We start from the raw sequence: 118,757 nt of genomic DNA on the forward strand, positions 1-118,757 counted from the left end.
GTAAGAAATGAACAGCATCAGCAGTAACATATTCCCTTTGACTGCCAAGAGAAGTTTTTAAAAATTCAATCACCTTGAGAATAAGCCAGAAAACCAGAAACAGAAGCTGCAAACAAACTCTTTTGCAGACACTGTACAGGAGATTTTAATTCATTTATGGACAACAGTTTTCTACCTGTGACAGGGGAACTTTCTTCCATCGGCCACCAGGGTGATATCGCAGAGCTGTTGATTCTGGTACAACTCCTTGATTCCTACAGGGGTAGAAGACAGGATGCAACTGACTGGGAGGGATCGAGGAAGGAAAATGTGAGATTGTACTTCCACACATCACAAGACAATGGAGCCAGTTTCATCCAGATATTAATGCGCTAGTGTAGAAACTGGGAGACTGGGTGTGCTAGTCCTGCCTTAGGGATGGAAAGCAAGCTGGGTGACTTTGGGCCAGTCACTCCTCTCAACCCAACTCACTTCACAAAGTTGCTGTTCCGGGGGAAATGGGAGGAGGGAGGAGTATTAGATGTGTTTACCACTTTGAGTTATTTATAAAAAAATAATGAAGGTAGAATATAGATAAATAAGTATATAAGAATATATTCCTGTTGGGAGGGGCCAAGCACTCATGCCATATTCCAGCAAGATTATATTCTGTTCTGAAGAAATACTACCAGTTTGCCAAAAGCCTTAATTTGAAGGAAGACACATCCGGGTTAAGCTTCTGAACTCTATTTTATCTTAGAATAAATGAAGCAATTAAAAAACAAACAAAATCTCAGTATGAGTCTGAAAGATTTCTCTCTCTAAGCTCTGGATTTATGAGAACTTTGGAATATCTAGGACTGGAAGGAACAGCTTTCTAGCAAATATCAAGGTCTTGCTAACCAGTAATTACCAGTAATTATAGTTACTGATAGTAAAATAGTTCAGTACCGGAGTCCTATAAACAGCTTGGATTCTTCAGTTTGGTTGCTAAGCAAACAGACTGAATATCCAAGAGATACAAATGTGCGTGTAGAATCACATTTTATACATTGACCAGTAAGGAAGCTCATCACTTTTGCCAACACTTGAAAATATTTTACCCTGAGGGATGCAATGGAAGCAGTCAGAAATGATCCAACCTTACCCTGCCCAATGGAGTGCCTCAGGAAGGAGTCCTGACTTGAAGTCTCATCTAACAGCATCTCTTTATCCATCAGAAGGTCTGTAGCATTAGTCATTGTCCATCTAAAGATATAGCATATTAGGTGCTGCTACTGAGTTTAACAAAGCAGGAGGGGAGATGGTTGGGAAGGGAAAATAATGCTATCATTTTAATATGTTCACACAGAGATCCTTTACATCACCTCTAAAAAAGGTGACCTTTTAAAAGTGAAGATATATAAAGCCAGGTACCATCTGCTGCTTTCTGGAAAGGATTCTCTAAATATTCTAACAGTGGTGTGCTTTGCAAAGATGTAACAAGAGCCCTGCATGTGACAGCACGTGTTGGTATGAACGTAAGAGGTCCTGGAGCCAGAAAATGAGTGCTGGGAACTGTAGGCTGTCCATCTTATTCTAGATGGCCTGCAAAATGGGCAACTTGAGGGTCTTGGACATCATGTAGCCAATTATTTTCTTTTATATAGTCACCCATATTCCCTCCCTGAGGAGAACCAAGGCGCAAATAAAAAAAAATCAATTTACTGTGATAATGTGATTGAAGCCTCACCCCCTTTTATGTGCATCACATATTTGATGCATGCAAAAAAAAGGGTGGGGCTCAGTTATAGGGTCATGGCAGCTTTTCTAACCCATTTCCCTCACCTACAACTGTTAAAAATCAGTGACATGTTTTCTTCCTTTGTAACATGGGAAACTCAACCCCAGAAGAGTCCAATCTTAAACAGGCTTACACTAATTTATAAAACAAGACACCCAATCCTCCAATTCCTGAATTCATTCCCCATTCATGTATGACAAAATTCCTTCCAGCTTCCATCAACTAGGCCCTTGCTTTCCTTTAAATGTTAAACTTCTTCATCTTTTGTTAAGATAGGGCAATATTGGTTCAGGACATTTGGTCTAAATAGCTTTGCACCCAGGTTAATGCTCTGTGCACAACCAAGTGCCTAAAGTGATATCTCATTTTGTTGATGGTTGTAGAGACTTTCTTAAGCTGACTGCAATGCTAAGTATTTGTTTCTAGCAACTGAGCTGCCATTTTGCCTCTGCGGCCTCCCCAAACCACCCTTTTGTTTCTGGGGGCAATGTTGGAATTTGAAGTTCTTTCAAAACCAGAATTATGCCCACCTGCTATATAGGATGAGAAGAGCATGACCTGGGCCAGGGACAGGAGCTATGAAACTATCCAGGTGAGGAATAAACAGGTGGGTGGACAAACAGCAGGTAGGTTGCTAAGGTAATGCATCATCCAGTGGGGTGGGATATATTAGCTTGGTTGCCCAGGTGACCAGGGCACCCTTCCATTCCACCAGGCCTAGTTCAGGCAAGATGTGGAGTGAGAAAAGTGAGTGTCTTCTCGGGTGCCATAGCAACAGGAGGTGCACTAGAAAACTCAAGATGTGTGGGAGCATCATAGGAAGAACTGAAATGGTGGAAGACAAACACAAATATGTTTGGGATACATATTAAGTAGGGTGATGTGTAAAAAAAATGTAATGGAAGGAAGAACTGGGACTTTCCAGGAAGTAGGTGAATTACATTTCTCCACCAGCAGTGATATTTAGCTGAGCTTGTTGTAAAAGAGGGAAAAATAAATCTGGGATTAATGGGAAAGGTTCCTATAATTGTTGACTTTCTATGGCAATTCTGTAAGTTCTGAGACCAAGGTTTAGCCAAATTCCATGAACGGTGAGTCTCTCCTTGCTGTTCCTCAGCAGTGGTTATCTCTCAACCAGTTTGCTTGAGGGAAGACTGAGGTAATTGACTGAATTATTTCTCAGCATCCTGGTCACTACGTTTGTTCCTTGGGCACTTAGCAACTGCTACCTTTCCCTTGAACGTCTCCTAGCAACTCAGCACCTGATGTGGTACACATGCAAATAAACCTGATAAAAGTATAGAGGAGGAAAGAAGTTTACACAGAGACTGGGCAGGTAGATCAGACTAGTCTAAGTTAAAATGGGGGGGGGGTAGCTAGGTTGTGCCAGCTATTGTCTTGAGTATGTTGTGTGAGGTAAGGCACCATATTGAGAGGCATCACTGGAGGTTTTTAAGAAGAGATTGGACAGCCATACAATAGCAGGGGTAGGCAACCTCGGCTCTTTTATGACTCATGGACTTCAACTCCCAGAATTCCTGAGTCAGCATAGCTGACTCAGGAATTCTGGGAGTTGAAGTCCATGAGTCATAAAAGAGCCAAGGTTGCCTACCCCTGGTATAGGGTATCCTGCTTGAGCAAGGTATTGGACTATAAAATTTCCAAGATCCCTTCCAACTCTATTATTCTGTATAATGGCTTATTTTGCAAATATCAATTGTGTTTTATTGATCCAAGATTAGCTGCTTTTGATTTGTTATGCAAATCTAGTGAAAAGTGGGTGGGTGGATAAAACCCCAACTAAATATGGTTACATTTAAATAAAGTTAAGTGAATCAATTGAGGAATTATGATACTTCCTTCTGATTTAATCATCCCCGCCTCCATCGTATGAAAAAGCTGAATTTGATTACTTTTGGGAAGGGCTCTGGAAGGCACAGCCAAGGGTCATTTGCCCACCCTGAGTTATCCATCTGAGAGGCATCCTGTGCATGTGACGTCTGGCAACCTCATCCATGTTGGTGGCATACTACAAGCTGGGGACATATGCTGGCTAATGCATTTCTAATTTTCAGCTAATTCTGAAGAAGCACTCAAACACCAAGTAGAAACATAAATACAGCTGTCTAACCCTGTTGGCCTCAGCTTTGACTATGCATATCTTTGGACTGCTATCAACGCACAAAAAATAGGGAGGACAGAATATAATTAAGCAATCAGCCACTTACTGAGGTGGATCCAGCAGGAGATAAGAATGATTGTTCTAGAATTACAAGAGAACTCGTAGAGTGCTGTGTGTGTGAAAACAGAAAATTTTCTTCCCTGCAAGTCTGCAAATCTTTGGGAAATAGATGCCCTCCTACAAGCATTCAAATGAGTTATTCCCCAAAATTATCTATTTTAAATGTTGAATATTCATTAGATCCCTGAAGGTTTCAACGCGGGCAGGGTATCTGCTGAGAAGCAGAGAGCAGCTATATATTTCAGGGTTGTGGAATAATTTTTAAAAATATTTTGAAGCAAGCCATGATAATAAAAGCAATTTTCTTAGAATGTATCTTTGAAAAGCACTGGGCATTCTTGAATACCTTGCATATAACTGCATTTGCACTTAATAAAGAAAATATAGTTGTAGTCAGCCAAAAAAGCTAATACAATCTTGGGTTGTATAAACAGAGGCATAGAATCAAGATCACGCGAAATATTAGTACCACTTTATAAAACCCTAGTGAGGCCACACCTGGAATACTGCAACCAATTTTGGTCACCATACTACAAAAAAATGTTGAGACCTTGGGAAAAGTTCAGAGAAGAGCAACTAAGATGATCAAAGGCCTGGAGACCAAAAAGGAACGAAGATCGGCTGTAGGACTTGGGTTTGGCTAGTCTAAAGAAAAGAAGAAATAGGGGGTGACATGATTGCATTTGAGGGGTATTTGAGGGGCTGTCACAAAGAAGAGGGGGTCAAACTATTTTCCAAAGCACCAGAGGGTAGGACAAGAAACAATGGTTGGAAATTGATCAAAGAGAGAAGCAACCTGGAATTAAGGAGAAACTTCCTAAGACTGAGGACAATTAACCAGTGGAGCAGCTTGCCTTCAGAAATTGTGGGCGCTCCATCACTGGAGGTATTTAAGATGAGACTAGACAGTCACTTGTCTGAGATGGTAGACGTTTTCCTGCTTGAGCAGGGGGCTGAACTAGAAGACCTTCAAGGTCCCTTCCATCTCTATTCTATTCTGTTCTGTTCTGTTATTTATTTATTTAATTGATTTATACACCTGCGAGTAGGTAATTTGCTGACATGCAAAGGTGATCTCTAGTTGACATTTTACAAATGGCAGCACTTTAGGGATTTCATAACTGATATGACAAAAAAAGCACATAACCAACAGAAGTTGAACTTTAAGAATCCTCCTAGCAATTCTTCTTGCAATTCTTCTTCAACTAAAATATGGGTGAAAAAGTTTAAATGTTTAACGGTGTGATGGTTTAGTTTGTAATATTTACATTATTTTTGATATCTAAATAAGGTGCTATTATTTCTGGTAATCTTTAATAGCTTTTAATTTTTTTTATTTTGCAATGGTTAATGATTAAGAGAGAGAAGAGGGGCATTTAAGTTAAATGGAAAGAAGGATTGTACGCTTGTTTTGTTAGGTATTGTTATTTTTACTGGATCTTTGCTGATTAAGGAGAACTGAAGATTTATAATAAATGAAGTCAGGTATGGAATGAAGATGTATTTTCAGAGACAGGGATAATATTGAATATGTTTGCTGAGGATGAAGAAGGAAGTTTCTTTTTCTTACCATCTTTTTGGGGAAAGGATTATTGCCGCCCCACCTGCTCTCTCTCCCTCTCTCTCTCTGTGTGTATGTGTGTGTGTGTTTCTGTGTCTGTGCATGCATGTGTATGTATAGGTAAAGGTAAAGGTTCCCCTGCACATGCGTGCTAGTCGTTTCCGACTCTAGGGGCTGGTGCTCATCTCTGTTTCAAAGCCGAAGAGCCAGCGCTTGTCCGAGGACGTCTCCGTGGTCTTGTGGCCGGCATGACTAAACGCCAAAGGTGCACGGAGCACTGTTACCTTCCCACCAGAGTGGTCCCTATTTTTCTACTTGCATTTTTTATGTGCTTTCGAACTGCTAGGTTGGCAGGAGCTGGGACGAGTAACAGGCGCTCACTCTGCTACACGGCACTCGGGATTCGACCCGCCAAACTGCCAACCTTCTGATCGACAAGCTCAGCCTCCTAACTCACTGAGCCACCGCGTCCCTTTTTGTGTATGTATATGTATGTGTATTTATGTGTGTATGTAGATGTATACGTAGATGTATATATACACACACACACACACACACACATACATGGTTTTGCATTATTTCATCTGTTTTATGTAATTCTTAATAAAATTATGGAAGAAAAAGAACACACAGTAAACCTGATTTAACTAGGCTGCACAACCCAGTTGTGTGTGCCTTTGATTTATTTAAAAGTCCTCTTATGTTCGGTGGAGACTGTTCCATAAGAAGTAAATTTAAGATTGCTACTTGAAGATGTGACTATACACAGTGCACAATCTACCATTAAAAACCATGCTAGGGTTCTCTCTCCCTCCATTAGTTATTGACATAACAGATGGCAACAATTTTCATTTGGAGAAAGGAGAAGGTAAGCCTTTCCATTTCTGCCACATTCCTAATAAAGTTCCCTCTTTTCAAACAATCAATCAGAATAGAGCTGGAAGGGACCTTGGAGGTCTTCTAGTCCAACCCCCTGCTCAAGCAGGAGACCTTATACTGTTTCAGACAAGTGGCTCTCCAGTCTCTTCTTAAAAACCTCCAGTGATGATGCACCCACAGCTTCTGAAGGCAGGTTGTTCCACTGCTTAATTGTTATCACTGTTAGGAAATTTCTCCTTAGTTCTAGGTTGCTTCTCTCCTTGATTAGTTTTCTTCCATTCTTTCTTGTCTTGCCTTCTGGTGCTTTGGAAAATAAGTTGACTCCCTCTTCTTTGTGGCAGCTCCTCAAATACTGGAATACTGCTAACACGTCCCCCCTAGTCCTTCTTTTCTCTAAACTGGCCATACCCAATTCCTGCAACTGTTCTTCATATGTTTTAGTCTCCAGGTTCTTAATAATCTTAGTTGCTCTTCCAAAGTCTCAACATCTTTTTTGTAATATGGTGGTCAGTACTAGATGCAGTATTCCAGGTGTGGTCTAACTAAGGTTTTACAAAGCAGTACTAATACTTCATGTGATTTTGATTCTATGCCTCTGTTTATGCAACCAAGGATTGTATTAGCTTTTTTGGTTGCTTCCACACACTGCTGGCTCATATTTAAGTGATCATCCATTTTTATTGCCTTCAATTTTGCTGGGGGAGAGGGATTCTTCCTAAACCCTTTAGCAGGATGTAAAACAGGGGTGTCAAACTCGCAATGTCAAGTGACGTGTCGCGACATATCGCGACTTTTTTTCCATTGCCGGCAATGGGGTGGGCGTGGTTTCGCCATGACACATCTGGCCCATGGGCTGGCAGTTTGACACCCTTGATGTAAAAGAACAATTTCACAAGAATCATACCTAGGAGAGAAGAGTTAAATTGCCCCTCCCTGCATGTTGTGATTAGTTTATGTCCAGGATATGAGGGATCTGTAGATATTTTCTCAGCCCTCTTTCTGGCTTGTGCAGCATATAGGTCCTCAATGGAAGGCAGGCTGGTTGCAATTGTTTTTTTCTGGAGTCCTAACGGTCCATTGAAATCTGTACCTGTCCTGTTTAGTTGCTGTACCAAACCAGTTATAGAAGTATAGATGACAGACTCAATAATTCCTCTGTAGAACTGTATCAGCAGCTCCTTGAGGAATCTGAGCTTTCTGGGTTGACTCAGGAAGAACATTCTTTGTTATGCCTTTTTAATGATAGTTCTAATGTTAGGTGGCCATTTCAAGCCCTGAGAGACTGTGGTTGATGTTTGTTATTTGCTTAAGGCCTCTGTTTTGTTTTGCTGATTTTATTGCTCCTTTCAGTCAGAGGTGTCTGTTTGATTTAACATTTTTAGTTAGTTTTATGTTTTTTCTAGTTTTGTATGACACCAGAGTCCATTGGAGATGGGAGGCTAATACACTGAATGAATGAATGAATGAATGAATGAATGAATGAATGAATGAATGAATGAATGAATGAATAATATGCCTGCTTTCTGGGGCCAAGAGGGATTGGTCTAAGGCAGGGGTGTCAAAATGCCAGCCCATGGGCCGGATGCGTCATGCAGAAGCCATGCCCACCCCATTGCTGGCAAAGGCAAAATCATCCCGATACATTGCGCGACATCACATGACGTCGCGAGTTTGACATGTCTGGTCTAAGGTCATCTAGCTGGTTTTGTACCTTAATTAGAACCAAAACTCATGACCTTCTGGTTTCTAGCATGGTGCTTTAACTGCTATTGCAAACTGGGAAGAGTTAATTACAGGATGAAGCCAACCATAAAAAGCAATACATTAGACTCCCAACTCTAGAATCTGGAGATTTGTCCAGAGCTTCAGATGTCACTGACTGAGCTCTTTTCTTCTTGACTGAAATTAGAGAACACTACATACTGTATGCCATTATACAATCTGCCTCTGTACATCCAACTCCCTGGGATTATTTGTCAGGTCCTGGATTCTCATTACTTCTCCAGCTGAGTTATGTCTGCCGCCTTCCTGGGGGACAGGAGAAGAATTGTGCACGACAGCAAATGCAAAAGGGAAGAAAAATCTGGAAGACAAGGATAGCAGAAGGTGAACAGAGATAATTGGCCCTTTGCTATCATTTAACAATGTGTGCCAATTTTGTCTACCCCAATTTTGCTACAGGTCAAATGTTTAAGTTTGTCTAAAGATACTGTAGTGTTATTTTTATGAATTTAGAGTATTTTTAAGTATGAATATTTGAGGGGGGAAGGGGAGGCCCACAGGAAAGTCAATAATGTCAGGGTGGCAGTCACAACCACACATCAATGCCCCTACCTTCTTTACATGTGTTGATGCAAAATAGTGGTTACAACTACACAGTCAAAGCTCTGGCCTTCTTTTTATGGTGCAGTTGTAGTCTCCATCTTGACTTTTTTGACTTCATCCTGTTGGACACACCTGCAAAAGTGGAAGGTTTTTTATTGCTTTCCTTAGTGCCATTACTTTGGTCAGTTATATAAAGCTATGGGAACCTGATTTCACAAGTGCTCCAGGTTGTAGTCATTGTCATGAATATTGTTGTAATCATAGGCATTTGGGGTTTGAGAGTTAATGTAAAGATTCATATTTTAATTCCCTGCTCTGGACTTTAACATTAGAACCCAAAGTAAGAGGGGTGCAAAATAAAGCATCAAGTTCTTCTCTACTTGTCTTACGAGAGCTTCTACCATTTCCTCAGCCTATAAATATGTCCACCAAGCCCGTTACGTATCTCTCTCAACCAAGATTTCTCCTTAATTCATCAGGTGTCAGCTTCTGCAGGTAGTCCTCAACTTATGACCACTATTGTGCCCAAAATTTATGTGGCTAAGTGAGAAATTTATTAAATGAGTTTTGCCCCCTTTATGACTTTCCTTGCCACATTTGTCAAGTGAATCAGTTGACCTTGCTTGTCAGAAGGTCGCAAAAGTCACCTGACCCCAGGACACTGGAACATCATAAATGTGAATCAGTTGTCAATCATCCAAATGTAAATCACATGATCTTGGGGATGCTGCAATGGTCGTAAGTGTGAAAAAAGGTCATGTCACTTTTTTCAGTGCCATTGTAACTTTGACCGGTTACTAAGCGAACTGTTGTAAGTCAATGACTACCTGTATATATAGGTCAGTGTTTCTCAACCTTGGCAACAGACTTCAACTCCCAGAATTCTCTAGGTAGCATTCTGGGAGTTGAAGCCCACACATCTAAAAGTTGCCAGGGTTGAGAATCACTGATCTAGGACTACTAGGTTTACTCTTTTCTGGCACCATACTAGATCCACGAAGAACCATTCTTTAATTTTCTATCTCTCCTCTCCCCCCATGTGTCTGAATGGTCAGATGGGTACCATTTTCCTCTTCTTTCAGGTTAAATATTGTGACACAATGAAGTGCAACAGTGAAATAATCTGCAGATTAAACAAAAGTTACTCTTAGTTAATTCATCAGTGGGTATGATTTTGTTGGGCCAAGGCTTAAGAGCATGCTTGTTTGTCCCTGGAAGCTATTTTAATATTAGTGTATTTCTGAAACAGTGAGTAAGGTATATACAGTATTTTTAAGGATGACCTTGTTATATGCATGTTTCCCTTCTTAAACTGAAAGTCATTTCATAGTCCCTTTGAAATCAGTAAAAGGCAGCTCCAGTGAAGCTTTAATAATGGACATGTTGATTTAAATTTACTTAATTAATCAACCTGAAGACAAGTGATCAATCAACTAAAAAGATCTTTAATGAGCAGACAGCTCCAACTTCAAAACAATAGAATGATGTTGATTTAATTTTCTTCCCAAACCTTTTCCTTCATTACGCAAAACCACTTATCAGAAAGTCCTCTGTAAGTAAAATAGTCAAATCAATTTAAATGCCCCTGTTGTGACTGAGTAGTGGGTTTGTATATCGTTACCCAATTTTGGGTAATTTACTCAGATTTGGGAAATACTGTTTTTAAAAATAAATGCTCTAACAAAATATAAAGTGGGGCAGAGGTGGGAGAGGGATTGGCAAGGAAAAGAAATCTGCATATATCAGCCCTTCCCAACCTGGTGTCTTCCAGATGTGGTAGGGCTGGATCTCCAAACGTTTTAACCACTATTCCCTCAGAAATTTGGAAGCTGCAGTCTCTATACATCGGGAAGCATTTGGTTAGGAAAAGCTTCCCCAAGATCTCTGTGGGGATGAGCAAAACATGTATTTATTTCCAATATTTGTAAATCAATTGAGACTCTGAATGCTATAACCAAATGCTATAACAGAGCAGAGTAAAAGGTCTAAACAGATCTAAATAAGATAGTATTGCACGGTATCATTCAAAGTATATCTAAATGGGACACTTTCAACAGTCTTACAAAATTCCAGGAATAATGGGCTCAGATGTACTTCCGTGGGAAACTATTGGAGTCCTTACACTTAGACTTGAAAGCAATTGCATTCTGGCCCACACTCCATTTGCCTCTTGAGGAGTTATGACCCAGGGGCCCTCCCTCTATACTAGGACCAAACAAGCAAAGGCATTTCTGACAACCTAACCCTATCCCAGTTTTACCCTTCTAGGGCTTTATATTCTGTATAGGTAATAACCAAAACTTTGATTTAGGCCTGAGAGTAATGACTTCCATATTGGTGTTACACTAAATGCTGCAATAATGTGTTTGTTCCACCAGTAGACTAGCTGTTACATTTTGTACCAGATTCAGCTTCTAAGAAACTGACAAAGTTGTTACAGTAGTCTAGCAAAGTGATAATTAAGATGCTGAAGTCATGATATATTATATTCAGGGCATCCTGGTTTAGGTAGGCTTATAAGTGGTGCACCAGCTGGCCAAGGTTCCTGGCCATGACTTTCATCTGATGAGTTTAAAAACATCACCACCATCTAAAGATATTAGGTTATAGACAGAATGCTTGAAAGGTAAGGCATGAGTAGATTTTTTGTGGGAAAGAGTTCTGAACTGGTATTTTGTACCTATTTGTGGTTGGTAGTTCTTAGGATTTGGTTAAAAATAAACAAAACAGTCCATCAAATCTGAAGTGTGCTTACCATCTGCCTACAGAAACATCTAATCCAGCTTTCTCAATCCAGTGCCTTCCAGAAGTGTTGGAATATGTATCCCATCACTGTGATGATCTGGCATGGAGCTATAATTGAACATTTCTGCAGGGTTCCTGCTGAAGGAAGGCTGATTTAGTGTTTTGGGGAACAAGGTGCATTTCCATACAGCAATACTGAGAAAATGGTTCTGATGTCTTTTGTTTGAAGTTAGATTCACCAAGTCTCTGCAACACAGCAATGCCCCCTGGAGTTATTAGCTCATTAGCAGAATAGCTGTCCCTGGCTCATGGTGAGGTTGCAGAGGAGGCTAGATCTCACATTTCAGAAGGCTCTTCTCATCTCCAATTAATCTTCCTTGCTACAGAAACACCTAATTTTTAGAAAGGCTTCTTTATTCCTCTGCCAGAATTCAGAATCCAGCAAGGAAGCAGGTAAATGCTCCCTTGTAAAAGGGGGCAATGACTAGATTCTGGTTTTCCTTGTGTCAAATTAGTTGGAGCTCTATTTTCACAATTCCTAGGTATGATCATCCCAGGGAATGGGGACAGGGGCTGCAAAGTGAGTAGGGCCACAACACACTGATGGCCCTGATTAGGGTCTACAACAGCTCACCATGGCCAACTTGCCACAGCCATCTGGCTGTGGCCAAATCATCATGGCCAACTCACCACAGAACAATTTGCACAGCCAACTCACCATGGGACAACTCGCTGTGGGATAAGAGTTACACTAATATCGAAGAAATGGTGGAATAGAATCATTAAAGAAAGGATGCCAAAGGAGGGACAAAATGAAGAGTGAATGACAAAAAATAAAATATTTTTTAATTATTTCAAATAATTGCATTGAATTGTTGAATTGTCCCACAGCAAGTTGTCCTGTGGTGAGTTGCCCATGGTGAGTTGTCCTGCAGCAAGTTGGCTGTGGTGAGTTAGAATATCTAGTTTCACATGCTGTGCACAGTCCGTTTATGATTTTACATGGTTGCCCAATCAGACAAAGTGCTCATACAGTAGCTAAATTTCCCTAGAAACTACCTGAACCTAATCTACTATGTTATGAGAATGCAACTACCCTGTCTCCCTGATCATTGCTGATTCCAGATCCCTTTCTGTTCTTCATAATTCCTTATTATTATAAACAGCCCAGAGTCACTTAGGTGAGATAAGTGGTGTAGAAATATGACTGGTAAATAAAAAATAAATAAAAATAAATGATGAGATTGGTGTCACACCATGCCTCTAATTATAGCCTATGAATTGGAAAGCTCCCTGAGTGAATTTCAATCAAAACTCATAAAAAGCAGCATTAAGGAAGCCATGGCAGATTCAAGGGCAATGATTTATTTATTTATTTATTTGCAGGGTTCTTGTCTCTGCATGGCTTATATCAGGGGTCTTCAGACTTGGCCCTTTAATGACTTGTGGACTTCAACTCCCAGAATTCCTCAGCCAGGCACGCTGGCTGAGGAATTCTGGGAGTTGAAGTCCACAAGTCATAAAAGGGCCAAGTTTGAAGAGCCCTGGCTTATAGAGACAAAAAGATGAGTTGTTACATCTGGATTTCTGGGAACCTTCTTTATGGAGCTAATGGTAGGGGCAGCTTGGGAGAAATTGCTGCTTTTTGTAAAGACTAGCCACTATTTTTGACTGGCTGCCTATCCTTTTCTTGGCTAACTCATATACTTAGCTCATATATTCAAGAAATAACCAAAAGTTACAAATCAAGTCTCTGGTAGAGATTAAGATTTCTGCACATGAATGTGACTTGATAAAACAATATTGCAGACTTAAAAAAGACTCCTAGCTTAATATTTTCACTTTCTGATGAATCACTCCTTCACTGCATTGTGATGATACTTTTTTGAGGCTCTCATTTCTCAACTTATTCTCTAAAGAACTTAAGGGCAGGTCAAGAACGGATGGAAGATTATCAAAGAGAGATCCAACCTAGAATTAAGGAGAAATTTCCTGTCAGTGAAAACAATTAATCAGTGAAAAGGCTTGCCTCCAGAAGTTGTGGATGCTCTAGAGCAGACATGTCAAACACAAGGCCCGGGGGCCGGATCTGGCCCATGAAGTGGTTTCATGTGGCCCGCAAAGCCATCCTGGAAACAGTGAGGGAACGGCCCCCACTGCCTTGGCCCTGGCCCAGAGACCCTCCTTCTGCCAGAGACCCTCAGATCTGTCCCACTCCTGCCCAGGCCCCCATAGGCACCCTTGATGCGAATGATGTAGAGCTGGCCACACCCACCCAGTAGGCCATACACACTCTAGCCACGCCCACCCAGTAGGCCACGCCCACCCTGGCCATACCCACCCGGCCCCCTGAGGGCAACCGCAATGCTGATGTGGCCCTCAATGAAATTGAGTTTGACACCCCTGCTCTAGAGGTTTACAGGAAGAGATTGTGCAGCCATTTATATATAGGGTCTCCTGCTTGATCAGGGGCTTCAACTAGAAGACCTCCAAGGTCCCTTCCAACTTTGTCATTCTAAGTTCTCCCTAACTGTACTATATCTTCTGGTGCAGAGTGTCATTCATTATTTTATTCGTTCATTCATTTTTATTCCAATATCCTTTCTTTATCTTACACTCTTCTCTTCCTGAGTATTTGCTGAATATTTGCAATGCTGTGCATTGCAAGGTGAATGACTGAGCTGGCAGATTAGCATCTTTTGTTCTGTGGAGGCAAGGAAAAGGAAGCATCTCGCCTTCCACACAGTCAAAAGCAAAGAGTAGGAACGGGGGAGCATCATGTACGCAGGCAATCCAAGCCATTACAACTCTCATAATAAAAAGCTCATAAAACATCAAAGCAAAATTCCCAGAAGGATCTCAACCGCCCGTGCTTCCAAACCGGAAACCCAGTCATAGTTTCTGACTGCTGAGAAGAATGTTGATAAAGCTCAGAGACAAGAGGCAGCCTTTCCAGTTTAATTTCTTTCTGTTTGGCTTTTGTTTTCCTTGCTTGGGTTCTTTAATTGACATAGCCTGCACTAGCCCTTGGCCTGAAGCAGATTAGAGTACATTTGTGCATGGCTCTACTCTGTACAGAACAGTCTGAATCTTGTCACAGCTGCTACAGACGCAAAACAACCGCTAGCCGTGTACCACGGCTCCAGGACTACTGAATGAGAAAATCCTTCCTTTGTATCTCAGCTTTTGAAATCTTCCCACCTTCATTCTTTTGCTAAAATAAAAAGCAAGTTAACTGCAAATATGTGATAACATAGAACACATGATCTCAGTATGGCTTCCCTGGGTTTACTTTAAGCAGCCTGATATTTGTGTGATATTAGAAACTGTACAGTGATGAGCCCATAATGGAAAAGGTCCCATTCCTCTTTTGTTCCCATTGAATATCAGCCAGCAGGAAAGTTCTGATGTCTAATGCAGGGGTCCCCAACCTTGGCAACTTTAAGACCTGTGGACTTCAACTCCCAAAATTCCCCAGCCAGTCCCACACCAAGTGCATTAGGCAAGCACTTCGTAGCATCAGCGTAGCTCAGCTCTGTGCAACAAAGGGATTGCAGACAAAGATCTGAAGTGGTGAATTGCAATAAGCTAAAAAAAAAAAGCTTGGACTCCAATCTCACAATTTCTGCTCTATTGAGAGAAGATACCAAGACAACCTATCTTGCAGAAGCCTGTTAGATTAGAAATTAATAGAAATTAAATGAATGAAGATAATACTAAACTATTCGTGGTTATGCTCACTTTGCTTCTTCAGATGAGGGAAGAAATTCCAGGGTCATGTAACTTGTCCAGCTTTCATGCTCTTTTCAAAGAGGGTCACTGAAGGCTTGTTGGGATTTTGGCTGGTTTGGGTTTATTTGCAATTACACAAGTTAAACGTTTGTGGAAGCAGAGAGTAAAAATTTTAGCACATACAGGTAGTCCTTGACTTACGACCACAGTTGGGACCAGAATTTCCATTGCTAAGCAAGGTGCTTGTTAAGTGAATCACCCTTGATTTTACAATCTTTTTCCCCACAGTTAAGTAAATTATTGTAGTTGTTAAATGAATCCAGCTTCCCCCATTGACTTTGATTGCTGGAAGCCAGCTAATGAGGTTGCACATGGCAATCACATAACCCTGGGATGCTACAACCATCATAAATGCATGCCTGTTGCCAAGTCCCCAAATTCTGATCACATGACTGGTGATGCTGTGATGGTCATAAGTGTGAGGACCAGTTGTAAGTCACTGTTTCCAGTGCCATTGTCACTTTGAATGGTCTTTAAATAAATGGCTGTAAGTCAAGGACTAATTGTATTGGTAGCCAGTACCTACCAAAATAATAGTAACTTTGAAAAAGCAAAATAGCACACTGTATAAATATTCCTCACCCCACACACCCCAAATTTGCTTGAACTTGCAGATTCTCTTATCTTCCTTTTCCTCAGACATATAACTCTAGCATGGGTTGAGAAGACCTGGCAACTTTCTGATAGACCTCTGATTCTCAGCATGGTCCTTTGTTAAAAGCAATTGGCTAAGACTGCAGTTTCTGATACAACATATCACCAAAGTATTGTTTGGTGATCCAATCCCCTACAAAAATACAACTCTACAAAGCCACCACCACCCCTCTCCCTTATAGCCATGGGGTGAGTGTCATTATATTGAGCTCTGTCTTCACACATTGCTGGTTAATGCTTCTGACAGCATAAAGATCTGTGAGAATGTTCTTAAGAAGAGATAAAGAGGAGCAGATTAAGCAATGAACACATAAGAGACAGCTGAGCATACAGAAAAAATGGGGGCACGGCAAAGTCTCAAAAGGGACCCTCCCTAGCTTCTTGGACTATAAGATTGTTGTGTGTGTGTGTGTGTGTGTGTGTGTACTTTTAGGCTTGCAAGTTTCTGTTACCTTACTTGGGGCCCCATGGTGGCTCAGTGGTTAAGACACTAGGCTTGTCAGCTGGAAAGCCAGCAGCCCAGGTTCAAGATCTGAGTGCCATGTGATGGTGTGAGCTCACATCCTCCCACAGCTCCCACTAACCTAGCAGTTCAAAAGTATACAAATGCAAATAGATAAATAGGTACCACTTGGTGGGAAGGTAACAGCGCTCGATGATGTCATGCTGGCCACATGACTGCAGAAATGTGTTTGGATGGCGCTGGCTCAATGGCCTTGAAATGTAGCTGAGCACCACCCCCTAGAGTTGGCAACATCTAGTGAAGTAAAATCCACAGGGACTCCTTTACTTCCTTTTACCTTACAAAAAGGTAACGTTATTCCTTATGGTTGGTGCTTCTTGTCTAGACTACCTCTAAGGGCTGATGGTCAGTAGGGAGGAGCAAAACAAGGCAGCTTTACCCTAGCTTTCATTCTTAGTTCATTCTAGCTCATTTTCATGATAAGGATTAACATAGAAACAACCAGCCACAATGTGAAGAGTGGTGAATTGTACCTTCATACAAATTTGAAGGACTGGAGGATAACATGATAACAAGCACAAACAATAGAACACAGTCAAACTAGTGATTTGGACTTTAAAAGAGCTAATTTCAATAAACATAGAGAGAGCTTGGGAAAGATTCCATGGATGAGAATCCTCAAGGGGAAAACAACTCAAGAAGCTTGGGAAATTTTGAAAAGTGAGATTATAAAAGCCCAGTCTAGCCCAATACCAATGAAGAAGAAAAATAACGGTTCTCAAAAGAAACCAGCATGGCTGCATAAAGAGCTCTCTGATAAATTGAAAGATTAAAAGGACAAGTATAAAAAGTGGAAAGAGGGCCACATAACTAAGGCAGAATATCAGCAGATAGCCTAAGCCTGCAAAGATGAAGTCAGGAAAGCTAAGACTCACAATGAACTAATGAACTTGTGACAAAAGTAAAAAATAAAAAAAACTTCTTTCAACATGTAAAAAACAAGAAAAAAGTTAAGGAAAAGATTGGTCCATTAGTGGGAGAAAGTGGCAAGAAGGTGACAAGCAACAAGGAGAAAGCAGAACTACTTAACTCGTTTTTTGCGTCTGTCTTTACACAAAGGGAAAAAACAGTTCAACCCATCAAAAATAGTACCGTAAAAAACAGAATAGAAACACAAATTAAGATAGTCAAGAAAATGGTAAGTGAGCACCTGTCCACCCTAGGTGAGTTCAGATCACCAGAACCAAATGGATTGCACCCCAAGGTTCTCAAGGAACTGGCAGATGTGATCTCAGAACCACTGAACTATATTTTTCAAAGATCCTGGAGCACTGGGGAACTACCAGAGGACTGGAAAAGAGCTGATGTAGTTCCCACCTTCAAAAAAGGGAAAAAATGGATCCAGGAAACTACAGACGTATCAGCCTGACCTCAATACCTGGGAAGATTCTGGAAAAGATAATCAAGCAACGAATCAGTGAACACCTAGAGGCAAACAAAGTCGTTACTAAAAGCCAACATGGGTTTGTCAAAAACAGATCATGCCAGACAAATCTTATTGCATTCTTTGACCAAGTGACAAAATTAGTGGATCAGAGGAATGCTATGGATATAATTTACTTGGACTTCAGTAAGGCATTTGATAAAGTAGACCACAACCTACTACTTGATAAGATAGAAAAATGTGGGTTAGACAGCATCACCACCAGATGGACTTGTAGCTGGCTGACCAGCTGTACTCAGCATGTAGTCCTCAATGGAACTGTATCTACATGGAGGGAAGTGTGTAGTGTGGTGTCCCAGGGCTCTGTTTTGGGCCCAGTGCTCTTCAACTTCTTCATCAACGATTTGGATGAGGGGGATAGATGGGGAACTCATCAAATTTGCAGACAACACCAAGCTGGCAGGAATAGCCAACACTCCAGAAGATAGGCTTAAGATACAGGAGGATCTTGACAGACTTGAACATTGGGCACTATCTAACAAAATGAAATTCAATGGTGAAAAAAGTAAGGTTCTACATTTAGGCAAGAAAAGCTAAATGCACAGGTATAGTGTAGGTGGTACCTTGCTCAATAGTAGTAACTGTGAGAGGGATCTCGGAGTCCTAGTGGACAATCACTTAAATATGAGCCAGCAGTGTGCTACAGCTGCCAAAAAGCCAACACAGTGCTAGGTTGCATTAACAGAGGGATAGAATCAAGATCATGTGAAGTGTTAATACCACTTTACAATGCCTTCATAAGGCCACACTTGGAATACTGCATCCAGGTTTGCCACCATGATGTAAAAAAAATGTTGAGACTCTAGAAGGAGTACAGAGAAGAGCAACAAAGATGATTGGGGGACTGGAAGCTAAAACATATAAGGAACGATTGCTAGACTTGGGTATGTCTAGTTTAATGAAAAGAAAGACAAGGGGGGACATGATAGCAGTGTTCCAATATCTCAGGGGTTGCCACAAAGAAGAGGGAGTCAAGCTATTCTCCAAAACACCTGAAGGCAAGACAAGAAGCAACGGATGGAAACTAACCAAAGAGAGAAGCAACCTAGAACTAAGGAGAAATTTTCTGACAGTTAGAACAATCAGTGGAACAACCTGCCTCCAGAAGTGGTGAAGGCTCCAACACTGGAAGTTTTTAAGAAGAGATTGGACAGCCATTTGTCTGAAATGGTATAGGGCTTCCTGCCTGAGCAAGGGGTTGGACTAGATGACCTCCAAGGTCCCTTCCAACATTATTATTATTAGTGATCATCGCCTGGATTTGGCATTTTTGTCTACCTATCGAGTCCTTACCAAAGACCTGGGATAGGCAGATGTGGATGTTTGATGGTATTACAGATATCGTCGCCGGATGGAAGTAGTTCCTAGTAATGCTGCCTTTTGCAATTGACTAATGGCAAATTTGTCAATGCCAATGGTGTTCAAGTGGTGCTCCAGTTGTTTTGGGATTGCACCCAAGGCGCCTATTACTATTGGTACTACCCTTGCTTGCCTTTGCCACAGTCTTTCTATTTCTATTTGTAGGTCTTTGTATTTTGTTATCTTCTCCAGTTCTTTCTCGTCTATTCTTCTGTCTCCAGGCACTGCCATGTCCACTATCCAGAATTATTATTATTATTATTGTTGTTGTTGTAGTCATCATCATCATCATCATCATCATCATCATCATCATCATCATTATAGATTTTTGCCACCTGAAATGTGGGGAGGAGTTCCTTGAAAGGTAGTTGAATTTTCTTCAGAGCAGCAACCTCAGAATCCCCACAGCGTCATGGGGAAATGGGGTTGGGCACATTACTGGGGAACCATAGGCCTGCCAACCTTTACACTGTGCAATACACGTAACTCACATTAGAAAGGGGCATGGCTTTGCTTGCCTGGTCATACCCACCAGTGAAGCTGGTAATTGTTGCTGTGGGTATCCTGGGAACCTACTCCCCTGCAAGGAGCATCATCTTTCCCAATCTGGCATCTCGGTTGGGTTAGAGATCCAGGTTTTGGATCCTTCACTGACCTTCAGCTGGCTTAGAAATGGTGAGAATCGCAGTTCATCAGTCTCTCTTGAGGTCATCAATGCATGGTTTAAACCTGTTTAAAACAATGTTGTATAAATTAGTTCGCCGCACTGTATGCATCATGATATCGCATATACTTTCTCAGTGGTTCTTGGGTGCCATCCTCCTCCTTTCCTCAGCTGTAAGGCTGATTTTTATTAAGCTGGAAATAAACTTCTTGACTGGATAAGATAAGAGAAGGTAGGAGCTGGAATAAATTAATTTTAAAAAGTAGATGTCTGTTTTTATCAGTCTTCTTTGTCATGCAAAGCTTTTGCAACTGTTCAAATTGACAATAGCTGAATTCTGGCAATCGGATTTTGACAAAATGGGATATATAGTAATCAACATTGCCTTGTTTGGGTTACTGATATGTAGCAGGTTTGAAGATGTGAGTTTCTGTTTGATGACTTGCAATAACACTGAGTAATTCTAATCAGTAAAATCTCACTCTGCTCGCTTTCCTCCATTCAGTATTATTCTCCACAATGAAATCAAATTCTGATTCTGAAATTCAAACACTCTGATTTATCTCATGCAATTTATGCCAGTTTCTTTTGTTGGCTATGTTTCTCAGTGTCAGTTTCAGGATTAAAGCGCTATGCTATAACTTTAAAGTGACTAACGCAGCCTTCCTTAAACTGGTGACTTTAATATGTTAGATTTGAGATTCCATCATCTCCTAGCCAGCACAGAGATTAAAGGGTAACACACTGGAGGGTATTAGACTGAGAAAAGCAGTCTTAATGGCTTGAGAGTAAAATAATACACAAATCATTCGGATATCAAGCTTTCCCAGAGTTGAATGTGGCATTGGGAGCCCTTTTTTGAATCTTCATAGTGGTAAATATATGAGATTCCATGGGCCATTTCGATGGTGGCTCTCAAAATATGGGATATATTCCCTAAGCAGATCTTTTGTTTAAGTAGATGCTCGAGGATCACTTAATGTTTCAATAACAACTGATTCTCAGATGTCATTTTTTAGCATCTACTAGCATGTACATTTGAAAGCGTTTTAATGAATTGATTGCAATGCCCATTTCTTAGCTCTCTAATTTCACGTGTCTCTGATTTTCTTTTCTTCTACATGAAGCATACTAAGTGTGTACATGTAGTCCTTGACGTACAACCATAATTGAGCCCAAAATTTCTGTTGCCAAGTGAGACAGCTGCTGAGTTTTGCCTCATTTTATAACCTTTCTTGCCACAGTTGCTAAATGAATCGCTGCAGTTGTTAAGTTAGTAATACGGTTGTTAAGTGAAACTGGCTTCCCCCTTGACTTTGCTTGTCAGAAGATTGCAAAAGGTAATCACATGACCCTGGGACACTGCAACTGTCATAAATATGAACTATGGGATGTTGCAACCATCATAAAAAAGGGTCATGTCACTTTTTTCAGTGCCACTGTAAGTTTGAAGGCTCACTAAATGAACTGTTGTAACTCAAGGACTACCTGTATATGCCTGTTCCTGGGAGCAAGAATTTTATCTGAATAATTATTAGTGAAGCATATTTTATCCCTATAACAGGTAGGATATTTATTCATAGAAAATATATCATTGGGCAGTATTTCCCAACCTTGGTAGCTTAAAGATACATGGACTTCAACTCATCATAATTATTGCCTTAAGAGCATTTTGGCTGTGTGAATTCAATATAACCAGCTTAATTAAAAGTTGTTGTTGAATCTACTGTACAGTGCATACTATGTTTGAGTTATTTGTGGCTTAGCATGTAGTATAAAACTAACTTGTTCACGATTCAATGTATTTTTGATATTCTGAAATTAAGTCAGTCATCAATAATTCATCAATGAAGCATGTTGAGTGAACACAATCAGAGTGTGATCCCAGTGAAATTATCTGCCGATGTTAATTTTAATTGTAAATTGTTCAGAGGATTCTTTTTCCCTCTTCCAGAATGAAAAAAAAATAAACATGTGCTTTTCTTCTCTTCCTAGTTTTCAGCCTGTACCACCAAAGACCACCCAGCTTTCATGTCTGTCTATAACAACGGCACCAAGATGCCTTCACCCCAGGAGGCATCCAATGGCTTCCCCCAGCCCAGTGCCTCAGGCACTTGGCACAAACCAGAAGAGGAAGTGCGACTGGTAGAATCTGGCTTGGTGAAGAAGGCACACCGAGAGATCCTAGACCATGAGAGGAAACGGCGGGTGGAGCTGAAGTGCATGGAGCTGCAGGAGATGATGGAAGAACAAGGGTAAGTGAGGGTTGAGTGAGTGAGGGGTCCTTGGTGCTCCTTGAGCTTGGTTGTTTTCTTGCAGATGTTTCATTACCCAAACTGGATAACATCATCAGTGCTATTGGTTGAGTGAGTGCTTGTTTGACCTAGGATCCAGGTTCGTACAATAGCTATCCCAATGTTTCTGAAAGACCTACCCTGTCAGGCTTCTCATGACAAACTGGAAGCAGATAAACAGATTCAAGAACTTTTGATAAGTAGATTTATTGCTGAAAAAGTAAAGAAGTTATTGTGAAAGTATTCCAATGATTGCTGTGTATTAAATGGAAGCCCTAGTTATACTGAAATTAAGGATCAAATTCCTGTGCCTTCTTCTGTTCAGTGATGTAATGGTCTCCATCTGCCTCTTATTCTGAGAATACTCTGGCCTTGTTTCTGGTTGTTTGCTGTGGCCTTTCAAGAACTGGTATCATACACCCATATCGTTTACACTGGAAAAAAAGCATCATGGTCAACACCACCACTCTTCCATGCTGGGGAACTGTCTCTAGGAGAGTTTGACCAATTGAATTCCTTTTGGATGTTCTGCCTTTTTTCCCCTCTCAAATTCTGTCCCTTTTTGCTTCTGCACCTGTCATACATACAAACTAAGTTTATACACCACATCAAAGCATAATGTAATAATAACAATTCAATAGCAGAGTGGTCACACAGCAAGATAGGCAACAAACAAATTTAATAGATACATAAAATAAAAAACTCCCTTTCTACAATCATGTAATCCCTTTATTTGGGGTAGAGTTGGGATAACTGGACAGAGCTGAGCATTTACTGACCGGATGCTTTTCAGGATGACACCTGGAGTTCACAGCAGAGGTTTTTTTTCTTTGCGTTTTAGGTAAGAAACATCTGCCGCTACCTAGGATTGAATTCTCAACCTTCCAAGTGGAAGGCGAGCATCTTCACCATTAGGCTACTGAACCGCTCTAATAAATACATAAATAAATAAAAATTGTGCATTGAATAGGCCACATTTGGCACCTTCAATAATTATAGGTCATAAGCCATAAAGGCCAAGCCAAAAATGTCATTGTTTATTTTAGCAGGTTACCTGAAACCAGCCACAGGTTTTGCAGAGAATATTTCAATAAACAATAAAGATTGTCATATGAAAACCCTAAAGTTCAAAGAACTGTAAAATGAAGATGTATGCCCAGATATACAGCTGTTGTAACAGTTAATAGAAAGTGAGAGATTGCTTTTAAAAAACAATGTTTTCATCTATGGCAGACATGTCAAACACAAGGCCCGGGGGCCAGATCCGGCCCGCAAAGTGGTTTCATGCGGCCCACGAAGCCATCCTAGAAACAGTGAGGGAACGGCCCCCACTGCCTTGGCCCTGGCCCAGAGACCCTCCTCCTGCCAGAGACCCTCAGATCTGTCCCACTCCTGCCCAGGCCCCCATAGGCACCCTTGATGCGAACGATGTAGAGCTGGCCACGCCCACCCAGTAGGCCATACACACTCTAGCCACGCCCACCCAGTAGGCCACACCCACCCAGCCCCCTGAGGGCAACCGCAATGCTGATGCGGCCCTCAATGAAATTGAGTTTGACACCCCTGATCTAAGGTAACTGTATTGCAAGTGCAAACATGAACATCTAATCCATCTGTGTAAAAAACCAGTATGTGAAGGGGAAGCATCTTTGCTTAGGTGTTGGTTTTCTGCACACTGAGACCTCACCTTTTTTTCCCTGCAGGAGAGTAGTAAAAAATGCAGTTCTTCCCATCACATGGAATCTCAAATATTATGATTTACCCACCAGTCTATCACAGACTTGCATAATCCCCAAAATTGTAGGGAAAAGGTGTGCTCTGATTACTGGCTAAACCACTATTCAGATTAAATCAACCTGAACATGAATCTGTATAGTTCAGACTTGCTGCAGGGCATCATCCACTTGAGTGATGGGTTTCCTGCATCTTTGAGAAGAAAAACCAGTTAGGGGAAGAGATGGGTTTTGTTCTTAATGTTGGAAAGACAGATCCTCAGGCAGTGCTGTCTTCCATTCCAATTGTGTTTTAAGCTTTTCTGTTTTTTACTACTGGTGCACCAAGGGATTGATGTGTCACAGGGGACCAGAAGGCCACTGGGAGGGTATGACTTGAAATTTCTGAGATTTAACTAGCAGCAGCAACAACTGTCTTAAGAGCTCAAGTCTATCAGATTCACTTCCTGGGCAGAAGCCCAGAAGAAGGCCTGTCTTCTCTTGCTCTCAGCAAAAAGATAACATTATAAGAAAAAAGAAAATGTATACCCAAAAAGGACACATATTTGATTAGAGGCTCCTAACTAATCAACTAATTGATCAGGATTTTTAAAAGATTAGTGATATATTCGAAAAGTCAGTCTAGCGGAACTTTTATATCTAGATATGGCATTATCACTGCCCATATCTGTCCAGGATTCTCCCGTTTAAGTTAATTGCTTGATGAACAATGCAAAATGCAAATTTCATTGTGGTCCAACTGGCAATAATGTGCATATCTGCCAGCATCCTTTATTCTTCATTCCCCAAGTTTGTATGAAACAATATATTAAACCTTGGGGGGAAAAATCAGAATATATTACCGAAAACTAAAAACTTACTGATGGTAACTGAAGTAAAAGCTTGGATAAGCTATGTGCAAGATTGTGCTTCTTAGGCAAAGTGATGCATAAAAACACATAGATTTTCTCCAAATACAATTTGCAAAAGAATTGGAATAAAATAATGTTAATATATGTGATGCTTAAATGTTTCCTCCATGTTTTCAAGACTCCAAGAAGCCTATATCTAGAACAGAGGTCTTCAAACTTGGCCCTTTTATGACTTGTGGACTTCAACTCCAAGAATTCCTCAGCCAGCATGCCTGGCTGAGGAATTCTGGGAGTTGAAGTCCACAAGTCATAAAAGGGCCAAGTTTGAAGACCCCTGATCTAGAACGTTGATTTGCAGAACCTCCACTTTTCAGTGCATCCTACGTCAATTTTTTTTTCCTAATGCTATTTTATTCACCAATATAATTGGGCAGTAAATAGTTGAATGGGGAAAATCCAAAATACGGGTAGTCGTTGACCGTTCAAAGCTACAGCTGCACTGAAAAAAGTCACTTATGACCATTTTTCACACTTATGACCATTGTAGCATCCCCATGGTCACACGATCAATATTCAGATGCTTGGCAACTGACTCATATTTATGACAGCGGCAGTGTCCCAGAGTCATGGGATTCCATTTTGTGACCTTCTGACAAGCATAGTTAATGGGGAAGCAGATTCACTTAACAACCATGTTATTAACAACTGTAGCGATTCATTTAATAGCTGTGGCAAGAAAGGTCATAAAATGGGGCAAACCTCACTTTGCAATTGTCTTGCTTAGCAACAGAAATTTTGGGCTAAATTGTGATCATAAGTTGAGGACTACTTGTAGAGAAATAACTGGAAATGCTTTGAATGAAAGCACCGTACCTTGTTAGACTTTTGAAAAGCTTAAAAAAATTCCTCCAGATGTCGAACCAGAATAAGAGATGAACCTATCCTCTAGGAAACTGAATGCTTGTTGTTTTTATTGCAGCAACATGTAGTGTGATTTGTTGGTTATGTTTTTGTTCTTGATTAGTTTATTACCTATAATTCTTCGGTTTATATAATTACGTGAGTTTGGACACGATTATGCGAGTTGAGCACCCATAAGCACCTTATGAATGAACCAAAAAATGAATAAAGGGAAGGCAAAGAGAACGAAGGAACACAGGGTAGAAGGTTATAGGTTATGATTTCCAAACACCATGTAAGATTATTGCTTATGGGGGCTTTCTTCCTTTTTTATTTCCCATCAACTCTTCTAGTTTCTTTTGAGAAAACATAAAAGGAATCTGACATTTTGTGTTAACTGCTTTCTATTCATCCCAATTCTGTACATGGCTGTCTGCAAGGGGACGAGAAAAGTGTACATGACAGCCATAGCTATGATTTCAAAGCCCCATGATTTTATGGCCATCATGGCATGCCCCTCCTCTCGCCTGGCTGTGCCCAACAACTTTCTCTTTTTTTGTAATATATTTTATTGATTTTTTCAAAACATAAATCACAATAATTGGTGAACGGTGTGTTGTCTGGATTACATTTGTAAAACAATCACTAACAATTGATTTCTATAAACCATAATCCACATAATGATTTTAGTTGATTTCCTCTTTTCCCAAAAATATCCTCTTTTGCAAACATTGAGTTAATACAATCTTATTGTTTCGATAGATAACAATTAAATATATAATTTCCCCAATATTCCTAAAAATAATAGTCACATTAATATAATATTTCTTTTCTATCCAATCATTCTGGTTGCCTTATTATAGATCCTGTTACAGTCCTTATTTTAATTTGTTTCTCCCACCAAATTCTAGGTCTTCTTACTGGTTAAGATTTTCTCAAAAAATAATTAACATTTAAAAATTTAACTCTAGTTTTCCATATGAACCATCACACACTTTTACATTTCTTAAGGAATAGATAGAACAATGAAAAAAGGAGAGCAAGAGTAAAGAAACATAAAAAATAACATGCTACTTAAAATATATATATCCCTCCTAAGCTAATATATATTTATTTCCTAAATTTCTTATTCTTTTTAACCATAATTAAAAATGTGTTTAATCTTTAAGCATTCCATTTAATACATCTAGTCCTTTAACTCTTATTCAACACATTTTTATCCCTTATAATTTTCTTAAATTCAATCTTATTTAAGTATCTAAAACATTTCCTTTATCTAAGTCATTTCAACTTTTTTATATTACTCATATTAAGAAAGAGAATAAAAAAGGCAAAAGAACATACTATATTATTTAGGGAATTCATCCCTCTTATATATTCCAAAATGTTTCTATTTCTTTAACCATATTCAAACAAATGTTTCTTTTTTAAGTATTCTCTCTGGTAAGTCCCATCATCTATTTTCTTGGTTTCCACTTTAGTCTTTTTCTATCTGTCTTAATCAATGTATTTTGCTGAATCAAAACGTTTTTCCGTATGTTCGTAAATGTTGCTGTAGATATAAAAAGTAAATCAGGTGAAGTGTCTTTGTACAGGGCTTCTGCCTTTCCATGTTGGTTGAAAATCTTTTTCATTTCCTTTCTCTCCGATGTTCCTGACATCTCTACAGTCCATTTTATCCAATCTGTTTTCTTGTCCTCAGATTTATTTTGTAGCCTTAAGGGATAAGTTATTTTTTCCAATTCTTGTGTTTCCTTGTTTTGTTAAGTTCCATCTTTAAGTCTCTGTTCTCAATTCTATATCCATTTATCTGTTTTATCTGCTCCTTCTCTGCTGTTGTTTCCTGGGAACTTTTTTTGTTGTAGAGTTAACTTAGAAATAGATTGATTTATATTTTCAAAGTTATTTTGGATTTCTTTGTGGTTTAAAGTCATTGTTGTTTGAATTAGTTGCAGTATACTATATATCTCCTCCTGTGAAATATTTATGTTTTCTTGATATGTTCTTTCTACATGTCTCTGATCCATGATGGCCAAGAATTTGAATTTTTCTCTCCCTTTCTTTTCTCTGCAAATAGCTTTAAGAGTCCCAATTAAATAGATATTTGTAATCCAAATAGTTCAAAAAGGATTTTTTTCTGAAATTTATATTTCTCTGTCCACAGCCCAGTTTGCTGTCTTTTTTTTTTGTCACAGCTGTCTTTGTTGTTAAAATTTTGAAGGTCACAGGTTTTGCCAAGTCTTATATTAAAGTCATAGCTGTCATAGTCTTCATCCACCACTAGGTGTCAGCAACTATTTGTTTTTCAATTTCATATATTTTGATCCTCCATAAAAAGATTGATTCACCGCTTCTGTTGGTATAGGGGTGGGGCGGAAATCCCCCTCCTTTCCTTTCGGAGGTATTTTGCTTTTTGGGGATCTTTTCCAGGAAATTAAATGTAAAAGAGAAAAGAGAAGATTGAATTCCTCATCCAGTTTCAAGCACGCTGTTCACATTTGTGCTGCTTAGTGCTTTTGGACTTCAGTTGCTAGTAGCTTGGGCTTGTCGATGCAATATGGCCAATCTCTCTCCTGTTGGGTTAGAAGGCTTTTCCCAAGTTGAATGGAACAGCCGCTGCCGTTCCAGAATCTCTGGAGCACCCTTCTTTCTTTGTCGCATCTCCAGGGCGACTTAGACCCATTTAGGGTCTCCAGGCAGGGCGAAATTAGGTGCAGAGGTGCGGAGAATCCGCAAGCCCACAACCGGTCATTACTGTGCAAAACCGGAAGTCTTCCCAACAATTTTCTTTTACACCCCCTGGAACACCTCTGATTCCATAATTCCTTCTTCCCAATGCTCTGTAGGAAATTCTATGCGTTATTAATTTAGTGGCATCCCTACAGTGTTCCCCAGATAGAAATAGTGATGCAAATACTCTCTTAACAAAAGTGAAGGATACTCCTTGCATCTGTTTGCCTGAAATACTGCAGGGATTTTGCCTGGATATATCCCTACAGTGTATGTCATTGTCCTACCCATCTCTCACAAATAGTTGGAATGCGGGAAAATCTTTCCTTCTGTATACTTTTGCAAAAAAAAGCCTACCTCTGTATGGCTGTTTGGCATACCATTACGCTATTGATCAAAAGGCAGTCCTTGATTTATGACCTTAAATGAACTCACAACTATGGTTGTAAATCATGACAGTCATTACGCTAGTCATAATATGACCATGCCCAATTTTATAATCTTTTTTTGCAGCAGTTGTTAAGCAAACACCATGGTCGTTAAATGAATGCTGTAGTATTGGGCCAACCCATAGCTCACTATGGGGTATTTTTTTGCTGGTTTTCAGCTAAATGTTGTAAATTGCAGCCATGTGAAAACAAAAATTGCTGCTTTTCAGCAAAAATGTAAATTGCAAGACACTGTGAACAGCCACAAATGCTTGCTGAACACCCAGAATACAACCATGTGACTGCAAGGTGTGGCTGACCATCAGAACTTCAAATCATGTTGTAAGTAGCTTTATTTGGATCCATTGTAACTTCAAATGGTCTATAAACAACCCATTTTAAGTCGATGACTACCTGAAATTGTGTCAGAAATGTAAAGTTACAATTGTTTATATATCTCCTATAAACTCATCTTGAATTTACTGGGAAAAAATGGCCTATTTTCAACAGGACATATTGCAAGTCATGATCAGAGCAATTCAGAATTAATCAGATGACATCCCAAAGCACTAAAGAAGGAACTCTGGAGGACTTCCCTGATGAATATGCTTGCATCCAAGAATTAGGCATAGTTTGTTTAATTGGTAATGCTCTGTGTCTCCTTCCTACTGAGAGTCACAGATTCTCTTCCTTGTTTATAATTCAAAGCTGTCCTTTCCAGATTTTTTCCCCCTGATCCATCTGCAAATAAATAAACAAAATATAAAGGGACAAATAAGAAGAGTGGCCATCTGTTGCCTCCCATATGCCACAATCTTTTGACATCCTGTCACCAAGTACATTGTTGGTATGAATAATGTGCAATGGCAAATATTTACCTCGGTCAGCTGGATCTTTCACTATCCAGTGGGTAACTCTTGGTAATTTTTAATCTCTCAGGCTTGACTCTATATAGAACTCCATCTGAGGCTGGATTAGTCACTGTGTTTACTAAGACAATCTACCAGTGCAGGTTTGGGGCTGATTGCAATGGGGAAGATAGCTGAGCTCCATCTAAGGCTGGGTTAATCACAATAGCACAGTCTATTAGATTGGCTATAGATTTCAGACTGACGAGAGTTTTCTTTGCCTAAAAGAAAGCCTCTTTTGCTTTCTCCCCCCCCCGCCCCCAGATCCTATTGCTAAAAGTCAAGGAAGGGAGCTTTAATGAGGGATGGTAGAGTTGGTATCTTTGTTAAATGGACTCTTAGTAATTTGAATGGAAAAAATAACCCTCTGATCATTGAAATCAGTTATTTATTTATTTGCTTATTTATTTAGAAAATGTACATTGCTGCCTACTCGCACATGGTGACTGAAGACACGGATATAAAATACCATATAAAAAGAAAAATAACAAGAAAAAAATAAAATAATAACCCCCCAACCCTTCTACACACCAGCGACAACACACATTCAAACTAGCCATTTAGTGGGCTCCATCCCATTCTGGGTTCCCCAGGTCTGCTGACAGAACCAGGTCTTCAGGGCCTTCCGAAAGAGTGTCAGAGTAGGGGGCAGTCTAATCTCTGGGGGAATGATGTTCCAGAGGGAGGGAGCCACCACAGAGAAGGCCCTTCTTCTGAGTCCCACCAGATGGAATCTCTTTAGGGGATGGGACTCACAGCATTCCTTGCCTCCCCGCTCTAGTGGGTTGGGTAGATGGGACTGACAAGAGCCAGTTCCTCAGAAAACCTGGTCCCAAACCATGAAGCGCTTTAAAGGTGACAACCAGCACCTTGAATTGCACCCGGAAGCAAATGGGCAACCAATGCAGCTCCCGCAAGAGTGGTGACTCATGTGCACACCGTGGTCTGCACAAAAACATGCGGGCTGCTGCATGATTTATTTCAGTGATCAGTTGGATTCCCCCCCCCCACTGGAATTATTAGCAGATCTGAATATTAACTTTAAAATTTAACTTTACAAAGTGGTGCCTGGATCCTTTTTTCTCCTTCCCAACCGAATATTTCTCTTTATCCTTTCATGTTTTGGGTTTCAAATGATGAAATATAGACAGGAATTGTTTAGCCCCTGTCCATCTTTGATTGTAAAGAAGTCATTCTGAGAGCCTTTTGGAGTGAAAAGTGTGATTAAAATCATACATTCAATCAATGTAAACTTTTCTGCCAGATTCTCTGGAGAACAGAGTACCAAGCTCTCCTAAATAGTAGCAAAACTCTCCTCGGTTGATTTGAGGCTGGTATCAGCAGGGGAAAGGTAATGGATTGGATTCTATTCAGGAAGAGGCACATCACACAAGAAAGTAGATATCAGAGCTGGCACCACTGTAGCCAATCGTTGTTTGTGTCAGATGGTTGTGGTTTCCCACAAAAAGGAGAAATTTTAGTAGATCACTCATGAGAACTGCCACATCTTTTTGAGACCTCATGAGAGGCACACCACAATTTCACATAAGGTATCACAAAGCGTCAGCGTTTTACGCCAAAACTCAACTCAAACTATTATTTTTTTATTATATTTGTACAGCTGCCCATCTCACAAAGTGACTCTGAGCTCTGTGCATAATAAAGCAAAAGACATTTTAAATTAAAAAAGAAGATAACTTGGGCAGTTTTGAGGAGGACATGGGATGGTGACCAGGATTGAAAACATTGCTGATCTCAACAGCAAATAACAATGGTGAGGGAGGAATCTTACTCAGTTCAGAATCAGCTCTTTAGTTCCTGAAGAAAAAAAGTTAATTGTTTTCTGGCTAACCTCTCCTGCCACTTAGTGTTGGCACATTGGCATCACTCTGTTTGATTTTGCTTCTTGACAATGGGGATTTTGTCCCCATACTCAGTACTGTTTATATTATAACCTTCACAGGCAAAGGTATAAGATTGTTGCCATAGTTATGGCATTCTTCAAGGAAACAGACTTGGCATTTTGCCTAGCAACAGCAGAGATGGAAATTGTCCTTCTCTGGTGGACACGATAATGGCAGTTTTGCCCACTTCCACTGTCTTTGCACACCGTGTATTTTAATATTTGTAATATTTATTTTTTTAATTGTAAGCAACCCAAAGTCATTTTTCAGAGTGAAATGGGTACTATATAAATTATGTAAATAAATAAATCCTATGCCAACAAAAGAATGTTAGAGAGGAAATTTCGCCTTCTACAAGGGGTAAGTCCATGAGGGAATGAAGTTGGGGTTGCTACCAGATCATTTGAAAAGCAGCTGCAGTCATACAGAAGGGTTTCCCCCCACTTCCCACAAAAGTCTTTCCCACAGAAAGAGTGCAAAAAGCAACAAATATGATTAGGGGGATGGAGGCTAAAACATATGAAGAACGGTTGCAGGACTAGGGGTGACATGATAGCAATCTTCCAAAATTTGAGAGGCTATCACAAAGAAGGGGAGCGGGGAGCCTATTTTCCAAAGCATCAGAAGGCAAGACAAGAAGCAATAGATGGAAACTAATCAAGGAGAGAAGCAACCTAGAACTAAGGAGAAATTTCCTAATGATAAGAACAATGAACCAGTGGAATGGCTTGCCTTCAGAAGTTGTGGGTGCCCCACCACTGGAGGCTTTTAAGAAGAGAGTGGACAACCATTTGTCTGAAATGGTATAGGGCAGGGGTGTGGAACCTTGGCTCTTTTATGACTTGTGGACTTCAACTCTGAGAATTCCTGAGCCATCCATGCTGTCTCAGGAATTCTGGGAGCTGAAGTCCACAAATCATAAAAGAGCCAAGGTTCCACACCCCTGGTATAGGGTCTCCTGCACGAGCAGGGGGTTGGACTAGAAGATCTCCAAGTTCCCTTCCAACTCTGTTACACTATGTTCATGTAAAACTGTGCATCAAAGGCTGTATTCCATCTGCTAGTGTGAGTTGAGCTACACTCTGGTGTACTCAAGGACATGCCAATGTCCAGAGGCAGCCTCAGCCCAATCCTTTGAACTTACCAAAGCAAATACTAAGACTGATTGAGAAAAGAGGTGTGTATAACAGAAAAAGTAAATGCAAATGGCCTACAGATGGGAAAGCAGAGGTGACTCTGCAGGTTAGTAACTATTACACACAAGTAAGGGGACATTCTTTCACAAGTTATAGTGAGCAGCATAAAGGTAGTCCTTTAATTACAACCATAATGGAGCCTGCACATCATGGTTGTAACTCATGATGGTCATGAAGCAGGTTGGTCATATAGTACTGTGATCCGCAAAGCCCCATCCCCTACTTACAAGTTTCACAATACCTGGCAAATGAAAAATGTGAATGCAGGTCAGTCCCACTAGGTAAGCCAGATCAAGAAATCATCTCCATATGAAAGTTAAAATTACTTTTATTGGATTATAACAGCAGAATCTTGCAAATTAGTTTATGCTGTATTTCCTCTCTCTCCTTATACTCCAGTGAATTAAAGAAATGTCTGCCTTAGCCAGCTTCTGAATGTTAGCTTCTTGATCTGGACTTTAAAAATGTTTCAGGCCCTTTTGCCCAGATAACAAAACCTGCATAACTCCATCAAGGTTGTCTTCCTCACTTCTTACACCAAAGTTACACTTCCCACATCAACTTTCAAAGAAGGCTACTTTGGAACATTCTCACCTGTTATGAAGCTTAGGAATTCGTAGGATGGATATCTTGGTTCATAGCTGCTTTCTTTCTCCTCCTCCCCCCCCCCCCCCGCCTTTGAGGTGCTGAATTTTAATGTATATTTCAAAGGCAATGATTTAACGAGCCAGTTATTTCTTGCTTTTTTTCTCTCTCCTGCTTGCCTCACCAGTTCCCTTTCATCTGACAATTCTTTTGTAATATCTCAAAACCAAGGGACCGTTTTTCATGTTGTGGGTATCTTCCCAGTGAGCTACTTCAGAGAGCTAGCATGGTCACAGTGGGAATAGATAGGGTAACCATGGGGAAGGAAGACCTATGGAAGGCAGAGCTGCTATTTATTCTAATTCATGTGCTGTGAATAATGGATCTTTTTCTCTCCCATTAAAACCATCCTGAAAGAAATAAGTCAAGAAAACTTGATTCATCAAGGTTGCACCTCTCAAGCAATGATTCTTAAGTTTAACCTCTCTGTTCAGAGGTAGAGTACCACTGCACTAGGGGCTGGAGGCAGGCAACAGGAGAAAGCTATTCCCTTTGGAACTTAAGCAATAAATGTTTTATGATGATATAGTTGCTACATTGCTAGGTGCTCTTAACCTGTTGTCAAGCCCATGCAGCTGGGGTGAGATCTTTACTATAAGAGGCAAATCAGTGTTCTTCAGCCTTGGCAAAATTAAGATGTGGGGACTTTGTTCTGTACCAGCCTGCTACCGGCCCTGCAGAAAAGGCAGGGACAACCCCTTTACAAACGGCAAGAGGCTGGAATTACGCCTGCCAAATTTATTCACATAAAACAGAGCAAGACAAGACACCAACCATAAAACACAAGCTAAGAAGCAGGAACAATCCAAGCGGTTGCCTTCAGCAAACCAGCCCTCCCACACATTCCCCTTAAATACAGTTCAGGGCGTGGCCTCTCTGTGCCTCCTTCCGAGGAGCCCCATTGCCTTCCTCTGTTTACTCCTGACTGACTGCCTCCTGCGTCGGGCGTCCTTGAACAGGGCCAGCTGTGGGTCATCTTCATCCACGCTGTCAGGCTCACACAGCTGGGTCTTCATCATGACCAGATGAGAGGGGCCTTGCTGGGGGCTCTCATCAAGCTGTCCAATCCCCTCAGCAAGCTCTTCAACACCCCCCTCCTCCTCCTCTGAGTCGTCGGACCCAACTGCTGAACCCACAGGCTGACCCTGAATTACAACAGACTTCAACTCCAGAATTCCTCAGCCAGCTTGCTGCCTGGAGAATTATAGATGATGACCACACATTGTAAAATTCGCAAGGTTGAAAAACACTGAGATAAATAGAGACTCTTAGATATAGTAAAAAGAATTTCTCACCCTCATTAATGAGTTCAAAAAGTGTGGAGGAGATAGAGAATGGCCTTGAAGGACAGGAAGAAAAAGCCAATATCAAGTCAACAATCAGATAAGAGAGTCTTGAGCCAAGAAAATAACTCAAGAAAATATCTCAGATAAGCCCCTCCTTAATTCATATGAAGATAAAAGAAGGGGAACCCATTCAGATTTGCCAGACTGTGTTACTCGAATATGTGTGTTTGCCTTCAAGTCAGTAATGACTCCTGGTGACTTCTTGAAGAAGACTCTAAAGTTTTCTAGGCAATGTTTTTCATAGGTTGTTTTGCTTTTATAGTTAGCATAGAATTGGTCCTGATACTGGTTTCTTCATGTCTGCCTTGTAGGGCTGACAATAAGGAAAAGTCTGAAGGGTTCTTGGTTCTCTCTGAGCTTGGTTGTTTTCTTGCAGACATTTAGTTATCCGAACTAGGTAACAACATTAGTGCAGGAAGTGTCTCTTGGAAGAGTCTTCTTCCCAGGTTTCTGGTCACTTGAGCTAAGTTGCCATTTAATCAACAACAACAACAACTTTGCCAACTATAGAAGAATGGACTTTAAAAGTTTCCAACTTGGTGGAAATGGCAAAGATCTCAGCGTATTTGAAAGACCAATCGCAACAGAGATACATTGTGGAGTGGAGAAGATGGATTGATTATATCCAGAATAAATATGGGACTAAAAAGTTTCATTTAGCATTTGAATAACTAGCGGATATATATGATGTATAACTAGCTTGTGGTTATTTTACTAAGAGTTAAAGTGCGATAGAATTTAATATTTTATTGTTGTTTGCATATTTTAGATTACCGTATGTTTGTTTGTATTTTTATACCCTGTATTTTGCTCTGGGAAGTCGGGGAGGGGGGAGGGGAGGGGAGGTTTGGGGGGGGTTGGGGAGAGGGGAGGGGGGAGGGGGAGGGTTTGTATTTAAAAATGTATTGTAAAACTTTTCAATAAAACAACAACAACAACAACAACAATGTTAAAACCTGACACCCATTTATAAGATCATCTGCTAACTGATAGTTCTCTTTCTTGATTGTGTTATATCTGTGTTCTCTTCCATTCTTTGTCTAACCTTCCCACTCTCTCTTATGCCAGGTGGCATCTTGCTGGCTGCTCTCTAAAGAATTAGGGTAACCTTGATTTGTCTGTCAAGAAAATTTGTACAGTTTTGTTCACTACACCAACTAATCAGAACCTTCTGTAAGGAGGCCATTTCGATTTCTTTCTGGGAAGAAAGCAAGAGACAATTAGCTTGAAGCTCAGTTCACAGGCTTCCCTTTAGAACAGTGGTTTTTCAAACCTGACAACTTCCCCAGGCAGAATTCTCTGAGGTGAAGTCCACACATCTTAAATTAGCCGAGGTTAAAAAAAAACACTGCTCTATAATAAACAAGATACAGCCCAAATGAGTACAGCTGTTCAATGAATGATTCTCCACAGACTGAATTCCAGTTCCCATCAGGTTTTGCTACCTGGGCAGTAGTGAAGAAAGCTGGAATCCAATGACATTGGAAAGGCTGCCTAAAGCACATTGCTTCCCCTGCCCTAAAGTGATAAACTGAAAAACCATACCAGAGTAACTAAAACTAGCTACCTCAACGGGAAAGTATGAAAAACAGAAAACTATAAGCCTTTATGCAGATAAAAATACGAACTATATATATCCAGTATTGTCGTCCTCGTCGTCCTCATCATCTGCACTACAATGATCCCTTATCTGGTTTGGCATAGGTGTCTCACCTGCATGTGATGAGTAAGAACTGAAAGACCATAGCAGAGAAACTAAAACTATCACTCCCAGCAGAAAAATATCAAGATACATAAAAATATGATAAACATAGAACTATATAGTTTTATAGAGGGACGCGGTGGCTCAGTGGGTTAGGACGCTGAGCTTGTCGATCAGAAGGTCGGCAGTTTGGCAGGTCGAATCCCGAGTGCCGCGTAGCAGAGTGAGCGCCTGTTACTCGTCCCAGCTTCTGCCCACCTAGCAGTTCGAAAGCACGTAAAAATGCAAGTAGAAAAATAGGGACCACTACGGTGGGAAGGTAACAGCGTTCCATGCGCCTTTGGCATCTAGTCATGCCGGCCACATGACCACGGAGATGTCCTCGGACAAGCGCTGGCTCTTTGGCTTTGACACGGAGATGAGCACCGGCCCCTAGAGTCAGAAACGACTAGCACGCATGTGCGGGGGAACCTTTACCTTTACCTTTTATATAGTTTTATATAGATAAAAATATGCATTACAATACATCCAGTATCACCATCATCATCTCCACTGCAATGATCTCTTACATCTAGTTTGGCATATGTGTCTCACCTGCGTGTAGAGAGTGAGAACTATGTGGAAAAAGGGGGACTGTTTTGCACCCGGCTACACCCTGTTTCATGAAGAGAGGAAAAGGGCAACTGCAATAAAGAATATACAAGGCAGAGAGAAGGCTGCTGACAGAGATGGGGAAGAGCTGAAAGTCCCTTCTGTGTATTTGAACACCAACCCAAAGTCAACTGTTCTATTATTGAAAAACTAAGCAAGGAAGCCATGAAATATTCATCAGGGCTTTGATGGCAGCTGCGCCATCTATAAGAGCCCACACAAGCTTTTTCTTTCCATCTTAACAGCAGAAACAAGCTGCCTGCTTTGGTTTGATTTCCCCATTTCCCAATTGGTAGGATATCTGAAGCATCATTTTCTATCTTATTTGCTTAAATGTATTTTTATTTACCTGACTGAATTTATAATTCAATTCAATCAAATAATTTTTGGGGGATAGGTCTATTTCTTCTTGTAGAAGATAGAAGACGAAGCAAATAAATCTGTGAGTGCCGTTGAATATATATATATATATACAAATGGAAGGAGCACCCATGGGATCACCCCTTTCACCTGTCATCGCAAACCTCTACATGGAACACTTTGAAACCCTCGCTCTAGAAAAATCCAACCACAAACCCAAACTCTGGCTCAGATACGTAGATGACACCTTCGTAATCTGGCCACACGACAAAGAAAAACTGGATGACTTCCTTTACACACCTCAATAGCCTACACCCCAAAATACAATTCACCATGGAAACAGAAGCTAACAATCAACTTCCCTTCCTTGATGTCTTAGTCTACAAGAAATCCAACGGCTCCCTAGGACACACTATCTACCATAAAAAAAAACACACACACAAACCGCTATCTGAACGCACTCTCACACCACCACCCAGCACAGATCAACTCCGTAGCCAAGACACTCATCTCCAGAACAAAACACCTAGCTGACGAACAACACCTAAAAACCGAACTACACACTCTCACTAATGTACTAACAGCCAATGGATTCCAAAGAAACACGATTACCAACTTAATCCGAAGAGAGACACCCACAAAAACCCAAGACAGAGAACAAGAAAATGGCAAAGCCCTCCTCCCATACTTAAAAGGGACCACAGACAGAATCAGCAAGGTCCTCCAAAAACACAACATCAAAACAGCATTCTACACAGACAGAAAAATATCCACCATCCTAAGAAACCCCAAGGACATAATTGGGTTAGAAAACCAAGGAGTATACGAAATCCCATGCACCACCTGCCCCACCACATACATCGGACAGACCAACAGAAGAATAAGTGCACGCATTGAAGAGCACAAAAACTCACTCAGAAAGGGAGAACAAACTTCATCCCTGGTCCAACACTTTGAAGCCACGGGACATGAAATTGATTTTAAAAAAACCAAAACTATCGCCAAAATTGAACATTTTAACAACAGAATAATCAGAGAAGCCATTGAGATAGAAAAACGCCCCCACAGCATGAACAAACGAGATGATACCTCTCGCCTACCAGCCATTTGGAAACCCGCCTTGATTGACAGATGAGGCCCAAACACCAAGAATGATACCAGACCCAAACTCATGATAACATCACATGACATCACCACCACACAACCATTCAAAAAGCAAATCCGAACCCACAATGATAACGAGGCACAACCACAAAACAGAAACCTAACTACAGCTGCAACATCAGCCACTTTAAACCCCTCCAAACCACACAATAAGCAAACTGACACCCACTATAAAAACATGGCACCACCACAAACACGAAGCCGAACAAAAGCAGCTCAACTCACCAGCTCAGGTCTAAGGCTGGCAGCTGAGACCAGCCCATCCACTCAAAACACACCCCCACCCAATCAGAACACCCCCACCATTCAAAACACACTCCCACCCAATCAGAACACACTTAATCCCCCACCCAATCAGAGCACACCTCCACCCACAGAACAAACCCCCTCTGGCAGTTTAAAAAAGAGGAACAAACAGCCACATGCTTCTCCCAGAAGAAGGAAGCTGAAGCCACCAGCCTGCTGATGACGGATGGGATTCCGTCGAAATGTTGCGCCTACACCTTTAGTTCTACGCGGGAAAAACCCCGAATGACCAAAGATCCATATATATATATGAAAGGTTGCCTTCATACTTGCCATGGCGTGAGCGAGTTAGTGATGACTTACAAAGCCCTTTATGGCATGGGTCCGGATTACCTACGGCAACACCTGCGGCCGGCGTCAACTTCCCTCCGTCCAGTGCGCTCCCACAGAGAGGGCCTCCTCAGGGTGCCGCCGATCAAAGAATGCCAATTGGTGACCCCCAGGGGGAGAGCGTTCTCTGTGGGCACGCCAGACCTCTGGAACCGCTTACCGGTTGAGCTCCGGATGGCCCCCGACCTTCGCTCCTTCCGGCGCAATCTCAAAACTTTCTTTTTCGAACAAGCTGGCCTGGTCTGACGGGATGGGGTTGGGTTTTTATAAATGGTTTTTATAAATAATTTTAATTTTAATATGTATTAATTTTATGGGCATAGTGTTTAATGGCTTTTTAATTTTTGTATTCTATTTTTATTGTGTATTGCCCTGTTCACCGCCCTGAGTCCTTCGGGAGAAGGGAGGTATACAAATTAAATTATTAAATTAAAATTATTATTAAATTAAATACTTCATTGCCAGTCAAAAGGATGTGCCACACATTTGCATGTACATGTGGTACAAATATAAACAAACATGCCTGATAAATTTTATTTATTTCTATACTGTCCATCACACTTGAGTGCTTCTAGGTGTCTAGGAGTAAAAGAGGCCACCTATGTTAAAATTGAACAGCCCTCTCTTAACAGAGGGGGAGGGATATGATACCACCTATCTCCTGTCTACAAAGCAGTCCTTTCAGCAATTCCAAGAAGGCTCCACACCTATTTGCACTCTGTGTTGTGACTCAGGGCCAGCCTGTGGGTCCGGCAGCCGGCTCAGATGTCTCGGATGACTCAGATGAGGGGGAGGAGGAGAATGTGGAAGACGAACTGGTTGATGATGGCTTGGAGGCTTCGCAGAGCCCCCAGCCGGGGCCCTCTTCTCAGCTGCGTGAGCCCGATAGTGCGGAGGATGATGACCCACAGCTGGCCCTGTTCAAGGACGCCCGACGCAGGAGGCAGTCGAGCAGGAACAAACAGAGAAAGGCTGTGGGACTCCTCGGGAGGAGGCACAGGGAGGCCACGCCCTGAACTCTAAATAAAAGGAGTGTTTGGGGAAGGGCTGGTTGCTGAAAGCAACCCTTCCGTTTGAGGATTCAAGTTCCAGTGTTTTTGTTTCTTGTTTGTGTAATAAATCTTGGCAGACGCTTTGCAGCCTCAGATGCTCTCCAGTCTCTACTGTTTGAACAGGGGTTTGCCTTATTGCAAGGCCGGTAGCAGGCTGGTTCAGAACAGTTTGCTTTCAGCCTCCCACCCCTTACTACTACGATGGAGCAGCTACGTGCCGAGAATGCTCAGCTCACCCAGCAACTCACTTTGCTGGCAGCTCAGGTGGCTCAACTGCAAGCTCAGGTACATGCTGCACCCCCACCCAGGAGGAAATGTCAGATAGCAATGCCAGATAAATTTGCTGGCAATCCAGAACTGTTTCCTGCCTTCCTGGGACAATGCCAGCTTTTTATCAGCGTGAGAGCAGCTGATTTCCCCACTGACCGGGATAAGGTGGGATTCGTGTTAAGCCTTCTGTCGGGGGATGCAGCTCGTTGGGGCACGCCTCTGCTGGCACAACCTAGCCCTTTGTTGGATAACTTTGGGGGGGTTTGTGACCATATGCGCCTAATGTACGAGGACCCAATTAAGGCGCAGACTGCCACCCGACGCCTGAAAGCTCTGAGGCAGGGTCAGCGCCCCCTACAGGCCTATATCAGCGATTTCCGGCTGCTTAGCCAGGATTCCGCCTGGAATGAAGCTGCGCTCGTGGATGCCGTCCAGGATGGATTGTCGGAGGAGATGTTGGATGAGCTGGCCCGTGTGGACATTCCCTCAGACCTGAATGGGCTGATCCATCTTTGTCTGCGGATCGATGCCCGGCTGCAGCAGCGAAAGAGTCGCCGTGCCACCCCACAGACCCCTGCCGCCCCTGTTGTGCGTGAGCCCCCAGTCCAGAGGGAAGAGCCAATGGAGCTGGGTGCCGCCAGGTCCCGTCTATCGGTGACGGAAATGGACAGACGACGATCGGGGGGGTTGTGTTTTTACTGTGGGGACCCTGGACATTTGGCTGCTTCTTGCCCAAAGAAGCGTCAGCGGGCATCAGTGACCAAGCCTGCCCCGAGAAAGTCCCCTACTTTGCTGTCGGGAAACGGCCCGAGCCCGATCTAGACGGTGTGATAGATCGGGCGACCCACAACGACCACGCCGAGCGACGCCGTTCCGATGGTGCCTGTGAACCTCCACGGCATTTGATTTTGGAGGCACGTCTGATCCTTCCTGGCAAGCCAGAGGGGATTCCGGTCCATGCCTTAATTGACTCTGGGGCTACCACAAACTTTATGGACTCGGCCTTTGTGGCCAAATGGGCTGTTCCCCAGTGTCCGGTGGATCCGCCCATGCTAGTGGAGACTATCGATGGTCGAGTGCTCCTGTCCGGGCCTATTACGGCCGCCACGCAACCAGTGTGTATGGCCATCAGTTCCCATGTGGAGGCCATCCAGTTCTACATCACTTCGGATCTGCACTTCCCCGTGGTCTTGGGACTGGCGTGGCTCCGGGCGCATGATCCACAGATCTATTGGTCTCAGAACTTGGTCACCTTCCCAAGTTTGCAGTGCGTGGACCACACCCGCCATATCTGTGCCGGCCAGGTGGAGGGTTCCTCAGGGGTTTCCTTGCCTCCCGAACTGTCCGACTTTGCTGATGTGTTCAGCGAGTCAGAGGCGGACCAATTACCCCCGCACAGGCCCTACGACTGCTCCATTGATCTAGTCCCTGATGCGCCTCTCCCAGTGGGGCGTTTGTACTCCATGTCGGAGCCCGAGTTGGCTGCATTGCGGGACTTCCTGACAAAGAATTTGGCTCGCGGTTTCATCCGGCCCTCGTCCTCGCCAGTGTCTGCGCCCGTGCTCTTCGTCAAAAAGAAGTCGGGCGAGTTACGGCTTTGCTGTGACTACCGGAAACTCAACGCCATCACGGTGCGCAACCGTTACCCGCTGCCCCTCATCCCCGAGCTCTTGGACCGACTCTGGGAGGCTAAGATCTTCACGAAACTGGACCTGCGTGGAGCTTACAACCTCGTCAGGGTTCGGCCGGGTGATGAGTGGAAGACGGCGTTTGGTACTCGCTATGGACATTTCGAGTACACGGTGATGCCGTTTGGCCTGACCAACGCCCCCGCTGTGTTTCAGCATTTTATGAACGACATCTTTCGGGATCTGTTGGACCAGTTTGTCGTAATCTACCTGGACGACATCCTGATTTACTCCCCGTCGCGTGAAGTGCATCATCAGCATCTCCGTCAGGTCCTGCAGCGCCTCCGGGAACATCGGCTGTTTGCCAAGTTGGAGAAGTGCCAGTTCTACCAGGTGACCATCGATTTCCTGGGTCACCGCATTTCTCCTGAGGGCATCGCCATGGAGCCGAGTAAAGTTGAGTCGTTGCAGAGTTGGCAACCCCCGCGTCGCGTGAAGGATGTTCAGCGACTCCTTGGATTTGCCAACTACTATCGAACATTCATCCCTGGCTTTGCTGCCTTGACAGCCCCCCTCACCCGGCTCCTGCAGAAGAAGACTCGGTTCCAGTGGAACGCCCCCGAACAACAGGCGTTCCAGGCTTTGAAGGACGCCTTCATGAAGGAGCCCATCTTGAAGCATCCTGACCCGCAACGGCCGTTTGTCGTGGAGGCGGACGCCTCCGACATTGCCATTGGGGCCGTGTTACTCCAGGCAACGACGCCCAGCGGTACCCTTTTCCCTTGCGCGTACCACTCTCGGAAATTGAACCCCTCGGAGCGCAACTATACCATCTGGGAGAAGGAGCTGCTGGCCATCAAGGCGGCGTTCGAGGCTTGGAGGTATCATCTGGAGGGGGCGCGGCATCAAATCGAGGTCCGGACGGACCACAAGAATCTGGAAAGCCTGCAGACCGCTCGGAATTTGAACCAACGCCAGATCCGGTGGTCCCTTTTCTTTGCGAGGTTTGACTTCCGGGTGCGGTACATACCAAGCGGGCACAATCAGAGAGCGGATGCTCTGTCCAGGAAGCCCGAATACACCCGAGTGGAAGACAAGCTTCTGCCCAGGACAGTGATCCCCGTCGAGTCTTTTGCTGCGGTGCGGGAGCCGGTTGATTTACGGGCTCGGATCCGGGAGGCGCAGCAGCAGGAGGCGTGGGTGGCTCAGCGGAAGGAAGAGGTGGGGCCAGATTCGCCTTGGTCGGTCACGGATGGACTTTTGTATTATCGTGACCGGCTCTATGTTCCGGGAGGGCCACTCAGGGGACTCGTCCTCAGCCAGTGTCATGATAACCCGGCTGCGGGGCATTTTGGCCTGTTCAAGACTCTGAATCTGGTCTCCCGTACCTTCTGGTGGCCCCGAGTCCGACACGACGTCCAGTCTTATGTCACCTCCTGCATCCCATGCAGGCAGGCCAAGTCAGCGACAGGGGCCCCGCCTGGTTTACTGCAGCCTTTGCCAACACCCAAGAGACCCTGGGGGGCTGTGTCCATGGACTTTCTGACGGATCTACCCCCATCCTCCGGCTTCACGACAGTGTTTGTGGTGGTGGACATGCTGACCAAGATGGCGCACTTCATCCCCTGTCGTGGCTTACCGTCAGCTCGCGCCACTAGTCGCATGTTCATCCAACAGGTGTTTCGGCTGCACGGCCTTCCCGATAGAGTCGTCTCCGATAGGGGGGCCCAGTTTACAGCCCGCTTCTGGCAGGAGTTGATGCTTGCGTTGGACATTAAGGTTTGCCTCTCGTCCGCGCATCATCCTCAAACTGACGGGGGTACCGAGAAGGTCATCGGTATCCTAGAGCAGTATCTGCGCTGCTACGTCAACCTGCAGCAGGACAATTGGGTGGACTATTTGGCCATAGCCGAGTTTGCCTTTAACAACTCGCAGCACACCTCCACGCAGATGACACCGTTCTTGGCCAATGTGGGTTATCACCCCCGGTTTTTCCCCCTTTCTCCCGTGGACTCACCGGAGCCGGCAGCGAACGACTTCATGGCGGAGTTACAGGCGATCCATCGGTTGGTGCGACGGCAGCTGGAGAAGTCCAAGGCCGACTACAAGAGGTTCGCCGATCGGTCGAGACGGGATACGCCTCCACTATCGGTGGGGGATCGGGTCTGGCTGTCCACCAGGAACCTACCATCCACACGGCCGGCGAGGAAGCTGGACCACCGTTACCTTGGACCGTTCCCAGTCGAGGCTGTCATCAATCCGGTCGCCTATCGTTTAACTCTGCCACGTTCCCTGCGCGTGCATCCCGTCTTCCATCGGTCCTTGTTGGTCCCCGAACAACCGGCTTGTCCACTTCGCCAAGCGGAACCTCCCCCATCAGGACCTCGTGATGGAGGCAGCACCCCCGAGTACGAGGTCGCCAGCATCAGGGATTCCCGTTGGTTGAAAGGTCGCTTCCAGTACCTGATCGAGTGGAAAGGGTACGGGCCGGAGGACTTCACATGGGAAGACGCGACCGCCGTTCATGCCCCTGCGTTGGTGACTGCTTTTCACGAACAATTCCCATCCCGACCGCATCCGGATCGGCAGCCCCGGGGAAAGGGCCCTGCGGTGCGGGATAGTGTTGTGACTCAGGGCCAGCCTGTGGGTCCGGCAGCCGGCTCAGATGTCTCGGATGACTCAGATGAGGGGGAGGAGGAGAATGTGGAAGACGAACTGGTTGATGATGGCTTGGAGGCTTCGCAGAGCCCCCAGCCGGGGCCCTCTTCTCAGCTGCGTGAGCCCGATAGTGCGGAGGATGATGACCCACAGCTGGCCCTGTTCAAGGACGCCCGACGCAGGAGGCAGTCGAGCAGGAACAAACAGAGAAAGGCTGTGGGACTCCTCGGGAGGAGGCACAGGGAGGCCACGCCCTGAACTCTAAATAAAAGGAGTGTTTGGGGAAGGGCTGGTTGCTGAAAGCAACCCTTCCGTTTGAGGATTCAAGTTCCAGTGTTTTTGTTTCTTGTTTGTGTAATAAATCTTGGCAGACGCTTTGCAGCCTCAGACGCTCTCCAGTCTCTACTGTTTGAACAGGGGTTTGCCTTATTGCAAGGCCGGTAGCAGGCTGGTTCAGAACACTCTGATTCAGGTGACCCTAAAAGTACAGATAAACCCCCAGGTGACCTCAACACTCTCGGAATGCTAATCACCGACCTTCAGAGTGCTAACAACCAGATGACCGCAAAGAATATAAATCCCTCCACTCCCCACCATTCAGTCAGAACTGAAGAAGCTTCTTGGATGAGAAGTGAAACATCTTCAAAGAAAATACAAAGAAAGTCCAGCTGCCTTTTGAAATGCACCTTTGGGTGCTTCTAGCTGGTTTACAAATAAAATTACGGTTAGGCCATGTGGCTAGTCTCTGATAAGAAGCACAAGGAGAGCCAGGAAATTACTATAATTCAAAAAGTATACAAAGTGCCATAGGCAGGAATTTCAAACTATCAAAATATGTCCAGAGATAAACCATGGCTCACATTTGCTTCATCTGCTATGGTCTTCACATGCACTCACCCCTACCTGCACACAACAAATATTAAGTGCTCTATTTAGCAATGAAAAGTTTGCCCACATGTATTCTATTTCAGGAGCAGACAGACTCTAAAGTTTCATTGAATTATAAACTGGATTAACATAACATGGCATGTCACATAACAGAAACAATGGATAGAACCTAATCAAGGAGAGAAGCAACCTGGAATTAAGAATAAACCTCCTAACAGTGAGAACAATTAACCAGTGGAACAGCTTGCCTTTAGAAGGTGTGGGTGCTTCATCACTGGAGGTTTTTAAGAGACTGGACCTGTCTGAAATGGTGTAGGGCCGGGGTGTCAAACTGCCGGCCCAAGGGCCAGATGCATCATACCGAAACTTTGCCCACCCTATTGCCAGCAATGCAAAAAGAGTTGTGATATGTCGCAACATGTCATGTGATGTGGCGAGTTTGACACCCATGGTATAGGGCAGAGGTAGGCAACCTTGGCTCTTTTATGACTCATGGACTTCAACTCCCAGAATTCCTGAGCTGGCATGGCTCATCTTGGAAACCTCTCCCTTTCCCCTCAGCATGGCTGGCTCAGGAATTCTGGGAGTTGAAGTCCTTGAGTCATAAAAGAGCCAAGGTTGCCTACCCCTGGTATAGGGTCTCCTGCTTGAGCAGGAGGGTGAACTAAAAAACCTCCATGGCCCCTTCCAGCTTTATTCTGATTGATTGATTGATTGATTGATTGATTGATTACATAATTAACCTGATTTCTGAATCTATTTTCTGGGTTCACACACTACGCTATACAATTAAATAATTGTAACTTCACAATTATTAATGAGTTAACTTCACAGAATACATTAAGTGACAACAAACAGAATTAAGGATTACACTATCCAAAGTCAACAGGGGAGTGTACAAAAAACAGCTACTACATCACTGTTTCTCAACTTTGGCAATGTTACCTTGTGTGGACCCCAGAATCCCCTAGCCAGCCTAAAGTTGTCAGGTTCGAGAAACACTTTGCCAGATCTTCATCAGACTTGGTTAAATGTGATATAGGAATATTACTTTCCATCTGCTTTCATTTTCATTTCTCCCATCTTTGCTAAAGAGAGAGTTGTCTTTTTATCCTGATACAATAGCAGAGCAAAACAGCAGAATACAATAGCAGAGTAACAGCATCATACATTACAGTTAATTATTTACAAATCCAAATAATTTGGCAATCATTCTTATTTTCCCCTTTTATATGGCTTTCATCTTGTCCTCAACCCATGAGTGAGATAAATGGTTATAAGCTGTGATGATATCTGTTGTGTAGTGAGTTCTTTGCTGGCAATAAGCAAGACCAGAGGTTGCAAACAGGAACATTGCTTTATTGAGGCAAACTGGAACAGAACTGAAACAGAGGCTTCTGCGCGGCTACTCATACGGTTGCCACTAGGCAGTGGCCAATAGGTTTAAAGGAACTCATTCCCACCCCAAATCATCCAATGATCTTCTTGGAGACAGCAAGTCTGGCTAGTCAGTGACCGTTACACAGACACACCAATTGAGCAACCTTAAGCAGCATTCAAACAGACACCTGAAACAGTTCAAATAAAATCCCAATACATTGCAATATGAAAGTAGCATTTTCCCACTTATTTGAGCAATTGCCTAACAACAGCCTTGCGGTGTACAATATAAAATCTCTTAAACGCTGTTAGCCTATACTTTGGAGAGAAGAACCCTTTTCAACTTAAAACAGATGAATGCTTCAGAGAAGTAGATAAAGACATCCTTGTCCCTGAATACAGGGATTCAATTCCTAACTATTAATTGAAGAGCCTGCAGGGTCAAGATTTGCTCTGACTGGGGAGAGGAACCATAGAAGCAAGATACGGACTGTGAGGGGAATAACAAATTTAATCTGGGATTGCCTTCTGCCCGTTCAAGAGTAAAAAGCTTTTTAATTCAGTCATGGGGAAAGACTCTTTGACCTGCATAGAATTTAGAGCTAATGTCATACTTTAACTATTCATGCAATTGTTTTTAATATTTATTCAGTGTTTATGGCTGCCCACTTGCTAAATAACTCTGGGTGGCTAGCTACATGGAAAACATCCCCCCAATACATAAATAATAAATAATTCAACAAAGCAGTGGAAACATGGACAACACCTCTGCTATAGAGATGGAGAAGTAAAACCACTCCATATTTGGGTATTTAACTTCAAGGGGAGTGGTTCTTACACTGTTTGTCCCAATTACCCTTTTTCCAGTCTCAAATAATGTCATTAACCTCACAAAAAAATGCAGAATCTGTTATTTTACGGTTATCTTAACAGTGGCAGTCCCAAATTCAACCCTCAGTTCACAAGCAAGCAATTACAAATTGTGCTATTTGTACAATTAGGATATGCCCAAATTACCACCTTGGGAGCAATTACCCCCCAGTTTAGGAACCACTGACTTTCTGAAGCATAGATGCACACAGATATTAGGACAGTGGCTGGTCACATACATTGCTTTGAATCCTGGTTTAATTTAAATGGGATTTGTTAAATAAGGCATGGTGACTGGCTTCACACATCACACTAAGTAAAAACTAAACAAAGCACATTAAGGCTAAGAGTAAAGTGTGAAGACAGTCCGTGATTTGCCAGATAGATACTGGCATCAGAATATAGGGGAAAGTAGATGAAATTTTAAAGAGGGAAATTTCTGATTCATGTCTGATTCCATTCACTGGAATATAGTTTAGAGGCATTACGGAGTTTGGTCTGTTAGTTACATCTCCTCTTTTGCCATTCTGTGCTGAATTGAATAAAGCATTCAATTTGTTTTATAATTGCTGAAAAACATATCATTGAAGTTGGAGGGCAGTAGGAAGGTTGGGAGGTGAACAGAGGACAGGCTGGTAGGAAGTTGCTGGGAAGATAAAAGGGGTGGCCACTGAGTAAAGTGTATTGGGTGGTTACAGTCAATGCTAAGAAGATTGGGGGTGCACTATTTACAAATTGGCTGTTGTGAATATAGGTGCCGTTCCTGCCACAATGACAAATTATTTGATCTGAGCTGTTTATGTAACGCAACAAGTACCATTCCAAAGGCAAAGCTGCAGTTTGAAATAAGGACTATTTTCCAATTTGTGTGAAAGCACACATCAATTATTTCAGTATCTATCCCTTCCTAATTTCCTCCTTGTATGTCTGTGAGGTCTGTTCCTTGTTGTTGAGTCACTACGGAACTCCCAAATGTGTTGCTTTATATTCTTTGAAGTTAGATGAACAAGAATTATTGATATCCTAATTCCTGGACTCTCTGTGCGCAACTGAGGCTCTGCTGTGGAGACCAATGGCACATGGTGTGCCCAGCACTTTATAGCATCAAGGACAAGATACTGCAGTAGACCAAGGAGAATGAGGCCATTAGTGCAGTTTCCTTTTGGTGTGTGGCTTCTGCAAGCCAAACATAGAAAAGTCTTCTGTTATTCAATTAATATGGGGAAATGGAAAAAGATGTCCACTATCCCAGATGCTAATTATCCTTAGCAGGGATGTCCTTGGGGGAAGGGAGGTGTCAAAAAAGTCAAGATGGTTGACTTGTGATTTGGAGGGGGTTCCTTTAGTAAAGGAAATATGGATATCTGTAGGAGGGTAAACTCTGAACACTGCTGATATGCTTCCCACCTTCCCTCCTTCCTTCCTTCCTTCCTTCCTTCCTTCCTTCCTTCCTTCCTTCCTTCCTTCCTTCCTTCCTTCCTTCCTTCCTTCCTTCCTTCCTACAGGTATTCTGAAGAGGATATCCGGCAGAAGGTTGGCACCTTTCGGCAAATGCTGATGGAAAAAGAGGGTGTTCTCACTCGTGAAGATCAACACGGACGGCATATGTGAGTATGGAGAGATTGCTATCAATCACATCAACTTGGCTTCTCTTTCCCCCAGCTCCGTGGAGCAGATTCAAAAGAGTCTAATTGCCCCCAAATCGTTGCATGTAGAATCTTAGTATACCAGTAAGAAGGATGAACTGGACTTTCTATCCAGTATTCTTTTTTTCCAGCCACTGTGCAGGCGGGGGGGGGGGGAACTCTCTGCTGAAGAAAACAGCAAATCCCATGGCAGACAGTTAAAATTTCATCACTTACTGTTGCTCTGTTACAACTAATACAAGCCTTCACATGAAGGGTTCTGGTGCTCACAAGTAGCCTGTACATCATTTTACCCAGTTTATTTAAGATATAACCGCCACCAAAGCCATAAAAATAGCAGGACCAGTGTGCCTCAAATGTCAGATAATTAGAGTGCTGCTGATTATTCTCAATTACTATCCAATATGGCCATTGAAAAGGAACCATATTGCAAAATACTGGACTAAAAATATTTAAATTTTTGTCCATGAAACCACAATGCAGGAAGAGGAAGATGGTTGTAACAACCTCTCCTGTCTCTATATACTTATTAGGAAACATGGTTTTCTCTCCCCCCCTCCCCCAATGTAGCCCCTTTGATGGTTCTGTCCAGTTCAGATGGGGGTCTCCACAATAATCTCAGAAGTGCATCTTAAAGGGGGAAATCATAGACAACCATTTCCCTTTTTCTAAGGAATTTTGTCCTTAGCTGGTTCAATCACCATAGAAAGTAACAGTTTCTCAGTATAGTACAACTATTGCACAGGTTTATTGAATCACAGCTTGATTATAGTTGTCCCTTTAGTACATTCCTCATTTCCAGCACAACTAATTGTTGTTGTTGTTGTTAGTTGCAAAGTCGTGTCCAACCCATTACGACCCCATGGACAACGTTCCTCCAGGCCTTCCTGTCCTCTACCATCTTCTGGAGTCCATTTAAGCTCACACCTACTGCTTCAGTGACTCCATCCAGCCACCTCATTCTCTGTCGTCCCCTTCTTCTCTTGCCCTCAATCTTTCCCAGCATTAGGCTCTTCTCCAGTCAGTCCTTCCTTCTCATTAGGTGGCCAGAGTATTTGAGTTTCAACTTCAGGATCTGGCCTTCTAAAGAGCAGTCAGGGTTGATCTCCTCTAGGCCTGTCCAGTTTGAATGCCTTGCAGTCCAAGGGACTCGCAGGAGTCTTCTCCAGCACCATAGTTCAAAGGCCTCAATTCTTTGGCGCTCAGCCTTTATTATGGTCCATCTTTTACAGCCATACATTGCAACTGGGAAAACCATGGCCTTGACTATATGCACTTTTGTTGGCAGGGTGATGTCTCTGCTTTTAGTATACATTCCTCATTTCCAGCACAACTAATTAGAGGCATCTATTGCTGATGAACATGATTTTCCTAACTAATATTATCAGGAGAATTATCTAAATTAGTCATCAGAGAGTTGGAAAAAGTTATCTTGTAACTCTCGAAAGATTGCTGTGTTGAGAAGATAGCAGAAAAATAACGCAAAAAACAGCAAATACAATTGTAAAGTATGGATCAGAGTAGCTTTTATACTTCTCACACAAGCACGCCCCAAAATAGGCAAGCACAGTTCCTTTTTGTCTCCTGTTTTATAATCTAAAAGTGTTGATTCTGATCAGCTGGTTTTTATCATGAAATATTGTTCCATTGACTAATGGAGAAGACTATTAGAAAGGGATTTGGCTGTTCTTAGCCAGCTCTTCATCATGGAAATTTATGTCCTGGCCAACTCTTTTATCCAGCAGTTGTACTTTAATCTTCCCCTGGTCTTTGGTACATCATTGTTTTATTTTGTCCCAATATTTGTAATTTCATGAACCTATGAAATGAGCATTGACTGAGCATTCAACAGATAACTCATTAAGTTCAATATTCATCTTGATCACTAGAAAAGGTTAATTGGCTGGGCAAGCCTGCAAAGAGATTGCTCTCTGTTAAGCTAACCCTTGGTTTCTGAATTACTCTTCCTATACCATGGATAGATTATGTCAAAGCTAATTCATTTCAGGCTAAATTCATCATCCCAACTAAAGAAGTCTTTTTCTATCAAATGACCAATCACCCCTGCTGTCATTGGCTAGTTAACCAGTGTATTTGCTGCTTGTCATTAAAAAGTCATCAATTTATGAAAAGGAGGATACAACATGCTGTGAACCACACTGTAATCTTCTTTTCTGCATCTCTGGAGTTATTTCCTAATGGATGACAAAGATGGTGGTCAGTCCCCTGCACAAGCCTTTTAATTGTTAAGGGGGTTGCTTCTCCTGAACTGGAGGCTTCTCCTAAACTAAAGGTCTGGAGACTAAAACATATGAAGAAAGGTTGCAGGATTTGAGTTTGGCTAGTCTGGAAAAGAGAAGGACTAGGGGTGACATGACAGTGGTGTTTCAGTATTTGAGGGGGTTACCTTATTTTCCAAAGCATCAGAAGGCAAGATAAGAAACAATGGAAGAGAAGGAGAGAAGCAACCTGCAATTAAGGAGAAACTTCCCAACAGTGAGGGCAATTAACCAGTGGAACATCTTGCCTTCAGAAGTTGTGGGTGCTTCATCACTGGAGGTTTTAAGAAGAGACTGGATAGTCACTTGTCTGAAATGGTATAGGGCCGTGATGGCGAATCTATGGCACGCGTGCCACAGGTGGCACGCAGAGCCCTCTCTGTGGGCACGCATGCCATTGCCCCAGTCCTAGGCCTTCAGCTGGGTTTTATAAAACCTTTTCCGTTTAGGCCTCTGCCGCCATGTATCCCCCCAAAAAGGTTCAATTAATCAACTTCTCGTGGAGAAAAAAAAGTTCTCGCAAAGTTGGAATTGATTGATTGAACTTTTTAGTCCCACCCAGTCTGCAGCTACCACTGTAGCCATGCTCACCCAATTGGCCACGCCCACCCAATTGGCCACACCCACCCAAAGGGCCATGCCCGCCTGGCACTCGATGATACATAAGTGGGTTTGGGGTTGCAGTTTGGGCACTCGGTCTCTAAAAGGTTCGCCATCACTGGTATAGGGTGTCTGCTTGGGGACTGGACTGGAAGACCTCCAAGGTCCCTTTCAGCTCTATTCTGATCGATTGATTGAACTACTGTACTACACATTGCCCAGCATTGAATTGCACATTAATGTACAGCCATCAGCCAGGACAGCCATCAGGGAAGCCAAGAGAGAAATCAGAAAGATTTTCAGGCCAGGAATAAGGTTAATTTATTAATATGAAGACTTTGTTAGGGCTGGCCGTTTGGGGCAACAGAGATAAATAAGCCATGGTCCTGAGGAAGGGAAGGAGAAAAACAGGTATAATGCTCAGAATGGAGTCAAAAGATGCCAAAGGAGTCCTAAGCCTTAGCTTTCAAGGTTTAAATCAGATTCTTTTTTTAGCAGCCTCCATCTGCTTTGCTTGTAATCATGATCTTGCTGCAGATATAATTCCTTTTTTCAAGCAAGGACTACCTAGCTGTGCTTATGTAATAAGATAAACTAGGTTAGCTAAGGTTCTGCTGGCAGCATTTGCATAACACATTTCATTTGTACCACAAAAGTTGGTTGCTGCTGGCCTTGGTTAGGTTTGGTAGGTTAATGTGATATTTAGTTAGTTTATGGGTCAAAAGATAAGAAAGTTATGTAAACCCAAATGATGCTTATTACATGTAACATAAACTATAGATTAGCAAGGGCAGGCTGCATTTGCATCTCAAGTTCCCTTGAGACCCCCAAAAGTGTCATTGCGACCACAATCTAAAAGGTTCTTCTACCAGATGAAAAGCAGCTAGAATAGAATAGAATAGAATAGAATAGAATAGAATAGAATAGAATAGAATAGAATAGAATAGAATAGAATAGAATAGAATAGAATAGAATAGAATAGAATAGAATAGAATAGAATAGAATAGAATAGAATAGAATAGAATAGAATAGGAGTTGGAAGGGACCTTGGAGGTCTTCTAGTCCAACCCCCTGCTCAGGCAGGAAACCCCATGCCATTTCAGAAAAATGGTTGGCCAATCTTTTCTTAAAAACTTCCAGTGTTGGAACTTTCACAACTTCTGGAGGCAGGTTGTTCCACTGATTAATCGTTCTAACTGTCAGGAAATTTCTCCTTACTTCCATGTTGCTTCTCTCTTTGGTTAGTTTCCATCCATTGCTTCTTGTCCTGCCTTCAGGTGCTTTGGAGAATAGCTTGACTCCTTCTTCTTTGTGGCAACCCATGAGATATTGGAACACTGCTTTCATGTCATCCCTAGTCCTTCTTTTCAATCCAATTCCAGCAACTGTTCTTTATGTGTTTCAGCCTCCAGTCCCTTGATCATTTTTTTTATTGAAAAGTTTTATAAAAGTTACAATATTATCCCATCCCCAACCCAACCCTAACCCCCCTCCCCCTCCCCCACTTCCCAAAGCTGATTACAGGGTTACAAATATATAATAATCATAATCTAACTAACATTAACCAACTATATGAATAACCAAATACATAATGCACTTTAACCCGCCTATAACATAATTACAAACAATCTAATAGTATCCAAATTATACTAATACAATAATAATACCGTATAATTAAAAAAGAAAATTTTCCATTATAATAAATTATAACAATCTAAAATTTACTCATAAGCTAAATGGAACTTTTTAGTCCCATACTTTTTCTGAATAGAATCTATCCATCTTCTCCAAACCGAAATGTATTTTTCTTGTGAATGATCCTTCAAATAAGCAGAAATCTTAGCCATTGATCATTTTTGTTGCTCTTCTCTGTACTCTTTCTAGAGTCTCAGTATCTTGTTTACATCATGGTGGCAAACCTGGATGCAGTATTCCAAGTGTGGCCTTATGAAGGCATTGTAAAGTGGTATTAACACTTCACATGATCTTGATTCTATCCCTGTTAATGCAGCCTAGTACTGTGTTGGCTTTTTTGGCAGCTGAAGCACACTACTGGCTCATATTTAAGTGATTGTCCACTAGGACTCTGAGATCCCTCTCACAGTTACTACTACTGAGCCAGGTACCACCATACTGTACCTGCACATTTGGTTTTTCTTGCCTAAATGTAGAACCTTACTTTTTTCACCATTGAATTTCATTTTCTTAGATAATGCCCAATGTTCAACTCTGTCAAGATCCTTCTGTATCTTAAGCCTATCTTCTGGAATGTTGGCTATTCCTGCCAGCTTGGTGTCACCTGAAAATTTGATGAGTTCCCCATCTATCCCCTCATCCAAACCATTGATGAAGATATTGAAGAGCACTGGACCCAAAACAAAGCCCTGGAGCACCCCACTGCACACTTCCCTCCATGTAGATGCAGTTCCATTGAGGACTACACATTGAGTGTGGTTGGTCAACCAGTTATAAATCCATCTGGTGGTGATGCTGTCTAACCCACATTTTTCTGTCTTATCAAGTAGTAGGTTGTGGTCTACTTTATCAAATGCCTTACTGAAGTCCGAGTAAATGATATCCACAGCATTCCTCTGATCCACTAATTTTGTCACCTTGTCAAAGAATGCAATAAGACTTGTCTGGCATGATCTGTTCTTGACAAACCCATGTTGACTTTTGGTTATAACTTTGTTTGCCTCTAGGTGTTCATTGATGTGTTGCTTGATTAACATTTCCAGAATCTTCCCAGGTATTGAGGTCAGGCTTTCTCCCTTTTGCCTGTCACCTTAATGCCACTTTCTCCCACTAATGGACCAATCAATTCCTTGACTTTTTTCTTGTTTTTTACATGTTGAAAGAAGCTTTTTTTGTTATTTTTTTACTTTTGTCGCAAGATAAAGGAGATCATTTGGAGACTGAACTGAAGTGCTTGAAAACTCCCTCTTCTTGCCTATCCCACTTCTTCTGATTTATACATATACAATAACATCATGTATTTTAGGGTAAATCTTGTCACCTATGTTCTACATGACTACATTGTATCCTCCAAAATTTTAGAAGTGAAAATTAAGGATATGCCTGTTCTCACACCAAGGGGAGTACAGGACTGAAATGGCATTGATCATGCTTGTAGGTGACCTCTGGCAGAAGTGGGATGGGCATGGTCATTTCTTGTTTTGATCTTTTAGTAGCTTACAGCACCATTGATCACAGTATTCTTCTGAATTGGATTGGGGAGTGAGTAGCATTCTGTTATGCTGGTTCTCTTCCTTCTCCAGAGCCAGTTCCAGTCAGTATTAATGAGGGGAGGGATTTAATCTGTGGCCTATGATTTACAGGATCCCAAAGGCCTCAGCGTTCTCTCTACCCATTTAACATCTATATGACATCTCTAGGTAAGGTCATCTGGCAACAAGGAGTGAGTTGTCATCTGTATGATATAGTAACTTTATATAGTAACTTTATGAAGTAATTTTATATCTCCACCCTGCCTACTGAAATGATGCAGCTGAGGTTCTGTCTTTGTGCCTGGAAGCTGAAAGGGTTTGGATGAGAAAAATCAGATTTCCACTCAACTAAATGGCTCTGGGTTTTAGGGCTCCCTGATTCTGAAGAGTTTCCATCTCTTGATCTAGGTCAGTGGTGTTAAACTCATAATGTCATGTGACATGTCACAATGTATCATGACTTTTTTACCATTGCTGGCAATGGGGTGGGCATGGTTTCACTATGATGCATCTGGCACGTGGGCTAGCAGTTCGACACCCCTGGTCTAGATTCTTTGGCTTCCCTGGGCTGGATTAGTTAGGCTTTTGGCCTGATCCAACATAATCTTCTTTTGGTTGATCTTGTGATAGAACTAGTGAAAGATGTACAGCCTGCTTTATGATACTGTTCTGTAGCTTGTAATCTATCAGCTATGCATACGTGACAGTATCACAAAGCCAATTTAATTGAGAGCAATGAGATTCAGCTTTTCTCTCAATGGAAGAACATTTGTATTGTGTTTCACCATTCTACTGCCCACAAATTATTGCCAAAAAACACACACACCTGGATACACAGAGATACAACCCCCACCTCAGTCCTCTGTCATGAGACAATCATGAACTGAAGCTCATGAGTACTGTTTTTTAGAGTTTTTGCTCTCCAATAACTATAGATAAAGAAGTTTGTGCTGTTAACCAGAAGAATGTCCATGAACTTACCAAAGGACAAACTTTGACTCAAAGGATACTTTACCTTTTATCCATGAAGAAAACTATGAGTAATCTTTTTACTCATCGAAAAGCTATGTTCCTTTTTTTATTTCTCCAGCCCACTAATATCTCTCCCCCAAACATCCTGGGGTCCATTTCCTTTACAACAGCCAATTATTCACGTGGCTTATAATCAGGTTAAGCTTCTTCAACAGCAGAGATTAATATCTCCCAGCCAGTATCTGTTGAGCTATACTACTCTTGCTGCAGTTTCCCCCTCCTGACTCCTTTCCAAAGAAGGCTGGAGAGTCCCACCTCCAAAAACCATTATTTAGCCATAATATTGTAATTATATGCTGTTTCTGAAAAAGCAGAGACAAAGGCTGTGTGTGTGTGTGTGTGTGTGTGTGTGTGTGTGTGTGTGTGTGACATTTCCAAATGTTATTACAGTGATTTTCTCTATTTTGTCCATGATGGATTTTTTTTATTGGTGAGGAGGCATTGCTTGCATGCTGATTCAATACTTTTTGAATTGTCAGATAGCTCTCAGTAAACAATTTACTCTTATTGACAACACATGGGTTAATTTTTTAATAAATAAATACAATTAAAGGGATTCCCATTGTGCCTAATCCAAGAAATTATTTTGGAAACTAAAGCCAAATTCCCTGATTTAAAACATCATCTGGATTATTTTATTTTTTATTTATTTTAATTCCATTTATATCCCGCCTTTCTCCGAAGACTCAGGGCGGCTTACAAGCTTAGCAGTAGCCTTCATTCTATGTATATGCCTGCTTATTAGGGCTTTCACACACACCCCAAGCGGCATTATTACAAAGTTAGTTTAATTGCCCCCAACAATCTGGGTCCTCATTTTACCTACCTCGGAAGGATGGAAGGCTGAGTCAACCTTGAGCCTGGTGGGATGCGAACCTGCACTAATTGCAGGCAGCTGGTGTTATTTAAGGAGGCATTAGCCCACTGCTCCACCAAGGCTCTTTAAAGAAAATTATAAATTGTATTTACAGAGAAGTTATGAGGGCTTTGGCAGTTGTGGATGTGATCCAAGATTGTGCAGCCAAGTCACTTTTGTGATTTTTCTCTTACTAACATAGCAAAACAAGATAAGGTTCATTTTAAACAGCTTTGCAACTTAGCTAAGCAACCAAACAAAGTTTTCAATCTTAGAATTTTCTTCACTGAATAAGAACTCTTCTACTTTTACATTCCTTTCCCTCTCCATATTTAGAGATAAGTAGGATAGTATCACTTATAAAGCCTTAGTAAGACCACACTTTGAATATTGCATCCAGTTTTGGTCACCATATGTTGAAACTCTAGAAAGAGTGTAGAGAAGAACGGAGAAATTTCCTGACAGTGAGAACAATTAACCAATGGAATGGCTTGCCTTCAGAAATTATTGGTGCTCCATCACTGGAGACTTTTAAGAAGAGACTGGACAGCCACTTGTCTGGAATGGTAGAGGTCCCTTCCAACTCTGTTATTCTCTTATAGTTTTTCATAGATCTTCCTGGAAAAAGTCTATGTGGTAAAAAAAAAAGACTTGATGGCATATAATTAATCAACCATTTAGAGATAAGCAAGGAGATTAACTATTATGGTTGATATTATTTTTCTGAGAGGGCAGGATATAGTCTCTCTCCTGGCTTCCCACAAGTTAGCTGCCTTGGGTAGGCTTGTCCTATAACAATGCTTTCTTTCCTTCAGCGCATCTTGAGATTTCTCCTCACTTCTGATCACATCAAAAGTTTTGCCCTGGGCTGTCTTGAAAAGTCTGTCCTAGAATTCAAATTGGTCTGCTAACCATTAGATTTTATTTCTCCTTCTCATAAGAGTTCTCCTTAAAATCCCAACCTTCTCATCTTGTCCTTACCAGCTCAGTAGCTCTCCCTGTTTTCTATACTGCCTGTACTGTCAGGGTCAGCTAGAAAGAACAATATGTCAGGCTGGGTGTAAATGTGACATAATAGCAGAGAGCTCCAAGCAACTGCATGCTGACACAGGAGGCCTTTGGATAATGCTGCTCTTTGTACTGTATAAGATTGGCGAATGCTAATTTATACTAAGATGCTAATTTATATGTGCAAGTTTGGAATGAATTATAGTAACTTAAAAATAATAATTTAATATATAATAATAATAATATAAAGTTGGAAGGGACCTTGGAGGTCATCTAGTCCAACCCCCTGCTGACACAGGAGGCCTTTGGATAATGCTGCTCTTTGTACTGTATAAGATTGGCGAATGCTAATTTATACTAAGATGCTAATTTATATGTGCAAGTTTGGAATGAATTATAGTAACTTAAAAATAATAATTTAATATATAATAATAATAATAATATAAAGTTGGAAGGGACCTTGGAGGTCATCTAGTCCAACCCCCTGCTCAGGCAGGAAACCCTATACCATTTCAGGCAAATGGCTGTCCAGTCTCTTCTTAAAAACCTCCAGTGTTGGAGCATTCACCACCTCTGGAGGCAGGTTGTTCCACTGGTTAATATTTCACTTAGGAAGAAATATAAGACCAGATGAACTGTCTGCCTCTTTCTCAGTCTTTCTCCAGACAATAAAAACTGATGGGGAATTTTTAGTCTCCCTGACCATGGTCTTTAGTGGAGTTCTTTTCCTCAATTTAAAATTATTACTGCACTGTTTATAAATGTGCAGAAATGGCATTTGCCAAATACAACAAATATTACATTCATTAAGGCAAACTTCAATTGGGACAGAAAAAGAGATCATTCAAGCTGATTGTTCCAAAGTGGCATCCCCATGGTCACATGATCAAAATTCAGGCACTTGGCAACTGACTCATGTTAATGACAGTTGCAGTGTCCTGGGGTCATGTGATCACTTTTTGTTCATTTCTCACAAGCAAAATCAATAAGGGAGCCAAGTTCATTTAATAACCATGTTACTAACTGAACGTCTGCAGTGATTCACATAACAACTGTGACAAGAAAGGTCATAAAATGGGGCAAAATTCACCTAACAAGTGCCTCATTTAGCAATAGAAATTTTGGTCTCAATTGTGGTTTTAAGTCAAGGATTACCTGTATGTGTGGAATTAATCTGAACTAGGAGTCTATTAACCCTGCAAACCTGCTGAAGATTGAAATTTTTTGCTCAGTCACTTCATCCATACACACACACACACACACACACACACACACACACACACGGACAAAAAATTACAGAAAAGAAGTTTTAATGTGATTGTGGCATATAGAAATAATATTAGTTTTGTCAATTGTTTTACAATGTGCAGTCAAACACACAAAGAATCCTGGTGCAAACATGAATGAAATCATATTCAGAATGGGGCTTTTCCAATAATACTAGATATATTGGTAAGCTCTGAATGACTGTTTCTCTTTTTTCTTGGACAGAGTGATAGAAAATCATCATATGGTAGACGGAGAGGAATATGCCATACAATATGCAGAGTATGAAGAAGGTTGCCCACTGCAGTGTGACTGTGCAACTGACTGTTACCAATATGACAGCAGTCACCAGGAATACAGGTGAGTGTCATGGATATCAGCTGTGGCTCCAAGGGAAACTCTATCTTGAGTTAGGTACACTGATTTTCTAGCAAGATTTTAGTATTCTATGAAGTTTAAACAGAGCCCTTTTAGTACATGAAGCTTAATTCTACAAATAAGAGCTTTACTGTTGGTTCATTTCAAATGGCAACTATAGATTTTCATCTGCCAAATAATAACACCCAAATAGATAAAAAAGAACATTTCCTATGTCATGAACAAATGATTACTTAGATGTTAAAATGAGCAAGCCAAGGAAATAGATTGAGCAGCTGGGCCAATTTTCTAATGCCTAGGACAGGGGTAGGCAACCTCGGCTCTTTCATGACTCATGGACTTCAACTCCCAGAATTCCTGAGTAAGCTGACTCAGGAATTCTGGGAGTTGAAGTCCAAGAGTCATAAAAGAGCCGAGGTTGCCTACCCCTGGCCTAGGAAGAGAAGCTTTTCAGTGAAATTTTGAAATAAAATACTAACTTCCTGACAAATGCAGAAAATCTTATTATGGCAAATACAGATTCTTCTACTTTTCTTAGGATAAGCCCACACATCCACCAATGACTTCACAATTCTAGCTAAGATAAAAGCTTAGATTTTATCTTAGCTATAGCTGCCACAATAGATGTCCCATGTGTCAAGATAAAACCCTCTAAATTCTCAAATATTTTACCCTTTTTGTCTGGATTGTCCATTCCTGCTCAGAATACCCAGATGTGCATCTCTCTGGTAGGATACCACTATTTATTTTAAACTGTGGGAAGAAAATCTTTCTCCCTGGCCAAAACAAATAATGTTTTTTAGTTCTGTGTCAAAGTTTCCAGACTCAGTGGAATGGGCTGATTAACTCCCCAAAGGCCACATTAATTTACATACTGTGCAGGTGGCTCCACACTATAAGAATAATCTGATTATACAACATTGAACATAAATGAACTAAACAAGCTGGGTTTGCAAAACATGCTAAGACCAAAAAAAATGAATGAAGATTCATGTAAATATGGCTGCTAGATTTTTAACCAGGTGAGCTCCACATGTTGTACGCAGCTAAAGGGGATAATATTTATATATCTCTGCTATGCTTTAGAAGCAGGCTTCCAATGCCAAAGAACTTGAATGGGTAATAAATTGAACAAATGTAGCCAAAATATAACTTCAAGCCACTGTCTCATTGATATCTACTTTCTATACTGATTATTATTTAAGAGTTCTTTTCGTTATTGCAGACTGATGAATTTAAGAAAATTTATTAGGGATGTCTGCAGGGTGTGGTGAAAAAAGCCAAGATTATGGTTCTGTCATCTGTCTCTCTATCTGTCTATCATCGTATATCTATCTATTTGCATCACACCACTGTGGTCACCACAGTTTTTGACCAAACCTACAGAAGCGTCTGGAATTTCCTCAACACTACATCTGATTTTTCTTTTCTTTTTCTTTTTTTTCTTTTCCTCTTCTCTCCTCCCAACATCAACCCTTTTCCTTCCTTGGTCTTTTCCCTTCTCCTTTTCTAGTTTTTAAAAAAGAATTGTGTTGTGTAGTGAGTTCGTTGCGCAGGAATGAAGACAAGGCGAGTGAGTTCAGCAATGGTCATGTTTATTTGATTGCAGGATCTGAACTGAGAACTGAGCTGCAGCCTGCAGCAATTTATAGCCTGGCCCCTAGGTTTAAAGCAACCCATTGCCGCCTAGAGGCAGCCAATAGCAGCACCGGAGACGGGGTGTCTGAGTTGCTGGGAGCCTTAGCTAGCTCCAGCTTACCACTTGGTGTTACACTTAAGCCCAATACATAACAAATTGCTTACACCATCAATTGGCTACTTTTTGCTCCCAAACATTCCATAGCAAATTACAAGAGAAAATAGTTTAACTTTCCAGTACATGAGATGGCCCCAGCCTCACCTTTGCTATTGAGTCTTCAGGCTGGATGATTAAATAATCCCAAGGATGCTGCAGTGATTAGTTAGTAATTGGCAGGGGTTAAAACATATGATCTTTGAAGGCCATTCCAATTCAAACTATGCTAAAATGAACATTTTGTGATTCAGGATATTATGGCAACTCAGTCATGACTGTAGAATGTTGCATAAAACAGGCCATTGCATAAAGCTATACAATGGGATTTTGAATAATATTATGCTGTGAATATTGTACTTGTGTTTTGTTCCCCTTTACCCTTTAGGACTTACTGCAAAGTGCTGTGTGAATCCAATATATAATTCTAGGATTCTGCGTTCAGCAATTTTAAGGACCAATAATTTTACACGGCAGTTAATTCTGCATGGAAAAGGCCCTGACAATTCTGAGGCTTACAGCTTTCCATTTAATTCATGTCATTTTCTGAGTTATGCCTCATGATGATATGAAGAAATAAGCACTTCAGGCATACAAGACCCTTTTTGTGAAATAAATAAATTTATCATACCTGTACTCCCTGTAAAGGGACCCATTTTTATTTATTAAGTGCTGTAGATACCTTGATACTACTATTCGTGGCTTAGTTTCACTGCTCTTTTAATTTGCTTTTAATCTTACCTTCATTTTCCATTTCTCTACTTTATGGCTTTAATTTCTATCTGTGTCACCCAGAGAGAATACTATAAAAATGCTGTTGTCAGTCACCCATAGATACACAAACACTCCCACATTTGCACGCACACACACACACACACACACACACACACAAAAGTGTACACGCATCTCCTCTGACTGGAAATAATAGTGGCAAAGATAGCAATAGCATTTAAACTTATATATTGTCCCTTAGTGCTTTACAGCACTCTCTGAATGGTTTACAGCAGACATGTCAAATTGCTGCCCCACGGGCCGGATGTGTCACGCCGAAATCGCGCCCACGCCATTGCTGGCAATGGGGAAAAATTCGCGATACATCGCGAGTTTGACATGTCAGCATATTGCCCCCAACAATCTGGGTCCTCATTTATTGACCTCAGAAGGATGGAAGACTGAGTCAATCTTGAGCCAGTCAGGAGCGAACTCCTGCCTATGGGCAGAGTTAGCTTGCAATACTGTATTCTAACTATGTAGTCCTCACGTTATAGCCATCACTGAGCCCTGGAATTATAGTTGTAGTGTGGGGAAAGGGATCACATAAGGTGATAGATTTGCAAATGAAAATAAAACCAATAAGCGTGTCAAGAAATAAATTGGTGGTTGTACAGATGAGTATTTAGTCATGAGTGGAACCACTTACTATAAACTGTAAAGTGGTGCAGTTCAGATTCAGACATATCTTCTCTTCTGCTGTGAAAAATTGTTAAAAGAAATGACTGAGTGTCTTCTATTTACTTCTTCCTTAGGCTGAAGAGACAATCTAGTAGCTCCACCTCTCCACCACCAAAAAAGAAAAAGAAAAAAAAATCAGGTCACCGACGAAACCGGTAAGTCTCTCCAATGGAACTGATGTTTGGAAGTATATAACTTGAATCAAGGGCTATCTAATCCAGCTACTTCATTTATGCATTTATGCAGAAAATTCTGTGTGTGATTCCTGACATTTCTAGTTACGTCTACACTTAGGGCTTCCAGATCTAGGCTGAAATCATCAGAATGACCCTTAGATGGCAGGAAAGAGAGTTTTCTGTGTCTTTGTGTTACCATCTATTACTTGTTTGCATTTCTGCACCAAAAATAATCTTATACTGCTGTCAAGTAGAATAGAATAGAATAGAATAGAATAGAATAGAATAGAATAGAATAGAATAGAATAGAATAGAATAGAATAGAATAGAATAGAATAGAATAGAATAGAATAGAATAGAATAGAATAGAATAGAATAGAATAGAGCTGTAAGGGACCTTGGAGGTCTTCTAGTCCAGCCGCCTGTTCAAGCAGGAGAACCTATACCATTTCAGACAAGTGACTGTCTACTCTAGTTTATTCTTAAAAACCTCCAGTGATGGAACGCCCATGATTTCTGAAGGCAAGCTGTTCCACTGGTTAATTGTCTTCACTGTTAGGAAGTTTCTCCTTAATTCCAGGTTGCTTCTCTCTTTGGTCAGTTTCCAACCATTGTTTCTTGTCCTGCCCTCTGGTGCTTTGGAGAATAGTTTGATGGCCTCTTCTTTGTGGCAGCCCCTCAAATACTGGAATACTGCTATCACATCATCCCTGTTTCTCCTTTTCTTTAGACTAGCCAAACCCAAGTCCTGCAGCCATTCTTCATATGTTTTAGTCTTCAGGCCTTTGATCATTTTAGTTGCTCTTCTCTGAACTTTTTCCAAAGTCTCAACATCTTTTTGTAATATGGTGACCAAAATTGGTTGCAGTATTCCAGGTGTGGTCTTACTATGGTTTTATAAAGCGGTACTAATACTTTGCCTGATCTTGATTCTATGCCTCTGTTTATACAACCCAGGATTGTATTAAGTAAAATAGACTACAGTCTAGATCAGTGGTTCTCAAACTTCTCTTCACCACAGACCCCTTTAAATACCTTTTGTGATCATAGACCATGGCCATGGATCCCCAAGACATAACTCAAGATTTAAATCATAACATTTCTTCAAGCCTTCCCTGACCCCTGTGACATTGTGGCCCCCCAGGGGTCCACAGACCACAGGTTGAGAACCACTGGGCTAGATGAATCAATGATTTGATAGCCTTTTCTGACCTGATACTCTCCAGATGCAATGGGCTACAACTTCCCAGTGATCTAGACAGTAGGGAAGTCATAATTGCAAAGGTTAAAGCATTTTGAGAGCATGGCTTAGGGAAGTTAGGGAGGGTTTAGAGTCTGAATCTGGCAAAAAGACTCACTACTTAGCTAGAAATGTTGGCTGATTCATTATTTTATCTATTGTCAACCTTCCCAAGTAAACGAGACAGGAAACATGACCAGATGAGCTAATTCTACTTTATTATAAAGCTATATTAACAAAAACTTGCATGCCTGAAAGTACAAATCTCCTGCCATCTCTTTTACAGCCTGAAAAGTTAGGAAGAATCCCTTCTGAGCCTCTTTCTCCACCTTCATAAGACCTTCATAATAATAAATTTGTAAGGGACCTTGGAGGTCATCTAGTCCAACCCCCTGTTCAGGCAGGAAACCCTATACCATTTCAGACAAATGGCTGGCCAGTCTCTTCTTAAAAACTTCCAGTGTTGGAGCATTCACAGCTTCAGGAGGCAGGTTGTTTCCAGTGATTAGTTGTTCTAACTGTCAGGAGGTTTCTCCTTAGTTCTAGGTTGCTTCTCTCCTTGACTAGTTTCCATCCATTGCTTCTTGTCCTGCTTTCAGGTGCTTTGGAGAATAGCTTGGCTCCCTCTTCTTTGTGGCAGCCCCTGAGATATTGGAACACTGCTATCATGTCACCCCTCATCCTTCTCTTCATTAAACTAGACATTCCCAATTCCAGCAGCCATTCCTTGTAATGTTTTAGCTTCCAGACCTCTAATCATCTTTCTTGCTCTTCTCTGTACTCTTTCCAGAGCCTCAACATCTTTTTTACATTGTGGTGACCAAAACTGAATGCAGTATTCCAAGTGTGGCCTTACCAAGGCATTGTAAAGTGGTATTAATACTTCACATGATCTTGATTCTATCCCTCTGTTAATGCAGCCTAGCACTGTATTGGCTTTTTTGGCAGCTGCAGCACACTGCTGGCTCATATTGAAGTGATTGTCCACTAGGAGTCCGAGATCCCTCTCACAGTTACAGTCATTTTGTAGCTTCGGGCTCTGTCCTCTTACCTGACCATTCCTTAAATAGCATCTCTTCAGATCCTTCTGACATCACAAGATCCTGTCAGGCAAAGAATGTCAGCTGACAAGGACTGAAAGGCAAACCTTTTCTGCAATGGCCCATGCTCTGTAGAACAGCTTCCCTTTGGAGATTAGGATGGCCCCAATTCTGTTAGGCTTCTGTAAAGCACTAAAAACCTGGCTATGCTGGTGAGCCTGGGGCATTACATGTGCCAAGGGCCATGTCTCCAGGGTATATTGTTAACAGGCCAGATGCCTTGCTTTTGTGTGTACTTCAGATTAGACTTTTTAAGGTTCTTACTGTTTTAATGCTTTGTTTTGAATTAGAAACTGTATTAAAACTGATAGGAATCCCCACCCCACCCCGACTATGCCAAATAAAGTGTTTTCAATTAAAAAGATATATTCTGGAGTAGAAAGACCACCACGTGGCTGAAGGTTGTGAGGGACTTGGAAAAGTTTTCTTGTAGGCCCCCTGAAAGGGTACTTGGTTTCTCTCTCCCTGCCTGAGCTGTCCATCCTCAACCATCTTTTGTGGCTATACAGAACCAAAGAGAAGCAATTACCTGAGGTATAAATGCTAGGGGACAACAGGAATGAGCTGTCTAGATGATGTTTATCTTCCCAGGCTGTTCTGCCTATTGAGAACACAGCCTTTATCTCCTAAACTTGCTTGCTGCCCTCAGCTTTAGGCAAAAATGCTACTCAGTTGTCAGAACCTTGAGTTTGTGCCTGATAAACAGGGTATAAATCTAAATTTCATCTTATACAAATTCATTAGGGCTCATTTATCAATGAAATGGCCTTCAGCAAATGGAATGGGGGTGGGTGACACCATCTCAACCTTGCTTCAGAGAGCAAATCCTCTTGCATCAGTAGCACCTGACAATGGTTAGACCTCTGTGAAGATGCTGCCAAAGGATTACCTGGCCTTGTTGCCTTGTGTGGGAGAGAGAGCTGGACTTTAGGGACCTCCCTGTACAATTGGGCATGATGTTCTTTGCACTAGACATGATTCACATCCATTAAAGAAGGAAGGTATGGCAACAGGAGCAGTTGTGCATGAAGACTAAGAGATTACCTACAGAACCAGAGAGCCTATCATCTTTGTTTGCAAAATGTTTCCATCCTTAATCCAGCTGTTTACTTCCAGATGTGTTGGGATTGCTAGTTGAGAATTCCAGGAGTGGCAGTTCCAAAACCTCAAGGGAGGTGGGCAGATGCAGGAAGGCTGCAGTGAAGCATCTCACTCCATTAGATCATGATACAAACATGTGGGGACATAATGAATAGAATAGAATAGAATAGAATAGAATAGAATAGAATAGAATAGAATAGAATAGAATAGAATAGAATAGAATAGAATAGAATAGAATAGGAGTTGGAAGGGACCTTGGAGGTCATCTAGTCCAACCCCCTGCTCAGGCAGGAAACCCAATGCCATTTCAGACAAATGGTTGGCCAATCTTTTCTTAAAAACTTCCAGTGTTGGAACATTCACAATTCCTGGAGGCAGGTTGTTCCACTGATTAATTGTTCTAACTGTCGGGAAGTTTCTCCTTAGTTCTAGGTTGCTTCTCTCTTCGGTTAGCTTCCATCCATTGCTTCTTGTCCTGCCTTCAGTTATTTTGCAGAATAGGTTGACCTCTCTTATTTGTGGCAGCCCCTCAAATATCGGAACAGTACTATCATGTCACCACATTTCATTTTTTCATTTTTTTCTCAGTTTTGCTAACCATCAGGAAGAATTTCCCCAATTCTTGGACATTTTTAGGCAGCAATGGGGCTGTCCCTGATCTTTAGGATGCAATTAAGGTTGAGATCCCCTACATTAGAATGAAATGGATCAAAATGAGATGCTGAAGATATCACAACCACAACTGACATCTCCAATTTCTCCCACCTAATGTGCAGACCAGCCTGTTCCTCTGTCACAGATCTTTTTTTCCATATGAATGTCTGTCCAGCTCTGTCAGTAATAGCTCCAGGCTGAAAGTGAACTCCAGCTGGCTGTGAGAGGCAAAGTAGACCAAGGAACAGAAGCACCAGTGTCCTTTCCTTCCTCCCATCAGCCTTCCAGGTTCTCTGCTTAAGTGTGCTCTTCTCTTTGGAGAACGACTGTTTTGAGGGACAAGGTTTTTTAGACCGAGTGAGAAGCACTTAAAAGGAGGAGCTATGGGGGTGATTAAACTGTCTGGCTGTATCTGCTGCTCACTCTGCTTCTTCTATGGGTCTTGCTTGTTTGGTGTCTGCCAAGCCAATTAGATCTGTCTAACCATTTTGGTAAGCCCAGTAAATAATCACTTGACAAAAACAAAATGTCTGCCCTGCAGGTGGACTGAGATATTTGATAGGGATTGGCAGCGCCTTCCGGAGCAACACTGGGAGCATTTGCCTCAAGCAGATATCGCAGGGGAGAGAATGTCAAAAAAAAAAGTTGATGGATTTGATTACACAGTTGCAACCATCATCCTGACTTTTTGCCCTTAGTCCTGCTGACCTCAATCCTCACAGGGAAGCTGTGTCCAGAAATACGGTGTTTCAGAATTTGAAACGATTGAATCGATGGACACTTTTCATTCTGTGCAGGAAAGCTAGAATGTAATACCACGAGTTAGTGGGGTTTCTATACACATTCCATTACATTCGGTTGCTGGCTTCAAAGGACAAAAACAATGGAGGAAAAATATATATTGACCCAGCATGAAGTGAGGAAAAAGTGGAGAAATGGAAGGAGGGGGGGGCAGGACAGCAGATTTCAATTAAAATCCCCCCCCTTCAGGTCTCTCCGGGGAATGTTAAAAAGACATGGATCATTTATAGCAGTGATGTGTGCCATTTTTTTCCCCTCCCACATTTGAACAACTATTTTAACTATTTCAACAGCTTAATCATCTGGTCAAATGCAGATTAAGGCAATTTTCAGGAAGATTTGCAAAATGTAATTCCCATAGGTTCCTAAATTCTTAGGCATTTTAATGCCCCTTTTAAGCACTTATAACACTTGCTGTATGATGTTCCTTCAAACTATAACCTCCTAATGAATGATCTGATAAATGCTCACTCCTAGTGCTAACCACACAAAAGCAATATTAAGTGCATCCAGAAATAACTGTTGTTTAAAAAGAAACTACCTTGAACCATGGGCAAGGAAAGAAATTATAGTGGCAGCTAACTGATATTCAACTGGATGAAATATAGATCTGACCTGAGGAATTAGAGGAAGACTAAGCATCGTGTTTCCCTTACGTTTTGGCAGGGTAGCTTCCCTCTTGTTATATCTCCCTTCCAGCATTAGATGGCACTAAGCCTTCCATTAGTGACCAGTTCTGAGCAATGGCCAACACATGCAGATAAAGTGACAGGGAAATATCAAATTTAGAAAGAATTTCATTCTGGTGGAAGGACTTTGTTCCCATAGTGTAGCCCTATCTTCCTCTTGTTCCTATTTAGCAGATACACATTTATTTATTTTCTTGAATCAATTTATAAGCTGCCTCAATTGCCGAGACAGCTCTAGATAACATACAAATACATGAATACAGGTACCGGTAGTCCTTACAAGCATTTGTTTAATGACTGATTGAATGGCACTGGAAAAAGTTATGACTGGTCTCTGCACTAATGGCCATAACAACATCCTCACAGTCACATTATCCAAATTTAGGCATTTGGCATTTGGCATGTATTTACAGTGCTTGCAGTATCCTGGGTCATGTAATCAACATTTGCAACCTTCCCAGATGGCTTTTGACAAGCAAAATCAATGGGGAAGATGAATTTACTTAATAACCATGTGTTTCACTTAACAACTGCAGTGATTTACTTAACAACTGTGGCAAAAAGGTTGTACAATCAGGCACAACTCACTTAACCACCTTGCTAGCAATACTGTAGAAATTCTGGTCCCAATTGTGGTCGAGAATATCAGATCTGACATTCTCATTCCTAGTGTGGTGGGCTTATGAGGTGGTCTTTAGTTAATAGTTAGGATTCCTTGAGCTTCTTGGAGAAACGTGTAGGATATTAAATAATTAAGTAACTAAAGTCTTTTAGGTTAGCTATGTTTATACGTTGCACTTTCCCATGGATAACTGAAAGCCATGATTTTAATCCAATTTCCTGCATTTGCACAACATGCTGTATCGAAAATTGAATAATTGGTTGGGTTCATACAAATATTAGACTAAAATATGATTGGCTATTTTGCATGTCAATGTTTCATGCTTTGTCAATGAGCAATGCTGCAAAATCCTTATGTATCTCTGAAGATCTCTTTCAAACAGGATCCACAGCTTCTGAAGCCTATTTTTTTCACCTCAATGTGAAGTAATAACTTCTTCAGGAAATCTGAGATTTTGTTTTTTAGATCAGGGGTCCCCAACCTGTGGGCTACAGTCCACTACTGGGCCATGGCCTATTTGCAACCAAGCTGTGTGAGTGGTGGGCCAGCATGTGCATGTGTGCAGCCTGACTCACATGAGCAGCGGAGGTTGGTGCATGCACCTGCCCCTTGCACAAAAACACACACCCCTCCCCCCGCGCCAGGCTGCCAACCAGGAAAGTTGGGGAATGCTGCTTTAGATACTCATGGGTTTATTCAGAGCTCATGCAGAATGACAGAACTTGCAGAAAGTTTGTAAACAGAACCTGTGGGGATGGTGAGAGAAAGAGAAATTCCTTTCTTATGATAAAACCAATAGTAGAAGCTGGCCCTTTTCCCAAATTCTCTTTATGAAGAGATTTTCCTTAATGTCTGCTTTGTCTGTTTCTGTTTTGCAACCTCAGCAAAAAAAGGAAACCTGGATCAGAGCGTAGGTGAGTCTCAGGTTTTTTTTGGGGGGAGGGCAACAGAATTGATGTCATGCTTTTTTCCCCAGCAATCTGAATCCTGGACATGAAAATCCTGTCCAAAATTCATTGCTCCTGGCTCTTTCAGAGGTTTTAAAACTTAACTGAGAAATCTTTTATCGATTAATCTGGCCCTTTGGTTTAAATTGATATCCTATAATTTGTAACCTTTAATTTTCTTGTCCCTGTGGAAAACATACCTACATATGACTATACACTCGCTCTCAACTTTTGTGAAGCCATTTATTTATCTTTTGCAAAAAGCAGAAGACTTTCAGAGGAAAGTGCAAATCCTATTCCTCTTAAATGGGGAAATCATTTCCTAGAAGTGCATGGCCTATGAGATGGTTACAAAAGAGTTCTTGTATGTTATTTTCCCTTACAGATTAGGTATCCAGCTGGAACTAGGACTGGAGTCTTAGTCTAAATAAACATTCTCCCACCTACCTTTTTCCCCCTCCCCGAAATACTTTGAATGGTGGAATTTTCCAATTGCTAATGGAAGTTGTGAAAGCATTAAGTATCCAGAGATGATATCTAGCCAACAGTACAGATATATTCAAAATTACATGCTTACAGTAGTGGCGGTATCCTAAAATTCTGGAAGGAAATTTTAATAGTCATACCAGAGAGATGGGAATAGATTTAACAGATCTGGATTGCACAATTTCAGATGACCACTAGGTGACAGCAAGGAGTTACGGTTGTATTTCTTTGCTAGCCTACATGAGGCTACCCTGAGTCATGTGATACCTTCAGCTTTAGAAAATGCTCTTTAACAGGCTCTGCAGCCTCCCAAAACCATTTGAGAGCACACCCTATTCCCACATGATTTCTGGAGGGTCTGAAGGCCATACAAAAATATGGCCATTTTGTGTGATTTCCAGAGGGCCCATAGGCCATGCAAGAGCACACACCATTCTCCCGAAGTCTCCACAGTCTCTGGAAAAGTACACAAGAACAGTGTGTTTTTGAGAATAGTTGTTGGGTATGGATGAACACTCACGTGTCTCTCAAAATGTCATGGCATGTCACCTTTGACACACATAGGTTCGCCATCAGTGACCTAACGGTTGTCCAGGGCCATGGTGGCATGTGTGTGTCTAAAAAAAAGCAAGATGGCAGAAGGTGCATGGCAATGCAAGGCCTGTCTATTTTGCATGTACATCTGCATGTACAAAAAGAGGTAGGGCTTACATTGTGACACTCTGCCATCTTGCTTTTTCGATAACCTACCAACCCAGACTCCACTGATGCAGAATTTTGTAGCTCAGATCAGATATCCATAGCTGGGATTTATTAAGAAACCCCCTTGCATGGGATCATATAGGTGTACATCTATGGGGTTCTGTTTTTGTGCATATTCATGTGTGTATGATCATTCATGTACTCCAACCTGGTGCCCTTCTTGCTGCCTTGGAACTGAAACTCCCATGATGACTGGGCATTCTGGCAGGTATAATACCAAAATATATTCTTAAAAGAGAGGAAGTACTTTATAGAACATGCTTCTTATTCGTTGTACTCAGAACCAGCCTGGCAGGGGATTTCTGGGAAATGAAGTCCACAGATCTTAAAGTTGAGAAATCCTGCTCAGAAGTAACAAAAATAATAATCCAATACTGATGCAATGAATGCAACACATACATGAGACACAGACTGAAAAAGAGAGTGGGTCTTTCCCTGCATTTTCTCATTTTCCAAAACTCCAGCTTTTCCACCCACTCAGGATATTGGGGTTACATAAGACTTAAATCAGCCCCTGCCTGCGTTTCTTCCTTCCTACCTTTTACTAACTTCTGATACATGTTATTACTTACAGTGGGGGTAGTTCTTCCCCAGTTCGGAAGGAGAAGAAGAAGAAAAGTGGAAAAAAACACAGGAGAGACAGGTAATCTGGCTATCTCTTTGTTGAGTGGCTAAGCCCATTCTCGTGTATCCAGTGCTTTTTTTGTAAAAGAAAAAGGTGCCGGAACGCACACAAGTCATACAACCCGCCTTGCCTACCCTACAAGGTTCCATCCAAAAAAGGTGCCGGAACTCCGTTCTGAGCGTTCTATGAGAAAAAAAGCCCTGCGTGTATCTCCAATGAAAAGGAACATAGCCAACAGATTGAGGATAGCAAAGGAAACATTGGCTAGCCTAGAATTTTTAATGCCAGTCATTACTTTTTAATGTCAGCTCTTTTGAGTGTGGACTTCAATTCCCAGAATTTCTCAGCTGGCTGGGGAAGTCTGCAAGCTGAAATCCAAACATAGGAAAGTTGCTGATATTAAGAAACTCTGGGCTAGACAGATCAGTGTATCCAGTTACTCCAGAGTTGACACCATTAGGGATTAAGCAGGCAAAACAAACCCATCCCATTTGCATTGTGTGTTTTTGAGAACAGATTTCCAGTTTAGCCAGCATTCTTCTTGTTTTCAAAGAACTTTGTCAAGCTAGGATATAGATAGAATTGTTTGTACTTTATAAATATTACAAAGAAAGTTTTTGTCTTCTTTCCTAAACTTTAAAAAGCCAGATGAATTTATCACATATCGGTAACTTGACTATCTAATGCAGACATGTCAAACACAAGGCCCGGGGGCCAGATCCGGCCCACGAAGTGGTTTCATGTGGCCCGCGAAGCCATCCTGGAAACAGTGAGGGAACGGCCCCCACTGCCTTGGCCCTGGCCCAGAGACCCTCCTTCTGCCAGAGACCCTCAGATCTGTCCCACTCCTGCCCAGGCCCCCATAGGCACCCTTGATGCGAACCATGTAGAGCTGGCCATGCCCACCCAGTAGGCCATACGCACTCTAGCCACGCCCACCCAGTAGGCCACACCCACCCTGGCCATACCCACCCAGCCCCTTGAGGGCAACCGCAATGCTGATGCGGCCCTCAATGAAATTGAGTGACACCCCTGATCTAATGTGTAACCTGTATCTGTACAACAGGCCTCTCTTCTCCTTCCTCCCTCAACCCAGCGTAAAATCTACAGCAGCTTAGCCAGCGGTGGGATTCAGCCGGTTCGCAGCACTTTGGCAGAACCGGTAGCTAATTTTTTGTTGCCGAGACCCTGAAGAGACTTCCGGAAGTGACATCCACACAGAGAACCGGTTGTTCACATATTTGAATCCCACCACTGAGTTTAGCCACTCTGTGCATCCGATGCATTGTGCTGTAAATCATGAAAATTTATGCCTTCAAATGAAATTTGTTAATGTGAAAAATAAAAGAACTTCTGATCTTTGGCTACCACAGATGGCAGTAAAAAAGCAAAATTCACTCCCATTCAAATTATGGTGCAGGTAGTCCTTGACTTATGACCACAACTGGGAGTGGAACTTCTGTCACTAAGCCATGTGGTCAATGGGTTATCATGTGACCACACCTGATTTTACAAACTTTTTTTTAACCACTTCCTCCATTGACTTTGCTTGTCGGAAGCTGGCTAAGAAGATCACAGAGATCATGTGACTCTGGGATGCTGCAACTGTCATAAATGCATATTGGTTGCCAAGTTCCCAAATCACAATCACGTGACTGTGAGGACACTGCGACAATCATACGTGCGAGGATGGGTCATAAGGCACTTTCTTCAGTGTCGTCATAATCTTGACCACTAAATGTATGGTCATAAGCCAAGGACCACCTATAACATGTTTTTATACTTTTACGTTTTTTAAAATGCTTTTATTCTTTTTAATGCTTTTATGGCATTCATAAAGTTTGGATTTCAATCCAGATTGTCAAAACATTCCCTTTCTAATAGTCACACTTTGGATTTGGTTTCTTGGTCATATTGAACTGCGATGAGATTTGGAGAATGTCTCTGTGCTTATGTGTTGTGTGTATGTGTGTGTGTACACACATACACAGACACTTATACACAACTAAACTATACATAAGAAATTTTATACAAAGCTGAGTTTAGAAAAATACATGAAGGACTAATTGGAAGAAATGATGTATCCCTGTTTTAAAGAAATGCTGTAACTCAATGCTGGAGCAAATCCACTAAGAAGATACTGATTCAGCCTCCCGACAGCTAAAACAGCTAAAGGAGCCACTGATAGCAAAAACTTAGATAAGTTCCTGATGGGAACCTTCCTAACAGTTTGGGACAGTATCTCTAGAAGATGCATTAACTTACCCAGAAAACACTAGATTAGGGAAGGCAGGAATAGACTGAAGGGCTGATAATAATAAGGAAACAAATGACCACTCTCCCAAAAGTGCTTTTTCAAAAGGCAACTGGACTTTGTGGTGGGGTTTTTTTTTGTTTTGTTTTGAAGATATTTCACTTCTCATCCAAGAAGTTCTTTAAAAGCTTCTTCAGAACTGAAGAAGCTTCTGGGATAAGATGCAAAATGTCTTCAAAGGAAAAAAAAAAACCAAAGTCGAGTTGCCTTTTGAAAAGGACAGCCATGGGACAACCATGGCCTGAATGACTGAGAATCTCCATAGACAAATAACCACCCTATTTTTAAAAAAACCAAACAGTTACTTCACAGTATAAGGAAAAAAGACTAAAATATTACAAAATAGCCAAAGCTTGCAAGATGTGTGTCTATTTTAATGGGATCTTTTGAGATTTTGGCCACTGATTGAACTTCAGTTTATTAGATTTTGGTCAAGAAAAAACAGGTCATTTGGCATGAGATAGTGTGTGCAATTTCCTTCCTTCCTTCCTTCCTTCCTTCCTTCCTTCCTTCCTTCCTTCCTTCCTTCCTTCCTTCCTTCCTCTCTTTGTCTCTCTCTCCCCACCCACCCTCACACACACTCATCCCCCCACACACAGACAAACACACAGAGAGAAATAAGTTATATAACACAATTAAATGGTACACCCTTCTGAGTGAAGGCTAAAGCTTCCTGTAGAAATTTCAGTCATTAAGAGTCAATGTTGCCACACTTACACAGTCTCTACCTTGAATTCCATTTTTGTCATTCAATACTGTCTTATGATGGAATACCGTGTAGAGAAAAAAGGTTTTGAACATTCCAGTTAATATTTGGTCGTGCTGTTAATCCTCTGTTTCAAACAATGTACCCCTCTGCCTTTCCCTCCCCTTTGTTTTCCTCTGGTTGGTTGCCCATCAGGTCTGGATCTGGATCTCATAAGAAGAGGAGGCACAGGTGAGGGCGAACGGTATAGCTTTCTCCCCCTTCTGGTTTTCACTGCTTCTCACTCCAGGGCTAGCATCCTTTCCCTTTCTTTGCCCATAGATGTTAACTCTGGCCCTAATCAAGGCTGTTCCTGGTGATTACATAGAAAAATCATGTATTCTTGGCAACAACACCAGAGAGTTTGGTCGGTGCCTTCCTCTGGGAGATTTTTCCAGTTTTTTGCTGGTCTTCTGTTCAAGTGCTAACCAGCTCTAATCCTGTTTAGCTTTTGCATTTAGCCAAGGTCAAGTACTGTAGATGCTACTGCCTGCTTTATAATTAGCAAGATAGACAATAAATTGCCTTGCGGTTTGAGGACAAACTTAATTTAAACATAATTATTTGAACATTATTTAACCCTTTTTTCCTGTGATGGGCTTAAAACTGCCTGGCTTATTCATACAGATTGCTTTGAAATGGGCTAGAAACTATAGCAAAGATTGCTTTGGAGCTATAAGCAGTGGTGTGCTGATAACGGTATAACAACCAGTTCTGCCAGCTCTATATCTGTGACTATGCTACGGTTCACTAGATGTCATAACTCAACTCTACTTTCAGACAGCTTGCAAAATGTCCCAAAATTTAATAATTGACTTTCCTGAGCAGTTACAAGCCAATGCTAGCACACCACTGGTTGTAGGTCAGCTACTATCTTGAGTGAAAAATTAAAAAGCTTGGTAGCAGTGAGGAAAATACTTCACTTGGCAGAAAGCCATCTTCAGGTGATGTGATAGGAACTGATCGAGAAATCTGATCTTGATATCCCAATTAAAAAATCCAGAGTAGTAGCTCACAGCAACCCTAACCATAATAGAAGAATTGCATGTCACATATTATGCCCACACAGCCTTCCTTGACACTCCCCACATCCCCATTCATTTCAGCAACATAAAAGGTCTGCATATACAGAGCAATGAGAAATGTAGTTTCATAAAGGTTGAGATTAGGATAAAAGTAAGCTAGGGGAGGGGAGACATTTGTTAAATGAAGAAAAAAGACGTCAGGGGATAATACTATCTGCAAATTATTCAATAGGCCCGGCCACATGGTTACTCCTTCTGTTTGTTTTACTCCATTTTGCTCCTTTCTTTTTGTCCTGAATATTTAGTTTTCTGCTATCTTATAGGTCCAGAAGTCCCAAGAGCAAAAGGAAAGAAAAAAAAGACAGAAAAAGGTGAGGTTTCAATTGTCAGTCTGCAAATGCTTATGAATTTCTGGAGTTACAGAGCAGGCAGGTTAGGATGTTAGAGTCTACAAAATGCATCTGGGTGATAGGTGTGATATAAAGCTACTATCTTTTTTTCATTTAATAAAAAACATTCCTTCCTGTGGGAAAAAAAGAAGGAAGTGGAAATGTCACCCTTGAGAAGAAGCATTCTCTCCAATGTAGGGGGAATGCTTCGTTCAAGAAGAGCACTCTTTCCTATATATCAGGAAGGAGGAAAATACTTTTTTTAAGACATCCTTTAAAATCATATAATTTTAATGTTTTTATAAACGTCTGATTTAAACAATTTGGATTCATCGATAATTTATTTTTTCTTCCTGTTAGCTTGTTGGCTTGTGTTGTCTCCAAGAACGTAGCATTAGCAGATGTAGCAGCGCTGATTTGGATGCTTAATGGAAGTTGCGAGATCACAAAAGGAAGTGAGATCAATACATGGAGCAGGGCAAGAAATGGCTGAAAAGTCTCCTTCTAATCATTTCAGTCTCTGCTTCAAACTGTTGCTTTAGAAAGCATCTTTCTAAAGTTGGCAGAGAATCTACCTGTGATATGTGTTACATCCCACTGGCAGTGACCTATGAAGTAGATCTAAGATGGAGGAATTCATCAGAAGGTGGAATACATTCTGTCACTTGATTTTACATTGGGGAGAGGTGGGTAATTAATCTGGGGCATTTGCTTTGTTGGCCAGGCCTAAATTCATCATAGATTGGCTGCAAGGTAATGCCTGTTGACTGTTTATATTAACTGTAGGAGAGCTAGCTTAAGGTAGGGGTTATGACATCAGGCTAGAAACTGGGAAACTATGAGCTTTAGTCCTATCTTAGGCACAAGGCCAACTAGGTGACCTTGGACCAGTGACTTACTCTCTCTCAGCCCTAGGAAGAAGAAAGCAAAGAACCTCTGAAAATCTTGCTAAAAAAACCTGCAGGAACTTGTCCAGGCAGTTGCCAAGTTACTTATAGAACCATCAGCCCTTCCTAACCTAGCATCCTTCAGAATTCATTTGCCAGCATGGGATTATTAATTTATCAAATGTATAAGGCTGCCTATGTTCGTTGCATCTCTGGAGAGTTAAAATAATGTTAAAAACAATTTAAAAGTATAAACAGAAAAACACAAGCATCCACAAAAATTGGGAATTACAGTCCTAATACATTTGTAATGAGCAAGTTGGGAAACACTGGATTATCTGCAACAATAATTCTCCATTTCTCTTTTAAAAGATCAAATAGAGCAGAAGTCTTGAAAACCACCAACATGAGCTCCAGGTTGCCTTATCCCTGATTAAAGTAATACTTTTTAATAACTGAGATAAAAACTGTTGATAAATTTGTAGAGCTGAAGGGAATTAAAATTGAGTTGGGAACAGAGAGATCATTCTGAACATTTTGCTGAATCTGATTTAACCCCCACCCCCCACCCACCCCGTGGGAAAGTTTTTAATTCAGAATAGGCAATGAATGACTTCTTGGGCATTAACATTGCCTTTTGATCCTGTGTCTAGTGAATGCTTCCCTTTTCTCCCTTGCTTTACAGTAGAAACCTATAAATATGAGAAATAATTTTAGATTTACAACCTGGGAAGCAGGTAGAGACCTCTTATTTAAAAGATTTGTATGCCTGCTCATGTTAAACAAGTCCAGACGCCTCACAACAGCAGTAAAACCCAATAATTATAAAACACAGCCATAAAACAAAGCAAAATCCCGGTGCTCTAATCATCCCTTTGGGAAGCTGCACAGCCAGCTCCAACATTTCATTCTATTTATTCTATTCTATCCCAGCGCCTGGGTAAAGAGCCAGGTCTGGGTAAAACACCAAAGGCTAAAAGAGTGGAGGCCTGCTGAATTGCCTGGGGGAAGATGTTCTGTAAGGTAAGGGCAGTGACTTACAAAAATCTTGTTTACAAGACAATCATTTTCAAAATAGACTCAGGCTGGGTTCTTGAAAGACTCTTAATCATGTCAGTTGCACAGTTTGCTTAGGTTCCTTTTATGTGACATCGCTTACTGTGTGAACTCAGCAAGTTTGGTTAATTCATGGTTCATTGGATTCTGCAAACCCAGAGAACGGTTTAATTTGGTAACCGACAGCCACCTCCACAGCACTTCAGTGGTTTTACAGGTACTCGTCATTTAATGACTGCCTTATTTTAACAACTGTTCACAGTTATTGCGGTGATGAAAAAATAACTTTACAGCCACTCTGTGCATTTGCACACAGAAGTACCGAGATACTTTTTGAATGATGATTTTAATGGGTGTGGATGGGGAAACACAGGCAAACAAAGAAAAAAACCTTTATTACTCATAGTTACCTCAAGCTATTTTTCCTAATTGAGTTTCCTTCATTACTAATAAGGGGGAAAGATGCAAAAGTTTCAGGAGGAACTCTGAAATCTGCAGGAAAATCTGCTCTGAGGTCACTGTACTCAGTGGAGCTTGAAGAAACAGGGCCTTCAGCCCCAGAGACTTTTGGGAGGTGAAGTCCAAACATCTTAAAGTTGCTGAGGTTGAGAAAGACTGCCTTAGAGAATAGCCACTGAGGTTGCAAGAAATTCTCATAGGATGAGATGCTATTTGCTGCCAACTGCACAAGCAGAAAAATGCCACGGGAGTCTAAATGATGCAGCTTTAAGGGAAGACATTTTTATCTCTGAAATGCTACTCAAGTCTGTGTGTACTGTATATATATTTGTGTGTGTGTGTGTGTGTGTGTGTGTGTGTGTGTATGTTTGTATATGTAGCTTCTAAAGGTGACAAGAAGAATCACTGATAGTGCAGCAAAGTCTCCAGAAGAAGTGAGGGTGAAATTGCAGTATATATATATATATATATATATATATATATAAAGTTCTTTTGAAAAAAAGTAAATTTTCAAATCTAGGTTTGGAACACTGTCATAAGGAGGCTCAGGCTGCTGCTCCTCCTGCCTTCTTGTTGGCTGAGGACCTTGAAGAGAATCTGATTCTGAATTTTTTCCCCTCTGTTCTTGTTTAGAAGCCTCTGAACAAAAGTCCAATGTCTTTGTAGGTTTTGCTGTTGAATGTTAAGTTTTCTTTGTACCTCCTTTTCTGTTCCAACATTTAAATATCCATATTTTCATAAGAGTTTCATTTCAAGCATTTCAATATTTTCCAATAAAATGTCTGTGAAAGCAAGTTGATAAGAATTGCAGCACCCCAGTTAACATCCAGAGAATCCCCAGATTGAAATGAAATAAGGACAAAAAATAAAAATAAAAAATGATCTGAATCTTGCCCACCTGCCAAATCTCCCAGTATCCCAGCACATTCCTATAAGTTCATATGAAATTTTACAGTGAGAGTGCTAAGAACTCTTGCAATATTTTGACCATTAAATGAGATTGCCCAGTGACATCCAATTTTAAACAGCTTGCCTTTCCCTGCAATAAGACAAGTTCAACAGCAGAACTTGACAGGGAAGGTTTGATCGATCGATTGATTTGTTGGTTGATTATGTGCAATCAAACTGTTTTTGACTCCTAACACAACATAACTGGATTTTATCGAGGACAATCTATCCTTAACCTGATCATTCGAGTCTTTGCATCCATCAGCATTGTAACTGAGTCCAGTAAACTTGCAGTTGACCATCCTCTTCTTTTCTTCGCTTCCTCCTTTCCCACCACTGCAGTGAAAACCAGATAGTTAGCCAGCAGCACTTGAGGGGTAGAACAATCCACAATTTCGAGTGCAACCTTGCTAATCCCATGAGAGAATATCCCATCACTCTTTTCTACTTAGCTTTCTTATGCTCCTGCTTCTTACTGCCTTCTTACAGATCTCACAGTGAATTATCTCCTCGTCGCTCCCACAGACGTAGCAGCTGTAGTTCTCGGAGCCTTTCCCTTTCCTCGGAATACAGGGACTGCAAATCCACAGGCAGGTAAGCTGTGGTTAAGTCTGATCTGGCACATTTTTAGTGGAGATGCAATATTATTTATGATTTCATTTAGTCAATTTCTAAGGCTGCCTGATCCTCAAGTAATTCAAGGTGATGCACAATAAAAACTAAATAATAGTAGTGGGAAATAAAAAAAACCCTTAACATTCTAATAGGTTCTCAAATTGCTATGGTCCAAAATCTGCTTGATGAGCCAGTTTTTTTTTAAGTCCTTCTAAAAGGCAGGAGCATGAGAGAGGAATGTAACTGAATAGAGTTTATTCTATTCAAGGCAGCCCCTGAAAATCCTTCCTAACTTTTAACTACATCTGTACAAGCACACATATCTCTAAATGACTGGAAATGAAATTTGACATAAACTCTTTTGCAACATTGAATTAAAATACTGTATGGCTGCTGTTCAGTTAGAGTACTGAGCTGTAGTATTAACATTACTTGGTAAGAAGTGTGTCAGCATATAGGAGAAAGCACTGGATTCAAATCCTGTAAATATGGCTGTTTGAAGATAATACCTAATGCAGTAATTCCCAAATAAGGAACACATTAGACTGGGGAAACTGGTGTTATATATATCTGGTGTCTTCGGCTTCGTGCTTGTGCGAGCAAAGCCTGATCGGAGCTGCCGTCTCTCTATAAATATTGGCGGGGGTGTGTGGGGTGCTGGCTTTGTTGCTGTAAGCAGGTTGGTTGGCTGTGTTGTTACATCTTGATTGGTTGATGGCGTTATTGTTTGCAGATTAGTCGGCTGTTTTGTAACATCCTGTGTGGCTGAGGTGTTGGATGTGTGTCCACTAGTATATGTATAAACAGCAACGTTCCCTCTGCTATCTGCCTTCAGTATGACTTACAAGATTAGACGGTTCCTCTGCCTTCACTTTTGTCCACAGACTGAGCCCCAAATACAGAGAAGATGGTCAAAGGGCCAGCAGCCACAGATCCAGCCACAGCCCATCCTCATCTTGCACTGGCCACAGCCGATCAGCCACGCCTCACCAAAATGGGCACAAGGGCAGTGCCCAGAATGGCCGCCATAGCCATGGCACCCTGTCAGAGAAGAAACAGGAGGTATGGATGCTTCTGTTTTTACCATGATTTGTGCCTCTCCTATTCCTCCTTTCCAAAGCAGCCTTGTTCCCTCCTTTCACTTCTCCCTTGCTCTCTTTTGAACACTTTGCTCAGGATATGATGGATGGCAAAGGCTCCGTTGATTCAGAGTAAGATTCCCCATAACCATTATTCTGCTATGACAATTACAATCCAGCAATCTACATTCAAGCAACTTCATATACCTGTGCACTATGAAGGCGCAAAAAATGAAACCGTGGGGAGAAATGAGCCGTTTCTCAGGTTTTCAGTTAAGATTAGGAATGAGGGGGAAAATTTGCTGGCAAATCTTTTCAGTTCAAAAAGCTGGGGTGTTTTAAGTGCAAAACATTCTAAATCTCATTTCTCTTTTTCTCTTTCTTTCTCTCTTGTGCACACAAATACACAAACAAAATGCACACCCATCTTTATCACCCTATTTCATGGCCTCTTAATGATTTCTGGCAATTGTAGAGATTGTTAACTTTTATCCACAAGGCCCTTTGAGGATAGGAATATTCCTTAAATCAGTGGGACAGAGCATATTCTTTGTTTATGGAGGATCCCCAAAGACAGTTTGTAACTGCTTAAACCCCTCAAAAGGCACTAAGTATAGATCCGTTTTTCTCAAACTTGGCCACTTGTGGATTTCAATTCCTAGAATTCCCCAGCCACCACAGATCATCCTTCTGTAACCTCTAAATGTATTGAATTACAGCTCATAAAATTCCATGGCTAAGTGGCCAAAAACAGGGAGTTGTCATTCATTATCTTTGGAAGATAGCAGGATGAGAAAGAAAGTCCATTTAGGACAAATAATGCTGAATTTGATGAACTGTATAAGGCATCTTCCTATTTTGAAGGCATTGTCCACATTGGCTTGTTTTTTTTGATGTCAAACATAGCCAAAGATGCTGGGTTTTATGTTAATCAAAACCTCTAGTGAGAGGGCAGTGGTTCCTGTCACTATTGTGACATTTTAATAGTAATAATAATAATAAATTAAAAACTAAAGAATTGTCACTGGGGAAAAAATAAGGAGGAAGATCATCTGTACTGTAAATAGGAGGATGATTCATTCTTGATCATATAACCTCCTTTCTAAATAGTCAATGAAAGGAAGATCTTTCCATGATACTTTCACCTACAGCTTCCTGGGATAGTTGCTTGCTTGTTCGTGGGCTTTTCTGAAGGAAAAAGAGTGGCAGAACTTGGTCAGGGGGAGGGGGGTGTTAAAAGAAGGAAAAGCCTAGAATCCCTACACAGGCACAAGTGAATTAAGCCCAACCTCCCTTGAATTCCATTGACTCTTATCTAACCCCAAGCAGGTGTTAACCATTAATTGAAAAGATTCTTGTGCATTAGTGTGATTAGCAAAAAAATAGTTTAATTGGACCTTCATGTATGGACTTAATCTCAAATTCAAATAACTTCATTGCAGTCATTAACCAGCAGAAGTGGACCTACTCTTTCACCCCTGACATTAATGTTCTCAGGTCAATGGAATTCAAAGGAGGTTGGACTTAATTCACTTGTGTCTATGTAGGGATTCTAGGCTGATCTCTCTTTTAATTCCACCCCCCAGGTTCTGCCACTCCTTCTCCTACACTGTCATAAGAATATCATCCAAACCCAACCCAACATGGTTGGAAATAAATAATAAATTTGCTCTTCTCCCAGATCAAAAAATTCAAAGGACCATTATAGAACCATTGCTAGTCAAGTAGTATCCACTCTTTTTTCATCTTCATGGTTGCCTCTGGTCCAGATATTCCATAAGCGCTCTGAAAACGTTGAAAACTGACTTTGCAAAAGATAGTTACAGGAAACTACAAGTTTTTCAGTTATGCTTTACTTTTTAAAATTCCTCAACAATTGGAAATACGTAATGGAAAGAGGATATACAAATCACTTAAAATAATACTAATAAATATAACAATCTTGTCTGACAGACTACTTTTTTGTCTGTATTAGTAGCATTTCTGATTGTTCATTCCTTATATTGTAATGTATCTGCCGTTCTGGGGGAAAAGAAAATAATCTGTAGCAGGAATAGGAAATCTGTAGTCTTTCAGCTGTTGTTGAATTCCAATCCACCAGCTCTATCCAATATGACCATTGGTGAAGGATTCCCAACAGATTCCCAGCTATTTGCTTTCCGCTAAGAATCTTATGACAGAAGACATAGTTCGCATACATGCAAACATATTATAGTCTCAGAAAGATTTTGATATAAATTAGATTGGGAGGTAATAACAGGCCCAGAAGCACCCAATGAGTTTCATTCAATGAATGATTGATTACTGAAGTGATCCAGCATTTAAGTTAACTGGCAGTAAAATTTCAGGCACCAAAGAAATGGAAGGAAAGGCCATTACATTTTCAGGATGATAGAAAGCACTTAAAAGAAGTCTTAGCTCAGTTGACCTCAGATGTTTTACAAATGAAGGCGAATATACATGTCCTCTCAGATGTCTTAGCTCAAATGATTTCAGATGAAAAGCACCTTATTCATTGTCAAACTTCTACTTACAACTTGTTTTGACCCAACCCTGGCTAATGAGATTGTTGCATTAGATGACACTACTGCTCTATTAAAAGAAGCTGATACTCTGACTTTAGGGACAGAGTCAGGCATTAGACAATTTTCTGTTGGCTGTCTCTCCAAGAGGCATTTAGATGTATTGAGCCATATATACTGAGACCTCATTTCTGGCTGAGGGGGTGTTCAGGCTTTGAGCTGATCACAACCGCTGGTGCATCATGTTCCAGCATGGAAACTATTACCTAAAAACAGAGCCCCTGATCTTCCCAATAGTTTATGGTTTATTAAAGCAAGTCCCTGCAAGTCATCTTCACAGAGAATTAAATAGGACTCTCTCTCTTTCTGCTTAGCTTACCCATTCTTTTTTCTTGGTCATAAGCCTTCCCTCTATTTTGTGTCTCATATATATCACATCCACTTTCTGACACATTTGCTTGTTGTTATTATCATTTTTATTTTTCTTCTTTCCATGTACAAAACATGCATGCATGTACACATAAGGACACATAGTTGTATTTATTCCATTACTCATTTCAATTTTATGCTCTTTGCTTTTAAAACAATGCTTTAAAGTGACTTGTATGCCCTGAGATATGGATCAATTAGAGAACAAAATGGGCTTTGGAAACCTCAGTAGAGGCTACCTGATTTTACTATCTGCCTGAATCGCTATTCCAGCATCAGCTTCATTGGGCCAGATGATTTTTTTCCCTCCAATATCAGCTCCCTATTAATGCAGAGATCCAAGATAATGGCTTAATTTCAGAAGACATAACCAACAATATCTGGATGAATCCAAGTTAGCAAAATTAGCTTAAATCCTAAAATGTAATCAGTTAATACGCTTCACATCTCTGAAGTTTGGGAAATGTTGATTTAAAAGAGATTTAAAAAAACAAACAAAAAAAACTAGTTTTAAAGATTCCAAAATAAAGCCCATGTTGTCCTGCTTCACATTTTCCTCTTGTTAACATCAATGGCCAATTAATTTCTAAAAGTCTTTTTTATTTTTAATCTGAAACTGCTTTCCTTTTGCTCCCAATTTGAAATGTGGTATTATAAAGTTTATACATACACACACGCATAGCTATCTATATGAATCTAGAAATGTGTGTGTGTGTGTGTGTGTGTACACATGTATGTGTGTTACTGTAGAACCCTCCAGTCAATTAAGAAATGCACAGATATCTTTCTATACTTATTTATGACTCTTAAACATTTTGGTCTCTTAGATTTCATGTTTAAAAGGGAAGACAATTACATACATTGTTAAAAAAATATGTTGAATTGAACTTTACTTAAATTTTAGCTTTTGCCAAATGGAAAGATCTGTTAAGCTGTTCCCGTGATTCTTTTAAGATAAAAGGCAGATTTGAAAAAGTTACAATAAAATCAAAAACTTTTAAATCCAAATACATTTCAATAAAATTATCAGGAAAATTCAGAATCTGAATTATCTTCCTTCACCTGATCATTGGGCTAATTATAAGATTCCCTACCTTGATCTCTGCTTTTAGAGACACAGAAATTAAGAATTCTTTTGCCTCTAAACCAGAGAGGCATACCTTGATATTCCAAACCATCATATTAACAATGTTGAATTTAATGTTTATTAAGGTAGTGATGGGTCGGACACGACTTCGCAGCTAACAACAACAACAAGGTAGTGTTAAGCAAATTCAAAACTAGTTTTTGTTCTGCCCAGCCCTTTCTTTATTCTGGCTCCACCACTTTATAAAATGTAGCCCACAACACATCATTAAAGATTGCAAGCTGCCTGTGCCCTGAGTTACAACCTCCCCATTTGGTATGTGTCCAAACACCAGCTACTGGAGAATAGGAGTTGGGGAGAACTGTAACCGTAAGTGGAAAAGGGTGGAGATAGTTGAGGAAACCTTCTGCAGCCCTGTATGATGACACAAGTGCCATCCTTCATCCATCCTTGGTAGAACACCAACTTCTCTGAGGTGATATTTTTGGTACGGTTTCAACGTATGGCTGATAAAATCAGCAGCATTGCTGCTTACCTATCCCCGAATCATGCAATTCCCTTTTTGGAAACCAATTAAAACAACTTGAAAGGTAGATACAGGACTAAAACTCTACTAAACTCAAAAAGACGTTGACTTCCCTTTTAAAGAGAGCCTTTCCATGTTTATGTCAAGTTTTCACACTAGTGGGCCTCCTTTACAGCTTCTTTCTTTCAGTCCATACACTGCCCTAACCCATTTCTCGCTCCCCCTGCTGTTGTATCTTTCCCTCATAATCACCTTATATAAATGCCTCCATCTTTTGAGGGAGGTCACTTTGGGCCTATTCCCCACCACAAAGAGAACTTTAAATCTTGACATTTTCTGCTTTCCTCTGCTGCTTTTCTTGCATGCTGTTGGGACTTTTCTTTTTCCTTTAAAAAAAATTTTAAATGTTACATAGTAACTTTTTAAAATTTGATTTCCCAATGGCTGTGCTATTTAGACAATTAGTAAATATGCCAATATATATATAGATAGCAAAAAAAATATGTTTACCTTGATGGATCAAAAAAAAAAAAAAGAAAAGAAAAGCTGAGTCAAAAGAAACCTCAGAGCAAAGCAAAGGGGTCTGAAGTGCATTACTAAAGAGTCATTGTCTTTTTCCCATTCTGCCCTCCAAATGTGGAGATTATTGTTTCTTTTTTTTATTATTGCATTCCTGATCAAACAGAAGGTAGGTATTTTTCTCCCTCCGCACGTTCACTTCTACAGATCAGCCTGTTGAAAAGCACCGTAGTTTGATTAAATGTTATTTTTCTGTCTTTCTATTTCTCTCTCTCTCTCTCTCTCTCTGTATCTCTCTTTCATTCTTTCTCTCCTTCTTTCTCTCTCCTTACGCTTGTCTCTTTTTGGTGGCTCTGTACAATTTTCATTGTATTTTTTTTTAAACAGCTACAAAACCATGCTTTTCTTTTTTCCCCGTGTTTTTTTCTTTCTTTCTTTTTTAAAAAAAATATTGTTATATTGTTAGAATGCATTTCTGTGTGTTTTCAGCTCTTCGATCTTGTGTCTGTTTTCATAAATGGTATAATTATGTCAGCTGATTTGATTTCCTCTGTGTGGTTTAAGTATGATTTTTAATATGGCTGATTAAAAATAAGTCATTTAATGATCCCCATTAAAGAATCTTTAAATAGAGGACTATCCGTAGAATCCTCATCATTGTACTTATGTACTGAATTAGTAGTTTGCAGAAGCTGTGAAAAAGATAATTCCAAATATACAGTAGTAATCACAACTTTGTATACACAGTTCAGAAACATAAAGGTTTCTATTCACACCGAAGCATCAGTTTCAAGGGAAGCAAGAATAACCTTAACAACCTTAATAACCTTAAGATATCACCTAGACAGGGATTGATAATGAATTACAATACAGGTAGTCCTTGTTTAGCAACCACAATTGGCAACAACAACTGAAGTGGTCATTAAATGAAAGGATGAATATGTTACTTCTACTTTCCTTTGTTCTACAGACTGGGAAGTTTCTAAATATAAGGATTGGTCATAAAGGTACTTTTTTGTCACCATCATAACTGCAGATGGTTGTTAAACAAGGTAGTTGCCAAATGAGGACTGACTGTATACATTTTTCAGTTTGCCACAAACAGTTATTTGTATTTAAAATGGTGGCTCCTGATGAGGTTCCAAGTTGGGCTAGACTTCCTAGGACATCACTTCAGGGGACGTTAAAAGAAATTAAAAAGCAAAAGAATAAGATAAATATCAGTGTATGACTAGAATAACACTGTTTTGAAGTGACTCCATTGGTTAGATCTGACTCTGATGCAACTTTCAGGAATGTTTATAACAAAATAAGCCTTCAGATGCCTTTTCTTCTTGGGAAGCCATTGTCAAACAGTGTAGGAAGGCATCTACTCCGATGGTTTGCTCTCCCACTCATTCCTATGTGGCCAATCTAGGATATCATCCGTCCTTCCCTCAACTCCTCCCCACCTCTGTCCCATATATTTTGGATTATCTTAAGAAAAGCAAGAAAAAGGGCACGATTAACATACAAAGTTTTAAAAAATAGCCTGGAAAATAGAGAAAAAGAGAGCCAGCTCTAAAAGTTCTTGATATAATGAGGTGTTTTCCTCTGGACTTTAAACTCTTCTCATTCAGCAGAATAACTCATTATAAAGGTCCATAATCAATAAGGATTTGGATTTTTTTTTACCCTTCTATGTCCATTCCATAGCCAATTACCTTAAAGGTTACTAAAAGTTATATCCATTTTCCTTCTCCTGTAAAATTTACTTGGTCATCCTTTTGTATACTGTATTCAGGTTTTTCTCCTCCTTAGCTTTGCTTAGGGATAAAGCAGCCTTCCCCAACCTAATGTCCTCTGGATTTAGCTTTGGTGGAAGCCCAACATATCTGGAGGGTACTGGATTGGGAAAGATTAAGGTAAGGCAACTGGTAGGATTGGTCCTCAACCTACTCCAAAGCATAATCCTCCATCCTTTTTGCTATACCATTTTGCCCCCTGTGTTCTGATATCTAAACAAGGATTCCTCAGTCCCTATCCTCAGCTGTATGAACAGTAAACCTATAGGGTTCTTCAGTCATTTGCTTGCCCGCCATGGTTCATATTTTGGGAAGCAGCAGCAGAAACTAAGCATCCTCTGCACAGTAAAGCAAATACCATTATCACCCAAATCTTAATCTTAGAAAATATTGAATGCCAGAAAGCTTGAGCTATGTGGTAGATTTCAAGATCTGTTTCTGATATTGACTTTCTGCAGTCAATTTACCTAACATGAAATACCTAAAAAACCTGAATTGGGCCAGATAATGCACACCCCCCAATGGATTTTGAGTTTCATACTCCACTACGCTTCCAATTATTTTTCTGGGGATAATTTAATTTGCTCAATTTAGTGCATGCCTATAAGCCTCCTATTTTCCTGGTTCAAATCAGACTCTCCTTGCTTTTCCATCTTATGCAGTTTATTGCAGGGACCATGAAGCAAGTCTGACTTTTACCAAGAAATGTCCAGAAGGCAAAGTATTGCTAGAGGTTCCTACAAGATAGGTCACTGGTATGAAGACCACTTCTCCAATTATGGTCCTCTGATTTAATGCACACATTCATAAACACACAAGCACAATCTTTTAATAAGCTGTTTTTTATCAAGCAAGCATAAAGCAATTTGCAGTTTATCAAAACAGCAACTCAGTCTAAGAAGCGCAGAAAGATTGGAACTGCTTGCAGTATTGGGATTCCCCCATGCATGTCAGAGAAAATCCAGGCATGTCACAAATGAGCACAAAAAAGATTTGAGGACAAAGCCCTGCATAATGAAATAGGGCTTGGAAGGGATGGATATATTACCACAGTTGTCTGGTTAATTAACTCATATTGGTATAATTACATATGGAACAGAAAGAACAGTCTGCTCATCACTTCTTGATCAGTTTTCCCACCATGATTTGACAAATGTAATCCTGCTGGAGCAGAATACAAGCCAAATCTATCATGGAAAAAATATTATTTGATCTAATACTGGCACCAAAAAAAGTCAATACTTTGTAGGTAGATAACAACTATATCATCTCTGTATCTCCTGCCATTTCTGGCCTGAATCAGATCGTTTTCACAATCACCACCCCAATTCCAGTATGTACTTAAAAATTTGAGGGAGTTAAAGACTGTTGCCTGAGCTCATGGTGATGCTAGTTTGGTGGTGGAAATGCTAACTTTTCAGAATGACATATACTGATTTCCTTTTGTTTTCTTGTTCATGCTGAAGCCTCCATAGCGTGCCTCACTGGTAGGTATATACATTTTAGAAGGATTGCTAACTCTCTTGAGGTTTAGTTGGGCATGCTTGGAAAAAATAGATTGGCCACCAGCTGAGCCCAGGCCGGACCCCTTCAGCAGGATTGCCATTGACCAGCCCCCTGATGTTAACCAGCGGAGCTCCTTAGGATCCAGCAACCCAAAAGCAAAGGGCAACATTTAGACATGTCCTTTTGCAACCACTGTCATTTGGGAGGCCATTTTGACCTCATTAATTGATTGATTTAAAAACATTCATATAGCTGCCCATCTTACAGCCAACTCTGCAACCGACTTTGAGACATGACATACATGTTTTTGCCAATGGAATAAAATTCAAGTGATTGAAATTCACAGAGCCCAAGAGAAAGAGAATCGTTTCATATCCTGACAAGCTTGCTAAATGCTTTTCAATCCTTTCCCCCATGTTCCAGTTATCAAATCGTTACCCAGTTTTTCTTTGGGGATTAGTGAGAGGATATTTTTCCTTTTCATAGATGCATGCAAACTGTGTTACAATTTTTAAAGTTCCAATCCCTTTCCCCAGATTGCTACAAGTTAACTCTGAAAATGTAGGGAAAAGTGTCTTCTATCTTCCTTTAATTGTTAATAAGCCTGATGTATCTATGGCAGGACATTTTAGAAAATGGAAGCATTATTCCTGCTGTTTATTGGAGTAGTTTTAGACCGCTGAACATCATAAACAGGTTTGGTTTACAAGTTTAATTTTTAAAAAATGATGGAAGAGACCTTTCAAATATCTTATCACCCGCTGCAGATGTTTTTTTTTAAGGAAAGGATAAATGGTAGCCTGTCATAATTAGCAGCACTTGTTCCATCAGAGATCAACTGGCAGTGAAATATTTAAATTTGCTTCCAGCAAGATCCATAGTATATATATATTTTATAATTCTTCAGTATTAAGATCCATTTGCTGTCCCAGTAATGATTATTTATCATTTATTGTTCAGCGAATTCAAAGCAGATAGCAAAATATATGGAAACAAGTAAAGATTAAAGGGACAGGGCATACTTATAGCTTGGAGAAAAAACAGCGATTGTTCATATGTTAATGCTCTACTGCAATGTTTTCCAACCTTGGCAACTTGAAGATGTGTGGATTTCAACTCCCAGAATTCGCCAGCCGAAGTCCACACATCATCAAGTTGCCAAGGTTGAGAAATACTACTGTACAGATTCTTGAAGGACTACCACCAAAAAACAGAAACTTGTTCCTTGAGGCAGATTTGAGGAGGGGGTTTAAGCTAGAGAAGGAAAATTTCAGTTATAGTAACAGAAAACTATTGAAGATAAAATCATTGACAATGGAACCAATTATTCAGAGAATCAGTCTCTCCCTTGCTGAAGATCTTTAAGGACAATTTTAGCAATCATCAGTTAAAGATATACTATGAATTAAATCTAAATGTTTCACTAAAAAGTTAAACAAAAATAAAAGGAAGGGAGAAAGGAAAAATTGATAATATTGGTATACCAAGGATAAACTGCAGTAATGCTTTATGAGTCAGGAGGTTCTTTGTGAAAGAGTTCCAAATACATGAATGTGGTTCCTTATTTCGATCAGTGAAATGTTGAAGGACTACACAAATAATCTTTTGACTTAAGAACTTCAAACCTGATATTTTCTAAAAATGTTGTACTACGTCCTATCAAGTCCATGTTCAGACTTATACCTCATCAACATATCTGCAGCTCACCAGATTAGGATAGACTATCTGAGATGACAGAGTTGTATTAGCATCACATAGAATTTTAATACTGGTAGAACATGAAGAAAGAATCAAGAATCCTCATTCCTTAAAGATTTTTTTAAATGTAATACATACATTCACACTTAATGTGACTTAAAAACCACACATTACAAGTCCTGTGCCAAAAATGTTTTGAGTTCAGTATGATGAACTCAAGTCTACATGATCACGGATCTCAGACATTAATATATTTGAAGATTTTGCAAAAAGTGTACTGAATTTCTCTCTGTGTGTCCCCAGAGTTTTACTGAGTTTAGCAGTTTTCTCCACTACAGAAGTTGTGCTTATCACAGAAACATATGGAGAAGCCCCTTCCTTCCTTTTGACCCAGAGTTTCTCCATATGCCGATATCCAGTTTCTGAGATTTCCCCAGGTATTGCCCATAGTCCATTGTGCCTACATCCTCAGCCAAAAGAGCTAAAGGTTTGGTGGCCTAGATTTTTTGGTTTTGGACAGGTGATATTCTCAAGCTATTTCCCAAACTTTAGCTTTCTGAAGCCTTAAAAAGCAAGTCCTTTTTGATGAAAAATATAAAAAAGAAAAGATGCCCTTGAGTCAAGATCAATGTCTAGTGACAGCCCCCAATGCAGTTTCTTGTTAGCATTACAGAAATGGATTGCTATGGCTTTTTCCAAAATATTTTTTTCAACTTCCCACCTGATCCTGGAATTCCTACCAGATGCAAAATAGAGCCTCTTTTCAGTTAAAAGTAATTATTCCTGACCCTAAAATACCAAGTAGAAGCTTTTGACAATAGGTAGCATTCCTTGTTTTTGTTGTAAATGTGTAGCACTTCGTAAAGCAGAATCCTTTAAGGCCATTTTGTCCATTGTTGTTTTCAGTTGTCAGTTCTCTTACTGTAAGAGAAACAAAAAAGCATTAAGTTCATAATTTTCTGCTTTATGGTAAATATGAATATGCAAAATTCATAATGCTTTGACAGTACTACAAACCTCAGTAGCTCTGCCTCATTACTTTCCTGGGGCTTTATCGCCATAACATCCCAGCTTTGGATCCTGGGAAATATAATAACATCCATTTTTAGGATAAATGCCAAACATCTTGGAAACCACATTTCCTTGTAAGTATTCTTTTACCTGCAATCATTTTGTCTGTGTCTATATTAGTTACTAGATAGTGAACAATTGCAGTCTTTGTAATATGCCTCATTCCTTCACTGTTCACCTCATAGTCATCCTTAAGATTCCCTTTGATTGCCCACCAGAGTCACCCGCTAGCCATTACTTCTGAACAAGGTCTTATTTGTAATCTTTACTTATCAAATTTAGCCTGAATAATATACTTGTCCAAGGGCATCTGGCAGGCTTCAGAAGTGGGAAATGTATTTATTCATTTGAGATATATCCCACCTGTCTTTGTATAACTCAAGGTGATATATATATTACTACTTCTCCTATTTCCCTCACAACCACTATCCTGATAGGTGAGTTGGGCTGAAAGAGAACGATCTGGCCCAAGTCAACTAGTATACTTCCATGCCTAGGGCAGAGCTAGAATGCACAGTCTCTCTGTTTCTGGTCTAGCTCCTTAACCATAATACCAGACACTTCAGAGTGCCCAGTGGTGCCTATTATTTTGAACTTCTTTAAGAATAATTCAGAGATAGAACTTCATAGGATGCCAAGTTAGTTGAGACATTTTCAGATAATCTGTGATGTATGGTCGTAGTACTAAGCCACACACTTGTTTTTAATTCCATTTTAAAATAACCTTGATAATAATGTGAAGGCCTTTTCTGGCCAAGAGAAGCCCTAAATGGTTCCTATTAGTAGCATGATAGGTATAGATCAGCCTTGCCTAACCTGATGCCCTCCAGATGTGCTGAACTGCAACTTTCATTTTCCTCATCCAGCACGGCCATTTGAAAGCACCATTTTAGGGAAGGCACTATGTGTAAGCTTATTACTGTTTTCATTTCGCTGGCTGGAAAAACTAACCAGAAACATGGAAAATAAGGCTTTGTTTTAATGGGAATAAGGCATTGCACAGTGTATTTAATCATTATAATCAAGCAAATTGATGTTTGTAGACCTACCCAGCTTAACATGACTGAGGCAAAGTACATCTGGGATTCAGAGATTTGGAGGCTACCTTACCATGTTTGTTCAAAGAATTTGAGCAAATCATTAAACTATTTTAGGAAAAGAGATTTGTTATCTGATCCAGTTGCATTCTGCCATTCAGTTGTTCAAGGAAAATTTACATTGGTACAGCCTCTTATTCTAATGAGGGGATTTTTGAAACTGTTCTGTGAAGGGTGAGACTGAAGATCCATGGGAAATTACAATGATCAGGGTTTCCTAGGAAAAAATACTATGGTAACATTGGTAAAAAGCTTATAAATGCTTGAAGTACAGAGAACCTAATGATCTCTGTTTATGCTGGTCCATGACCTTTTGGTAATGATCTCTGTCAGCTTTGCTTCTTCTGTCTTGATGCATTATTCATAGTGATAGAATTCTGAAATAGCATGGAATCCATATTAAGCTTTTCTGTATCACAATATTCCTTAGAACAAAAATGACATTTGAGAAATACCTGCTATGGCTATATACCTTTTTATTTGGGGGGTGGGTGGGAAAGCCCATCTCCTAAAGTACGTGTTTCCATACTAATCCCATGGCTAATTTTCCAATGACTAAAGTTAAAAGGGGTAATGCAGTAGTGAAGGGAAAGATTTTCCTCTGCTAAAGAAAGGAGAATCCATCAACCTACAATAGAATTACTTTAGAATGAAAAGGAGAAATGAAGGAACACGGCTGTTCTTCTGAAACATTTCTCAAAATACATTGGGTGATAACCAAAGCTAATGACACAGTTGAATGGATGTCACCAGTATGGCATCCTTTCAATGCACAATTTTCACTATTCCCAGTCTGCATGGTTTTTGAGTCAGGAGGAGTTCTGCATTAGGGGACCTGGTTGCTCAGAATCAGGGACAGAATGAACTGTCAGGATAAGGAGAGAAACTGCTTCAAATCTTCAGTAGACAAAGATGAAGGTGGGCTTCCTGCTTCAAATCTGGGGGTTATAAATTTCTCAAGATTCCATATCTGGATGGAAACCGCATTATTGGTTGGGTTGTGCTAGTAAGACACCAACCATATTCAACTCTCCACAGGTCTATTATAAATCCTCACTACCCCATGTTGTCATTGCTTCTCAGAAGGGAAGAAGGTCAAGGCACAAAGACTTGGTGGGTTTGTGTTTTTTTTCGTTTTTTTTAAAAAGAGCCAAACATAAATTCAGTGCTCTCAATTTACCCAGAGAGAGGAATGAAGAGATTGTTTCCCTCCTTTCCCTAATTGTTTGCAGCAAAGGCCCTAGGAGACAAGGGTGGTTTTGTTTTTTTTATTTTTCTTCTCTCTTTCTCTCTCTCTTTCTCTTTCTTTCTCTCTCTTTCTCTCTTGCATTTTTGTCAATCTAATGATTCACTTATATTGCCCAACTTTTCCCTTCTCTTCATACCTTACCTACTAAAGGAGGAAATGCCACTTTCTTGGTAAGTGGATGTTAACCAAGAGGGACTTTAAAAAGTGGTAATTTAACAAAAATATTATAAAGTGAAATTTAAAGAGAAATGAAAGAGAATAGAACGCTGGTGGAGACTCTGCACAAAGTTCAAAACCCAGGAAGAGTTCAGAAACTTTTCTTTGTTTATTTTCAGTACTGATGACATTTGTGGAGTTTCCTTTTTGTTTACAATTTGTTTTTCCCCCCTACCATCCCCTTCCCCTTCCATCATTTACACCACCATGTTCCTTCCCATACTTCTGTCTTCTCTTCTACTCCTTGATTGGCTACCAACAAATAAACTATTATTTTTTTTAATCCAACCCAACACTTGGACCCCTGTTTCTACTCCTTTCTTCATCCCATAACATTCCCTCATCCACATCCTCCCCTTTCTCTCTTTTTAAATATCATTTTAAATCATTACAAAAAAATTATATATCGTGTAATTTCATTTTTCCAAGGTGATTCCCTCCTCCTGATTGAACTTTCCCTCCTATTTACATTTGGTTTTCGTTCATTTTCTGTTTTGCATGCCAGAGATTTGCATGAGCTGCGTTGTTTAAGGACGAGAGATTGAAGAGGGGATCGAGGTGCAGAGTAGTTTCTGTGTAGCCTGCCTTATTCAATCATTGTGCATTGCCGTTGTGAACTGCAGCTTTCCTCGTTGGTGGGGGGTTTCTTTTAAAAACCTCTCCTCTCCTTTTTTTTTCTTTCTTTTCCCCCCTCCTGCTCGCTCCCTTTTTTTCATTCTGCCAGAGGTTAGGTTCCCTGTCGCCTTCAGCCAAAGGGCACATAAAGACCGAAACCCTATCGCTCCACGCCAAAGAAAGCAGGGGGAACAAACATGGGGCCAAGACCGCCCGGAGGTCCACATCCCCAGGGAGATGCTCTGGAGGAGACAAACCCTCCCACAGGCGCCACACCAGATCCACATCAAAACACAAGCGCAAAGGGCGTCGCAGGGCCAAAACCTCTGCAAGCAAGGAATCCTCCTGGTCGGTCAGCCATACAGGATATAGCAGTGACTCAGAAGGGTCTACCTATTCACATCAATACCACGCAGCAACCGGGGCAGAAAAGAACCACAGGGTACATCTGAAAACGTAAGAGCCAAAAATTGTGGTGCATGTATGACAAGTTCAGTGCATGAATGAATAGTTCAATTCAAGCATCCAACTCTGTAGTCAGGAATACATCCTTGGATTGCATTCTATCGGGGATTGAGTTTAGCTGTATCTCAATAGCAAATAGGTAGCTTTTGATGGCAAACATTTTGAGTTATCCATGTGGTCTGGCAAATGTTTGTTGTGTAAGTCACATTCCTGGATTCAGAAGAAATTTGCAAAAATGGGCTTTGTTGTACTCCAGGCCCCAAAAATAAAAAGACCATCTGTTTTGGAAAAAAGATTGAGGATTGATTACAGTTCTTAAACTTTTTAAAATTGCTTTTGAAAGGAATTTATGTAAAATATATCCTGTTTTCAAAGACACCACATTATTCAGAGCAATGGCCAGAACAAGCCTGGTTTAAAGAAAAATAATAATGAAAACAAAGAAGAGATTTGAAATGTCCTTCAATGAGATTTTGGACAGCAGATTGTCAAGACACATGGGTCACCTGATCAGTCCATCACCATAGCAAGATAGATTTAAATTTAAATTGTTATAATTGAGTACTACCACTTGCAGATAATATTCTGCATCTACAGTGGGATATATCTCAGCCATCCTAAGATAAAAAGTTCCCCAGAAAGCATAGGTATGCTGTACATCTTGAAATATTCTGTTTTCTTCCTGTCCTTCACACACCAGATGTGACTTAACATAAAATTCTGTTCCACATCCTGCTGATGGAAACAGCTCTGCTCACCCAAAAATTGAATACGAATAGCTTTATAAAGGAACTTTCCCTTTTTGTTAGAATTTAATTCCAACATGAAAGCTTAACACAGGTCTAGAAAATGTGTCAACTGTCATTGACATCAACTGCTTAATTATCAAAACAAAATTAGATTGCCTGACTGCCTTTTCCTCCCTCTGTTTTTCATTAGGTATCCTCTTTTTTATTGTTCTCACATCGTATTCATTTTAGAGCTCTCTCAACTCTTAATTCCATCTCTCTCTAATTCTGGTACCATGATAAAACACCTTTATAAAGAGCCATTAATGAGATCAATGGAGAGATGTGAGTTGGTTTTACAGTGCCTTAGGTGGCACAATGGAATGAATGATGGTGTGACAGAATTCATTCTTTCCACATTTAAATCTATTCATACAAATTAGCATGTGCACTTTTATATAAATACGTATGCTCTTTGTCCCCTTGTTTGGTGATATGTATATGGCTATCATACCTTCTGACATTTTTGACTGTCCTATGTTTTCACCTGCCAGTGAGAAATGTCCAACAAGACCACAAACAAGGTGACAGGCTTCTTCACTTCCATCCTCTCTATCCAACATATTCACTAGTTCATTTTCCCTGAAATAATAATAATAATAATAATAATAATAATAATAATAATAATAATAATAATAATAATAATAATAATAATAATAATAATAATAATAATAATAATAAAGGCGGCCTTACTAGGAACTACTTCCATTCTGCGACAATATCTATAATACCATCAAACATCCACATCTGCCTATCCCAGGTTCTTGATAAGGACTCAATAGGTAGACAAAAATGCCAAATCCAGTCTGAACATTTGGCTGACTGTGCGATGATTAATAATAATAATAATAATAATAATAATAATAATAATAATAATAATAATAATAATAATAATAATAATAATAATAATAATAATAATAATATCATCATCATCCTTGATTAGGATTTGAACTGTTAAGGTTTTACCAGTCCCAGACTGTGAATTGAACTGCAAATTAAATTTTAAATAATAACAATAATATATATAGAAGAGAAGAGAAAGAACTGGAGAAGATAACAAAATACAAAGACCTACAAATAGAAATAGAATGACTGTGGCAAAGGCAAGCAAGAGTAATACCAATAGTAATAGGCACCTTGGGTGAAATCCCAAAACAACTGGAGCATTTGAACACCATTGGCATTGACAAATTCACCATTAGTCAATTTCAAAGGCAGCTTTACTTGGAACAACTTCCATCCTGTGACAATATCTTTAACGCCATCAAACATCCACATCTGCCTATCCCAGGTCCTTGGATTTGATAGGTAGACAAAAATGCCAAACTCAGTATGAACATCTGGCTGACTGTGCAATGATCAATAATAATATTAATAATAATAAGCTTTCATCCTTCAACAAAATCTCCAGTATCATTAAACAATGTCTGCCTATACCAGGTCCTTAGTGGACAAAAATGTCAAATCCAATCTAAACATCTGGCTGACTGTGTGACCAATAGTTTACAGTATATCCTGCAGACATATCGTGACAACACTGCAACGTCATAAATTGGTACTTTCCAGATGTGTTGAGACTCCAACAACCAACATTTTCTATTGAAAATCTTGAGATGTTGGTATCCCAACATATCTGAAACCCCCAGAGTAGGGAAGATAGATCTAAATAGCAGCCTCTTTTTTTGTTGACACATACAGCACCTGAAAAAATATGTAAGAATAATGCACTGGAGTAATATAAGGTAAAGGTAAAGGTTCCCCCGCACATGTGTGCTAGTCGTTTCCAACTCTAGGGGCCGGTGCTCATCTCCGTTTCAAAGCCGAAGAGCCAGCGCTTGTCCGAGGACGTCTCCGCAGTCATGTGGCCAGCATGACTAGACGCCAAAGGCGCATGGAACGCTGTTACCTTCCCACCGTAGTGGTCCCTATTTTTCTACTTGCATTTTTACGTGCTTTCGAACTGCTAGGTTGGCAGAAGCTGGGACAAGTAACAGGCGCTCACTCTGTTACGCGGCACTCGGGATTCGACCCGCCAAACTGCTGACCTTCTGATCGACAAGCTCAGCATCCTAACCCACTGAGCCACCACGTCCCTGGAGTAATATAATGAATAACTAAATCAGGCTATCAACTGCTTTTGACCATAAGAAAACTGAACTTCCATATTCAATGAGTGAAAACTTATAAACAGCTGAGGGTGCAAGTCAGGACTGCTGTGGCCACTACAGGAAGTGGGAACTGAATTAGATAGATCTGTATTCTAACCCAGCAGGCTGTTCTTAGGTCCTTACAAGGTAACATATTTTGTATCTGTACCTTTGCATGGATCTGATCATGAGGTCATTTAAATCTTAACCCAGTGCATCTTTTAGGGCAAAAGAGAGGCACCACCGGGGAAGACCACATAGTTGTTCTCCGACTTCAGCCAAACATTCCAGGCACAACTCTGAACGAAGGAGGAGTGTATCTCGAAGCAGTTCCTGGAGCTCCAGCCAGTCTCCATCAAAATCACGATCCCGATCTCGGGAGAAGAGAGCTGGACGCAGCAGGACTCGATCGGGATCACAGAAAAAAACAACAAGCAGCAGGTATGGAGGCTGCAATCCCTACTCCTAACAAGGGGGGTGGGGAAGGTGATAGTTCTAGCTATAAAGCTATAACTAAAACCCAGCATGAGTTTGTTAAAAACAGTTAATGCCAAACCAATCTTATTTCATTCTTTGACCAAATAACTAAATTAGTAGACCAGCAAAATGCTGTGGACATACCATAGTATATTTAGACTTCAGCAAGGCATTCAACAAAGTAGACCACAACCTACTTCTTGGTAAGCTAGAAAAATGTGGGATAGACAGCATCACCACCAGATGGATTTGTAACTCTCTGACAAATTATACTCAACAAGTCATCCTTAATGGTCTACATCTACAAGCAGCGGGGTACCACAAGGTTCCGTTTTAGGCCCAATACTCTTCAATATCTTCATCAATGACTTAGATGAGGGAATAGAAGGGGAACTCATCAAATTTGCAGATGACACTAAGCTGGCAGGAATAGCCAATACCCGAGAAGACAAGCTAAGGATGTAAAAAGATCTTGACAGACTTGAACAATGGGCCCTATCCAACAACATGAAATTTAACGTGGAGAAAAGCAAGGTTTTACACTTAGGCAGGAAAAACCAAAGGTACACGTACAGGTTAGGCGAAACCTGGCTCAAAAACAGTAACTGTGAGAGGGACCTTGGAGTCCTAGTGGACGATCACTTAAATATGAGCCAGTATTGTGCGGCAGCAGCCAAAGTAGCTAATACAAACCTTGGTTGTATAAACAGAGGCATAGAATCAAAATCACGTGAAGTATTAGTACAGCTTTATAAAGCCTTACTAAGACCACACCTGGAATACTGCATCCAGTTTGGTCATCACATTACAAAAAAGGTGTTGAGACGCTGAAAAAAAGTGCAAAGAAGAAGAGCAAGTAAGATGACTAAAGGTCTGGAGACAGTCACTTGTCTGAAATGGTGTAGGATTTCCTACTTGAGCAGGGGATTGGACTAGAAGACCTCCAAGGTTCCCTCCAGCTCTATTCTGATTGAGAACTTTAGGGGCATTTTTTAATGCATACCTTTTCAGTGATTTTAAAACTTCTTTGGTTGTACTATGATTTGAAGTATATAAAATGGTGAGAAAGTCAACTCTGCTTTTAGCAATTATGCATATTGCATACACAACAAACTGAGGAACAAATGCAGGACTCTTTGTGATGCTGCTTCCAAGCCATAGTCAATACCTGTACACATATTACTTGGTTCAGAATATAAATATATTTGGTCTTCTGTGCCCTGTTCCTCTCAGTTTGCAGAATGAAGAAAGTAGTGGTAATTGCAGTTTAAGAGAGCCCTTCCTGGTGTGTTGCATGGTCATCCGGTGTGAGTTAGGGTCCATTAAGAAGAGACCATGCTGCTGTTCTGGTGCTGTATAGAAATTAAGGGCTGTGTCAGGCCTCAAAACCAAGAAAGTTACATGGCGATTCTTCCAAGCAGACTATTGTTCCACACCTATGCACAGAATCATCATCATCATCATCATCATCATCATCATCATCATCATCATCAGAAGAAGAAGAAGAAGAAGAAGAAGAAGAAGAAGAAGTTGGAAGGGACCTTGGAGGTCATCTAGTCCAACCCCCTGCTAAGGCAGGAAACCCTATACCATTTCAGGCAAATGGCTGTCCAGTCTCTTCTTAAAAACTTCCAGTGTTGGAGCATTCACAGCTTCTGGAGGCAGGTTGTTCCACTGGTTAGTTGTTCTAACTGTCAGGAAGTTTCTCCTTAGTTCTAGGTTGCTTCTCTCCTTGACTAGTTTCCATCCGTTGCTTCTTGTCCTGCTTTCAGGTGCTTTGGAGAATAGCTTGATTCCCTCTTCTTTGTGTCAGCCCCTGAGATATTGGAACACTGCTATCATGTCACCCCTAGTCCTTCTCTTCATTAAACTACACATACCCAATTCCAGCAACCGTTCCCTATATGTTTTAGCCTCCAGTCCCCCAATCATCTTTGTTGCTCTTCTCTGTACTCTTTCTAGAGTCTCGACATCTTTTTTACATTGTGGTGACCAAAACTGGATGCAGTATTCCAGGTGTGGCCTTACCAAGGCATCTTGCCAAACTGAATCACCCTACTATCTACATCAAGCATATACTCTGAGAACTATTAGGAAGGGGCTGTCTTTGCCCTTTTTCTCTCACATAAACTGAACTGAGCTGCCTCTTACTCCTCTGGAATGCACCCCCCTCCTCCTTGCAAATCTGGCCTCCTCCTTTCCATCACAGGCTGTAAGCACAATGCAGGGAAAAGGAACAATGGCTCTAGGGTGAATTAAGAGACGCGTTGGATGGATTGTGGTGCAACAAAACTCAGTGAATTGTCATGTAACGAAACTCAGATAATTAAATTAAATTTATTAAATTCTACAGCACCAAAGCATTTGCTCAGTTCCTTTATTTCTGCAGCCCAGAAATTGTGAAGAGTTTAAAGAGTTCCCAACTTGCACACCTTTTTGTACCATTTTCACTGGGTCTATTGAAGATTAAACTCTATTAAAGATGCTGCTTTTAAAAAATATTGGAAGGTTGGGGAGGTTGGTTTTGTTTTGTTTTTGACATTCAGAAATAAATTGCTTTTTTCAATTTCAGCAATAGTAGAATATTTGCCTTCTGCAGTGCAGTGTAAATTAATATTTTATAAGCAAGGAGAGGCATTTGGATGTAGACAGTACATAAATATGTAAAATAAATGTTATATCTGTGTTACAGTGTGGGTTTGTTTCTAGACTTGGTGGGAACGTGATTATTATTTCACCTACAGTGCATAGTGCAGGCTGACCACAGTCTCACAACCTGAACTCCTCAAGTCCAGAGTGTCGTAAAATATGCATAGAAGTAGCATTTAAATGTGGGTTTTTTTTCAACAACTAGAGAGAAGGACAATGAGCCACGAACACGTCATAGTGACACAGAACCAACCCGTGCCCGACGACGTTCCCGCAGCTACTCCCCCATCAGAAAGAGAAGGCGTGATTCTCCAAGTTTCATGGAGCCTAGAAGAATCACTAGGTAAATATTAGATTCTCCATTCCTATGATAAGCCCCTGAACATATGGGACAAAATTTGTTATTTACAGCAGATCTTGGAAAAAAGCTTTTGAGTTTCGTAGAATTGTTTTTCAAACAAAATGTAGAATAATAATTTGAAACATGTGGCTTGGGGGGCATTTTTTCAGTGCCATTGTAACTTTGAACAGTCACTAAGCGAACTGTTGTAAGTCAAGGACTACCTGTACTTCATCACTTTTTCCTTTTTTTTTTTTTGGTCATCAAGTTTTTGACACCTTGCTAGGCGACTGGTGGTACTCAGATGTTGCCATTTCCTAAAAGTGGTACAATGGGTGAAAAGGTTGAAAAGCCGAAAAGCCCTGGACTAGGATAATGGGTTTTTTACTCCAGCATAGTTGGAGGGCATCAGACTGGGGAAGTGTGCCTTAAAATTAACTTCCCTCCCCTCTTTTTCCTCCCTTTTTCCTCCCTTCTTTCTCTCTTCAGTTGCCACCAGCACTTTATAAACTCATAGGTTATTATCAAGGAATTTGGGAGTTTTTCTAATCAAATAATATAAGCTGGCCAGTGTCAACTTATCGGGCAGATGGGTAGCATACAAATTGATCTAAATCAATTTATATTTTTATTTACAAATAAATATTTTCATTCACAAGTTTACCTATTTCTGCATACATGACACTCTACAATGCAAACTATTTAAAAGCCACTTTCTTATTTCTTCTTTAATACTCACTACTCCCTCAAACTCAATATTGGAAGGAGTGATGGTTCAACTTTGTAAATTGATGAAAACCTTTAGTAAAATCTAAAAGGCCACTGAGCTCTATCATGTCCATTATTCTTGTGCAAATGTAACTCCCTTTACCTACCAATTCCCCACATTCTTACTGTCTTCTGCTTTGCTCCCCCCTCTGTTAAAGATGCAAATCTCTCCTTTTCCATCCTCTTTCAAGGTTCTTCCTGAAGAAACTTCAAGTGAAGCCCATAGCTGCAGGGCTGGGTTACCATGGTAACATTCCCTTCCATCAGAAACCTGCTGTGTGTCCTTGAATCCATCACTTTGTGAAGATTTGTAGAGCTATGCTTTACCACTTCTGTTTCTCTCTCTCTCTCTCTCTCTCTCTCTCTCTCTCTCTCTCTCTCTCTCTCTCTCTCTCTCTCACTCTCACTCTCTTCTCTCATTAATAATGAAGCTAGGTTGATGGGTACATCTAATAGTTCAAGTGTTGCTTTGATTGGTATCTAATGGCATGAGAAAATCATAGATGGGCTTGATGTTGATGAAAGTGGCTGGTTTCTTCTAGTCCCTCCTATCTTCCTCACACATTTCATGTTCTCCACAGGGTATTGCTTCACCTTCACGTTTCGACATCAGGAGAAGTTTATCTGGCTGCAGATGGGAAGAATGAGACTTTTTCCTTGTCCTTTAAGATTAGAGGACTGGATGAAAAAAAGGGCTACATTTTTCAAAGATTCTAAACATTGCCCCCCTAGGAAATTTCTCTGTCTCCATGCTATAGTGACAATTTGTCAAAAGGGTGAAATGTTTTGAATTTCAAAGAATAGGAAACATGGCCCTCCTTCTGATCAGGCTGTGTCATTTCATCACATGTCAAATTAAATCTGCCACCATGACATAATGCTGATTCCATGATCCTTGACTGGTTTATTTTCATAGTCAGTAAGGGCAAAACATTGCAAAGAGAGGTAAGTTTTGAAGTGGTATAAAGAATTGTTTTCTTTTCCACTCCTTTTTCATATGAAAAAAATACTCTCTACCAAAATGTCTGTTCCTGAAGATGATACATATATGCCTTGGAGTCAGTACTGACATTTGGTGACTGCCTGGATTAGCTTCTGAAGTTTTCTTGAAAAGATTTCAGAAGTAGCTTGCCATTCTTCCTAGGGTTGAGAGGATATGACTGGCCCCAGGACACCAAGCTGGCTTCGTGTGGGACTAAAACACATAATCTCCTGGTTTCTAGCCTGAAACCTTAATCACTATAGTACACCAAACATTCCCAGGCCATCAAATGTGTTCCTTAGGCCTAAATCTATGTTCAGCAAAAACCTAATTGATTTCCTATCACCCTGAAATTGGGGGCGATTTAATATACATCAAGTCTGCCTAAGCAATTTGGCCTCATCTTGCAGCATTGATTAGTCATTAATTTGGGTCCAGCCCAAGAGAGATACATTATTTCTCAACATTGTGCAGCAATAACAACACTGTAAGTCTAGATTTAGTGGAAATCTTTGATACATGCAAAATAAAGACATTCTTTGTATACCCTCAGTAGAGATATCTAAACTGGCCTGCCACGCAGAAAACTAATGGAAATTCAAGTGGATTCTAAAAAGTTCAAAATGACTCTGAGGTGCCATGTACCAGGTTATCTGAAATGGAGGAATCTGAAGATTTATTGGAGTGACTGAAGGCAGTTTCACACACACATCCATGTCCAGAGAAGGGTTGCAAGTGTAAATACACACCACCAATCTAACTGATTTCATGCTACCCCCAGTATATTCGGTATACAGTCCATTCACTCATTTGCTTTATTCAATGCAATCATGGCATACCTGATCCAGGATACTCCCAACTGTTTCTACTGAGCCTTTATTCAAGATCCCATGGTTTAGATCATCGATTCTTTCAGCACAAATTAATATTCTCTTTACATCTACCACAGGACACATGCAAATATGAGCCTGAGAATTTCCTGTATTTTATTTATTCCTCTCATAATCTTCTGGGAAGAAACTAGAAGAAAATTGCTCCCATAACATTACTAAGAGTTACAGGCAGGCTTAAAATTATAATATTTAAATTATATATATCCTGGCTTGGGATGGAGTCAATATTTATAGTTAGTCTACTGTGTCTCCTGGGACTTTAATTCTGTGGAGAATTATGGGTGGGCTTTTGGCTAAGAAATAACAGTGAGGCAGTGCTGCTTCCAGGAAAAAGTCTGCTTCTAACTAACATCTAACCTCTGTTTTCTTACAGCTTTAATTCTCCAGTGTCTCCAGCAAATCACAAACATTATTAATTCTTTCACATTTGGTTGTTTTAGCTGGCTAATACAGGACTAACTACTGGTGGGGCAGCAGCTTTAGCACTGAAGGGTCCAGTTTAATAAGAGGAGGTATTTAGGAGGAATTACAATTCCACTTAGTCTGATCACACCAGACAAAAAGGAAGACATCTGGAAATTCTGTAGTTTAATCTTAAACAATTGCAAATTCTATTTTCCATTGTTTGCATTAAAAAAATAAGTAAATTATGAATTAAACATTTAAAATTCCTGTTAGAAGACTTCTACATATTATCATATTTATTTACTGTATATCCCATCTGACTTTCTTTTAGAAAAGAAATTTCAGTTTAACAAATAAATGGGAAGTGAGCAGACTTGACAAAACACCTCTAAGAATTCAAGGTTAATATCATGATCATCAGTGCTGTGCAGTAGTAACTTTTGTCTGCTGGTGAGGATGTTTTTCAGTCTGTCTCTTTTGCGCTCTTCTTTTTTTAGGAACTTGCTATAAATGAAAGCATGATAACAGGCACAGCTTTTGAATTTTATTTTTTAAATATCACAAACATACAGATTTCAACCTAGCAGTTCTGGGAGGTTTTTTAACCTTTTTAAATAAGAACATTTAGGATTAGAATAAGAGCTTTGGATCATCTTTTCCACAGCTTTTTGCAAATGTGATTTTGGTTGTCTTTTACATTAAAAAAAAACCACCCCTCTGTTCCAAGTTTTAAAGCTGCCCTCTGTGCTAAAGCCAATGCCTCCCCCCTTCAGTTCTATTCACTGCATATATTATTATGATTATTATTACTCCCAGGGTATGAGACTCTGTTTTTCTTCCCCCAGTGCTCGGAAGCGTCCAATCCCCTACTATCGACCCAGCCCTTCCTCTTCCAGCTCACTTACCAGCTACTCCTACAGTCGCAGCCGCAGCCGCAGCTATGACAGCTACAGCAGCAGCAGGAGCCGGACTCGCACCCAGAGCCGCAGTCCAAGCTACAACAGCCGAAGCAGTTCTGAGAGCACTGGATTTTGAGCAATCCCTGCCAGCCACTTTGAGGAATGAGCTGGTTCAGCTTTCTCTCCAACCCTGTCTCCCTCCCCTTTTTCCAGGCATGGCCCAGCTTAATTCCTCCACCAGGGCTTGTCTCTGTCATTTCTCTGGTCCCTTCAGGGACTCATCCTGGCATTCCTGGAGATGCTAGAAGTGTCCCGTGGGCAAGGGCCTGATGAATTTGGGCCCAAACCTTAAGTGGGGAGTCAGAAATTCTGTAGGCAGGACCCATGTGCCCCAGGGGAAACCATGAAGCCACTTTCGGAAATGCAGCACAGCAGATAGGATAAAAAACTTAAATAGGATGTGACATTTTGGTGTGGATCAAGTCTTTCCTGGCGAGGACCCAAATATATGGCTGTTTACATGGTGGAGAGGCACATTACTCTCATTTCATTCTTTAAATTTAATTTCTACCAATAAAAGGTAGAAAGAATTTTCCAGAGGATTAATGCACCTATGATTCCATAAGATAAATAGAACAAATGAACAAATTTCAATTCCAGCAAAGAACTTTGGATGCTGGAAAAGGAAGAAAAGCGGGGGAGGGGGCATTTTTAATTTCTTGTTCTTATTTTCCTAACAAACAGCTCACAGAAGATTCTTCCTTGGGGTTGACTTTTTAATTTATTTCTTGCAGATATTTATTTCAATTTTGGTACCAACTGAAGTTTGGGGTTTAATTTATTTGGACAAAAAGGAGATGGGTGGGATAATTCTGTCATATTCATCGGGAAAGCAAAGCTCTGATAGCTTTCACAAATTGAGGTGGGTGTATGGAGAAGGAAGGAAGGAAGGAAGGAAGGAAGGAAGGAAGGAAGGAAGGAAGGAAGGAAGGAAGGAAGGAAGGAAGGAAGGATGCAGAGATGAATACTGGATTTTCAGTTTTTAAAAGAGGATCCACCTGAAACAAGCCACAGCCTAATTGCTACACCCTGAGATTATTGAATATGGCCACCGACAACAGATGTCAAGCACCTCCTGGTAGATGCTACCATCTGCAGAAACCAATTTGATTTCAGGTGTATTTGTTGAAAAGGTCAAAGTGATACTTCTTGACTTTTCTCTTCCTAATACTTTGGAGAACTGTTGCTGAGAGCAAACAATGAAGAGCTAGCTGGACAAATAGTATGAACTGACATGTGATACTATCCTCTGCCCCATAACAGCAGGCAGGCTGAAAAGCCCAAGGGTTGTTGGAAATGGCAGAATATCAGCCTGATGTAGTATAAGACAAGCACTTTGTATGAATATTAATCTACACACCTCGAGCTGTTGAACTTAGATGGCAAGTTCTTCAATCAGCTAAAGAAAACCAGAAGAGAGAGGGAGAGATTGAGAATTGCTATGGTAGTTGTACAGGTGAGCTGTCCTGGAACTGCCTCTAATGTAATTTAGCAGGATGGCACAACCTTCCTTGCAAACCATGTCAAAACTCAGTAAAGTTTACAGTATACAAATAATAGCTTTAATGCAAAGTGCACAAATGGGCATAAAGTGCACCTTCCCAAGTGATTAACTTAACCTGTCCCTCATCATGCCAAGCTGTAGGGCAGAGTTCCCCAACCTTTCCGGCCTTGTGGACCAGTGGGGGGAGTGGGAGAGAGGGGATGATTCTGCGTGAGCGGCCAACAAGCGTGTGCACCTGCGCAGCTCCATTTGCACCAGCAGTGTGCATGGGCACCTGCTGCTTACAGAAAGGGAGCGTACATGAATGCGCTTGCCCGCTGCTCGTGTGTGGGGATGCTCGCCCATTTCCATGGCCCAGTTGCAAACACATCACAGCCCACTTGTGGGTCGTGGCCCAGAGGTTGGGGATCTCTGCTGTAAGGCATTAGTTACCATAGGGGGAGGGGGAGAGAAAAATGCATCTATAGGATTTTCTTGACAAGCCTCTGAAATCTCTGAAGAACCTTTTCTATCAAGTCAAAGGATAGTTCTAAAAAAATGACATAATGAGGACTAGTAATCTGACAAATTGAATATTAAAATAGCTGAAGACATGCAGGATAGAGGAACAGAAATATTGGTAGATCCATTGTTAGCATAACAAAAATAAAATGATGGGTCTAGCACATCCGTGGAAGCATTTTTATTGCACTTCTCAATCTCAGAAACTTTAAGGTATGTGAACTTTGACTCCCAGAATTTCCCAGCCAGCCTGCTGGAAATTCTGGGAGTTGAAGCCCACACATTTTAAAGTGGTTGAACTCAAAGCTGTTGAGGTTGAAAAACACTGCTCTGTTCGTTAGATTTTGTCTGTTTCACAGATATGAAATCTGCAAATCATTCCATTTAGTTTTAAGTTTTCTCTCCAGAAACTGGAATAATTAATTCTGTCCTATGGCCATTCCAAAGCCAAAATAAGGTAAACATTTTGAAAGAATTTTTGTCATACAAATGTATAGTCTCTTATCATCCTCCAGTTTTTTTAGGCTCAGACCCTCCAAATCTGAGCCCTTGACTTTTAATAGCCAAATTTTAGTCTCCAAAATAGTATTTTGAAATTCAGTGTAGTAATATTGGGGGATGGTGATAGTAGATAGATTGGCAATGGACAATATATTTTGGCCAAATAGGTCTTCCTCTGGCACTCAAACCGTTATCATTTTGAACTTGTTTAGTCAGTCTGAGTTTGAAAATGTTTTGAAGGAAAATGACTTCTGTTTATCTCTGTTTTTAAGTGGTACACCAAGTACCTCTGGGATTGTCAAGATCAAGCACTGCCAGGCACAATTATAACACAAAAGAAAGTCTGGCTCAGTTGACAAGATAAAAGGAACAGCCGGCTCCATTTTTTAAAATATGGCTTGAGGCTTCTCTGTTTGCAGAACAATCCCCCATCTAGCATTCAACAATTTATATTCTTAATGTTTTTATAAGTGCTTGGGAAAGGAGGGCAGGCAAGGAGTTTGGTTAAAACCTCTCCCATTAAATCACACACAGCCTTTGTGTGGGTTGACACTCTATAGCCAATATGACAATATTAAACATTGATTAATGGGCAGCAGTGTCTAAACCAAGTTAACAAGGACCGCAACCACAGTGCTCCTCCCTATTAGTCCATTCTCTCTGGTTTTCTACTTTCTGTAACAGCAAAACCCACCCAGCAGTAATGAATAGAAAAAGATGGTTTATCAGGGAAAATGTTCAGTCTTCCTAGCATTCATTGGCGGTCTCTGCAAAAATAGCAAACAGGAACAAAATATGTTGTAGAAAAATCTCTCTCTTCCTCTCTCTCTCTCTTTCTAGATTGTGAGTTAAGCTGTAGATTCAATGATCTGGTTCAATTATAATAAAATGTACAATATCTATATTGTAATGGAATCTCTGTGATGAAATAGATGTTCAGCGATGGGACAATGTCAACAAAAAGCCATAAGTCAGTGGCAGAAAAGCCCAACGTTCAGTACCAATGGTTGGAGAAAGAGCTGGGAAACAACCCTGACCAGAATTTGAGGAGCCGCTGCTAGTCACTGTAGGCAAAACTGTGCTTAATGCCCTGACTCATTGCCAAAGACTATTTCCAGGAACCCTTTACTCAGATGTATATCCAGATACGTGTGCAAAGAATTCCTCCCCAAAACCCCAGAAGGCACCCATAAAGATATAGAATGGGGAGTGGAACCTGGGACTTTGTAGTCAGTGGCAGGCAGTAGTAGCAATAGCACTTAGACTTGTATACCACTTTACAGCCCTCTCTGCTTAGAGTCAGCATATTGCCCCTAACAATCTGGGTCCTCATTTTACTGACCTCGGAAGAATGAAAGGCTGAATCAACATTGAGTAATATCCAGAATTCATTAAGAGCCAATGACATATGTACGTGTTTGTGCATATGTTTCCCAACTAGTGCTAGACAAATGAGTCTATTGGCTGTCCAGTAAACTCATGAGGGTTGTGGGGGGTTTTAAGCAAATTTCTACATCAGTATTAATCTGTTGGAATATTTAAGCATGTTCAAACATTTATATCTGCAAGCTAAGAAAAAAAAATTAAGAATATTTTTTCTGAAATATTTAAACAAATCTAAACAGCAATTAAAATTTCCATAAACATCTTAAGAGTTTATAGGCAGTGTATAAACTCTTTATACTTAATTCAGCTAAATGAGTAACTTGTTAACTTTCCAAACTTTTTTTTACTGCATTAATGAATTCTGGTACACAACTTTCGTAACAATAAGATATCAGCATGGAGTAATAATTGGTGCAGGGTTTTCTATTGCCTGAACAATAGTCTCAATATCAAATTAAATATAAGAGGACAGAGATAAGGCAGATCCTCAATAAAACTAAAGCCTTTGTTGCAGGTTCCAAATCTTTTATCAAAATGATGAAAGGAGTTTTGCACCATCATAATCCAACATCTGCTCATATTGTATGCATGTATGATGTCACCATGCATTTACAGAAGGACTATAGCACAATGCTCATTCCCTCATTTCTTCCCACTTTATGGGTGCCTCTGATCCTTGATGAGGTCAAAACAAAACATTAAAAATATGAGGAAAATTCTATTTGTGATAATCCTGAATGAAGGATTAGAATACCACATTTTATTTAAAAAAGGAGTTCTTCACTGCAGTCTGAAATACACATAACAATAAAACAAATATAACAGCTTTGATTAATATTATTGCCTGGAGTTTGGACAAGAACCACTTACTCCAAAAAGGAACTCTCCTACCCTTTGGTTATTAATATTTATTAGTTGAGTTTACAACATACGAATTCCTATGAGAACTTTAGCTTTACTTGAAAATATTTCTCTATATATCTAAGTTGGTGGTAAAACCTTTTTACGATTCTCACACATATTTTACAATGGAAGGAGCTGCCAAGGGAGCTGGAAGCTGGCCACTTTGAAAAGGTGGAACCTGAAAACACGTTTATTAGAAGGAAAGTGAAAGTTACAATACAGGAACTCCAACAAATACTCTACTTTCAAATGAGAGACCAATATAAAGTAATTTTCAGGACACTAAATGCTTGTTGGTTACCTCTTCTTTCTGTGCAGAGAGTTGAAACCCCTGTTTTGTGAAGGAAGGAAAGTTTTCACTTATTGGCTATTTTAATAACTGATACGCTTTTTAATTGAAAACAATTAACAATAAATCCATACTGGGCCAACATCAGCTGCAAAAATTTCCACTGCACAGTATCAAATAACCTTTGGATGTCCAACTATTTTTTTATTTTATTTTTTATTTTAATCCCATTTATATCCCACCCTTCTCCGAAGACTCAGGGCGGCTTACAAGCTTAGCAGTAGCCTTCATTCTATGTATATGCCTGCTTATTAGGGCTTTTGCCCCCCCCCCAAGCGGCATTATTACAAAGTCAGCTTAATTGCCCCCAACAATCTGGGTCCTCATTTTACCTACCTCGGAAGGATGGAAGGCTGAGTCAACCTTGAGCCTGGTGGGATGCGAACCTGCACTAATTGCAGGCAGCTGGTGTTACTTAAGGAGGCATTAGCCCACTGCTCCACCAAGGCTCTAGACTACCAACTACAGATTCCATTTTTTTAGAAGTATATCTAAAATATCTGCTACTCTATTTGTGTCATGTTAGCATTTTATGATATAATTATATATTTTGTCTGTAGTCTGGGTTCAGAATCAAAATTTTGGCATTTAACAAAATATATTTAATAAAATAAATTGGATAATTATTTGCAGAATTAGGAAGCAAGTACCAGTTACATAGACCTTGTTAGAAGAAGTTAAGAAAATTATCAAAACTCATTTTTATAAGCTTCCAATAAAAATAAAAATATTTATTTATACTCAATCTAACTTGACTTTAAGTATGTCGCAATTGGAAAAACCACACCATTAAAATAAAACTAATAAAACAAATGAAAAGCAACTGACCCCCAAAAAATCATTACAGGTTGTCCTCAACTTACAACCACATTTGAGACTAGAATTTCTGTTGCTATGCAAGGTAGTTGGCAAGTGAGTCATGCCTGATTTTATGATCTTTCTTGCCAAGTGAATCATGCAGTCATTAAGCAAATTTTTGCTTGTTAGAAGCCTGCTGGAAAGGTCACAAATGGTGATCATACGATCACCTAGTAAGTCACTTTTTTCAGTGCCACTGTAACTTTCAACCATTACTAAACAAATGGTCATAAGTCAAGGACTACCTACTCTATATATCAATATCCACAGTAGGAGAGTTTCACTCATCGCTAATTTATCCCAAGTCGAGAAGCCAGGTTTTAATGGCTTTTTGGAAAACCAATACCATAACAATCAGGGACCAGGAAATTTCCTGTTTTGCCTGGATTAATAACATCTTTTATTTCATGCAGAAATGAAGGAATTGTTAGCTAAACAATGTGGCCATAGGTAATCATAGATAAGAGCTATTTTAATTAACTTTCTTCTGTGTAATTATGGCTGATTTTTTTTGTTGTTTCAGACCAATAATTTATTATACCAGATCTTTCCCCTCATTCTCAGTATCTTTTTATTATGCAGTTCAGTTAATATTCTGTATCAAGTGCATTAAAGTATTGTTCCAATTGAGAGATAAAAAGAATTATTCCTCACAGATAAACACTTTATATAAGCATAGCATAAATTAAAAGTTCCTCAATTTATTTTCAAATGTTCCTGTTTAGTTTTTTTATTATTCCTGTTTAGTTTCATTTTCCATGACATAATACAATAATACATCAATGAAAATATTCCTTTAAATACATGCCTAAAAATCTTCCCAAACCCCCATTAAAATTGACAGATTCACATTTAAGAAATGGTTTTTTAAAAAGTTTCATCTTTTTTATAAAATGTTTTAAATACTATCTTCCAAAAGTAAGATTCTTTTCTCATAATAATTGAGAAAGGTATTGGACCATGATTGGATATTTTAACAGAACCTATATTCATCTATTTGATTAATTAAGGATCATGCTTCTAAAAATCAGCCTTCCATCCTTCCAAGGTAGGTAAAATGAGGACCCAGATTGTTGGGGGCAATAAGCTGACTTTGTAATAATGCCGCTTGGGGTTTGTGTGAAAGCCCTAATAAGCAGGCATATACATAGAATGAAGGCTATTGCTAAGCACATTGGTTTGTGCTTAAATTGTAAGTATTTGTCAAGGCTTTTTGAATGGACCTTGCTAATTAACTCTTTCATTCCTGTTTTGGCCCGGCTCAGGGCTTATCCACAGGAACTAGTCAAACTTATGACAGCTCATTATTTGTGCAAATTATTCAAATTGCTAATAAAGAATTTGGGAGGCTAAGATGATCATTTCGAACTTTTTATGTTCTCATCAGTTAGTCATACCCTTTATCTGAGATTCGAACCCGGGCTGATTATATATATCACTGCCTGATATATAATCAGCCCGGGTTCGAAGTTCGAATCTCAGATAAAGGGTATGACTAACTGATGAGAACATAAAAAGTTCGAAATGATCATCTTAGCCTCCCAAATTCTTTATTAGCAATTTGAATAATTTGCATATATATATATATATATATATATATATATATATATATATATATATATATATATATATATATATATATATATATGTATGTATGTAATGTATGTATATGTACATATATATATATATATATATATATATATATATATATATATATATATATATATATATATATATATATATATATATATATATATATATATATATATATATATGTTTTCGTAGATTTTCACGGGCACAAGCACAAATAATAATAATAAACCTTTATTGTCAAAGTACAACATGTGTACATTGAGATTAGCTGAGCCTCCCCCCGTGCTCTCTCCCCCCAACACACAGTGACAACAAACCCTCCATCCTACCACACCATGTGAACCAACTACACCACACACTGGCCTCCCAAGTCAATTCTGCATAAGTTCACAGAGATTATATCCCATTTAAAAGCCTAACAGATAAAAGCTATTTTTCAGCCTGTTGGTACGGCTGGCTATACTCCTATATCTCCTACAGGATGGTAGGAGACACCAGCCTGAAGATGACAAGTGGGACCTTGTCGAAACGTCGCCGTAGATAGATAGATAGATAGATAGATAGATAGATAGATAGATAGATAGATAGATAGATAGATAGATAGATAGATAGATAGATAGATACACACACAGAGAGAGACAGATATATTGCTTCTTGCTGTGAAAAAGGCACACCCTTGCATTTTAATATCTTCTAATGCTCTCCATGTACAGGAATTAAATTTAGTTTGAATATTGTTATATGTAGGCCTTTCTATCTGCCTAGAGAAATTACTGTGGTAATTATTATAGCTGTTTATGTTCCACCTGATGCCAATGTCAACATGGCACTTTCTAAGCTGTATGATGTCATCACCAGGCAGCAGCAAACTCACCCAGAGGGCGCTCTTGTCGTGGCTGAGGACTTCAATCAAGCTTGTCTGAAGACAGTTCTCCCTAAGTTTGTACAGTATGTGCAAGTTTCCACCAGAGGGAAGAACACTTTGGACCATGTGTATTCCAATCTGAAATAGGCATCGAGGCTTTCCCTCTTCCCCACCTGGGTACATCTGACCATCTTTCACTCCTGTTGTGCCCAAAGTATGTTCCTCTCAGGAAAAGAACTCAGGCAGTCACAAAAAGGGTCAGAACCTGGTCAGTGGGTGCTCTCAGTCAGTTGCAGGACTGCTTTGAAACCACTGACTGGAGTGTATTTGAAGAACAAGATCTAAATTCATATACAGATGCCGTACTCTCTTATATTAGAACATGCACTGATAGTGTAACAACGGATAAGTGCATTAGAGTTTACGGGAACTGTAAACCCTGGATGACTGCAGAGATACGAACACTCCTGAGAGCCCGGGATTCTCCCTTTAAGGCGGGGGACAGGGACAGATACAGAGAGGCCAGGGCAAATCTCAGAAGAGGCATTAGGATGGCAAACCAACAATACAAACAAAAGGTGGAGAACCACTTAGCGAATAACGATCCGAGGCAAGTATGACAGGGACTGCAGCACTTAACCAACTATAAGGGCAGCACGAGGAGCATGGCAAACACCAATGCCTCGTTGGCTGAGGAGCTGAATATCTTCTTCGCCCGCTACGAGTTTAAAAGACCAGACCCCGTAGCCTTTGCTGGCCGGCCTTCTGACTCTCAGCCACTCACCCTGTGTGAACACCAAGTGAGAGCTGTATTGAAGGCTGTGAATCCCAGCAAAGCCGCAGGCCCAGATGGGGTGCTGGGGATAATGGTCAGGAATTGTGCCAATCAATTAGCAGGGGTCCTGACAAGCATGTGTACCATCGTGCTTGAAAGCAGCTACCATTGTCCCAGTCCTCAAGAAAACTGCAGTTCAGTGCCTGAATGACTACAGACCTATTGCATTAACGTCTGTAGTCATGAAATGCTTCGAAAGATTGGTTCTCCAACATCTTAGGACATGCCTCCCACTGGACTTTGATAAACATCAATTTGCCTACAGGGGAAATAGGTCGACAGACGATGCCACAGTTACTGCTTTACACTCTGTAGCAAGTCATCTCGAGAGACCTGGAAGTTATGTCAGGATGCTTTTTGTTGATTATAGCTCGGCTTTCAACACCATTTTGCCGAGCACTCTCATCGAGAAGCTGACTGACTTGAAATTCTCCCCCGCCATCTGCGATTGGATTCAAGACTTTCTTAGGGATCGGTTACAAACAGTGAGGGTCGGGTCTGCTTTGTCCACCCCCTTGAAGCTTTGCTTAGCCCCTACCTGTACTCATGCCCAAGATGGAGGACGCGCTCGGCTGAGCTCCGCGAGCTCCAGCTGATAGGCGTCCCCTGGGAGCCCCTCACAAGCCTTTACGGCTTGTCGAGATGGGATTGGGGCTTGCCGAGGGGCAATGTGGCAACGCGGAGGCTGACGAAGCCAGCAGCGGTCTTTTTGGATCTGTGCTGTTTGAGCGACCGGCTGCTGGCTGCTGGCCCTGCTACCTACCGGCTGCTTCCTCCCGCCGTTTCTCACTCTCTCCGGAGCGTTCGGGCTGCTCATAGCTGGCGTGGCGCTCCCTGCTGCTTTCGGGCCGTCCGGGCCACTTTGGTTGTTCTCGGGCCGGCTCGGGCTGATGAGGAGGACGCCCGTCGGTGAGGAGTGTGCCCGTGAGGCCCGTTGGGCTGTCCGGTCGGCGGCGGTGATGATGGCGGCGGCGGCGTGGGCGTCGGCCTTGGCGCGGGTAGCAGCCTGCGCGACGATTTTTTGGGCCGCGCTCGGCGGTGATGGCGATGGCGGCGGCGGCCCGGGTTTGGCGGCGACGGTGACGACGATATGCTCCGGACGCTCGGGAATTCACCAGCTGGCTTTAGGGCCATTTTTGTCTGTACCGGCGTTCCTGAGACTGTTGCCCCGTCTGCGGGGGCCGGCTGCTGACTGGTGCCTTTGGGCTTTTGATCTTTTCGCCGGCGGCGGGACTTCCATGTGGCCCCAAGCCGCCTTGGCCCGCTTTGGTGGTGGTGTCGCCCTCGGGCCGCTTTGGCGGTGGAGAGGGCGACTATTATTACTTACCTTGGCGACGATGGTTGACCTATACCCTTGCTTCAGGCCGCCTCTTATGGCAACGGCGTCTTCGGACCGCTTGGGTGGCGAAGAGGACGACCGGGAGTTATCTTACCGGAGCAAGGACGACATGGGGCTCCTGCATTGTGTATCATCTTTGGACTGCTCTTGCAGTGACGCCGGTGATTTAGACTATTTTTATTCTGGCCTGCCTACCCTCCTTGCCTTGGACACACTTCTTACCATCTGCCTGCCTATCCTCTCCCCTCTCCCTTTGGACTTTCGACATACCTGGGTATCGGCCACGGTGGGAGAGTGGCTGGACTTCTCCATTTGCAACCTCATAGAGGTGGGAGCTCTATGGGGTTTGCCTACCCAGAGGATACCTGGTCCACCCCCAGGAACGGAGTCTCTACCCGTTGTGAGAGAACGGGCTGCGGCCTGTCTTGGGGGCCACCCAACTGAGTGGCAGTGAAGTTGGGTGGGGATCCAGACTTCTGTCATGTTCAATCCTCCCATGGACAACTCAGGGATGCCTATCCTGGACTGTTT

The 118,757-nt window shown here is 40.8% G+C and overlaps 2 protein-coding genes across 2 annotated transcripts in view; one reads left to right on the forward strand and one right to left on the reverse strand.

Annotated features, from left to right (window-relative positions):
- The window catches only part of LOC308659495 (kelch-like protein 36), a gene marked incomplete at both ends in the record, with an annotated part of 4,290 nt that extends 3,070 nt beyond the window's left edge, over positions 1 to 1,220 (reverse strand). The window contains 2 exons of the mRNA XM_081313134.1: positions 176 to 254; positions 1,127 to 1,220. Of these exons, the coding sequence (XP_081169260.1) occupies positions 176 to 254; positions 1,127 to 1,220 (173 nt within the window). The remainder of the gene's footprint in view (positions 1 to 175; positions 255 to 1,126) is intronic.
- Positions 1,221 to 21,981: 20,761 nt separating this feature from the next.
- On the forward strand, positions 21,982 to 107,668 carry SRRM3 (serine/arginine repetitive matrix 3; the record flags this gene model as incomplete). Its single annotated transcript, XM_081320034.1, has 14 exons — positions 21,982 to 22,205; positions 49,650 to 49,751; positions 60,284 to 60,418; positions 63,755 to 63,835; positions 70,948 to 70,977; positions 72,833 to 72,901; positions 76,099 to 76,134; positions 77,291 to 77,338; positions 81,196 to 81,300; positions 82,206 to 82,383; positions 96,829 to 97,175; positions 100,345 to 100,560; positions 103,451 to 103,588; positions 107,479 to 107,668. The coding sequence occupies 14 exons, from the start codon at positions 21,982 to 21,984 to the stop codon at positions 107,666 to 107,668; spliced, it is 1,899 nt and encodes a 632-aa protein (XP_081176160.1).
- Between the last annotated feature and the right edge of the window lie 11,089 nt (positions 107,669 to 118,757).

Source organism: Vipera berus (genome assembly GCF_964194415.1).
Source record: "Vipera berus genome assembly, chromosome: 1".
NCBI lineage: Eukaryota > Metazoa > Chordata > Lepidosauria > Squamata > Viperidae > Vipera > Vipera berus.